Below are 144,179 nucleotides of genomic sequence, written 5' to 3' on the forward strand. Positions count from 1 at the left end.
TAATAATTAGTAATTATTAAAGACAAAATAAATAATACTTTTACTGCATTTCACATGGTTTAAGTAGAGACTTAACTCTATATTTCTAAATGGCAAAATATATGTTTCTCCATCTTTTTTACCAATAGAGAATATTTGAAAATATATTGTTATATTTTTGATAAATTCCCAATAACATTTAACAAAAGTTAAATTCATCTGTACATTTTCCATTTTCACAATATACTTTATCTAACTTTTGTTGATTTTTTGTACATTGAATGCTTTTTTAAAAATCTTACACTTTGAACATGGCATCATCATTTATTGAAACCCACATCATTATTATCTATACTGAAATTGACAGTGAAAGGAGAGGATACATTTATTTTTTAAAAAAGGAATATTACATCTTTTATAGAGTAACGTAAACATGTTGGATTTGTTTTTTTTTAAATAAGAATAGATTGAAAATATATTCTGAACTTCAGTATCAATTTTTACCCCATAACTATTGGGTAAAAAAATTGACAGAAAAGTATATTGAGGGCTTTTGCTGGTGTATCTTTTTTTTTGTTTTTTAAGCATGTGTTTGACATAAAACAGCTCTAAAGAAAGGTCTTTGTTGGGAAATTCAATACCAAACAGTTGAAGAGAAGGAAAAGGAATGTGAGGCTGAAAGAAATGAAGAACCAATTACTAGACATGGTTTTAATTTGACTACATGCAGTTGATTGTTGATATCCTAGCCACCAAGGAGCTGCCTAACCTCCTTTCAGGTCAGTCTATGCTGGGAAGAGGGAGTGGGTAAGAAGCATTTACCAGTTGTTTTCCATTTGTTGGAGTTCCACTGGAGAACTGTACCTCTTAACTGTGCTTTATGGATTGCTAGCTCAGACCTCAAAGAAACAGGGCACAGCCACAAGAGAGGATTCTGCAGAACCCAATGCAGAGGCATGAACAAGGGACAAATGAGTTCAAGCAGCCATGAAATAGCACAAAAAAAGATACCTGGATATCTTTTACAGTTGTCTAAAATACAAATACTGATTTGGGGGTTTGTATCTAACTATACAACAAAAAAAACTATAAATATTTTGGTGATATTTCCATTGGACCACATTCACAATGTATACATTTAAAAATTTACATCTCTTCATAATTACAAAAATCCAGGAGATATTTGATTTGTTCAAAAAATGATCATTAATCTTTTTACTATCATTTTGCTGTTAAAGAGTGATAATTAATATTTATGATGAACTATACAAAAGTACTAGCTGACAGATTTCTGGAATTTATATCTTTTCCACTTAGTTGTCTAGCATCAAACTGTCTTGATATCTGCATAAAGATTTGAGGAAATGTAGTCTGAGAATTTGCTTAATGGAAAGTATAATGGGATTTAATCCTCATTGATGGGCAGGTGGGTGGTTATGTAAATGGTTTCTCATGCAGCAAAGATATTCATACACCCACTAGAAAAAGCTGCTGATATTCAAATTAGTGTCCGAGTTCTCCTCAATCTTCCCCTCCATAAGACATTACATATATTTTGCTGAATATTCAAAACTGAAAATCCTTTACCTTTGGAAATAAAATTTCTACTTAAAACCTTTTAGTTTCAAAATCTTTCAAAGAAGCTTTGTTGTTGTTGTTGTTATAAATACTTAAACTGATCTGCAGATGGCAGAGAGTTAAGATTTTGGTAGAAAATGTGTGGAAATTTCAATAGGAAAATTTTATGATGATGTAACTCACTTTACATATAACATGTATGAGTTTATTCTACACAACTTAGGTGTTAGAAATACCACATTAATTTTATTTAAGATTAAATTAAACCTGACTCTGATAGCCTCTTACTCAAGGTGGCAGAAGATCCGTTATTACTCATTATGGAGCTGCTCAAGCTCACTTGGTGTTGGAATACTGGGAAAATGCACAGTCCTTTGGCTATCATGGTCACCATGGTTACCTCTGCTCCTTCTGTTGTGAGATACCACAGTTGAATACAATTTCTTTGCCTTTTATTGCTCAAAGGCCAAGCACTGAGGTGGGATTACTGGTCCTTGAGAGGTGTTGTAGCCATCATCCACATGTGTTGGCTTGCCCCTCTCCAATTATCCAATTGGTTCTCTATCTAAAAGTAGTGTGAGAGTTCCTGTCAGCACAAGGCCTCTGATACTTGTAAAACTCTACCCTCAAAGAGTGTTGTTCTCCTACCACTTTTGATCAGTTCTCTCTTGTTTCTTTAGCACCTGTCCCTTACCTCCCTTCAGGTTTGGCAATCCTTCTGCTTAATTTCTTTCTCTGAGAACTTTTAAAAAAAAAAAAAAACTAAAATCCAAAGAAGTTGAAAAATTTCCCTAAGCAGTAGGAATGAGTCAGACCTTATAATTTCATTGGAAGTCTTGACACAAATCAACTCTATATCTCCCCCATAAAAATGTTTGTGAACTAAATTTAATGCTCAATACAATAACTCTTTCTAATTTGGGTTTACCATAACTTTACTTTTTATTCACAGTTATTAATCTCAATGAGATTATATAAATTGCCCAAGTTTCCACAGCTAGATAATGATAGATGGACTAAGGGTTTAGCTTAGAATATGTTTCGAGTAAAAAGTATATCCCTCTGGGAGCTGTAGAAGAGGGCTCATTTTCTTAGTGTTGATATCAATGCAACATCCCTAGGAAACTAAAGTCTGAGCAAGTGTTTAGAGGGGAATCTAAACTCTACCGTCCAAATTTCACAGCTAATCTTATTTCCATTAATCATGTGGCTTTTTAAGGAACCCCCATACTGCCTTCCAAAGTGGTTAGACCAATTTGCAGTCCCACCAACAATGGATAAATGGACCTTTTCCTCACCTCCTCACCAGCTATTACTGTTGTAGTTTTGATGATTGTCATTTTAACTGGGGTGAGATGAAATCTCAGTGAAGTTTTTATTTGAATTTCCCTGCACCTGGGTTTACCCATAATTGAAAGAGGAAAATACCTCTTTTGCTTTCTTATCACAGGATGAGTGCCTGGTGTAACAAATATGGTTAAGCACAATAAAGACTAATAACATGAGAAAAAGACGAACACCTGAGGAGAAAGCCATGAAAGTGACCATTAAAAAGGTAGAACTTATTTTAAAAATATACACTTTTTTTCTGATCATTATTAGAATTTGAAAGAACACATTTTATAATCTAAAGGCAATATGAAAAAAATTCTAATAAAAAAACACACATTTCCTTATTTTGGATCTTTAACTTTTTAAAAATTTAATTTAAAATGACTGAACTTGAATTCAATCAACTTAAGCTGTCCAATTTGGTTTTGTTCACTTGCAGTTTCCATCTGGGTATATATGCTGCCAAAGTAGGCCTATGAAGGCAGCTTGGATGAGTTTCCCATCTGGGATTGCTGATACCAGGCCAGCAGTCTCCTGGGAGACCTTGTGTTGAGTCACAGCCAGATTTAGGGTTGTTATTTTGAATATTTAATGTTAGCATGAAACCAACATAAAATTAAGTGAGGTGTAGTTTATCCTTGGAGAAGACAGGGCTTTCTTCAGCAGGTGAGCAATAGTGATTAAGAGCACAACGTTTGGGTCAGGTGTTTGTTGTTTAGATTTAACCTTTAGTTTAGTCTTCAGCAAATTATTTAATTATCTAACACTCAAGTTCATTGTATGCAGTTACTAAAGGATTATAGGAGAAAACATAGGCATTTGCCACAATACTTACTAAATAATAAGAATTAAATAAATAAATAATTTCCAAATTATATCTAACTTTCAATGCCAATGGATTTTAATAATTTTAAATCATTTTTAAGATATATTACCAAATCAATATTGTAGCAATAACATAACTAAAAAGTTAAAAGGTCACCTGACATTTTGCCCACTTCATGAGAAGGCAGACACTAGTTGTTTTCTTCACATCTAATTTTTTTTAATTATTAATACATATTCTAACAAAGTCTACATGGTTAAAATCATGCTCTATTATTACTGTGTGCATATATGTGACTGTATGACCAATATGATTCTGCAACACTAAGAAAAATGAGAAATTGTATCCCATCTGGTTCAAATGTATGATGTATCAAAGTCATTGTACTGTCATGTATAACTAATTAAAACAAAATTTTTTTAAAAATCATGCTATAGATACAGCTTCATGTAAGATTAAAATTTGGGCTCATGAATCATAGCCTCTGGGACAGGAGTCCCCTGTGCTTCTCCTTTGCTAGCAAAGCAATAAATTTTTTTTTCCCTTTTCTCAAAGCCATGTCCTCATTACTGGATTGGCATTGGGAACAAGTACTGAGCTATCGGTAAAAAGTTTAGTATTCCAGGTGAGACCCAAGAGCGTCCTCCACTCCAGCTTCCCTGGGCAAGCCTCACTCTCCAAGGAACCCTGCTTCCATGATGAGGATGCAAGGTGGCTGGAGAACTTGTTGAGAGCCAAATGCAAGAGAGTTATGAGATGGGTGAGTTTGCCTTGGGTCAAACTGGAGAAGCTGTTTTTATAAGTAAAGGGAGGAACTAAGGGACTCTTCCAGCAGCTGCCAAAGCTCCTTTTGCTTCAGGGAACACCCACCTTCCTTCCCTGAATGGTGGTTTGTTCAATTGTGCACTTTGAGAAAAAGGAAACTGAAAAGTAAAGTCAGGACACCCTTGGCCATCTGGTAGGTCCTCCAGTGTGCATACTGAGAAACTTGATTCCACACATCTGTTTCCTCTTTGTGGTAACATCTAGTCCCTTTTTGTGGGTAAATCTGTGCTGCCATTGGTGTAAGAGTAATGGTTAAGTGGGACTCAAGAACCTAGGGATATTTCTGTTCTAGATTCCCATCTGTTGATTGTCCTTGAGTTTGGGAATTCCCTCTGGTAGTCTGTGTTTTTGTTGTATTTGTTTCTGTTAGTGCCCATTTAAGACATGGCCAATACTGCATTGATTCTATAGTTAGTCTCTTGGGATAGATCTTGGCTGGTCAATTTGAAGGTTTCCATCTGTCAGTCATGGTTTGGGGACTCTTCTCTGGTTGTCTCTGTTTTTTTTTTTTTTTTTTTTTTCCTATAATATTGTAACTGGAGTTGGTCTGTCAGAGGTAAAGTAAGTTGAATAAAGGGCCACCTGTAGGTATAAGCCTATATAAGATATGTTTCATTGTAACAATCTGGGTTTTGAATAGCTTTCTGGATTATTGTACAATCTTGCAGTTGGAGTTCGTCTGTCAAAGGTAAAGTAAGTGGAAGAAATTTGTACCTGCAGTTCTGTCTGTTTTAAAGGTTACTATCTGTCAGCATTGTTTCAGTGATCCTTTCTTGTCTGTCTGAAATTTTTGTATTTGCTACCGGCGGTTTTAGACATGGGCCATGCTGCATTGATTCTGGAAGCCTTTTGAGCAGAGAGATCTTGGCTGCATGGGCCACCTACAGGTATAAGCATGTCTAAGAGAAAGACAGTTTACTGTAACATGGTCTGGCTTTTAATGGTTTTTCTGGATTATTATATAGTCTTGAAATTGGTCTGTCAGGGGTAAAGTATATGAAAGAGATCCTGTATGTGCAGGCATTCATGCATGGAAGGAGGAATGGACACTTCTGACCTCTAACTCCAGGAGTTAGAGGCTCCAGCATCTGGGAGATGTCCCCTAGACAAAGAGATGATTCCTCAGTGCTTCTAATCTCTTTTGTTTGTTTGTTTCATGTTGTTCATAGAGGAGCCTCATCCTCAAAAAGTAATGGGAGATCATATCTCATAATTTTATGCATACAAACCTAGCCTGATTTCCAACTGGGGAAAGGAAAAAATAATGATTAAAATGCCCTATGTATGGGTGATAACTCAGAAGAGGTCACTGATAACTTCATTTCACTGAGAAGAGGAGACCTAGCCATGGCATTCTCCAATGAGTTGAAGCCCCCCACACAATATCTGTTGGATATGCTTGGTTATTCCCACATCCCTTTGCTAGGTTCAACTTGGTATTGCTGCTGAATGTCAGTGGCATCTTCTTTGCTTTTCTGTGAGCCTCCCATGCAAGATATCAGGTTTCTTACAAAGAGATAGAAGGGAAAATAGACAATGATAGTGCAGAGACAGGGAAGTAGAGCGAGGGTCAGGAGAGGGAAGCAGGGTATATAGTTAGAAACATAGAGGTCTAGAGTGTGTGATGCATTTAGGGAACTGCGGGAGGCTGGTAGAGTTGGTAACATTTGGTGGAGTCTCCTTGGTCGTTTCCACCCTGGATATTTAGATCTGACCTGTGGTGTGCAAGTCTGATCTCAGATGAGGCAGGCCTTGTGGAGAGCTCTGGGTTGCCACAGACTAGAACTGACAGTCTGGCTCTGGATTCATAAATGAGAAGTGGGGTGTTGCCCTGGTTACTGGCCTCCTATTTCTGGTTGCCTTCAGCAGCCTGGTGTCCCTGAACTTCTCTGACCCAGGTATCTTACCCTGAGATAAGGCCTCAAATACGTGGGAGAAGGAGGTGGCACCCCAAGTGCTGAGGCCTACAGGGGTGATTTCTAAAGTTCTAACCCTTCTTTCCATGTCATCATTACTTGGGCCCTGGCACTTCATTTCCCAAGCCACTGAGGTGAGAAGAAACAGAATCCTGGAGGTTTTCCAGTAGCTTTGGAAGAGAGGACTGGGCAGGCTGGAAAGAGAGGCGAGCAGGCTCTTCCAAACCATGCAGTTCACACTTCCTCCTTCCCATTTCACACACAACTTCAAGCACTGATCACTATTCCAAAAGATGGAGCTCTATAGAGAGCTCTATAGAGAGCTCTTGTGGCTAGAAACCCCCTTCTTTTTGATTTCCAGCCCATCTGAGTGGTCAGCCTGCTCAACAGGGATCAGGATTTCCCTGCCCATCTCCTCCAAACATTTTTTGTTGCCCAGTGATGCTATGGGGCTCCCCCAGGCAGCCACATGAAGGAAGGGCCTCTTGCCATTGCCCAAACCTCTTCCCATGCCAGGTTCTTTCAAGCAGGACTCTGAGGCAGCATATGTGACCTGTATGTATCAAAGGGCCTTTCAAATGCCCTAGTGCCCACCTAGGACCTTCCACTCTCCCTGTTGTACATCTGTGTGAAGGTGAGTACTCCTCCTTATCCACTCACCAACACATCCTGAGCACTTAGCCAGGACCAGGAACCTCACATCATATGTAGGCAAGGGGTGGATATGAGACCATCTCCACAGACTGGTAAAAGTGGCTCTCAGTCACTCTTGGTCACTTCCATCTATTATTACCTCTGTGTCTGCACGTGTCCTGAGAGGCTGGCCTTGCTTGAACAGGTGCTGATATGCAAAGGGCATTCCATATATGCTGAGCTTGGTGAAGTCAGGGGGAAGAAAGGCAGAGCCTGTACCAAACCCTGGCTTGCTAATACTAGATTCCCAGACCCTTGGGCCAACTGCTGCCCTTTCTGGGGTTCGTCACCTGTCTTCCTCTAGGTGTCCAAGTTGGAGGGTTTCCTGGAGAGTCCTCTTATCTCATATGCACAACCTGCATGGGTTTACAAGTGCAGAAGGCTGGCTGGGTCAGGGATTTCTTTGTATCCTTATCCAGTATCAGAGAAGAAAGTGGCCCAGAATATTGTATATCCTGCTCCAAGTGACAGTAGGCAAGTCCAGTCTCTAAAGACCTCACTCGTGACCTGATGAGCCAAGGAGTCCTAACTGTGCTCTAACAATGGTAATGCCAGGGAGCCTGTGTTTAGGGTCAAGAGTAGAGGCCTAGAGGGCCATGTTAAGGGAGGCCTGAGAATTTGGGAGTGATGGAGGCTAGGCCAGTTAGACCCTTGAGGCCTGCCTCCCCTCCCCTAGGAAACCACCACTGTAGGTGGGCAAACAATTGCATGGGGCATCATAACGTCCTACTGTTCCTGTTGCTGCTTCTGTCCCTTTGCCTGTACCTAGGTGCCCTGCTGATGATGTCTGTCATCTTTCTTGTATGCACCAGCGAAATGCCAGTCTCTTTGTGCAAAGCAATGGCATATCCACACAGTCCCAAGGGCCCACACTAAGAATAGCAGGGATTGTGGGAGGAAGAGACAGAGAGCCAAAAGATGGGGTTACGGGCGGGGGACTGATGTGGGCAGGTCTAGAGGAAATAGTCCCTTGGGAGGATCTGTCAAGAACATGTTGAAGGTGAGTGGGGTCAGGGAGATAGGCGGGGTAGGATGCACTGTGGAGTTGAGAATTTAGCAGGGCCAGGCAGACGGGTAATGAAGGTAGAAAATGGACAGGCAGGAGGACAGCACAGTGGAGTGAGTTTTCCCTCAGGTGTACTGGACCAAGAGTCCAGCCCAGGAAAGAAGAGTAGGTGGGCGGGACGTGTGGGGCTGTTAAGGGGGCAGGGCCAGTGAGAAACTGTCCCTCAGCTTGGTTTCTTAGTTTGCGCACAGCTTCATAGTGGCTGTCCCTGCCACCTACACCCTGCTGCCATTCAGCTTGGGGCTGCTAATCCCAGCTGTAGCAGTGAGCACGGCCAGATGCCCTTACAAGGGTCAGGTAAGCCAGGCCCAGTGAATGAGCCGGGATATCTGGCTATGCAGAGGCATCTTGCACCTCTGCCGCCTTCACTTTCTGTGCCTTCTCCTCTGCCCTTGGCCCTGATGGTGCCTCATCAGTCCTTCTAGACCCACCTCTTCAGATGCAGCTCAGATCTCTTCTCTCCCTGGACCTCAGTGGGGTGGTCATTTTCCCTCCTGGGTGCATTGATTCCAGAGTCTACCATGTGCTAAGCTGCTAGTTATTTGAGGGATAGGTATAGAGGTGAGTGAGTACATCCTGCACTTGTGTTGAAAAGCAACCTGCAAACAGAATAACACCGGCAGACATCCAGGAACACTGTGAACAGGAGTTGGGCCTGAGTGGTGCAGCTCACTGGAAGAAACTGAGTTTGCCGAGGCCTGCATTGTACTCATCTTAGGTGTGACTGTGGAGAAGAAGAGGATAGGAAGGCTTAGTCGGCGAGCAGCACGCCCGTGTGAAAAGGTACGGAAACCCAAAAGTAATATGTTAAGAGAATGATGAGGATATGGCTCTAATTCAAGAACAAGGAGGCATGGGCAATGAAGTTGACCATGTGGAGGTCAAGATTAAAAAGGCTCAGAAAGTCAAGTGTGGAATTTAGTTTGGATGAAGTAAAAACCTGGGAGCCATGGTAGAAAAATTTTTTTTAAACGTTGTTTCTTTAGGAATAATTTACTCACAGTAAAAGTCTAACCATTTTAGTCTACAGTTAAGAATTTTGACAAGTGGAATCTGTCCTGCACTCTACATTATGATCGAGGTGAGATCAGTTTCATTACCCCAGAAAATCCTTTCATCACCTTCTGTTGTCAGTTTCTCCCCCTACGTCCTTCTGATTTTTCTCTTTCCAGAATCATGTGTAAATGGAGTCTTTGCTTTTTCAGTCTGGCTTCATTTATTTAGTTCAATACATTTAAGATTCATCCATGTATTGCTCCTGTGAGTAGTTTATTTCCTTTTATTGTTTTGTAGTATTGTATGCATTGTCCTACAGATTATTTACACATTCACCATTTAAAAGATTATTCATTGTATCTAGTTTTTCCATACTTTTTTCTTTTGTTTGTCCCAGGGATTGAACCCAGGGGTGCTTAACTACTGAGCTACACCCTGAGCTCCGCTACTCCCTTTATTTTTTCTTTAATTTTGTATTTCTATTTGAGTCAGGGTCTCACTAAGTTGTTTAGAGCCTTGCTAAGTGACTGAGGCTGGCTTTGAACTTGCAATCCTCCAGCCTTAGCCTCCCAAGCCACTAGGATTCAGGTATGTGCCACTGTGCCCAGCTAGTTTTTCATAGTTACAAATAAAGCAGCTACGAACACTGGTGTACAGTCATGTGAACAGAAGCTTTCATTTTCTGTTGGGTAAATTCTTAGGGGTGGCATTGCTGAGTCAAAAGGTAACCATGTATGGAACCTTATAGGAAATTGCCATATTTGTCTTCTAAAACCACTGTACCATTCCTAATTTCTACCAGCAACATATGAGAATTCCAATTGCTTCACATCCTTACCAAAATTTGACACTGTCATTTGTTATTACCTTTTTATTGTAGTCTGTCTAATAAATGAGTAGTGGCATCTCATTAAGGCTCCAGGATGTGTTTTATTAATGAGAAATGATGTTGAGCATATTTTCATGTCTTCTTGCCTATTGGTAGGTCTTTGGTAAAGTGTTTGCTCCAATGTTTTGCCCATTTAAAAAAAAATGAGTTATTTCCTTAATGAATTTCAAGAGTTCTCTATACTGGACTCAGATTTATGTTTTACAAATCTTTTCAATCTGTGGCTTGTCACTACATTTTCTTCATAGTATGTTTGAAAGAAGCAGAAGTTCTTAGTGCTGTTGTTTTTCCAGTTCCAAGGATTGATGAAGGGTGCTCTACCATTGAGTGTTGTTGTTCATTCTACTTGGAACATCATGTTCTCTGTGAGTAACAGTTTCATTACATTCTTTCCAAGTTTTATTACATTCTTTGCAAACTGTGTGTCTTTGTTTCTTTTTCTTTTTAGTATTGAATAGGAATGATAGGAGTGGGCATCTTTCCCATGGGATTCCATTAGTATAGCAATCACTTGACTATAAAGACTCATTCAGGAAGACTGGGGGGCAGAATCAGTGTGGGAGGGGAAGCTGCAGACCCCAAGGCAGCTGAACTGACAGAGGAGCCTGTCTGCTCTTCACCTCCCATCCTTTTAGTCACCACCCACCACTGCCATATGTGGTTCCCTCCCACCTGTGACTCTTGAGCCTGGCCCTTATTCCTCAGCCCTGTGGTCTGCCTGTCTTCTCTCCAGCTTCTAGTATCATTATTGAGTTTTCCTGGCAGCCTGTTCCCTTCCTCCATCCTGTGGTTCTTCCAGCCCCAGGTCAGGCCATAGGCCATCACCCTTCCTCCTCTGCTCAGAATGAGGCCCTCCATGTCCAGGATCACTATTCTCAAGGGACCTAAATGTGGTCTACCCTCTGGGATTCACCAATCAGGGCTCCTTTCCATTATTGGCAGCACCCATCTCAGGCATTGATCCCATGCTCCAACTTTACTCCCTTTCTACTTTTCTCCCTGACTGCAACTCCTCCTGGAGTCCCTTGCTTGGTGGTTGGTGGCAAGGACTCTGGAGCCAGACCTCATAAGTCCAAATCACAGCTCTACAACTGACCAGCAGGGAGACCTTGGGTAGCTACTTAGCCCCTGGTCAGTCAACTTCCCTATCTGTAAAACAGGGATTGTGGGATAATTCATGTAAACCACATAGAACAGTGGCTGTACTAGAAAGTGCCCTGTGTGTTGAATACAGACCACAATAAATGTTGATGAGGATGTAGGGGAAAAGATACACTCGCACACTGCTTGTGGGACTGCAAATTGGTGCAAACAATTTGGAAAGCAGTATGGAGATTCCTTACAAAACTTGGAATAGAACCACCATTTGACCCAGCTAGCCCTCTCCTAGGTCTATACCCAAATGACTTAAATCAGCATATTACAGAGACACAGCCACATCCATGTTTATAGAAGCTCAATTCACAATAGTTAAACTGTAGAAACAGCCTGGATGCCCATCAATAGATGAATGGATAGAGAAACAGTGGTATATATACCTAATGGAATATAACTTACCATTAAAAGAGAATAAAATTATGTGCAAGTAAATGAATGGAGTTAGAGAATATCATGCTAAGAGAAGTAAGCCAATCCCCCAAAACCAAAGGCTGAATGTTCTCTCTGATAAGGAAAAATGGAGGAACTTTGATGAGGCAAAGGGGAGGCAAATGTGAGGATGGGGCATGGGGGTAGGAAAGATGGTAGAATGAGATGGACATCATTACCCTAGGTACATATATGAATGCACATATGGTGTGATGCTACATCAGGTACAAGCATAGAAATGTAAACTTGTGCTACAGTTGTGTACAATGAATTAAAATGCATTGTGCTTTCATATATACCTAATTAAAAACAAATCAAAACGAAAAAAGAAAACCTAAGGCTAGCATGGTCTGCTCCAAAGCTCAATAGACCCGGTAGTTATGATTCTAGTACCACTTGTGACCTTTTTCCATGACCCAATGCATGTCATCCCTTCTTCTTGTGCTAAAACAGAAATCGACATAAAATTTGAAGGTAGACTGTGACTCCAACATCATTGCATTCTCAGTAGAAACACAATTGACCAAGAGACATCTGAAAAAAATGTTCAACATTACTAATCCTTAGAGAAATGCAAATTAGAATCATAATGAGATACCCTCCCACACCTATTAGAATGGCTATTATCAAAAAGACCAAAGAACCAGCAGCACATGCCTTCATCCCAGTAACTTGGAGGCTGAGGCGGGAGGATTATGCATTCAAGGTAAACCACAGCAACTTAGTGAGAACTGATCTCAGAATGAAACTTAAAAAGGTCTGCAGTTGTGTATCCGGGTAATGTACCCTTGGGTTCAACTCGAGTATAAATAAAAGAAAAAGAAAGACAAAAGATATTAAGTACTGGTCTGGATATGGAGAAACTAGAATTCTTGTAGAATGTTTGGTGGAATTTAAATTAGTCTAGTCATTAGGGAAATCAATATGGGAAGTTTCTTTAAAAATCGAAAATAGAGCTCAGTTCATAAAGTGCTTGCCATGCATGGACAAGGCCCTGGGTTCAATCCCCAGCACCAAAAAAAAAAAAAAAAAAAAATTATCCTACAGTCCAGACATCCAACTACTTGGTATATATCCAAAGGAAATGGCATCAATGTATTAATAGATATCTGCACCCCATGTTCATTGCAATAATATTCTCAGAACCTAGAAATGGGCAAAGCTGTGTCTATCAGTGGGTGAGTTGATATAGAAAATGTGGTTTAGAAATATAAGGAGACACTATTTAGTCTTTAAATAAAATTAGGAAGTCCTGTCATTTGTGGCATTGAATGAGGCCAAAGGACCTCATTCCTCATGGGGGAAATAAGCCAGGCATAGGACAACTATCACATGATCTCACCTACATGTGGAATCTATAAAAGTTGAACTCATAGAAACAGAGAGCAGAATGGTGACTGCCAGGGGCCCAGGAGTGGCTGGGCTGTGGATGGGGGAGATGCTGGTCCCAGGAGGCCAAATAGCACTTCGATGAGGGGAATGAGTTGAAGGGATCTATTGTACAATAAGATGACTACAGTTAATAATAGCATACAACAGAATGAGTACAGTTGATAATGTTATATACACTGGAAAATGACTCAGAGAGTAGATTTTAAGGGTTCTCAACACAAAAAAAGAATATGAAATAATGTATATGTATACATGTTTCAAAATATGTTTTATGCCATAAATATGTACAAATTATTATCATTATGTTACCATCATCATCATCATCAGGGATTGTACCGAGGGTTGCTTAACCATTGAGCAACATCCCCAGCCCATTTTATGTTTTATGTTGAGACAGATGTATGTCATAAAGCCCATCCTGGAAGTGAGGGAAACTGGGAAGATATTTAGTTGGTAGATTCCTACCTCCTCCCCAAACTGGAGCTCTATAACAACAAAAAGGAAGAAGTGGAGCTAGGATAAGTGAGGAGCACTGCCTACTTCCATTAGCACTGGGCCTAAAAGGGGGATAACTAACCATCACCAAACTTCTCCCCATAACCATATGACATGGTCTCTGTATTAGCTGCTTTCTGTTGCTCTAACAAAATACCCAAGAATGGATACTTTATAAAGAGATGAGGTTTATTTAGCACAGAATCCAACATTTGGCAGCCCCTGAGACTGATCTTTGGTGAGAGTGATCACAATATGGTGAATGGCATCATGGTGGGAAGACATGCAAGGGGTCGAGACTGAATGGCCAGCAACTGGGGAGGATGAGTCTTGTTCTTTTTATGACACCCCCTCTCACAGGAACTAACAGGGACCCATGAGAAGTTCATTACTCCCTTCCAAGGGCCTCATCCCCAGTGGCCAAATTACCTCCCACTAGGCCCCACCTCTTGCAGGTTCTACCCCCTCAACACTGCCGCACTGAGGACCTAGCCTCCAGCCTATGAACCTTTGGGGGATAAACTACATCCATCCTCACAAGCTCCAACAAAGCCACATTGTAAGAGCAGGATGTCCCCTTCCAGCAGTGTGTATGTGAGGCCAAGGGAAGGTTGATATCAGTGGGCACAGGAAGCAGCCAGAGCCCCCATTCCGGAACTCTCTGATGTCACACTTGTAGTCATGGTACTCTGGGTGCCAAGCCAGGAGAAGGAGCGGTTGGCTCTCATTTGTTTGAGAGCAGGCATCGCAGCAGCATGACTGTACCAAACGATTTATTGTCCCCACCCCGACCCCCAGCCAGATCCTGGCTATTTTCAAGCCTCTGGGCTTGTTTCACTGTAGCAGCCCTGGTGTCTCTAAGTGCTGTCTTCTTTACGTTTCCGTGAGTCTCTGGGCCAGCTGTGGGGTTCTCACCAAGAGACAGAAGGGAAATAGACAGTGAGAGTGCAGAGGCAGGGAGGTGGAGGGAGGCCAGGAGGGGAAGGAGGACATTTAGTGGGAAGCACAGAGATATGGGGAGGCTGAGGCTTTGGGGGACTGTGGGAGGCTGGTAATGCTGGTGACATTTGGTGGAGGGAATGAGGTCTGTCTCTAGCCTGGATATTCAGATCTGTCCTTAAGGTGTATGGGTCTGACCTCAGGTGAGCCAGGCCTCATGGGGGCTCCGGGTTGCCCCTGACTAGAACTGAGTCTGGCTCTGATTTCAGAGGTCGAGCACTGGCGCAAGATGGAGAGTGGGCCTACCCAGTGGTCTCCGGACTTCTCTGCCTCCTGAGTTTATACAGCCTCATTGGCATGAACTTTTCGGACCCAGGAATTTTGCACAGAGGTAAGGCCTCGGACTCCTGGGAGAGGGAGGTGGCACCCCAAGGCTGGTGCCTACAGGGGTCATTTGTAAAGGGCTGACCCCACCTGTGGCCTCAGGATCCCTTCTTACCCTGTCATTATTACTTGGGCCCTGGCACTTCATTTCCCAAACCACTGAAGTGTGAAAAACAGAATCCTGGAGGTTTTCCAGTTGCTTTAGAAGGGAGGACGGGGCAAGAGAGGCAGCAGGCTCTTCCAACCACGCAGTTCCCCCTTCCTCCTTCCCATTTCACACTCGACTCCAAGCACTGATCACTATTCCACAGGGGGAGCTCCATGTGAAGCTCCTGTGCTGGACAGCCCTTCTCTCTGACTGCAGCCCATCTGAGTGGTCAGCTTGCTCAACAGGGACTGGGGTTCCCCTGCCCTCCTCCTCCCCACCTTCTTGATGCCCAGTGATGCTATGGGGCTGCCCTGAGCATCAGAGTGATACAAGGGCCTCCTCCACTGCCCACACCTCTCCCCCTGCCAGGCGCCTTCGAGCAGTACCCTGAGACTGTATATATGGCACGAGTGAATGGCAGGTTGTACCACATGCCGTGGTGTCCCACGTGCTATTTTCACCGCCCGCCCCGAACCTTCCACTGCAAAAGGTGTAACATCTGTGTGGAGGTGAGTGCTCCTCCTGCCTGTCCACTCACCAACCTATCTCCGTGCACCTGGCCAGGACCAGGAACCTCACATCATGAGTGGGCCAGGTGGGGGTATCAGACCATGTTCCCAGAGTGCTTCAAGTGGCTGTCAGCCACTGTTGGTCACTTGTATATGTCATCACCTCTGTGTCTGTACCTGTCCAGGGAGGCTGGCCTTGCTTGCACAGGTGCTGACATACAACGGGCATCCCATCTGTGCAGAACCTGGTGGAGTCAGGGGGAGGAAAGGCAGTGACTGTGCCCTCCCCTGGCTAGCTGATACTAGATCCCCAGCCCTTCAGGCTGACTGCTGCCCTGTCCTGGGGATCTTTGCCCGTCTTGGTCTGGGTGTCCCAGTTGGAGGGTTTCCTGGGTTCTGAGTGCATTTCTCTGATGTGCCCACCCTGCTGGGGTTCACAAATGCAGACAGCCGGTAGTGGAAGGGCATTTTTTCATCCTTTTCCAGTACTTGAGGAAATGGAGGCTCAGAGTTTTCATGTCCTGGTCCACGTGACACCAGGCAGGTCTTGTCTCTAAAGAGCTCACTCAGGACAGGTGACCTGATGAGCCATGGGGTCCTAACTGTGCTCTCAGCATGGAAATGCCAGGTTCTACCTGAGATGGGAACCCTTATGTAAGGTCAAGAGCAGGCGGCCTAGAGGGCTGCGTTAGGGGAGGCCCCAGGATTAGGGGGTGATGGAGGCCATTCCAGAAGGACCCTCTGACCTGCCTCCTCTCCCCTAGGAGTTCGACCACCATTGCAGGTGGGTGAATAACTGCGTGGGGCACCGAAACATCAGGCTCTACCTGCTACTCCTCGTGTCCCTGTGCCTCTATCTGGGTACCATGCTGGCCACCTGCGTTGTTTTCATCTTACGCAGGAGGAACATGGCGTTTTTGGACAAAATCATGACGTATCCACACAGTCCCAAGGGCCCACTCTGGGAAGAGCTGGTGTGGTGGGGAGGGAGGGGCAAACAGCCCAGTAGGGTCAGGGTGACAGGGGAGGGGCTGATGTGGGCAGGGCTAGAGGGAGAAGTCACTTGGCAGGACCTGTGAGGGACAGGTGGAAGGCCAGTGGAGTCAGGGACATGGGCAGGATAGGATGCCTGTGGAGTTAAGAATCTAGGGGCCCACAGAGTAGGGTAATGAAAGTTGAAAAGGGACAGGTGGGAGGACAGTGTGGTGGAGGGAGGTTTCCCTTGGTTGTACTGGACTAACTGTCCAGTCCAGGGAGGGAGAGCCATGAGCGGTGCTACCTGGGGCAGGAGGGAGCGAAGGAGGGAGCAGTGGGGTCGAAAGTGGGGCCAGGGAGGAGCTCTTCCGTGGCTTCCCTTCTTAGCCTGTGCACAGCATCCTACTGGCTGTACCCGCTGGGGCCCTCCTGGTCCCGCTCATCCTGCAATTGTTCATCAAGGCAGTGGCGGTGGGCACTGCCAGGCGACCCTATGAGGAGAAGGTAAGTGGTGAGTGCGTGTGCCCTTGGCTGTGTGGAGGCATCTTGCACCTCTTCAATTAGACACTTTGTGCGCTTTCTCCACTGCCCTTGGCCTTGAGGATGCCTCATGAGTCCTTCCAGACCCACCTCTGAAGATGCAGCTCAGATATTTCTATACCCTGGAGCTTGGGTCCATTCTGCCTCCTGGGTGCATTGCACTGAAAGCCTACTGTGTGCTGGGTGTGCTAGGTGGTGGTTATTTGAGGGATGGGTGTAGGGGTGAGTAAGTACATCATGCACTAGTGTTGATAAGCAACCTGCCATCAGAATAACACCCGGAGACACCAGGAACACTCTGAGCAAGGGGTCAGTCCTGAGTGGTGTAGCCGACCGGAAGAGACTGGGAGTTTGGCGAAGCCCACGCTGTAGAGGAGAACATGCCACTCTCTGTGTCCTAGGTGTGCTTTTGGAGAGGCAGACAGGAGGGCATTGACTGTGAGAGGTACAATTTTGTAGAAAGGCACAGAAACCTGAAAGTAGGGTGTTAACAGAATGATGAAGAAATGGATCCTAGTTCAAGCACAAGGTGACATGGGCAATGAGGTTTACCCCATGGGGGTCAAGATTAGAAAGGCTCAGAAAGCCAAGCATGGAATTTTGATTGGAAGAACTGGAAACCTGGGAGCCATGAAAAATTTTGTGAAAATGTCATTCATTGAGGGGTAATTAGAAACAGTAAATTCACCCTTTTTCATCTATAGTTAGGGATTTTGACAAATGACATTGTGTACTCTCCATCAAGATCAAGGTTAACCAGTTTCACTACCCCAGAAAATCCTTTCATCTCTTGTTGTCATTTTCTCTCCCTGAGTCCTTGTGGTTTTTCTCTTTCCGGAATCATGCATAAATGGTGTTGTGGGCTTTCTAGTCTGGCTTCATTCACTGAGCAGGATGCATTTGAGATTCATCTATGTAGTTGCTCACATCAGTAGTTTATTGTCTTTTGTTTCTGTGTAGTATTGTCTTTCCCTACAGACTATTTGTACATTCACCAATTGAAGGATTTTTACTTTGCATCTAGGTTTTGGCAGAATTTTTGTTTTGTTTTTGTACCAGGGATTGAACCCAGAAGTGCTTAACCACTGAGCAACAATCCCAGCCTCACCCACCCCCACCCCCAGCACCCTTATATTTTCTTTTTGAAAAATTTTAAAAATTTTGAGAAAGGGTCTTACTAAGTTGCTTATGGCCTTCCTAAGTTACTGAGGCTTTGAACTTGTCACCCACTTGCCTTAGCCTCCCAAGCCATTAAAGTCATGGGGAACTGTGCCCAGCCAGTTTCAGGCAGTTATAAATAAAGCTGCTACAACAATCATTGATGCATAGACATGTGGACATAAGTTTTCATTTCTGTTGGGTAAATTGTTAAGGGTGGCATTGCTGAGTCATAAGATAAACATATGGGACGTTTTAGAAAACAACTCTACTCTTTCTATTTTGTTCCAGTAATGAATGAGAATTCCAGTTGCTCCACATTCTCACTAGCATTTGACACTGTCATTGGTCACTATTCTTTTTTGTTTTCAAATTGTAGCCTGTCTAATAAATGAGTAGTGGTATATCACTAGGGCTCCACTCTGTATTTTCCTAATGACTAATGATGTTGAGCATATTTTCGTGTCTTATAAGCCATTGGTATATTGATGGTGAAGTGTTTGCTCCAAACTTTTGCCCATTTAAAAAAAAACTGTGTTATTTTTTCATTGAGTTTTAGGAGTTCTGTATACTGGATTCAGATCTATGTGTTGCAAATCTTTTCTTGCAATTCATGGCTTGACAATTCATTTTCTTCATCGCATCTTGCAAAGAGCAAGAATCCTTACTGTTGATGTTTTTCCAGACCTGAGGATCGAACCAGGGGTGCTCAACCACTGAGCTTCTTCCCCAGCATTCGTTGTTGTTCACTCTGAATGGGACCTCATGTCCTGTGGAGCAGTTTCATTGCTTTCTTCCCCATCTGTATCTTTCTTGCTTTTTCTTTGAGCATCCACTAGGAATCATAGGAGTGGGCATCTTTGCCCTGGGATTCCTTTAGTATGGCAATCACTTGACTAAAGGCTCTTTCAGGAAGATTGGTGGGCAGCATCAGCGGGGGTGGGAAGCTGCAGACAGAGATAGCAGAACAGAGGAGCCTGTCTGCTCATCACCTCTCATCCTTTTAGTCACCACCCCACCACTGCCATATTTGGTTCCCTCCCAGCTGTGACTCCTGTGCTTGGCCCTTATTCCTCAGCCCTGTGGTCTGCCTGTCTTCTCCTCTCTCCATCTTCTAGTATCATCATTGAGTTTGCCTGGCAGCCTGTTCCCTTCCTCCATCCTGTGGTTTTTCCAGCCCTAGGTCAGGCCATAGTCCATTGCTCTTCCTCCTCTGCTCAGGGTGAGGCCTTCCAAGTCCAAGATCCCCAAGTCTCAAGGGACCTAAATGTCTTCTGCATTCTAAGATTCACCAGACAGGGCTCCTTTCTATTAATGGCAGCACTAATTTCAGGCACTGATTTTATGCTCCAACTTTCACTCCCACCATTCTCCATTCCCTGACTGCAACTCCTTCTAGACTCACTTGCTTGGTGGTATGTGGCAAAGACTCTGGTGAAGACCACATAAGTTCAAATCGCAGCTCTAGAACTGAGCATCAGGGAGACCTGGGGTATGCCACTCAGCCCCTGGTCACTCAATTTCCCTATCTGTAAAACAGGGAATTGTGGGTTAATTCAGGTAAACCTCATAGAACAGTGGCTGGTACCAGAGAGTGCCATGTGTGCTGCTGTTACATCACTACCATTCCTTCCCATGGTCATCTACACATGTTTGTGCTCAGCTTAAATGTCACACAAATCTCAGCCTTAACATCCCAGGCCTCCACTCCACCTGTTGTACCTTCTGGGCCTTATTTCCTGAAAGAGTTGACCTTGTTCACTAGCTCCCCCTTCACTTCCTGGCCCAAGTCAGCCCAGCCCTTGCTGTCAGGATGATGCTCTCATTAATGGCCAAATTCAGCAGACATCTTCAGACTACTCTTTCTGGTCTAGACACAGCCTCTGAAACCAGAAGTCGCTGTCTCAGCACTTAACTCTCTGGGCTTCTCCTCTGCATGTACCTGGGTGGTGTGAGCTGGGTTGCCTACATGGTTCCCATGATACTCTCTCTCTGTTCTTCCCTTTCCACTCCCCTTGGTGCATAGGGCCTCAGGTTGCAACAGCTGCCCTCACCCACTGAAAGTAGGTTGGCCATGCTGTTTGCAGGGTGCTTTCCATCCCCAGTGCAGAGATGGGGCTTTGTTTCTTTGCTACTCGGTATTAAACCCAGGGGCATTTTACCACTGAGCTACATTCCCAGTCCCTGCTACTTTTTATTATGAATCAGGGTCTCACTAAGTAGCTGAGGCTGGTCTCAAACCTGCCTTAGTTTCCCAAGTCACTGGGATTACAGGTGTGTGCCACCATGCCTGGTTGGACAGAAGCATTTTTGATGCCCTGAAATATTTCTGATGGGGGTGCATCTCAGTGGTAGAGTGTATGCTTAGCATGTGCAAGGTTCTGAATTCTTCAATCCCCAGCACACAGAGAAAAGACATCTGAATCAATGAGTGAACCATCAAACAGAAGGTCCAACATTTGGGGATAGAAGGAAAGAGGAAAGGAACAGAGAGAAGAATGGTGCCCTGACCCCCCAAGATAAGGGGAAGAAGGAGAGGAAGCAGGAAGTTGGGCAGAAGATGGGGCAAGTCGATGCCCCTGGATTTTGGTCCTGTGGAGTGTGAGGGTGTTTGAGACACAGAATTGGAGCAGGAGCCCCAAGAGTGGAGCCAGTGAGAGAGGCTGGTCTGGGTGCCTCAGAGCTGTTGGATTCCAGTTGTGTGTGATAGGGTTCCATGTGGGGGGAGGATGGTATTCACACTTACTGCTCAGTTCTTAGAAATTTACTATCATTCCTTAAACATTTTCTATACTTTATGTACGATCAATATTTTCTACACATGATATATATCTAATCAAATATTCTTTCTCAAAGTTTAAAGATTCTGTAATTTTTTAATGGTCTGCTATTAATTAATTGATTTCTTCTGGTACTAGGGATTGAACCCACAGGTGCTTTACCACCAAAGCTGCATCCCTAATCCTTGCTCTGTTTTGTTTTGAGATAGGGTATCACTAAATTGTTGAGGGCCTTGCTAAATTGTTGAGGCTGGCCTTGAACTTGTGATCCTCCAGCCTCAAAATCCCAATTCCCTGGGGTTACAGGTGTGTGCCACTGTACCTGGTGGTATACTCATTTCTTATGTGCTGTGAACACCTTAAAGGAGGCAGAACCTCATAGAGGACATTGATTCGAGTTGCTTTTTGGACATATTCCAGAGCTGTTCTGATGTGGAATCGTCTTTCCTTCGGCGATTTGGAGGAGAGTGTTGAAGATGAAAGTCTTCATGTGTAGGCCATTGGAGACTTGGGGTGGATAGAGGTGCTGCTGGGCCACTTTCCACTATAACAGAGTATTTTCTACCTAAAGCTCATGAAGTTGGGGTGAAACTCAACCTGTTCTGGAAGGAGGAGTGGTCGAGGCTGATGGATGGACTCAGGGGAAAGAGAAAGTAGAATAAGGGAGAGGAGAAGCCAGTCAGAGTCCTGAGAAGGACATGACCTTTGAGCTTGACCTTTCCTGCTTTGCGTACTGAAGGTCTTCACCTCAGATTTTCATGGAAAATCTGATTTTTGACTAGGGAAATATGTCTGGGCATCCCCTGCTGCCACTGGTCTCCCAGATAGTGAAACTCAATGAAGGTAGATTTTTAGAAAAATTGAGTGGTAAGATAGTCAAGTGGGAGTGGGGTGGTGACATGATGTTTGGATCAGTTGAGCAGAACAGCAGAAGACAGACCTTAAAAGGTACCTGGAAGGATGAGGTGAGAGGACAGGTGAGGCCAATAGAGACAGAGCAAGGATCCTGCAAAGGGAAGCACTAGGGGTTGAGAGCCCTGAGAAGGCAGGAGAGGTTGGTGCTCAGTCAGCACTGTCTGGGGACAGCTGCTCACAAGTGGGTCCAGGGAGGTCACGTTTCCTGAGAGCCTGGGAAGGCAGGAGGCCCTGGGTCACTCTTGGGCACCCCTGTACCTAGAGCCTGGCCACAGGCCCAGGTTGAGCCCTGGATTGACTGAACAACTTAGCGAGGGTCCCTGGGAGATGGCCGTGCCCAGTCCTGCTGATTCTGAGCTCCTCTTCCCTTCCTCATCTTCCTCCAGTATGACAAGGCATTCAATGTGGGCTGCCAGAGAAATTGTTACATCGCACTCTGTGCACCCTTGGGACCTAAGTAAGTTGGTAAACCAAGGGCTCAAGTGGTGGACCCTGGGGCAGGTGGGGGCGGGGGGTCGATGCTGGGTCTAGTTCCCTGGTCCCTGTCCCCAGCTCCCAGCCTTAACACTCCTGTTCCTTTCCTTTGGGGTTTTCTCCAGGGCACTCTGGGAGTTTCTGGGAATTTCACTCTTCCTTGGTGTTGTAGGTTCTTGCCCCAAGATATGTGCTCCAGGGGAATGGCAGTCTGGATAAGGCTCCTGGGCTCTGTGCTTTCCCAGCTGAGGGTGAGAGTGGTCAGGGAGACCAGGCCAAGGTGGGTAGTGACTCCTTGCATTTGTCCTTTGCTTCCCAGGTACATGTCTGAGGCGGTCTGCATTCAGGTGGACCATGGGACCAACTGGGGGCCATCTGAATACCTTAAAGACCTCCTTTGGCCCAGGTGCGTCACTCAGGCCCCTCCACGGAGTGGCAAGGCTGCACCTGTACAGAAGGTAAGGAGTATCGGGTGTGCTTTGAACCATGGGGGTCTGTGGTTGCACATGTGTTGGAGGAAGCCCCAGATGTCGGGCTGGCCCTGAAGCTGAAGCACTTGGAGCATGAGGAGTGGGATTATGGACCTGGAGGGTGCAGGGTCCAGGTTATAGGGCTTCAGAGCACACCCAGGTGTCCCTGGATAGAGAAAGAGGAAAGACTGAAACACACTTTCTGGTTGGCTTTGTGCCAGTCCTTACTTTTTTGGTCCCCAGTTTTCTCATCTATTTATGAGGACTGAGACTAATCTAGTAGTTTATGATTTAAAGAAAATTCTGTTTCTTTTATATGTGTGTGTGTATGTGTTGTGTATGTGTGCATGTTTGTATGTATGTACATGTATAAATATCAGTTGTAGATGGACACATATATTTATTTTATTTGTTTATTTTTATGTGGTGCCATGGATTGAACCTAGTTCCTCATGCATCCTAGGCAAGCACTCTACCCCAGAGCCACAACCCCAGCACTCCAGATTCTTTATTTATGGAAATTTTTGACATACAATGTGAAACATTTGTGTGGAGCATTAGGTGTACAGTGGGGTGGGTAACCCACAGTGTCCCCCATGGTCTCTTGCAGTAATGTGGTGCCAGCCCTCTCCTTTGTCCTGACTCTAGGCACCAAGGGACTGACTGTGAGTTGTGGGGTGGAGGGTAGGGAGATCCTTCATGTACTGACTCTGTGTTTACCTTCTCATCAGCCCAGTGGTGCATTGGGAGGCTTCCAAGGGAGGCTTGGCCTCCTATTCTCCCTTCACACCCAGCAATGCCAGGACAAGCACCAGGAGTTCATCTCCTGAGCCCCATGTGGGGGTCTCTTGTTCCTGAGCCCTCACTCCCCTGTTGAGAATGCCAAGACCCCCACACCTGTAATATACACATATTTGGTGCTGCTTTCTATGGCAGGTGTGCCTATGTGTCCTAGGTTCAGGGAAGTGTGGGTGTAGGCTCTGAGGTGCTGGGACAGAGCCCTCCTGGAAGGGAAGATTTTTGCTCTCTGGAGACTCAAGCTCATGAACCAACACTGCCTGACTCTTGGCCGGAAAAGATTTTATATAATAGGAAGGGAACTTGTTTATTATGAGTTTTAATAGGCTATTAGATTAGTCAGAAATTACAAAGTTTCAGTTAAACATGAGTAAGTTTTGGAGATATAATGGTCAATAAGGTTGTTCCAGTTGATTTACTGCACACTTGAAAAGTGATAATACAGTTGGGTACAGGGGTGCCCATCTATAAGCCCAGCTACTCAAGAAACTGAGCCAGGAGGATCACAAGTCAAGGATCAGTAACTTAAAGAGAATTGTGTTCTGTATCAAAAAAAAAAAGTTTTGGGGATGTAGGTCAATGGTAACACACCCCTGAATTCAATCCTCAGATGTGGAAAAGGAAAGAAAAATTGACCATCAGTTTTGTGGGTTTTCTGTTTGTTTGAGGTGGAGTTCCCAATATGTTGGCCAGGCCAGTCTTGAACTTCTGAGGTCAAGCAAACCTCCTATGTCAGTGTGCTGATTCCTGGAAGGCAGGTGTGCACCACTGGACTGGCTAGAAAAGGGATTGTAAACTGGGTTTGGTGGCACATGACTAATTTCAGCAACTCAGGAACTCAGGCAGCTTTAGGCCAGCCTCTGCAATTAGCAAGACTGTATCTCAAAATAAGAAGAGCTAGGGATAAAGCCAAGTGGTAGGATGTCCTTGGGCTCAACCCCCCAGTGCTGGGGGAAAGTGTGTGTATACACACACACACACACACACACACACACATAGATATAAAAATACACACACACACACACACACACACACACACATATATATTTCATTATATAGGAGGATTAGGAGATTTTAGATTTCTGGTTTGGGGCTAGTATGAATAAGCATGAAGACTCATGTCCTTGAGCATGCTAGGCAAGAGCTCTACCATTGAGCCACACCAGAGACCTTACATTTAAATTTGGGTTATTTTCTCACTGTTAGTTATTAGAGTACCCCACTTTTATCTCTTTTTTTCCATTTTTTGGGGTATGAGGTGGGGCTTCCTCTGATGCTCAGACTGGTCTCAAATTTGTGGGCTGCAGTGACTCTCCTGCTCCTGATTTCTGAGCAGGGGGGATTACAGGTGCCTGCCACCACACTTGGCTGTACAATCTCATGTTGATAAGACATTTTACATGGGATAGGAATCCCAGAATAAAAAAGAGCAATTTAAGATGACTGGGCATAGTGACGTCTGCCTATCATCCCAGTAGCTCAGGAGGCTGAGGCAGAAGGATCATAATTTTGAGACCAGCCTGGGCAGTTTTAGCAAGAACCTATCTCAAAGTAAAAAGGGCTGGGAACATAGGTCAGTGGTATAATGCTCCTGGCTTCAATACCTAGTACTTCCAAAAACAAATTAAAGAATAAAAACATTATGGCTGAGGATGTGGCAAACTGTGCTTGCCCGGCAGGCATGAATCCCTGGGTTAGAGCCTTAGCACTACATAAAAATAAATAAAATAAAGGTATTGTGTCCTTCTACAACTAATATTTTTATTAAAAATAAACATGAAAGCTGGGCTTTGTAGCACATGCCTGTATTTCCAGCTACTCTGCAGACTGATACAAAAAGAGCACTTGAGTCCATGAGTTTGAGATAAGCCTGTGGAAAATGGTGAGACTGTGAATCCCGAATAATAATAGTAATAATAATCATCATAATAATAACTTGTGTAGCCAAGCACGTTGGTTGGTTCACCCTTGTAATCCCAGAGACTCCAGGTAGTGGTAGGATGATCACAGGTTTGATGCAGGTGTTGGGGTCTTAACAAGACTCTTGTCCCAAATTTGCAAAAGGGTAGAGGGACTGGGGATAAAGCTCAGTGTTAAAGCACCCCTGGATGCAGTCCCCAGTCCAGCAGATGGGGGAGGAAAAAAGCCAATTTGACTCCATAACATTAAGACCTTGGGACTACAGGTAACTTGTGGTAATGTTTAGCAGGTGCTTACCCACTTGATGCCCTGGGTTTAATCCCAAATACCAAACAGCAAAAAAAAAAAAAAAAAAAGTAAAAAACCTTTATGTGTATATCACAAATGAATATCGTACTTTTTCACATACATACATTTTGACTCAGAAATGGAATGTTTAGCATGTGTGTCCTTGGGGAACCAGAGAACAGCACATATTATGGGTTTTGTCCCATTATTTAGCTAGCAAAATGTATTAAAAATCAACTCAAATATCATTATTAGTAAATTGGTTAAAAATATGGCATGACCATGTAATGTACTACAAGATTATTTGAAATGAATTTAGGGGAAAAAAATTGTAATGTTTTCCTGGGTTCAGTGGAGCATGATTGTAATCCCAGCAGCTTGTGAGACTGATTTAGGAGGTTTGCAAGTTCAAAGCCAGACTCAGCAACTAAGCGAGGAACTAAGCAATTTACTGAGACCCTGTCTCAAAAAATAAAAAGGCTGAGGGTATGGCTGAGTGGTTGAGTGCCCCTGAATTGAATCCCTGGTACTCCTCCTCCTCCCCAGCCAAAAAGATCTGAAACAGTAATCACTGTTTAAAGTGGGTTCTTGGTTTCAAATCCCTACATTTGTATTTCCTGAATTGCTGAGGTTGGAATGGGCATGCTGTCCTGGGTTCTCTGTCTAAGCCTAGAGAAGAACCAGACATAAGAAAGGATCCTTCTTTCTGTCTGCTGTCTCCTGACTTTTGCTCCTTTTCAATTAGGAGCTACTCTGCTGGGTGATGAATAAGGGGAAATACAGGTTTGACAGTTCTGTCCCTTTCCCCAAACAAACCCAGCACTCCATTTTATTCCTCTGTTTGGATCTTTTCCTGTTGATTTACAAAATAAATATGGAAAAGTAGACTATTAGAAAATGAGACCATTTAGATATTAGTCAAATCTAAAATTATGTGTATGGGTTTGTTTTATGTATGTTGATGTTTTTCTCTGAAAATGGATAGTATTAGAGCATCAAAACACAACTCATGTCTGAATTTCTCTTTGTTAGGACATGGCAGAGCAGGGGGCTCAGTTGCCACAAACCTTCAGGGTCCTTAAAGGAAGGCCAACGGAGCATCCTCTAGCTGTGCGGGGTGTCAACAAGTATTATAACGCCAGCACCTTGAAGAAGAAAAATGTCAGATTTCCTCCTACTGGTGAGACCTCAGACAGTGGTAAAAGACTGAATCCCATGGAAACTTGTGAAGCGCTGATAGATAAAAAGATCATTTCTGGAAAAATAAAAGGCTACACTTTTTTGTTCCTATTTCTCCTACATAGATACTCTTTTTGTCAACTGTCTGGATGTCTCTTGAACATCATCTGGAGATTGAGGATTTCATTGATCTCATAATTTTGTTAGAAATGGAATTGGATCTGTTAGATAGTTTTCCATATTTCTTATACATTATAATTCAACATTTTAGTGGGATTCACACTTGTTCCATGTTGTTACATTTACTTGGGTTTTTTTTTCCTCCTCACGGGTTTAAATGATTTTTAGTTGAGAAGGAAAGATTGTGGATTTTTAGACGTGTTTATGCTAGACATATGATTATTGTCAGTGGCCTAGAAGAAATTTTTGCTATATAAATGCATAGACCTTGAAATAAAAAGTATTTTCTATTCAAGAATTATAAAAATAAACATCTTACCTCAAAAAATGTATTCTTCAGAATTAGAATCTAAGTGGGTAAGAATTAAAATATACTGGATTTTTAAAAACAGTTTGTGTAAGACAGCATGAGAAGGAAGTCCACTTGGTGCAGTTGGTTGCCTGATCCCTGGTATGTCTTTGGAGATTTAGTTAGACTCCCCTTCTCCTCGCTGGTTCTCCTGCTTTCTCTTCTTTGCACTGAACTTTAAAAGATGCAACATCATTTCTCTCATTTCTCTCTGTGCAGATTTTGCCAATTACAACCCCAAGATATATAATTTTTATTTAATATGTTTTTCATCTCTAAAGTCATTATATATTTTTTAAAAATAATCTAAGTATGCAAAAATCATATGTGGTTGGATTAATTGTATTTAATATGTTTACATCATCACAGAGATAAAGGCTACGTTCAAAAAAGAAATAGACTTCTTTGCAAGTAATACTGATCTTGACTTTTTCTATAAATAACTTACCTGGTATCCTTAGGAAAAGCTCTTACTTTTACCTAGAACTTCTGAGTCAACTAGTAAGTTGCATTTTACAAAGAAACAAACCATGTCAAAAAGAATTCTTTTCCCAGTTGCCATGTTTGGTGGCTTTATATCCCCTTGCTCCTTGATACTCAAGAATATTTGTCATATCATCTTTACTTTTTAAGACAGTAACTTAAACAAGGAATATTTTATTTTAATACAGCTTGGGTGTGTATGGTTTTCATTACACTTTGGTGGGGGCAGGGTACGGGGATTGAACCCAGGGGACCTCAACCCCTGAACCACATCTCCAGCTCTATTTTGTATGTTATGTAGAGGCAGGGTCACATTGACTCTCTAAACACCTAGCTAAATTGCTGAGGCTGGCTTTGAACTCAAGATCCTCCTGTCTTTGCCACTTAGGCCGATTGGATTACAGGCATGGAAATACCAGGCCTGGGCTCCATTACATTTTAATAAACTGATTGAACTATAATTTACATACTATGAAATCCAATCATTTGAAAGATCAATTCAGGTTTTACAAAATGTATTTTTAAGGTTTCTTTAAGATTATAGAGTTAGTAGCTGAGTCTTTAAATTATTATTTTTATGTTACTATTACTCTCATATATCTAGAGAAGTAATTCTACTTAAAATGAAATCAATTATAACACATTTCACTAGCTCCTCTTTTATATTATTTTTCTTTTTGTCATAGAAAAGTTTTCTCTGGTGAATTGTTAACATTCCTTTCCTTTTGGTTTTCAGAGAAGGATTGCTTCCCTTCTGGAACACCTGCAGTAAGTTGATGATGTGTTTCTTATAGTTCTTGCTCTAATTGAGGTTACCAAAAGAGATCTGTTTTTTTTTTTCTTTTTTTAATTTCTAAAATAAGAGATAGGGCTGGGATTGTGGCTCAGTGGTGGTGCACTCCTCTGACATGCATGAGGCACTAGATTCAATTCTCAGTACCACATACAAATAAATAAAATTAAAGGTTCATCAACAACTTCAAAAGTTGTTTAAAAAATAAAATAAGAGGGAAAGAAATATTTAATGTTTCTAAATAGCACTCCAGAATATTTATCATATATGTTTATTTACTTTAACATATTTTGGAAAATCACCTTTACTTTTTAATTGAATATATTAGAACCAGTGAGGTTTAATCATTTAAAAATTAGCTCTGGAAAAAAGAACTTCTTAAAGTTTGTTTAAAATAAAGAGACCTGTTCACATTTTAATCTTTGACTGTTCCTGGCTTGTCTTCCTTTGCTCCTGAACACAGCTGAACACCAAGGGGCCGGAAACATCAGCAATAGTAATGGAGGAAGGTGATGGTGATGGAGAGGTGCAACCTTTCACTGCCCCAGAAAATGGACATACAAGACCAGTGAGTGACTAATGACCTGATGTGCACATGTGTGCATGTGTGTTCGAGAAACAGCTGTTTGCATTTGACTTTCAGAGATAATTTCAAAAAGCCTTCATGTTTAAAATATTTTACTCTGAGAAGATTAATTTAAGATTAAATTAAAGTTTTACCTAAAGAGTCCACATCAAAAACCACTTTTTTGAAAAATAAAAATCGATGGCTTCTTTAAAAGTTAGAATACTTAACTCACTGGGTTTTTTTCTTTCCATGTTTTGTCCCGTTTTCCAGAGAGATCATCTATTGCTCTGTTTGTTCTTTGTTTCATAATGTGGGTAACTCTTCTACCTAAAGCTTATATCTTTCCTTTTCCCATCTTATGTACTTTATTTCTCAGTTTGACATTTCTCTCACTGCCTTGATGGCATTCTAAAGACTGTTGAGAGTGAAATTCCTCCCCAGCTGAGGAGAATTTCAACAGTAAAGAGTTCAGATGGAGCCAGGGAGAGAAGTGATAAGGGGGCTGGACTGTGATGTGGTGGATCCAAGGACCGCCATTGGATTCCCATCTCATGACAGATGGCTATGTTTTCTATATTCCTCACAACTGGCTCTTTGAAGTAAAAGGGAGGGTAGGCATTATGTTTCAGTAAAATGTTTTGAGACTGGATTAATGATAGATTAGTTTAGTGGAAACTACCACAGTGAAACATAAAGATGGAAATGAAAACACTTTTATATGCAATAGCATCAGTGAGCTGTGAGACAGTTTCAAGGGCTTTCATGATGTGTAATGAAGTTCTGATAGAAAAAAACAACCCATAAATCTATCTCCCAAAAGCTAATAATAGCTTCCTCAAATACAGGAAAGTCAAAACTACCTCTACCTACCTGAATAAATAAATGTCTTGTGTCTTATAAAAGTATCTTTAAAAGATAAAACCATTTCACTAAAAATAATAACAATGAAGACAGGACATATGCATATAAAATGACAGTAAGAGCTTTCAGGCCAAGAACAACAACCCTAAGATTTTTGTCCTGTGTGACATGGGGTGTCACGTGATGGTGCAGTGTAATCATTCAAAGATGCAAACATTCAATAATAAGAGGGAGTCTTACCTAATCAATAAGCACCTTAAGGCCTGGGTTTAATCCCAAACACCAAACACCAAAAAAAAAAAAATTTGTTTAAAAATCCCTTTATATATCTATCCCAAATCACAAATGAATATGTTTCTTTCACCCTACATATGTTTTGACCCAGAAATGTAATTTTTAGCATGTGTGTCCTAGGGAAAACATAGAACAGCATAGAATATGGATTGTGTCCCATTATTTTGATAGCAAAATGTAGCAAAAAGTCAACTCAAATATCATTAGTAGTAAATTAATTAAAAATATGGCATGACCATTTTATGTACTACTAGATTATTTCAAATGAATTTAAGGGAAAAAAAAACTAATGTATTGCTGGGTTCATTGGAGCATGAGTGTAATCGAAGAAGCTAGTGATGCTGACTTAGGAGGTTTGCAAGTTCAAAGCCAGACTCAGCAACTAAGCAAGGAACTAAGCAATTTAGTGAGACCCCTGTCTCAAAAAATAAAAAGGCTGAGGATATGGCTGAGTGGTTGAGTGCCCCCTGAATTGAATCCCTGGTACTCCTCCTCCTCCCTGCCTAAAAAGATCTGAAACAGTAAACACTGTATATAGTTGGTTCTTGGTTTCAAATACCTACATTTGTATTCCTTGAAGTGCTGAAGTTGGAATGGGCCTGCTGCCCTGTATTCTCTATCTGTGTAAAGCCTAGAGCAGAACGAGACATAACCAAGCATCCTTCTTCCTGTTTGCTGTCCCCTGACTGATGCTCTTGGCTTAAGTCTTTTCAATTAGGAGCTACTGTGGTGGCTGAGGAACAAGAGGAAATACAGGTTTGACATTTCTGTCCCTCTCCCCAAACAAACCCAGCACTCCATTTCCATTCCTCTGTTGGATATTTCCTGTTGATTTGCAAAATAAATATGGAAAAGTAGAGTATTAGAAAATGAGACCATTTAGATATTAGTCAAATATAAAATTATGTGTATGGGTTTGTTTTATGTATGTTGATGTTTATCTCTGAAAATTGATAGTATTAGAGCATCAAACCACAACTCATGTCTGAATTTCTCTTTGTTAGGACATGGCAGAGCAGGGGACTCAGTTGCCACAAACCTTCAGGGCCCTCAAAGGAAGGCCAACGGAGCATCCTCTAGCTGTGCGGGGTGTCAAGAAATATTATAATGCCAGCACCTTGAAGAAGAAAAATCTCAGATTTCCTCCTACTGGTGAGACCTCAGACAGTGGTAAAAGACTGAATCCCATGGAAAATTGTGAAGCACTGATAGATAAAAAGATCATTTCTGGAAAAATAAAAGGCTTAACTGTATTGTTCCTACTTTCTCCTACATAGATACTGCTTTTTATCAACTCTTCATATGGCTCTTGAACATCATCTGGAGATTGAGGATTTCATTGATCTCATAATTTTGTTAGAAATGGAATTGGATCTGTTACATTTTCCCCCATATTTCTTATACATTATAATTCAACATGGTAGTGGGATTCACACTTGTTCCATGTTGTTACATTTACTTGGGTTTTTTTTTTTTTTTTCCTCCTCACGGGTTTAAATGATTTTTAGTTGAGAAGGATAAATTGTGGATTTCTAGACATGTTTATGCTAGACATATGATTATTGTCAGTGGCCTAGAAGGAATTTTTGCTTTATAAATGCATAGACCTTGAAATAAAAATATTTTCTATTCAAAAATTACATGCAAATCCATAAAAATAAATACCTTACCTCAAAGGACTTATTCCTCAGTATTAGAATCTAAGTGGGTAAGAGTTGAAGTATACTGGATTTTTAACAACAGTTTCAATAAGGCAGCATCGAAATGAATTCCACATGGTGTAGTTGGTTGTGTGATCCCTGGAATGTCTTTGGAGATTTAGTTAGACTCTCCTTCCCCATGCTGGTTCTCCTGTTTTCTCTTCTTTGCACTGTACATTAAAAGATGCAAAATCATTTCTCCCATTTCTCTCTGGGTAGATTTTGCCCATTACAACCCCAAGATATATAATTTTTATTTAATATGTTTTCCATCTCTAAAGTCATTTATATAGTTTTTAAAAATAATCTTAGTATGCAAAATTCATATGTGGTTGGATTAATTGTATTTAATATGTTTACATCATCACAGAGATAAAGGCTATGTTCAAAAACACAGTAGACTTCTTTGCAAGTAATACTGATCTTGACTTTTTCTATAAATAACTTACCTTGTATCCTTAGGAAAAGCTCTTACTTTTACCTAGAACTTCTGAGTCAACTAGTAAGTTGCATTTTACAAAGAAACAAACCATGTCAAAAAGAATTCTTTTCCCAGTTGCCATGTTTGGTGGCTTTATATCCCCTTGCTCCTTGATACTCAAGAATATTTGTCATATCACCTTTACTGCTTAAGAAAGTATCTTAAACAAGGAATGTTTTATTTTAATATAGCTTGGGTGTGTATGGTTTTCATTACACTTTGGTGGGGGCAGGGTACCGGGGATTGAACCCAGGGGCACTCAACCCCTGAACCACATCTCCAGCTCTATTTTGTATGTTATGTAGAGGCTGGGTTGCATTGAGTTTCTAAGAACTAGCTTAATTGCCAAGGCTGGCTTTGAACACAAGATCCTCCTGTCTCTGCCTCTTGAGCCCCTTGCATTATAGGCTTGGAATTACCAGGCCAGGACTCCATTACATTTTAATAACTTGATTGAAGTGTAATTTACATACCATGAAATCCAGTCATTTGAAGGATCAATTCAGAATTTTCAAAATGTATTTTTAAGGTTGCACTAAAATTGAAGAGTTAGTAGCTGAGTCTTATATAAATTTTATTTTTAAGTTACTATTACTATCATATTTCTAGAGAAGTAATTCTACTTAAAATGAAATCGATTTTAACACATTTCACATGCTCCTCTTTTATATTATTTTTCTTTTTGTCATAGAATAGTTTTCTGTGGTAAATTGTTAACATTCCTTTCCCTTTAATTTTCAGAGACGGATTGCTTACCTTCTGGAACACCAGCAGTAAGTTGATGATGTATTTCTTATAGTTCTTGCTCTGATTAAGGTTACCAAAATATATCTGTATTTCATTTTTTTAATTTCTAAAATAAGAGGTAGGGCTGGGGTTGTGGTTCAGTGGTAGTGTGCTTGCCTGGTGTGCATGAGGCACTGGGTTCGATTCTCAGCACCACATACAAATAAATAAAAGAAGGGTTCATCAACAACTTAAAAAATGTTTAAAAAAATAAAATAAGAGGTAAAGAAATATTTAATGTTTCTAAATAGCACTCCAGAATATTTGTCATAATGTTTATTTACTTTTCCATATTTCAAAAAATCATCTTTAATTTTAATTGAATATATTGTAACCCGTGAGGTTTAATCATTTAAAAATTAGCTATGGAAAAAATAACTTGTTAAAGTTTGTTTAATAAAAGGAGACCTGGTCACGTTTTAATCTTTGTGTTTTCCTGGCTTGTCTTCCTTTGCTCCTGAACACAGCTGAACACCAAGGGGCCGGAAACATTAGCAATAATAATGGAGGAAGATGATGGTGATGGAGAAGTGCAGCCTTTCACTGTCCCATGACATGGCCATACAAGACCAGTGAGTGACTAATGCCCTGGTGTGCACTTCTGTGCATGTGTGTTCGAAAAACAGCTATTTGTATTTGATGTTCAGAGATAATTTCAAAAAGCCTTCATGTTTAAAATGTTTTACTATGAGTAGATTAATTTAAGATTATATTAAAGTTTTTACCTAAAGAGTACTCATCAAAAACCACTTTTTTGAAAAATAAAAATCAATGGCTTCTTTAAAAGTTAGAATACTTAACTCACTGGTTTTTTCTTTCCATGTTTTGTCCCCTTTCCAGAGAGATCATCCATTACTTCGTTTTTTTTCTGTTTCATAATGTGGGTAACTCTTCTACCTAAAACCAATATCTTTCCTCTTCCCCAGATTACATACTCTATTTCTCCTTTTGACATATCTGTCAAAGCCTTGATGGCATTCTAAAGACAATTGAGAGTGAAATTCCTCACCAGCTGAGGAGAATTTCAACAATAATGAGCTCAGATAGAGCCAGGGAGAGAAGTACTAAGGGGACTGGACTGTGATGTGGTGGCTCCAAGGAGCACCATTGGATTCCCATCTCATGACAGATGGCTGTGTTTTTTATATTGCTTTCAACTGGCTCTTTGAAGTGAAAGGGAGGGTAGGCATTTTATTTGTGTAAAATGTTTTGAGACTGGATTAATGATAGATTTTTGTATTGGAACCTATCACAGTGAAACATAAAGATAGAAATGAAAACAACTTTTAAATGCAATAGCATCAGTGAGCTGTGAGACAGTTTCAAGGGTTTTTTATGATGTGTAATGAAGTTCTGAAAGAAAAAAATCAACATAGAAATCTATCGCCCAATGCTAAATAAAAGCTTCCTCAAATACAGTAAAGTCAAAAGTACTTCTAGGTACCTGAATAAATAAATATTTGTCTCTTATAAAAGTATCTTTCAAAGATAAAACCATTTAACTAAAAATAATAACAGTGGAGGCAGGAGATATGCATACATAAAATGACAATAAGAGTATCGGGGCCAAGAACAACCACCCTAGAATCTCTTCCTGTGTGACATGGTGTGTCATGTAATGGTGGAGTGTGATCATTGAAAGATACAAACATTCAATAATAAGATGGAGTCTTACCTAATCACTAAGGAAAGAAAGAATAAAAAAGTGAAAAATGAGAAATGGAGCAACAGGAATGCTCCTGCATTGCTAGTGGGAGGCTCCACTCCAGGAGAGGGTTATTTCAGTTTCCCACAAAATGAAACATGACCTTACCACCTAACCCAGCAATTTGTTTCCAGGTATTTACCCCCATGCATTGAGATGTGTCCACACAAAAACCTGTGCAAAATTTTTATAGCATCTTTGTTCATATTTGCTAAATCTGGAACGAGATGTGTTTCAAAAAGTGAATGTGAGGACTGTGTGGAGCTCAGTGATAGAGCACCTGCCTAGCCTGCTGAGGCCCTGGATTCCATCCCCAGCACCACAATATAAACAAAAGAAATCCAATGTATGTGCTACATCCATACAACAGAATAGGATTCATGGATAAAAACTGAGATATCATAACACCAAAAGGCATGAAAGAATTTTATTTATTTATGACAGGAAAATAACTTGGATTATTGACTACATGCCTATGGCATGGGCATATTATTCTCTGAAAGATCTTTTAAAGCATAGTGCTTAGTGTTGCCCTTCCATCTAAAGAGGCTAGATGCTCTCCAATTACAAGTGTAGAGTGTGGGCTAGAAGTGTTCATCCATGCTAGGGCAGTGTCTAACATGAATGTTTAGGACATCTCAAATATGAGGAGTTTTAAAAAATCATTGATTGCAGGGATTCAGGGGTGTGAAGAGGATGAGTAGTAGGTTTTTAGGGCAGTGAATTTATTCAGTATGATATTATAATGGTAGATACACAGGACAATATTCATTTTTGAAATCCCATAGAATTATATAATCCAATACAAAGAGTGAACTCTAATGTCTAAAGTGTCAGCTTTGGATTAATAGAAGTACATCTGTATTTGTTCATTTGAGGTAGAGTGCTTGCCCGGCATGCACGAGCGCCATGGTTCAAGCCCCAGCACCTCCAAAAAACAACAAAAGTGTATTAATATATACATATGTATCCACAATAGGTATCATTGTAGTAAGTATACTGCACTGTAATGCAAGATATCAATAAGAAAATGAGGGGCCAACATGGGAACATTTCATGTCACAGGCAACTCAGCGAGGGTCTCTATTGTTTGCTCACTTCTTATAACTAAAATTTGTACTAAAAGAATCCATTAATTAGAAATAATTTCACTTCTAGAAACTTAAACAATTAAAAACAACTGTTTTCCAAACAGCTTATAAAAGTTATGGTTGTGACTAAGAGAGGTTTGTGGCAGGTATTAAAATACTTGTTGTTTAAGTCAATTGTATTCATAAGAAGTCTTCAGGCCTTAGTTGAAAGAACATAAAAATTTTTGCTTCTAAATTATGCACTTTTTGTTTCCTCTCTTTGGCAGCACCCACTCCCGAACATGGCTAAAGGGCTCACAAGTTAACTCCTCACATCTTGGCAGCCAAGGAGGTTCTCCAGAAAAAACTATGACTGGCATCCTACTCTTTTAATGTTCTGGAAAGGAAAATGTTAAAAATTTTAATAATTAAAGGGTTCATTGTTTTAAAGGACTGGTACCATTAAATTCGCCATTTTAGCCCTGTTAAGTGGACAACTCAGAGGCATTAATTACACTCACAATATTGTACAAACTTCTGTTTCCAGCACACTTTTGTCCCTCCAAACAGAAGCTCTGCCACCATGTGAGTAAGAACTCCCATTCCTCCTCCTCCACCCCTGGCTGCCACCATTCTTTTTTCTTTTCTTTTATTTGTTCTAATTAGTTATACATGGTAGTACAAGGCACTTTGACACATCATACACAAATGGAGTATAGCTTCTCATGTTTCTGGTTGTACATGATGTAGAATCACATCAGTCATGTGGTCACACATGCACCTAGGGCAATAATGCCTACTCTTCTTCCCACCCCATACCTGGCTCCCCTCCTTTCCCTCCCCTCTGCCTAATCCAAAGTAACTTCATCCTTCCATAGCTACGCTCCTTAATTGTGAATTAGTGTCAAAATATCAGAGAAAACATTTAAACTGTGCTTTTTGGAATTGGCCTATTTTGCTTACTGTGATATTCTCAACTTCCACTCATTTACTGGCATATGCCATCACTTTGTTCTTCTTTAAAACTGAGTAATATTCCATTGTGCCTATTGACCACATTTTCTTTATCTGTTTGTCTGTTGAAGGACAACCTAGGTTGGTTTCATAGTAAAAGTCTTGTGAGTTGAGCTACTTTATAGCATTGATGTGGCTGCATTACTGTAGTATGCTGATTTTAAGTCTATTGGAAATAGACTGAGAAGTGGGATAGCTGGGTCAAATGGTGGTTTCATTCCAAGTTTTCTGAGGAATGTCCATACTGCTTTCCATGATGATTACATCAATTTGCAATCCTACCACCAATCTATGAGTGTGTCTTTTCCCCCACATCCTCACCAACATATATTTTTGTATATGCAGTAAGTCAGGAGAAACCTGAATGACAATACTTTAACTTCTCAATCAAACAGCATCATGCTAACTGAATGATCAAAGTTCAACATTACCTGTACTGAACAACAGATGTTAAGTTTCCCACCCCTTACTCCATGAAATAAGTATCATCTGTCCAATTCTTGTAGAAAATATTTTGCCTAAAACAGATCATGAGGAGGCAATCAGAAACATTCAAATTCTGCAAAACAACTGTTCAGGACACTTCCACAATGTCAGTGCTGTATAAAAAACAAATGCCAGAAAACCATTATAGATTACAAGATTCTAAAGAAAAATGACAACAAAATGTAACATGTGATCCTTGATCATATCCTGTATATTTAAAAAATCCAGCTATAATGGATTTAGGAAAATTCGAATATGGAATATATACCTGATAGTAGTTTCATATCAATATCAAATTTCCTCAAAGTGATATTAGTACGGTACTACAAGAGAATTTTCCTATACATAGCAAAATATTAAAATTGATGAATTTAGTTGAATTCATATGGGTGTCATGCTAATCTTCATTTTTGCTTGACATCATATACATATAGAAATGTATACAGATTATGGTGCACATAATTTTACTGTTCTTGAAACTTTCCTATAGGATTGAACATTTTAAAATAGCATTTTAGTGAAAAAAAAAAGCAGTGTTCAGAGACAAAGTTCTACATAGTCTGAGTTAGTTGCACATACATAAGCACACAGACCCTAAAACTAACTTTGCTTCTACCAGATGGCTCTTCTACTTGGGGTAGTGCTCTGAGGTCAAGGTAAATTGCTTTGCCTCTTACTAGCCCTTGCCTCAAGTCTCAAAAATCTCTGGGAAGTAAAACAGTGAAACATCACAGGTCCACTATGTCTTGTGGAAGCTTTGTACCACAGACAGAATTCTCCATTGCCAAGGAGAAGAGTTACACCTAGGATTATTTACCACATGGAGATTTTCTTAGCCAGGTGTGTGTCCCTCCTGCACCCCACTGCCCTACCTGAGGGACAGGGCTGGCAAATTTGCAGAAGTCAGGGAGCTCAAAAGCAATCCTGATTTCTTCCTTTTGAAAATTCACATGTTGGAAGTTCTCTGGTGGGCTGAGATGACCAAGTGTGGGGTCAGCTGGCAGGGAAGCACTTCAAGTAGCTCCTTCCACCTCCCTACAAGCTCCCCTGGAGAGGCCAGGAGAAGCATCATATGCAGTCAGAAAACAAAAGGACCCCAGTCTTCCCCAAGTGTGGGCTCCCTGCACTGGTTGGTGTGAAAGACTGAGGGGAAGCAGGGAGTCTCCTCAGGCAGGACCCTGTGGGTTTCTTCCTTCCCCTCTTTTGCCAGCACCAAGCTCCTAAAGGCAAAGAGAGCTGGAGAGAATTCTTGGGCAAACCCAGTGGGAAGTCCTGAAGGAAACAACATTTCCTGTGAACTTGCCTGTGGGGTGGCACAGTGATTAGTAAGAACTTTACAAACAGATGCGGGCATATTTGTCTTCCAAGCTGGTAAAGCAAGTTTTAGTGTAGCAGGGTTCAAAGTCATTTTCAAAGTCAAATGTTATCAGTCTATTCTCCATTTGCCAATCTTACACCCATGCACTCAGAGCAAGCACATATGTTCAAATGCTCAGTTGCCTGTCTCCCCCCTCTGCCATCTCTCCATGCTTTGCCTTCCTCCCAGGTGGACAGGCTGTGGAAGTACTGACTGTACCCAGTTAAAGACAGGAAGACGAGTCTCAAAGAACCTGGAGCTTGCTCTAATAACTTGGCTTCTCCTTCAAAGAGCCTTCTAAACTCCCTCCACTCCTTTCCTCCCACTCAATGAAGAACAGAGTTCAGATTTTGCATAAAATTCTTGTTCTATTAAAAAAATCTGTCCTCTCTTATTCGTAAAGCAATCCAAGAGAAGGATTATGCATTTGATTGAATTGGTTGGTTTTGTATCAGGTCTCTGAGACAGGACAAACATTTTAAGTGAAATCACACATTCAAATTTTGTTTGTATAGGCCAGTTTCACCTGGAAATGTCAGTATGTTACTAAGAATATTTTCTTCCATCTTCAAAGTGGTGAAGTATTTGGAGGCCAGTACCCAGGGTTGTGAATTCTTCCCTCAATTTCATTATTTCATTGTTTTCATTTGAGCTTCTTTATAGCAATGTAAATATATGTATTTCAACAGTCCATCCCAGACAACATCAAATTGTATAATTTTACTCTTGTCAACACCTCTATAGCACTGACTAGAAAGGGTTTATTTACCCTGGGAAGAATATCAATTAAAAATCAAATGTTCTCAAAACTCTTTACACTTATGTTGGAGCTAAATAGCACAAGAGCTACTAGAGTTCTTCCTGCTACTAATACCATGGTTTCATTGTAAGACCAGGCACAGTATGAAGAAATAAATTTTAGTAGCAAAGGTAGGTCCCTCTCTAACAATATATATATTTCAACCTAGAAGATAATCCTAGAAGAAGATAATGCCTGCATTCCAGCTATGGTGCTGCCCTGAGCAGCAGAGTGATAGAAGGGGATCTTGTCACTGACCAAAACTTTTCCCATGCCAGGCTCCATCAAACAGAACCCTGAGGGCAGCATATGTGGCCTGGATGTATCGAAGGACCTTTCAAATGCCCTGGTGCCCACATTGCTCCTCCCACTGCCCTCCCAAGACCTTCCACTGTCCCTGTTGTAACATCTTTGTGGACATGAGTGCTCCACCTCCCTGTCCACTCAGCAACCCATCCCTGGACACCTGGTCAGGACAAGAATCTCACAGCATAAGTGGGCCACAGGTGGGTATGAGACCATCTTCCCATTCTGCTAAAAGAGGCTCCCTGCTACTCTTGCTCACTTCCATCTATTATTGCCTCCAGTTCTGCACCTGTCCAGGGAGGCTGGCCTTGCTTGCACAGGTGCTGACATGCAAAGGGAATCCCCTCTGTGCTGAGCCTGGTGGAGTCAGGGGGAGGAAAGGCAGTGACTGTGCCCTCCCCTGGCTTGCTGATACTAGATTCCCAGCCCTTTTTGCTAACTGCTGCCTGGTCCTGGGGATCATTGCATGTCTTGATCTGGGTGTCCAAGTTGTAGGGTTTCCTGGTTCTGAGCGTGTTTGTCTGATGTGCCCACCCTGCTCGGGTTTACAAGTGCAGACAGCTGGTTTGTCAAGCGTGTTTTTTTCATCCTCATCCAGTATATGAGAAAACAGAGGCCCAGAGTTTTTATGTCCTGCTCCAAGTGACACCAGGCAGGTCTTGTCTCTAAAAATCTCGCTCAGAACAGATGACCTGATGTGCTATGGGGCTAAATGTGCCCTAACCATGGAAAGGCCAGGTTGTCCTTGAGATGAGAACCTGTGTGTAGGGCCAAGACTAGGCAGCCTAGAGGGCTGAGTTGGGGAAGACCTGAGCATTTGGGGGTGATGGAAGTCAGGTCAGATAGACCCTTGAGGTCTGCCTCCTCTGTGGGCAGGTGAGCAACAGCTTGGGGTATCTGAACATCTGGTTGTTCCTGCTGCTACTTGTGTCCCTTTGCCTGTACCTGGGTGCCCTGCTGGTCATGTGCATCATCTTCCTTGTGGCCACCACAGTGATGTCATTATCCTTGGACAAAGCCATGGCTAGCCACTCAGTCCCAAGGGCCCACACTGGGAATAGCATTCCTACAGAGTATTTATACATTCACCAATTGAAGGATTGTTCATTGTATCTAGTTTTTCCACAGCTTTTTACTTTTGTTTTGTTTGTACCAGGGATTGAACTCAGGGGTGCTTAACCACTGAGCTGCATCTCTGATCCATCTGCCCCCTTTCTTTTTCTTAAAGGTTTTTTTTTTTTTCTTTTGAGTCAGGGTCTCATTGAATTGCTTAGAACCTTGCTAATTTGCTGAGGCTGGCTTTGAACTTGCACTCCTCCAGTCTTAGCCTCCCAAGTGGCTAGAACTTAGGCACGGGCCACTGTGCCTAGCTAGTTTTTCACAGCTATAAAGAAAGCTGCTACAAACATTGGTGTACAGGCATGCGAACCTAAGTTTTCATTTCTATTGGGTCAATTCTTAGGGGTGGCATTGCTGAGTCATAAGGTAACTATAAGTGGAACTCTGTAGAAAATTGCCATTTTTCTTTCAAAATCACTGTACCATTCCTAATTTCTACCAGCAAAGTATGAAAATTCCAGTTGCTCCACATCCTCACCAACATTTCACACTGTCATTTGTTCTTGTTTTGTTTTCTCTTTTTATTGAAGCCTTTCTAATAAATGAGTAGTGGCATCTCATTTAAGCTCCAGGTTATGTTTTCCTAATGAGCAATGATGTTGAGCTTATTTTTATGTCTTCTTGCCCATTGGTAGGTCTTTGGCAAAGTGTTGGCTCCAATCTACTTCTCTTTTTAAAAAATATTGTTCTCTTTCCTTACTAAGTTATAAGAGTTGTGTACACTGGGTCGAGATCTATGTTTTCCAAATTTTTCTTGCAATCTGTGGCTTTTCATTCAATTTTCTTCATAGCATCTTCTAAAGAACAGAAGTTCTTAGTGGTGTTGTTTTTCCAGTTCTGGAGATTGAATCGAGGTGCTCTGCCACTGAGTGTTGTTATTTATTCTCCTTGGAAAATTATGTCCTCTGTGAGGAACAGTTTTATTTCCTTCTTTCCAACATGTGTGTTTTTATTTCTTTTTCTTCTTAGTGTTGACTAGGAATGATAGGAGTGGGCATCTCTGCCGTGAGATTCCTTTAGTATGGCATTCGCTTGACTAAAGGCTCTTTCAGGAAGACTGGTGGGCAGCATCAGTGTGGGAGGTGAAGCTGCAGACCCTGAGACAACTGAAAAGACAGAAGAGCCTGTCTGCTCATCACCTCCCATCCTTTTATTCAGCACCCCACCACTGCCATATGTGGTTCCCTCCCACCTGTGACTCTTGAGCTTGGCCCTTATTCCTCAGCCCTGTGGTCTGCCTGTCTTCTCCTCTATCCAGCTTCACTCCATCATTGAGTTTGCCTGGCAGCCTTTTGCCTTCCTCCATCCTGTGGTTCTTCCAGCCCCAGGTCAGGCCATAGGCCCTTCCTCCTCTGCTCAAAATGAGGCCCTCCATGTCCAGGATCACTATTCTCAAGGGACCTAAATGTGGTCTGCCCTCTGGGATTCCACAGTCAGGGTTCCTTTCCATTATTGGCAGCACCCATCTCAGGCACTGATCCCATGCTCCAACTTCACTCCCTTTCTACTCTGCCCCCTGACTGCAACTCCTCCTGGAGTCCCTTGCTTGGTGGTTGGTGGCAAGGACTCTGGAGCCAGACCTCATAAGTCCAAATCACAGCTCTAGAACTAATCAGCAGGGAGACCTTGGGTAGCTACTTACCCCTGGTCAGTCAACTTCCCTATCTGTAAAACAGGGATTGTGGGATAATTCATGTAAACCACATAGAACAGTGGCTGTACCAGAAAGTGCCCTGTGTGTTGAATACAGACCACAATAAATGTTGATGAGGATGTGGGGGGAAAGGTACACTCATACAGTGCTGGTGGGACTGCAAATTGGTGTAACCAATCTGGAAAGCAGTATGGAGATTCCTTAGAAAACTTTAAATGGAACCACCATTTGACCCAACTATCCCCCTCCCAGGTCTATACCCAAATGACTTAAAATCAGCATATTACAGAGACACAGCCACATCCATGTTTATAGAAGCTCAATTCACAATAACTAAACTGTGGAAACAGTTTAGATGCCCGTGAATAGACGAATGGATAGAGAAACTGTGGTATATATACCTAATGGAATATTACTACTCAGCATTAAAAGAAAATAAAATTATGTGCAGGTAAATGAATGGAGTTAGAGAATATCATGCTAAGTGAAGTAAGCCAATCGTCAAAAACCAAAGGCTGAATGTTCTCTATGTTAAGAAAAAATGGAGGAACTTTGATGAGGCAAAGGGGAGGCAGAGGTGAGGATGGGGCATGGGGATAGGCAAGATGGTAAAATGAGATGGACATCATTACCCCAAGTACATGTATGAATGCACATATGGTGTGATGCTACATCAGGTACAAGCATAGAAATGTAAAGTTGTGCTACAGTTGTGTACAATGAATTAAAATGCATTGCGCTGTTATATATAACTAATTTAAAAAACCAAAAAACAAAACAAAATAAGAAAACCTAAGGCTAGCATGGTCTGCTCCAAAGCTCAATAGACCCGGTATTTATGATTCTAGAACCACTCCTGACCTTTTTCCATGACCCAATGCATGTCATCCCTTCTTGTGCTAAAACAGAAATCGACATAAAATTTGAAGGTAGACTGTGACTCCAACATCATTGCATTCTCAGTAGAAACACAATTGACCAAGAGAAATCTGAAAAAAATGTTCAACATTACTAATCCTTAGAGAAATGCAAATTAGAATCATAATGAGATACCCTCCCACACCTATTAGAATGGCTATTATCAAAAAGACCAAAGAACCAGCAGCACATGCCTTCATCCCAGTAACTCAAGAGGCTGAGGTGGGAGGATTATAAATTCAAGGTAAACCTCAGCAACTTAGTGAGACCTGATCTCAGAATAAAACTTAAAAAGGTCTGCAGTTGTGTATCCGGGTAATGTACCCCTGGGTTCAAGTCGAGTATAAATAAAAGAAAAAGAAAGACAAAAGATATTAAGTGCTGGTCTGGATGTGGAGAAACTAGAATTCTTGTAGAATGTTTGGTGGAATTTAAATTAGTCTAGTCATTAGGGAAATCAATATGGGAAATTTTTTTCTGAATATCAAAAGCAATTTTATTTACATTAACATATTACATTCTTGCTGTGTAAATAGTGTGAAATGTATTATATTATTAAAGTCAGAATACTTAAATGTACCATTATTTATTGAAGTAGCTGTGGAATTTAATTTACGAAATCCACTAATGAACTAGCACTATAGGAAACCACCCTCTTCCCTAGGTTTCTTTGCAAACCCCTCCCCAAGCCATTATATCTGAACATAGGAAGTGAACCTAGGAGTAGGGGGGATAATAATTTTTGAAATAAATATATTTTAATCCTAATTAGAATATCCAGATACCAATATGATCACTGAAGTCAAATTACTTTTCACACTGCAGGTACCACAAAAAAAAACTGGATCTGCATTACTATGGAAATTCCTATGCCACAACAATCCATACCATTCAGTACAGCAGCAACTCTAAGGGTCCCCTATTTTCATACAAATACAGGCTGACCAGACTTTGCACAGTGATTAGATGCAAGTCTATCATATAGAACCCAAAAAGATTCCTGATATTTTGGAGGAGAGGGGGAAGATTTAAAGACTTTTAAAATATGTCTTATCAAAGAAATTAATGTACTATACAGCATATTTTGGTTCTTGGAAAATTATTTAACAAACAAAAGTATCAGCTACTCTAAAAGTCACGTACCATTCTGTTTTGCTATGGAGCTAATGGAAACGTCTAAAAAAATTACCTTCTGGGAACAATTTTCAACACTTTGTTTGGTGATTACCCTGCTCAGAATTATTTAGGAAAGAAGAGGAATAGACAAAAAATGTATAATTACTATACTTAGCATAGTGTTGGCTTACAAAATTAAAAATAAACAAAACAATAATAGCTTTAGCATATTTAAAGATCAATTGGATAATCAATTGGATAAAAAAAAGATCATTTTGATGACTGAATTTGGATAAGGCCTCAGAATCCATAGCTTTAATTCAGTCATATTAAGATGTATATGGTCACACTTTCTTTCCTGTAATTATTGCTAATACTCAGTGTTAGTAATTCTTAAGAATTCACTACAAAATACTAAGTTCTCCCACCCCACCCCCAAAGTACCTTGCCTGTGGCTTTAATGGTATGAAGCCACTGAGGCTTGACCTCTATGGTTCCTTCAGTTACATAAAGTAAAAAAAATTCCACAGCTAAAAGTCAGATTAAACATACATGGGTTATAATATTATTTCTCCCACACACTTCTCCCTTGGAAAGTGTGTAAATAAGACTAACACTTCATTTTGAACGGGAAAACAAAGAAGGCAGAGCTCTGTGCAAATGGCTTTCATAGCTGGCCAGTAGTAGCAGTATTCAAGAATTTGTCCTCTCTCACAATTGGGATGTGCTCAGTTCAAGTTACCTGACTTCCCACTTTCTTATAGTTGTTCTGAACACTTGCTAACACCAGACACACTCCAAAAGTAGAAGAAGAAAAAGAGTCAAAGAAAAAGCAGCATTAAATTTAGGCAATGCTTTCAAGAGTTGATCATCTGGCAATGTGGCAGACTGGATGGGTTTGTTATAAAATATGAAATGCAGCATCGCAACATGTGGGGACAGGGCCACTTAGGGAAGGGTTCACTAGTGAAGAGCCCATGTTAAGTTGGTTTGAAAAAAGAAAGAAAGAAACCTTCACACGATCTTCTTAATGCTATTACGTTTGAAACTGCCAGTGCTTCTTTGCTTCTGCACTTGGCTTGCGGATCCGTGGCAAGTTCGTCCACTGTTACAGTGGCCAGTGGTGGGGGAGAGTTCAACGTTCTCTCTGTCGATTCCTGGGGAATGCTGGGAAGTTGCAAGTGAGGTCATGGAATTAGAGAGGTTAAGGTTGGCAGTGATACTAAGCTGGCTCTGCAGTGCAGGAGGGTAAGGAGATGTGGGTGTCAGGAGGGACTCCTCACTGGTTTCTTCGTCAGTTCCAGGAAAGTACGTGTCAATCAAGGCATCAAGAAACTTAACAATAAGCTCAGCATAGTCTGGGATTTGTGTTTGCTTTGAAAAAGGTCCTGCAAACCGCCATAAACCATTAAAACCAAAACTTTGCAGGTAAGATGTTTGGTATTGTGGTGGGGATTCTTCATGGTACACCACACTCTGCACAATTCCATGGATTGGATTTAACAAATTTGGATCTTGGCACAATGACAATAAGGTGTTGATCTTAGAGTCCAACAAATTATGCACAACAGGAAAAACTTTGGGGAATACAACACTGGCCTCTGCTAAGTATTCATAAAGAATTCATTGATCAAATTCATCTGTGGTGTATTTTACCAATGTAGCTAGAACAGTAAGAAGAAGCGCTTGGATCTTCGGATCAGTAAGTACTTCTTCATCCAAAAGAACATTTGATTCAGACACTGAAACTTTACGCAAATGTGAGTGCTATTGTGAAGAGGAAATCCTCTGAGTTTCCATTTCATAATCAGTTTCTGCTACTCTCCTCATTTTGGGGGGTGTTGTGATCCCCGATTCCATTTCTTGCCTTTTAGGAGCCTTTGTGTCTGATATCAAGTGATCAAAACTTTTCCTTGTTCCAAGCAACTTTTTAGTGTTGGCCTGTGAAGGCTGCCCCATGTCCAAACTCATGGATTTCCTGGCTCGGGGACTGGTTTGGCCTACGGTTGGATAGCTGGCTGCAAGGTACCCTTCAGAACGTTTGGGAGAGGACCATGGTTGGTTCTCCTTTAGTGTCCTAAATCTGGGATCACCATGATGAATGGGATACGTATCCATGGGAACATTTTCTATTGAAATGTCAGTAAGAAGAAGGGACTTTCTATGTTTGAGGCTACAGCGACTTCGAACCTCTTCAGACACTGTGAGTAAAGCTGCCAAGTAAGCCACACTCTGCGTATTCACCTCAAATTTGTCACAATTTCTATGTTTATTAACCAGAGTTAGTTGTGTATGCAAGATTCTGACTGTTTTTGCAACAATGGCAGGAGAAGGATGCCTGTACCCTTTCAAGAGGTGTCCCACCAGTGCAAAGTTAAAGTTAGAATTGAAATTAAGTCCAACAAAATGATCCATTTGCTTGCAGTGCCATTCCAGAGGATTCCGGATTGCCATAAATACCTCTTCCGGACTCTTGTCATTGAATATCCGGAGACTATCTAAGGTATGTAGATTTTGTTCAAGAAGTGCAGTGCCTGCTGAATATAAGTTGACCTCATCCAGCTGGAGCACTGCCACAGCTACCCAAAAGAGGGCTTTGTGCAAAGGGGAGTCCTTATTAAGACGTGGCTGTAATTTGGTTAGTGCTATTACTGTAGCTTCTATCAGAACTTGACTGTTGTAAGTATCAGGTCCTTTTAAGTAACTCTCAAGTGCCTTGCTAAGAATACGGATAATCTGCTTTATCTGCCCATGAGAGACTCGTTTGCTAATACAGCCAAAGACTACAAGAGCTCTCGGTTGCAAGGATGGATTATACTGGAATGCAAATCTTTGAGCTAGTTCTGTCCACTGATCCAGCCACTTGCATGCTGGGATATCTCTCATACATGCCTCCATGATCTCCAATAAAGCTTCTGTGACTGTTTCCAAGGATGTCAAAGCAAAAGTCTCCCTCTCATAGGAGCCCGGAGAGAACGACCTGTCTCGGTAACTGGAACAGAAGGCAATGACAGCAGCTGACTTAACTTTACTAATGCCAAACAGCAAGTAAAATTTGGGTAATGAGAACTCTGTTAGACTGAGTCTCAAAACTTGCTTGGTCTCTTCACTAAAATGAAGCTGTGAACAAGTACACAGAGAGTGAATGATATTAATAACCAATCCATGTGTGGAGGCTCTAAGGGACAATGGACCTGTGGCTACTAAGAAAGTAACAACATGGAAGAGGTAAGGGAGATGAGCTGCCACATCGAGGGAATTGTTGAAGGACAGCATCAGCATGTAGCGGGCTAAAATAGCAATATCATCCCACATAAGATGTTGTTCTAAAGTAGGAGTTGGAGACAAGCATGTCTTGTCAATTATTTTGCACATCCTTCCAACGACCTTGCTTGAAACCAAATTCACATTTCCAGAAGCTAAAGCTACAGCAGTATCTGCCATCACTTCAGCTTTTATTGATCCCAAGCCACCTGTTGCACTGGTTTTGATGAAACTGTCTAGTACAACATCGAGCAGATCTGTAATCTGTCCAAGGCTCCCCCATATTTTTGCTTGAATAGATGGATACATCTGTTTCTCATTTATGGTCATAGTTATTAGCTTATCAAGAATAGCAGTAACTCTTTGACGTTTGGCATCATCGTTATGCTTGCAGAAACGGACTAGATTTGACAGCCATGGGGTCACATGTTCCAAACAAAGGTGTTTCAATTCAATACTAGATTTGCTAAATCCAGAAATACACTCTTCCAAAAATTCTAACGTGAGGTGTGGCTCATTGGCTGCCAGTGTCTTACTAATAGAGACAATAAAGAGGGTGTTGTTGGCAGGGTTACATAAACCTGATGTCTCTTGTAACTGTCCCTCGATTTTTAAATTAAAGGTACAAGTTACGGCACACAGAAGATTATAGGCAGCTGACCGTAAACTAGGGTCTGAACTGCCTAAATTAAGTAATGCGATATTGAGCAGTGTTCCAGGGACATCTTTTGGTCGAATCTTGGTGTGCTGGGGGATGGAGTCAGGCTGTGACAACTCCCAGCGGGTCAGGATATGAATGATAGATTGAACAATGGCTTCGCACTCCTGGTGCATGAAGGTGAGAGGTGTGCCCTGGTTTGCAATGGTTAAGGTGAACTGGTTTTCATCGACTAGGCAGATTTCTTCAATTTCCGAGGCATAATAGATATCATTTAGAAAGACTGATTGCCCTAGGACTTTTGTTCTCTCTGCTGAAGTTACTTGAACAGCAGTAGAACCAACCTTAATAGAAACTTTGGTATCTTTGTGAGCTAGTTTGAGAGCATTATGGAATACCTTGAGGTCGTCTTCCAATGCCAATGTAGCAACAGGTAGTTTTTGTTGTTCATGCTCTATGTGTTCAGCCAGTTTCCCAGGACAGTCTATGAAGATGAGTCTTTTGCTGCCTTTGAGGCCAGTCAACAGCCGCTCATGATACTTGGTGTATTCTCTGACCCAGGAGTTGCAGTTACAGATATAGACTGCAGAGACTTTATCATAAGCAAAGCCAGGAAAAACAACAAACCACTTCGAGAGAAAGTCTGTTTTAAAGCGATTGCTTGGCCCAGTATGGGTAAGGTCCACTACTATTTCATATGGCTTTGCATAATATGGCTTCAAAGTCAGCAAGACGTGGTATATCAGCAAATCACCATTGATTTGACCAGTTTTGAACCTCCATGCAATATAATAAAAAATAGGATTCCCAGCTTTGGAAGTCCCAGCTTAGTAGAAAATACTCAATGTTTCAAGCTTTGAACTCTTCTTTTTCATGTACCTGATGCCTTGTCATAAATTCCTCAAACTTTGAACTGGTGAGGTTAAGGCTGGACCAATGTGTATCTGCCACAGGCTTGTGCTCTGGAGGACCCAGGTATGCAAGAAGAGTTGCCATCTTATCAAAAGGTCGTCTTCCAACAGCTTTATGATCCCTTTTGCTAGAAAGATACTGGCCAATTTTCTCCTGGTTGTTCCAAAGCAGACGATGTAAAGCTAGCACATTGCTATCACTGATGAAGGAAAGACTATGATTTACTGCATCACTTGTGGGACAATCTGATGCTATATCAAGGAAAAATCTTTGTGCTGCATCAAAGTTGCTTTTCACAAAATCATTAAAAGGCCGCATATGTTCTTCTTTTGTGAAGAGAACATGATTGGCAATACTCTGTAGTATCTTTGACATTAACTTTAAGCCCCTTTCGATTCTAGGTGGTGGCTTTTTATCTAAAATCCCTGCTTCATATGGTGAGACAATGGCAGGATTGATAAATCTGAGGAACATGGCACTTCCTACTGCACCAATGCTGTTCTGAGGGAAACGCTGGCTAACCACCTGGTATAAACAGTGGCACACACTTCGAAGCTGAGGAGGAAATTCTGAGGAAGAACTAATGATGGCGTGAAAGAACTTTTCAGTCATCTGAAGGAGGTTCCGCTGATTTTCCTCGAGGCTTTCTGATGGTTCTAATCTGGTAGGATCCACTTCAAAGCTCACGTGTTGCCAATCAGAGGATGTGATAACAATTCGTAACAAAGGATCCAAGAGTTTTTGTAGATAGGTAGCACCATATACCTTGAAACAGAATGTCATTATCTTACTGGCCAAGCTGTTGCCTCGGAAAAGAGTCTGCATGGAGTCTGCCAATTCTACTTCCTTAGGAAACATGTTCCAGAGTAGTTGGTAGAGTAAATGCCGAGAATCAAAAAGGGTAACCAGAACTCGAGCTAGTTCATCCCACTGAGAACAAGGAACCACGTTGGCCAAAGCCATAGCTATAGGGAGCTCTCCCTGATCCCCCATCATCGTGACCAACTCCACAAGTCTCTAAAACCGATCTGCCAGCACTGTTTCTGCAAGTGTGTCAAATTCTGTTCCTTGCTGAAGGATTTTTGTCAGAACCTCCCTAAATGTAGCTCTTGTCTGAAGATCTTTGTGATAGCCTAAACCTATGGAGTGCATGAGAGCACTGTCCACATTAGCACTGAGTAAGTTTGACATTGCAAGGACTGTACAGTGCCTTAAGGATGCCAGCCTCCGAGACATACCACGTTTTCTGCCACCTGTTTGTGCATTTTCATCTTCAACTTCACTACAGTCGTTCAAAAGGTTCATAAATAAGGTGAAGTACTTAAGAAATAACTGCGATTTGGCTTCCATCAACTCCACACCATCTCCTTCTTCAGGCTGCAGTGGAAGACCAGCAAGGAGTGAAACAACTGCTTCCATGCTTGCCTGGTCCAAATCTCTTGTAAGACATTTTACATCATCATCTGCTGCCTGGTTTGATGTTCCCATAACCCAGTCTGTCAGGTATTCTACCATCTTATTCCTAAATTTCATCTCTTGACAAAATGAGAGGTCATCTCTCCTTGCCATCATTACTTCAACTAACTGACACAGTTTCGTTTTTATTTGAATTGCGTGGACCATATTCCCAAGCACACGAACATACCTGACTAGATTTAACATCATTGTTTCAATGCTAGCTTGTCCCAAATGTTCAGAGCTACCTTCAGTATGATTATCTAGTAAATTCTTCATTATAGCTATAGTTTGCTCTACAAATTGAGTATTGGTATCAGTCAATAAAACCTGTCCTTGGGAGTCAAAAAACTTGTTGATGGTATTCTTCAATTTGTTAAATAGCATTGGATAAAGAGCAGGACTCGATTCCAAACCCACTAGATCTTTAACATTGGTCCGTATCTGAAGTCCCACTTTCTCATGATTACACACCATTAAGGATAGCAGCCGATCCATAAATTTGCTGACAGGTGTATCTGTGTTTCCCTCTGAAGACATCACTGAAATCATAGAACCTTTACGTTCACTGACTGGGCTCATGGGTGGGCTATAGGTTGCCAGGCCAGAATTTCTTCTCTGCTGCAGACACACTCCCCCAAGAGCACAAAGGAAGCCAGTCATGTTGATCCATTCCTGTAGGGAGTCTGTATCAGATAAATCTATGGATCCTCCTCCACTCATGTGGGACATTCGTCTCTTAACAATGGTCTTATGAAGGCTTTCAGCAGCCTGACCATCTTCCATTTTTGCTTTTGGATAGTTAAGGATTAGTTTTGTAGCTTGTTCCCATTTGCATGTGTATCTTCCCAAGCCTCAGTGTTTCCTGCAGTGGGATGCTCAATGCGCCTTAGCAATGCCATCACTCTTTTCTGAAGTGCTGCTCTTCCTGTTGACATCATATTGCTGACAGAAGCAAACTCCATGAATGTACTATAGTTCGGCAAGAAGTTGTGCACTGATACTTCATCCACCCCACAACGGATATCTGCTTCCTCACAGAGGTGGCGGAAACAGGACATGGCAACCAGAACAGCTTCAGTGTCAGGACTCCACAGAAACATGTACAAGGCCACTTCTAGCTTGGTCTGGGCTTGTGGGCATATTGGCGGGGTTCCACTGCACCCTGCTGCACCATCCATAGAAGAGTTTCCTTTTCCCTTCCACAGACATGCTCCAGGAGTATAGGTACAGAGCAATTCTTCATGATCCATGGACATTTGAGTGGTATTTCCACTAACAGGAACATCACATCCTACTCCATAAAGGAAGAGAAAGTGACAGGAACTTCTATCTGCCTGCTTATTTTTAAGAAGAAACTTATTCCTGCAGATCAAAATTTCCCGTAACCACTTGAGAATTTCTGTGCTACTAAGCATTTGATGGCTAGTTAATTTCTTGCAGATGTGAAAAAGCATTTGTGAACTAATCTCCCAAAATGTTTCTACAGGAGCATCAGGATTCCACAAATCAATGCTATCTAACTGATGAAGAACCAGCAAAGCCTCCATTGCTTCCTGAGCAATCTCTGGCATGTGCGACTGAGGGACCAGTTGGACGAGCCCTGATATTAATTCAGCTGTACTGCCTTGGGTTTCAGGCCCCTGTTTTCTTGGATTACAAAGTAAAAGCTTTGGATCTGCATGAATTAGTTTCACCATGGACAAGAGAACATACTTATAACTTCTTGTCTCCACATCCGTAGGTTTTTCTTTAAATTTAAGGCTTGTTACTTTTTCTTTAAATGTAAGACTCGGTGCCATTCGTATTGCTGGGTGTGCTCCACAACCCTGCACTGCTTTATGAAGTGTTTCACCAAACATGTTTCGAAGTTCAACTGAGTGACAATATACAGCATCAATTTTGGGCCACCAATCTAATGCAGAATTGGTGATGATTCGATGGAGTGAATTTACTAGTACATAGTGAAATGTAGAAGGTGAATTCTGAGCCAGGCAGATCTTAAAGTGTTGGTTGTTATGGGGGCTTATATGAAAGCAAGAAACAAGGCAATCAATCATTAGATCCACGTCTGCAGGCTGACTGCCTCTTGAGAATGGTTTACTTGGATTAAAAAGCAGGTTCTTCAGATCAACCACCATGGACTGAACCAGTAGGAAAATGACAGAGTTGTCTTCCCAATTGATGTAAGTACTTGCTTTACACAATTTGACACAAGCAATTGCAGCACTCTCTGTCAGCTGCCTGCTTCCTCCATGGCCAGCAAGTGCTTTTCGTAGACTGTCCAGAAATAATTTCTTATTCATGTTGTTTTCGTCACCCACATCCTTAGATATATCCTGGATTATTTCTGGACATAAAATAAGGAGAATGATCTGTAGTGGCCAAACTGATGCTTTACGTTTGGTGCTTTCAGCAAAACCATCCACCAAGTCAAAGAGTTTTTCTGCACACTCAGCCATATCAGTCTGTGGAATCTGGTAAAGTTTTGTAAACTCATCTGGATAATTTTCTACCCAGTAGGCCTTTTCCAGACTATTTATAACTGCTAACTGTGCAACCTTCTTTAGGGCTTTAAATTTAAATGCTGTTTCCTTCAGGAGTCATTTTAATTTTGAACAATCCACATTAATATACTGTAACAATTCTATATCATGGACATCAACATTATCTTCTGAACAGTCAATTCCTGTAATTCCAGCAAGACATTTTTCCAGTGTATCCAATATAATCAACTGAGAGAGATATAAATATTTTTCTGCACTTTCTCCAAATATTCTCATATTGTTAACGTTCTTTAAGATAGCAGTGAGGCCGCTTATAACCAAAGAAAATTAGTATTTGGAAATATTGATTAGACACTCCTTGTTGTGTTCGGTACTGACTTTGGTATGTGTGTTCTGCTGTCCCGGTTTTTATTGGAAGCTAATAACACCAGCTACTTGGGAGGTTGAGGCAAATAAGAGAAAGCAAGTTCAAGGCCAGCATGGACAACACGGCGAGACCTGCTCCTCGAAGCGGCTGACCACGGCCTGGACCCATTCCACCGGCCTGTGCGCGGCCATGTCCTCCCCGCCGCCAGGGGGCGGCGGAGGGATGGTCAGCCTGCGCACATGGCCGGTAGGAGGGCTGGGAGCTGGGGCTGAGGTGAGGGAAGAGGCTAGGAGATGGTCTGAGGAGTGCAGGCTCCGAACATTCCCACAGGGGTGGGGATGGGGGCTCTGCGCCTAGCCGGAAGGGGGAGAGGGGAAGGGGGCTTTGGTAAGGAGGCAGGGGGGAGGGGGGCAGGGGGAGGGAGACCCGGGGAGGGGAGGGGGCCTCTTGGTCGGTCTCCCCACTAGCGCCTTCTCCCCTCACCCATCACAGTCCAAGACACCGCCATGACAAACCCATGATGGGAAGTTTTTTTAAAAAATCAAAAATAGAGCTCAGTTGGTAGAGTGCTTGTCATGCATGGACAAGGCCCTGGGTTCAATCCCCAGCACCAAAAAAAAAAAAAAAAAAAAAAAAAAATTTCCCTACAGTCCAGACATCTATCTACTTGGTATATATCCAAAGTAAATGGCATTAGTGTATTAATAGATATCTGCACCCCATGTTCATTGCAGTAATATTCTCAGAACCTAGAAAAGGGCAAAGCTGTGTCTATCAGTGGATGAGTTGATACAGAAAATATGGTTTAGTAATATAAGGGGACACTATTTAGTCTTTAAATAAAATTAGCAAGTCCTGTCATTTGTGGCATTGAATGAGGCCAAAGGACCTCATTCCTCATGGGGGAAATAAGCCAGGCATAGGACAACTATCACATGATCTCACCTACATGTGGAATCTATAAAAGTTGAACTCACAGAAACAGAGAGCAGAATGATGACTGCCAGGGGCCCAGGAGTGGCTGGGCTGTGGATGGGGGAGATGCTGGTCCCAGGAGGCCAAATAGCACTTCGATGAGGGGAATGAGTTGAAGGGATCTATTGTACAATAAGATGACTACAGTTAATAATAGCATACAACAGAATGAGTACAGTTGATAATGTTATATACACTGGAAAATGACTCAGAGAGTAGATTTTAAGGGTTCTCAACACAAAAAAGAATATGAAATAATGTATATGTATACATGTTTCAAAATATGTTTTATGCCATAAATATGTACAAATTATTATCATTATGTTATCATCATCATCATCATCATCAGGGATTGTACCGAGGGTTGCTTAACCATTGAGCAACATCCCCAGCCCATTTTATGTTTTATGTTGAGACAGATGTATGTCATAAAGCCCATCCTGGAAGTGAGGGAAACTGGGAAGATATTTAGTTGGTAGATTCCTACCTCCTCCCCAAACTGGAGCTCTGTAACAACAAAAAGGAAGAAGTGGAGCTAGGATAAGTGAGGAGCACTGCCTACTTCCATTAGCACTGGGCCTGAAAGGGGGATAACTAACCATCACCAAACTTCTCCCCATAAACCATATGACATGGTCTCTGTATTAGCTGCTTTCTATTGCTCTAACAAAATACCCAAGAATGGATACTTTATAAAGAGATGAGGTTTATTTAGCACCGAATCTAACATTTGGCAGCCCCTGAGACTGATCTTTGGTGAGAGTGATCACAACATGGTGAATGGCATCATGGTGGGAAGACATGCAAGGGGTCGAGACTGAATGGCCAGCAACTGGGGAGGATGAGTCTTGTTCTTTTTATGACACCCCCTCTCATAGGAACTAACAGGGACCCATGAGAAATTCATTACTCCCTTCCGAGGGCCTCATCCCCAGTGGCCAAATTACCTCCCACTAGGCCCCACCTCTTGCAGATTCTACCCCCTCAACAGTGCCGCACCCAGGACCTAGCCTCCAGCCTATGAACCTTTGGTGGATAATCTACATCCATCCTCACAAGCTCCAACAAAGCCACATTGTAAGAGCAGGATGTCCCTTTCCAGCAGTGTGTATGTGAGGCCAAGGGAAGGTTGATATCAGTGGGCACAGGAAGCAGCCAGAGCCCCCATTCCGGAACTCTCTGATGTCACACTTGTAGTCATGGTACTCTGGGTGCCAAGCCAGGAGAAGGAGCGGTTGGCTCTCATTTGTTTGAGAGCAGGCATCGCAGCAGCATGACTGTACCAAACGATTTATTGTCCCCACCCCGACCCCCAGCCAGATCCTGGCTATTCTCAAGCCTCTGGGCTTGTTTCACTGTAGCAGCCCTGGTGTCTCTAAGTGCTGTCTTCTTTACGTTTCCGTGAGTCTCTGGGCCAGCTGTCGGGTCTCACCAAGAGACAGAAGGGAAATAGACAGTGAGAGTGTAGAGGCAGGGAGATGGAGGGAAGCCAGGAGGGGAAGGAGGATATTTAGTGGGAAGCACAGAGATGTGGGGAGCCTGAGGCTTTTGGGGACTGTGGGAGGCTGGTAATGCTGGTGACATTTGGTGGAGGGAATGGGGTCTGTCTCTAGCCTGGATATTCAGATCTGTCCTTAAGGTGTATGGGTCTGACCTCAGGTGAGTCGGGCCTCATGGGGGCTCTGAGTTGCCCCCGACTAGGACTGAGTCTGGCTCTGATTTCAGAGGCCGAGCACTGGCACAAGATGGAGAGTGGGCCTACCCAGTGGTCTCCGGACTTCTCTGCCTCCTGAGTTTATACAGCCTCATTGGCATGAACTTTTCGGACCCAGGAATTTTGCACAGAGGTAAGGCCTCGGACTCCTGGGAGTGGGAGGTGGCACCCCAAGGCTGGTGCCTACAGGTACAGGGGTCATTTGTAAAGGGCTGACCCCACCTGTGGCCTCAGGATCCCTTCTTACCCTGTTATTATTACTTGGGCCCTGGCACTTCATTTCCCAAACCACTGAAGTGTGAAAAACAGAATCCTGGAGGTTTTCCAGTTGCTTTAGAAGGGAGGACGGGGCAAGAGAGGCAGCAGGCTGTTCCAACCACACAGTTCCCCCTTCCTCCTTCCCATTTCACACTCGACTCCAAGCACTGATCACTATTCCACAGGGGGAGCTCCATGTGAAGCTCCTGTGCTGGACAGCCCTTCTCTATGACTGCTGCCCATCTGAGTGGTCAGCTTGTTCAATAGGGACCGGGGTTCCCCTGCCCTCCTCCTCCCCACCTTCTTGATGCCCAGTGATGCTATGGGGCTGCCCCGAGCATCAGAGTGATACAAGGGCCTCCTCCAATGCCCACACCTCTCCCCCTGCCAGGCGCCTTCGAGCAGTACCCTGAGACTGTATATATGGCACGAGTGAATGGCAGGTTGTACCACATGCCGTGGTGTCCCACGTGCTGTTTTCACCGCCCGCCCCGAACCTTCCACTGCAAAAGGTGTAACATCTGTGTGGAGGTGAGTGCTCCTCCTCCCTGTCCACTCACCAACCTATCTCCGTGCACCTGGCCAGGACCAGGAACCTCACATCATGAGTGGGCCAGGTGGGGGTATCAGACCATGTTCCCAGAGTGCTTCAAGTGGCTGTCAGCCACTGTTGGTCACTTATATATGTCATCACCTCTGTGTCTGTACCTGTCCAGGGAGGCTGGCCTTGCTTGCACAGGTGCTGACATACAACGGGCATCCCATCTGTGTGGAACCTGGTGGAGTCAGGGGGAGGAAAGGCAGTGACTGTGCCCTCCCCTGGCTTGCTGATACTAGATCCCCAGCCCTTCAGGCTGACTGCTGCCCTGTCCTGGGGATCTTTTCCCGTCTTGGTCTGGGTGTCCCAGTTGGAGGGTTTCCTGGGTTCTGAGTGCATTTCTCTGATGTGCCCACCCTGCTGGGTTTCACAAGTGCAGACAGCCAGTAGTGGAAGGGCATTTTTTCATCCTTTTCCAGTACTTGAGGAAATGGAGGCTCAGAGTTTTCATGTCCTGGTCCACGTGACACCAGGCAGGTCTTGTCTCTAAAGAGCTCACTCAGGACAGGTGACCTGATGAGCCATGGGGTCCTAACTGTGCTCTCAGCATGGAAATGCCAGGTTCTACCTGAGATGGGAACCCTTATGTAAGGTCAAGAGCAGGCGGCCTAGAGGGCTGCATTAGGGGAGGCCCCAGGATTAGGGGGGTGATGGAGGCCATTCCAGAAGGACCCTCTGACCTGCCTCCTCTCCCCTAGGAGTTCGACCACCATTGCAGGTGGGTGAATAACTGCGTGGGGCACCGAAACATCCGGCTCTACCTGCTACTCCTCGTGTCCCTGTGCCTCTATCTGGGTACCATGCTGGCCACCTGCGTTGTTTTCATCTTACGCAGGAGGAACATGGCGTTTTTGGACAAAATCATGACGTATCCACACAGTCCCAAGGGCCCACTCTGGGAAGAGCTGGTGTGGTGGGGAGGGAGGGGCAAACAGCCCAGTAGGGTCAGGGTGACAGGGGAGGGGCTGATGTGGGCGGGGCTAGAGGGAGAAGTCACTTGGCAGGACCTGTGAGGGACAGGTGGAAGGCCAGTGGAGTCAGGGACATGGGCAGGATAGGATGCCTGTGGAGTTAAGAATCTAGGGGCCCACAGAGTAGGGTAATGAAAGTTGAAAAGGGACAGGTGGGAGGACAGTGTGGTGGAGGGAGGTTTCCCTTGGTTGTACTGGACTAACTGTCCAGTCCAGGGAGGGAGAGCCATGAGCGGTGCTACCTGGGGCAGGAGGGAGCGAAGGAGGGAGCAGTGGGGTCGAAAGTGGGGCCAGGGAGGAGCTCTTCCGTGGCTTCCCTTCTTAGCCTGTGCACAGCATCCTAGTGGCTGTACCCGCTGGGGCCCTCCTGGTCCCGCTCATCCTGCAATTGTTCATCAAGGCAGTGGCGGTGGGCACTGCCAGGCGACCCTATGAGGAGAAGGTAAGTGGTGAGTGCGTGTGCCCTTGGCTGTGTGGAGGCATCTTGCACCTCTTCAATTAGACACTTTGTGCGCTTTCTCCACTGCCCTTGGCCTTGAGGATGCCTCATGAGTCCTTCCAGACCCACCTCTGAAGATGCAGCTCAGATATTTCTATACCCTGGAGCTTGGGTCCATTCTGCCTCCTGGGTGCATTGCACTGAAAGCCTACTGTGTGCTGGGTGTGCTAGGTGGTGGTTATTTGAGGGATGGGTGTAGGGGTGAGTAAGTACATCATGCACTAGTGTTGATAAGCAACCTGCCATCAGAATAACACCCGGAGACACCAGGAACACTCTGAGCAAGGGGTCAGTCCTGAGTGGTGTAGCCGACCGGAAGAGACTGGGAGTTTGGCGAAGCCCACGCTGTAGAGGAGAACATGCCACTCTCTGTGTCCTAGGTGTGCTTTTGGAGAGGCAGACAGGAGGGCATTGACTGTGAGAGGTACAATTTTGTAGAAAGGCACAGAAACCTGAAAGTAGGGTGTTAACAGAATGATGAAGAAATGGATCCTAGTTCAAGCACAAGGTGACATGGGCAATGAGGTTTACCCCATGGGGGTCAAGATTAGAAAGGCTCAGAAAGCCAAGCATGGAATTTTGATTGGAAGAACTGGAAACCTGGGAGCCATGAAAAACTTTGTGAAAATGTCATTCATTGAGGGGTAATTAGAAACAGTAAATTCACCCTTTTTCATCTATAGTTAGGGATTTTGACAAATGACATTGTGTACTCTCCATCAAGATCAAGGTTAACCAGTTTCACTACCCCAGAAAATCCTTTCATCTCTTGTTGTCATTTTCTCTCCCTGAGTCCTTGTGGTTTTTCTCTTTCTGGAATCATGCATAAATGGTGTTGTGGGCTTTCTAGTCTGGCTTCATTCACTGAGCAGGATGCATTTGAGATTCATCTATGTAGTTGCTCACATCAGTAGTTTATTGTCTTTTGTTTCTGTGTAGTATTGTATTTCCCTAGAGACTATTTGTACATTCACCAATGGAAGGATTTTTACTTTGCATCTAGGTTTTGGCAGAATTTTTGTTTTGTTTTTGTACCAGGGATTGAACCCAGAAGTGCTTAACCACTGAGCAACAATCCCAGCCTCACCCACCCCCACCCCCAGCACCCTTATGTTTTCTTTTTGAAAAATTTTAAAAATTTTGAGAAAGGGTCTTACTAAGTTGCTTAAGGCCTTCCTAAGTTACTGAGGCTTTGAACTTGTCACCCACTTGCCTTAGCCTCCCAAGCCATTAAAGTCATGGGGAACTGTGCCCAGCCAGTTTCAGGCAGTTATAAATAAAGCTGCTACAACAACCATTGGTGCATAGACATGTGGACATAAGTTTTCATTTCTGTTGGGTAAATTGTTAAGGGTGGCATTGCTGAGTCATAAGATAAACATATGGGACGTTTTAGAAAACAACTCTACTGTTTCTATTTTGTTCCAGCAACGAATGAGAATTCCAGTTGCTCCACATCCTCACTAGCATTTGACACTGTCATTGATCACTATTCTTTTTTGTTTTCAAATTGTAGCCTGTCTAATAAATGAGTAGTGGTATATCACTAGGGCTCCACTCTGTATTTTCCTAATGACTAATGATGTTGAGCATATTTTTGTGTCTTATAAGCCATTGGTATATTGATGGTGAAGTGTTTGCTCCAAACTTTTGCCCATTTAAAAAAAAACTGTGTTATTTTTTCATTGAGTTTTAGGAGTACTGTATACTGGATTCAGATCTATGTGTTGCAAATCTTTTCTTGCAATTCATGGCTTGACAATTCATTTTCTTCATCGCATCTTGCAAAGAGCAAGAATCCTTACTGTTGATGTTTTTCCAGACCCGAGGATCGAACCAGGGGTGCTTGACCACTGAGCTTCTTCCCCAGCATTCATTGTTGTTCACTCTGAATGGGACCTCATGTCCTGTGGAGCAGTTTCATTGCTTTCTTCCCCATCTGTATCTTTCTTGCTTTTTCTTTGAGCATCCACTAGGAATCATAGGAGTGGGCATCTTTGCCCTGGGATTCCTTTAGTATGGCAATCACTTGACTAAAGGCTCTTTCAGGAAGATTGGTGAGCAGCATCAGTGGGGGAGGGGAAGCTGCAGACGGAGATAGCAGAACAGAGGAGCCTGTCTGCTCATCACCTCTCATCCTTTTAGTCACCACCCCACCACTGCCATATTTGGTTCCCTCCCAGCGGTGACTCCTGTGCTTGGCCCTTATTCCTCAGCCCTGTGGTCTGCCTGTCTTCTCCTCTCTTTATCTTCTAGTATCATCATTGAGTTTGCCTGGCAGCCTGTTCCCTTCCTCCATCCTGTGGTTTTTCCAGCCCTAGGTCAGGCCATAGTCCATTGCTCTTCCTTCTCTGCTCAGGGTGAGGCCTTCCAAGTCCAAGATCCCCAAGTCTCAAGGGACCTAAATGTCTTCTGCATTCTAAGATTCACCAGACAGGGCTCCTTTCTATTAATGGCAGCACTAATTTCAGGCACTGATCCCATGCTCCAACTTTCACTCCCACCATTCTCCATTCCCTGACTGCAACTCCTTCTAGACTCACTTGCTTGGTGGTTGGTGGCAAAGACTCTGGTGAAGACCACATAAGTTCAAATCGCAGCTCTAGAACTGAGCATCAGGGAGACCTGGGGTATGCTACTCAGCCCCTGGTCACTCAATTTCTCTATCTGTAAAACAGGGAATTGTGGGTTAATTCATGTAAACCTCATAGAACAGTGGCTGGTACCAGAGAGTACCATGTGTGCTGCTGTTACATCACTACCATTCCTTCCCATGGTCATCTACACATGTTTGTGCTCAGCTTAAATGTCACACAAATCTCAGCCTTAACATCCCAGGCCTCCACTCCACCTGTTGTACCTTCTGGGCCTTATTTCCTGAAAGAGTTGACCTTGTTCACTAGCTCCCCCTTCACTTTCTGGCCCAAGTCTGCCCAGCCCTTGCTGTCAGGATGATGCTCTCATTAATGGCCAAATTCAGCAGACATCTTCAGACTACTCTTTCTGGTCTAGTCACAGCCTCTAAAACCAGAAGTCGCTGTCTCAGCACTTAACTCTCTGGGCTTCTCCTCTGCATTTACCTGGGTGGTGTGAGATGGGTTGCCTACATGGTTCCCATGATACTCTCTCTCTGCTCTTCCCTTTCCACTCCCCTTGGTGCATAGGGCCTCAGGTTGCAACAGCTGCCCTCACCCACTGAAAGTAGGTTGGCCATGCTGTTTGCAGGGTGCTTTCCATCCCCAGTGCAGTGATTGGGCTTTGTTTCTTTGCTACTCAGTATTAAACCCAGGGGCACTTTACCACTGAGCTACATTCCCAGTCCCTGCTACTTTTTATTATGAATCAGAGTCTCACTAAGTAGCTGAGGCTGGTCTCAAACCTGCCTTAGTTTCCCAAGTCACTGGGATTACAGGTGTGTGCCACCATGCCTGGTTGGACAGAAGCATTTTTGATGCCCTGAAATATTTCTGATGGGGGTGCATCTCAGTGGTAGAGTGTATGCTTAGCATATGCAAGGTTCTGAATTCTTCAATCCCCAGCACACAGAGAAAAGACATCTGAATCAATGAGTGAACCATCAAACAGAAGGTCCAACATTTGGGGATAGAAGGAAAGAGGAAAGGAACAGAGAGAAGAATGGTGCCCTGACCCCACAAGATAAGGGGAAGAAGGAGAGGCAGCAGGAAGTTGGGCAGAAGATGGGGCAAGAAGTAGATGCCCCTGGATTTTGGTCCTGTGGAGTGTGAGGGTGTTTGAGACACACAATTGGAGCAGGAGCCCCAAGAGTGGAGCCAGTGAGAAAGGCTGGTCTGGGTGCCTCAGAGCTGTTGGATTCCAGTTGTGTGTGATAGGGTTCCATGTGGGGGGAGGATGGTATTCACATTTACTGCTCAGTTCTTAGGAACTTACTATCATTCCTTAAACATTTTCTATACTTTATGTACGATCAATATTTTCTACACATGATATATATCTAATCAAATATTCTTTCTCAAAGTTTAAAGATTCTGTAATTTTTTAATGGTCTGCAATTAATTAATTGATTTCTTCTGGTACTAGGGATTGAACCCACAGGTGCTTTACCACCAAAGCTGCATCCCTAATCCTTGCTCTATTTTGTTTTGAGATAGGGTGTCACTAAATTGTTGAGGGCCTTGCTAAGTTGTTGAGGCTGGCCTTGAACTTGTGATCCTCCAGCCTCAAAATCCCAATTCCCTGGGGTTACAGGTGTGTGCCACTGTACCTGGTGGTATACTCATTTCTTATGTGCTGTGAACACCTTAAAGGAGGCAGAACCTCATAGAGGACATTGATTCGAGTTGCTTTTTGGACATATTCCAGAGCTGTTCTGATGTGGAATCGTCTTTCCTTTGGCGGAGGAGAGTGTTGAAGATGAAAGTCTTCATGTGTAGGCCATTGGAGACTTGGGGTGGATAGAGGTGCTGCTGGGCCACTTTCCACTATAACAGAGTATTTTCTACCTAAAGCTCATGAAGTTGGGGTGAAACTCAACCTGTTCTGGAAGGAGGAGTGGTCAAGGCTGATGGATGGACTCAGGGGAAAGAGAAAGTAGAATAAGGGAGAGGAGAAGCCAGTCAGAGTCCTGGGAAGGACATGACCTTTGAGCTTGACCTTTCCTGCTTTGCGTACTGAAGGTCTTCAGCTCAGATTTTCTTGGAAAATCTGATTTTTGACTAGGGAAATATGTCTGGGCATCCCCTGCTGCCACTGGTCTCCCAGATAGTGAAACTCAATGAAGGTAGATTTTTAGAAAAATCGAGTGGTAAGACAGTCAAGTGGGAGTGGGTTGGTGACAGGATCTTTGGATCAGTTGAGCAGAACAGCAGAAGACAGACCTTAAAAGGTACCTGGAAGGATGAGGTGAGAGGACAGGTGAGGCCAATAGAGACAGAGCAAGGATCCTGCAAAGGGAAGCACTAGGGGTTGAGAGCCCTGAGAAGGCAGGAGAGGTTGGTGCTCGGTCAGCACTGTCTGGGGACAGCTGCTCACAAGTGGGTCCAGGGAGGTCACGCTTCCTGAGAGTCTGGGAAGGCAGGAGGCCCTGGGTCACTCTTGGGCACCCCTGTACCTAGAGCCTGGCCACAGGCCCAGGTTGAGCCCTGGATTGACTGAACAACTTAGCGAGGGTCCCTGGGAGATGGCCGTGCCCAGTCCTGCTGATTCTGAGCTTCTCTTCCCTTCCTCATCTTCCTCCAGTATGACAAGGCATTCAATGTGGGCTGCCGGAGAAATTGTTACATCGCACTCTGTGCACCCTTGGGACCTAAGTAAGTTGGTAAACCAAGGGCTCAAGTGGTGGACCCTGGGGCAGGTGGGGGCGGGGGGTCGATGCTGGGTCTAGTTCCCTGGTCCCTGTCCCCAGCTCCCAGCCTTAACACTCCTGTTCCTTTCCTTTGGGGTTTTCTCCAGGGCACTCTGGGAGTTTCTGGGAATTTCACTCTTCCTTGGTGTTGTAGGTTCTTGCCCCAAGATATGTGCTCCAGGGGAATGGCAGTCTGGATAAGGCGCCTGGGCTCTGTGCTTTCCCAGCTGAGGTTGAGAGTGGTCAGGGAGACCAGGCCAAGGTGGGTAGTGACTCCTTGCATTTGTCCTTTGCTTCCCAGGTACATGTCTGAGGCGGTCTGCATTCAGGTGGACCATGGGACCAACTGGGGGCCATCTGAATACCTTAAAGACCTCCTTTGGCCCAGGTGCGTCACTCAGGCCCCCCCACGGAGTGGCAAGGCTGCACCTGTACAGAAGGTAAGGAGTATCGGGTGTGCTTTGAACCATGGGGGTCTGTGGTTGCACATGTGTTGGAGGAAGCCCCAGATGTCGGGCTGGCCCTGAAGCTGAAGCACTTGGAGCATGAGGAGTGGGATTATGGACCTGGAGGGTGCAGGGTCCAGGTAATAGGGCTTCAGAGCACACCCAGGTGTCCCTGGATAGAGAAAGAGGAAAGACTGAAACACACTTTCTGGTTGGCTTTGTGCCAGTCCTTACTTTTTTGGTCCCAATTTTTCTCATCTATTTATGAGGACTGAGACTAATCTAGTAGTTTATGTTTTAAAGAAAATTCTGTTTCTTTTATATGTGTGTGTGTATGTGTTGTGTATGTGTGCATGTTTGTATGTATGTACATGTATAAATATCAGTTGTAGATGGACACATATATTTATTTTATTTGTTTATTTTTATGTGGTGCCATGGATTGAACCTAGTTCCTCATGCATCCTAGGCAAGCACTCTACCCCAGAGCCACAACCCCAGCACTCCAGATTCTTTATTTATGGAAATTTTTGACATACAATGTGAAACATTTGTGTGGAGCATTAGGTGTACAGTGGGGTGGGTAACCCACAGTGTCCCCCATGGTCTCTTGCAGTAATGTGGTGCCAGCCCTCTCCTTTGTCCTGACTCTAGGCACCAAGGGACTGACTGTGAGTTGTGGGGTGGAGGGTAGGGAGATCCTTCATGTACTGACTCTGTGTTTACCTTCTCATCAGCCCAGTGGTGCATTGGGAGGCTTCCAAGGGAGGCTTGGCCTCCTATTCTCCCTTCACACCCAGCAATGCCAGGACAAGCACCAGGAGTTCATCTCCTGAGCCCCATGTGGGGGTCTCTTGTTCCTGAGCCCTCACTCCCCTGTTGAGAATGCCAAGACCCCCACACCTGTAATATACACATATTTGGTGCTGCTTTCTATGGCAGGTGTGCCTCTGTGTCCTAGGTTCAGGGAAGTGTGGGTGTAGGCTCTGAGGTGCTGGGACAGAGCCCTCCTGGAAGGGAAGATTTTTGCTCTCTGGAGACTCAAGCTCATGAACCAACACTGCCTGACTCTTGGCCGGAAAAGATTTTATATAATAGGAAGGGAACTTGTTTATTATGAGTTTTAATAGGCTATTAGATTAGTCAGAAATTACAAAGTTTCAGTTAAACATGAGTAAGTTTTGGAGATATAATGGTCAATAAGGTTGTTCCAGTTGATTTACTGCACACTTGAAAAGTGATAATACAGTTGGGTACAGGGGTGCCCATCTATAAGCCCAGCTACTCAAGAAACTGAGCCAGGAGGATCACAAGTCAAGGATCAGTAACTTAAAGAGAATTGTGTTCTGTATCAAAAAAAAAAAGTTTTGGGGATGTAGGTCAATGGTAACACACCCCTGAATTCAATCCTCAGATGTGGAAAAGGAAAGAAAAATTGACCATCAGTTTTGTGGGTTTTCTGTTTGTTTGAGGTGGAGTTCCCAATATGTTGGCCAGGCCAGTCTTGAACTTCTGAGGTCAAGCAAACCTCCTATGTCAGTGTGCTGATTCCTGGAAGGCAGGTGTGCACCACTGGACTGGCTAGAAAATGGATTGTAAACTGGGTTTGGTGGCACATGACTAATTCCAGCAACTCAGGAACTCAGGCAGCTTTAGGCCAGCCTCTGCAATTAGCAAGACTGTATCTCAAAATAAGAAGAGCTAGGGATAAAGCCAAGTGGTAGGATGTCCTTGGGCTCAACCCCCCAGTGCTGGGGGAAAGTGTGTGTATACACACACACACACACACACACACACACACATAGATATAAAAATACACACACACACACACACACACACACACATATATATTTCATTATATAGGAGGATTAGGAGATTTTAGATTTCTGGTTTGGGGCTAGTATGAATAAGCATGAAGACTCATGTCCTTGAGCATGCTAGGCAAGAGCTCTACCATTGAGCCACACCAGAGACCTTACATTTAAATTTGGGTTATTTTCTCACTGTTAGTTATTAGAGTACCCCACTTTTATCTCTTTTTTTTCCATTTTTTGGGGTATGAGGTGGGGCTTCCTCTGATGCTCAGACTGGTCTCAAATTTGTGGGCTGCAGTGACTCTCCTGCTCCTGATTTCTGAGCAGGGGGGATTACAGGTGCCTGCCACCACACTTGGCTGTACAATCTCATGTTGATAAGACATTTTACATGGGATAGGAATCCCAGAATAAAAAAGAGCAATTTAAGATGACTGGGCATAGTGACGTCTGCCTATCATCCCAGTAGCTCAGGAGGCTGAGGCAGAAGGATCATAATTTTGAGACCAGCCTGGGCAGTTTTAGCAAGACCCTATCTCAAAGTAAAAAGGGGTGGGAACATAGGTCAGTGGTATAATGCTCCTGGCTTCAATACCTAGTACTTCCAAAAACAAATTAAAGAATAAAAACACTATGGCTGAGGATGTGGCAAACTGTGCTTGCCCAGCAGGCATGAATCCCTGGGTTAGAGCCTTAGCACTAGATAAAAATAAATAAAATAAAGGTATTGTGTCCTTCTACTACTAATATTTTTATTAAAAATAAACATGAAAGCTGGGCTTTGTAGCACATGCCTGTATTTCCAGCTACTCTGCAGACTGATACAAAAAGATCACTTGAGTCCATGAGTTTGAGATATGTCTAGGGAAAATGGTGAGACCGTGAATCCCGAATAATAATAGTAATGATAATCATCATAATAATAACTTGTGAAGCCAAGCACGTTGGTTGGTTCACCCTTGTAATCCCAGAGACTCCAGGTAGTGGTAGGATGATCACAGGTTTGATGCAGGTGTTGGGGTCTTAACAAGACTCTTGTCCCAAATTTGCAAAAGGGTAGAGGGACTGGGGATGAAGCTCAGTGTTAAAGCACCCCTGGATGCAGTCCCCAGTCCAGCAGATGGGGGAGGAAAAAAGCCAATTTGACTCCATAACATTAAGACCTTGGGACTACAGGTAACTTGTGGTAATGTTTAGCAGGTGCTTACCCGCTTGATGCCCTGGGTTTAATCCCAAATACCAAACAGCAAAAAAAAAAAAAAAAAAAAAAAAAAGTAAAAAACCTTTATGTGTATATCCCAAATCACAAATGAATATCATACTTTTTCACATACATACATTTTGACTCAGAAATGGAATGTTTAGCATGTGTGTCCTTGGGGAACCAGAGAACAGCACATATTATGGGTTTTGTCCCATTATTTAGCTAGCAAAATGTATTAAAAATCAACTCAAATATCATTATTAGTAAATTGGTTAAAAATATGGCATGACCATGTAATGTACTAAAGGATTATTTGAAATGAACTTAGGGGAAAAAATTTGTAATGTTTTCCTGGGTTCAGTGGAGCATGATTGTAATCCCAGCAGCTTGTGAGACTGATTCAGGAGGTTTGCAAGTTCAAAGCCAGACTCAGCAACTAAGCGAGGAACTAAGCAATTTACTGAGACCCTGTCTCAAAAAAATAAAAAGGCTGAGGGTATGGCTGAGTGGTTGAGTGCCCCTGAATCGAATCCCTGGTACTCCTCCTGCTCCCCACCAAAAAAGATCTGAAACAGTAATCACTGTTTAAAGTGGGTTCTTGGTTTCAAATCCCTACATTTGTATTTCCTGAATTGCTGAGGTTGGAATGGGCATGCTGTCCTGGGTTCTCTGTCTAAGCCTAGAGAAGAACCAGACATAAGAAAGGATCCTTCTTTCTGTCTGCTGTCTCCTGACTTTTGCTCCTTTTTAATTAGGAGCTACTCTGCTGGGTGATGAACAAGGGGAAATACAGGTTTGACAGTTCTGTCCCTTTCCCCAAACAAACCCAGCACTCCATTTTATTCCTCTGTTTGGATCTTTTCCTGTTGATTTACAAAATAAATATGGAAAAGTAGAGTATTAGAAAATGAGACCATTTAGATATTAGTCATATCTAAAATTATGTGTATGGGTTTGTTTTATGTATGTTGATGTTTATCTCTGAAAATGGATAGTATTAGAGCATCAAACCACAACTCATGTCTGAATTTCTCTTTGTTAGGACATGGCAGAGCAGGGGGCTCAGTTGCCACAAACCTTCAGGGTCCTCAAAGGAAAGCCAACGGAGCATCCTCTAGCTGTGCGGGGTGTCAACAAGTATTATAACGCCAGCACCTTGAAGAAGAAAAATGTCAGATTTCCTCCTACTGGTGAGACCTCAGACAGTGGTAAAAGACTGAATCCCATGGAAACTTGTGAAGCGCTGATAGATAAAAAGATCATTTCTGGAAAAATAAAAGGCTACACTTTTTTGTTCCTATTTCTCCTACATAGATACTCTTTTTGTCAACTGTCTGGATGTCTCTTGAACATCATCTGGAGATTGAGGATTTCATTGATCTCATAATTTTGTTAGAAATGGAATTGGATCTGTTAGATAGTTTTCCATATTTCTTATACATTATAATTCAACATTTTAGTGGGATTCACACTTGTTCCATGTTGTTACATTTACTTGGGTTTTTTTTCCTCCTCACGGGTTTAAATGATTTTTAGTTGAGAAGGAAAGATTGTGGATTTCTAGACGTGTTTATGCTAGACATATGATTATTGTCAGTGGCCTAGAAGAAATTTTTGCTATATAAATGCATAGACCTTGAAATAAAAAGTATTTTCTATTCAAGAATTATAAAAATAAACATCTTACCTCAAAAAATGTATTCTTCAGAATTAGAATCTAAGTGGGTAAGAATTAAAATATACTGGATTTTTAAAAACAGTTTGTGTAAGACAGCATGAGAAGGAAGTCCACTTGGTGCAGTTGGTTGACTGATCCCTGGTATGTCTTTGGAGATTTAGTTAGACTCCCCTTCTCCTCGCTGGTTCTCCTGCTTTCTCTTCTTTGCACTGAACTTTAAAAGATGCAACATCCTTTCTCCCATTTCTCTCTGTGCAGATTTTGCCAATTACAACCCCAAGATATATAATTTTTATTTAATATGTTTTCCATCTCTAAAGTCATTATATATTTTTTAAAAATAATCTAAGTATGCAAAAATCATATGTGGTTGGATTAATTGTATTTAATATGTTTACATCATCACAGAGATAAAGGCTACGTTCAAAAAAGAAATAGACTTCTTTGCAAGTAATACTGATCTTGACTTTTTCTATAAATAACTTACCTGGTATCCTTAGGAAAAGCTCTTACTTTTACCTAGAACTTCTGAGTCAACTAGTAAGTTGCATTTTACAAAGAAACAAACCATGTCAAAAAGAATTCTTTTCCCAGTTGCCATGTTTGGTGGCTTTATATCCCCTTGCTCCTTGATACTCAAGAATATTTGTCATATCACCTTTACTGTTTAAGACAGTAACTTAAACAAGGAATATTTTATTTTAATACAGCTTGGGTGTGTATGGTTTTCATTACACTTTGGTGGGGGCAGGGTACGGGGATTGAACCCAGGGGACCTCAACCCCTGAATCACATCTCCAGCTCTATTTTGTATGTTATGTAGAGGCAGGGTCACATTGACTCTCTAAGCACCTAGCTAAATTGCTGAGGCTGGCTTTGAACTCAAGATCCTCCTGTCTTTGCCACTTAGGCCGATTGGATTACAGGCATGGAAATACCAGGCCAGGGCTCCATTACATTTTAATAAACTGATTGAACTATAATTTACATACTATGAAATCCAATCATTTGAAAGATCAATTCAGGTTTTACAAAATGTATTTTTAAGGTTTCTTTAAGATTATAGAGTTAGTAGCTGAGTCTTTAAATTATTATTTATGTTACTATTACTCTCATATATCTAGAGAAGTAATTCTACTTAAAATGAAATCAATTATAACACATTTCACTTGGTCCTCTTTTATATTATTTTTCTTTTTGTCATAGAAAAGTTTTCTCTGGTGAATTGTTAACATTCCTTTCCTTTTGGTTTTCAGAGAAGGATTGCTTCCCTTCTGGAACACCTGCAGTAAGTTGATGATGTGTTTCTTATAGTTCTTGCTCTAATTGAGGTTACCAAAAGAGATCTGTTTTTTTTTTCTTTTTTTAATTTCTAAAATAAGAGGTAGGGCTGGGATTGTGGCTCAGTGGTGGTGCACTCCTCTGACATGCATGAGGCACTAGATTCAATTCTCAGTACCACATACAAATAAATAAAATTAAAGGTTCATCAACAACTTCAAAAGTTGTTTAAAAAATAAAATAAGAGGGAAAGAAATATTTAATGTTTCTAAATAGCACTCCAGAATATTTATCATATATGTTTATTTACTTTAACATATTTTGGAAAATCACCTTTACTTTTTAATTGAATATATTAGAACCAGTGAGGTTTAATCATTTAAAAATTAGCTCTGGAAAAAAGAACTTCTTAAAGTTTGTTTAAAATAAAGAGACCTGTTCACATTTTAATCTTTGACTGTTCCTGGCTTGTCTTCCTTTGCTCCTGAACACAGCTGAACACCAAGGGGCCGGAAACATCAGCAATAGTAATGGAGGAAGGTGATGGTGATGGAGAGGTGCAACCTTTCACTGCCCCAGAAAATGGGCATACAAGACCAGTGAGTGACTAATGACCTGGTGTGCACATGTGTGCATGTGTGTTCGAGAAACAGCTGTTTGCATTTGACTTTCAGAGATAATTTCAAAAAGCCTTCATGTTTAAAATATTTTACTCTGAGAAGATTAATTTAAGATTAAATTAAAGTTTTACCTAAAGAGTCCACATCAAAAACCACTTTTTTGAAAAATAAAAATCGATGGCTTCTTTAAAAGTTAGAATACTTAACTCACTGGGTTTTTTTCTTTCCATGTTTTGTCCCATTTTCCAGAGAGATCATCTATTGCTCTGTTTGTTCTTTGTTTCATAATGTGGGTAACTCTTCTACCTAAAGCTTATATCTTTCCTTTTCCCATCTTATGTACTTTATTTCTCAGTTTGACATTTCTCTCACTGCCTTGATGGCATTCTAAAGACTGTTGAGAGTGAAATTCCTCCCCAGCTGAGGAGAATTTCAACAGTAAAGAGTTCAGATGGAGCCAGGGAGAGAAGTACTAAGGGGGCTGGACTGTGATGTGGTGGATCCAAGGACCGCCATTGGATTCCCATCTCATGACAGATGGCTATGTTTTCTATATTCCTCACAACTGGCTCTTTGAAGTAAAAGGGAGGGTAGGCATTATGTTTCAGTAAAATGTTTTGAGACTGGATTAATGATAGATTATTTTAGTGGAAACTACCACAGTGAAACATAAAGATGGAAATGAAAACACTTTTATATGCAATAGCATCAGTGAGCTGTGAGACAGTTTCAAGGGTTTTCATGATGTGTAATGAAGTTCTGATAGAAAAAAACAACCCATAAATCTATCTCCCAAAAGCTAATAATAGCTTCCTCAAATACAGGAAAGTCAAAACTACCTCTACCTACCTGAATAAATAAATGTCTTGTGTCTTATAAAAGTATCTTTAAAAGATAAAACCATTTCACTAAAAATAATAACAATGAAGACAGGACATATGCATATAAAATGACAGTAAGAGCTTTCAGGCCAAGAACAACAACCCTAAGATTTTTGTCCTGTGTGACATGGGGTGTCACGTGATGGTGCAGTGTAATCATTCAAAGATGCAAACATTCAATAATAAGAGGGAGTCTTACCTAATCAATAAGCACCTTAAGGCCTGGGTTTAATCCCAAACACCAAACACCAAAAAAAAAAAATTTGTTTAAAAATCCCTTTATATATCTATCCCAAATCACAAATGAATATGTTTCTTTCACCTACATATGTTTTGACCCAGAAATGTAATTTTTAGCATGTGTGTCCTAGGGAAAACATAGAACAGCATAGAATATGGATTGTGTCCCATTATTTTGATAGCAAAATGTAGCAAAAAGTCAACTCAAATATCATTAGTAGTAAATTAATTAAAAATATGGCATGACCATTTTATGTACTACTAGATTATTTCAAATGAATTTAAGGGAAAAAAAAACTAATGTATTGCTGGGTTCATTGGAGCATGAGTGTAATCGAAGAAGCTAGTGATGCTGACTTAGGAGGTTTGCAAGTTCAAAGCCAGACTCAGCAACTAAGCGAGGAATTAAGCAATTTAGTGAGACCCCTGTCTCAAAAAATAAAAAGGCTGAGGGTATGGCTGAGTGGTTGAGTGCCCCCTGAATTGAATCCCTTGTACTCCTCCTCCTCCCTGCCTAAAAAGATCTGAAACAGTAAACACTGTATATAGTTGGTTCTTGGTTTCAAATACCTACATTTGTATTCCTTGAAGTGCTGAAGTTGGAATGGGCCTGCTGCCCTGTATTCTCTATCTGTGTAAAGCCTAGAGCAGAACCAGACATAACCAAGCATCCTTCTTCCCTGTTTGCTGTCCCCTGACTGATGCTCTTGGCTTAAGTCTTTTCAATTAGGAGCTACTGTGGTGGCTGAGGAACAAGAGGAAATACAGGTTTGACATTTCTGTCCCTCTCCCCAAACAAACCCAGCACTCCATTCCCATTCCTCTGTTGGATATTTCCTGTTGATTTGCAAAATAAATATGGAAAAGTAGAGTATTAGAAAATGAGACCATTTAGATATTAGTCAAATATAAAATTATGTGTATGGGTTTGTTTTATGTATGTTGATGTTTATCTCTGAAAATTGATAGTATTAGAGCATCAAACCACAACTCATGTCTGAATTTCTCTTTGTTAGGACATGGCAGAGCAGGGGACTCAGTTGCCACAAACCTTCAGGGCCCTCAAAGGAAGGCCAACGGAGCATCCTCTAGCTGTGCGGGGTGTCAAGAAATATTATAATGCCAGCACCTTGAAGAAGAAAAATCTCAGATTTCCTCCTACTGGTGAGACCTCAGACAGTGGTAAAAGACTGAATCCCATGGAAATTTGTGAAGCACTGATAGATAAAAAGATCATTTCTGGAAAAATAAAAGGCTTAACTGTATTGTTCCTACTTTCTCCTACATAGATACTGCTTTTTATCAACTCTTCATATGGCTCTTGAACATCATCTGGAGATTGAGGATTTCATTGATCTCATAATTTTGTTAGAAATGGAATTGGATCTGTTACATTTTCCCCCATATTTCTTATACATTATAATTCAACATGGTAGTGGGATTCACACTTGTTCCATGTTGTTACATTTACTTGGGTTTTTTTTTTTTTTTCCTCCTCACGGGTTTAAATGATTTTTAGTTGAGAAGGATAAATTGTGGATTTCTAGACATGTTTATGCTAGACATATGATTATTTCAGTGGCCTAGAAGGAATTTTTGCTTTATAAATGCATAGACCTTGAAATAAAAATATTTTCTATTCAAAAATTACATGCAAATCCATAAAAATAAATACCTTACCTCAAAGGACTTATTCCTCAGTATTAGAATCTAAGTGGGTAAGAGTTGAAGTATACTGGATTTTTAACAACAGTTTCAATAAGGCAGCATCGAAATGAATTCCACGTGGTGTAGTTGGTTGTGTGATCCCTGGAATGTCTTTGGAGATTTAGTTAGACTCTCCTTCCCCATGCTGGTTCTCCTGTTTTCTCTTCTTTGCACTGTACATTAAAAGATGCAAAATCATTTGTCCCATTTCTCTCTGGGTAGATTTTGCCCATTACAACCCCAAGATATATAATTTTTATTTAATATGTTTTCCATCTCTAAAGTCATTTATATAGTTTTTAAAAATAATCTTAGTATGCAAAATTCATATGTGGTTGGATTAATTGTATTTAATATGTTTACATCATCACAGAGATAAAGGCTATGTTCAAAAACACAGTAGACTTCTTTGCAAGTAATACTGATCTTGACTTTTTCTATAAATAACTTACCTTGTATCCTTAGGAAAAGCTCTTACTTTTACCTAGAACTTCTGAGTCAACTAGTAAGTTGCATTTTACAAAGAAACAAACCATGTCAAAAAGAATTCTTTTCCCAGTTGCCATGTTTGGTGGCTTTATATCCCCTTGCTCCTTGATACTCAAGAATATTTGTCATATCACCTTTACTGCTTAAGAAAGTATCTTAAACAAGGAATGTTTTATTTTAATATAGCTTGGGTGTGTATGGTTTTCATTACACTTTGGTGGGGGCAGGGTACCGGGGATTGAACCCAGGGGCACTCAACCCCTGAACCACATCTCCAGCTCTATTTTGTATGTTATGTAGAGGCTGGGTTGCATTGAGTTTCTAAGAACTAGCTTAATTGCCAAGGCTGGCTTTGAACACAAGATCCTCCTGTCTCTGCCTCTTGAGCCCCTTGCATTATAGGCTTGGAATTACCAGGCCGGGACTCCATTACATTTTAATAAGTTGATTGAAGTGTAATTTACATACCATGAAATCCAGTCATTTGAAGGATCAATTCAGAATTTTCAAAATGTATTTTTAAGGTTGCACTAAAATTGAAGAGTTAGTAGCTGAGTCTTATATAAATTTTATTTTTAAGTTACTATTACTATCATATTTCTAGAGAAGTAATTCTACTTAAAATGAAATCGATTTTAACACATTTCACATGCTCCTCTTTTATATTATTTTTCTTTTTGTCATAGAATAGTTTTCTGTGGTAAATTGTTAACATTCCTTTCCCTTTAATTTTCAGAGACGGATTGCTTACCTTCTGGAACACCAGCAGTAAGTTGATGATGTATTTCTTATAGTTCTTGCTCTGATTAAGGTTACCAAAATATATCTGTATTTCATTTTTTTAATTTCTAAAATAAGAGGTAGGGCTGGGGTTGTGGTTCAGTGGTAGTGTGCTTGCCTGGCGTGCATGAGGCACTGGGTTCGATTCTCAGCACCACATACAAATAAATAAAAGAAGGGTTCATCAACAACTTAAAAAATGTTTACAAAAATAAAATAAGAGGTAAAGAAATATTTAATGTTTCTAAATAGCACTCCAGAATATTTGTCATAATGTTTATTTACTTTTCCATATTTCAGAAAATCATCTTTAATTTTAATTGAATATATTGTAACCCGTGAGGTTTAATCATTTAAAAATTAGCTATGGAAAAAATAACTTGTTAAAGTTTGTTTAATAAAAGGAGACCTGGTCACGTTTTAATCTTTGTGTTTTCCTGGCTTGTCTTCCTTTGCTCCTGAACACAGCTGAACACCAAGGGGCCGGAAACATTAGCAATAATAATGGAGGAAGATGATGGTGATGGAGAAGTGCAGCCTTTCACTGTCCCATGACATGGCCATACAAGACCAGTGAGTGACTAATGCCCTGGTGTGCACTTCTGTGCATGTGTGTTCGAAAAACAGCTATTTGTATTTGATGTTCAGAGATAATTTCAAAAAGCCTTCATGTTTAAAATGTTTTACTATGAGTAGATTAATTTAAGATTATATTAAAGTTTTTACCTAAAGAGTACTCATCAAAAACCACTTTTTTGAAAAATAAAAATCAATGGCTTCTTTAAAAGTTAGAATACTTAACTCACTGGTTTTTTCTTTCCATGTTTTGTCCCCTTTCCAGAGAGATCATCCATTACTTCGTTTTTTTTCTGTTTCATAATGTGGGTAACTCTTCTACCTAAAACCAATATCTTTCCTCTTCCCCAGATTACATACTCTATTTCTCCTTTTGACATATCTGTCAAAGCCTTGATGGCATTCTAAAGACAATTGAGAGTGAAATTCCTCACCAGCTGAGGAGAATTTCAACAATAATGAGCTCAGATAGAGCCAGGGAGAGAAGTACTAAGGGGGCTGGACTGTGATGTGGTGGCTCCAAGGAGCACCATTGGATTCCCATCTCATGACAGATGGCTGTGTTTTTTATATTGCTTTCAACTGGCTCTTTGAAGTGAAAGGGAGGGTAGGCATTTTATTTGTGTAAAATGTTTTGAGACTGGATTAATGATAGATTATTGTATTGGAAACTACCACAGTGAAACATAAAGATAGAAATGAAAACAACTTTTAAATGCAATAGCATCAGTGAGCTGTGAGACAGTTTCAAGGGTTTTTTATGATGTGTAATGAAGTTCTGAAAGAAAAAAATCAACATAGAAATCTATCGCCCAATGCTAAATAAAAGCTTCCTCAAATACAGTAAAGTCAAAAGTACTTCTAGGTACCTGAATAAATAAATATTTGTCTCTTATAAAAGTATCTTTCAAAGATAAAACCATTTAACTAAAAATAATAACAGTGGAGGCAGGAGATATGCATACATAAAATGACAATAAGAGTATCGGGGCCAAGAACAACCACCCTAGAATCTCTTCCTGTGTGACATGGTGTGTCATGTAATGGTGGAGTGTGATCATTGAAAGATACAAACATTCAATAATAAGATGGAGTCTTACCTAATCACTAAGGAAAGAAAGAATAAAAAAGTGAAAAATGAGAAATGGAGCAACAGGAATGCTCCTGCATTGCTAGTGGGAGGCTCCACTCCAGGAGAGGGTTATTTCAGTTTCCCACAAAATGAAACATGACCTTACCACCTAACCCAGCAATTTGTTTCCAGGTATTTACCCCCATGCATTGAGATGTGTCCACACAAAAACCTGTGCAAAATTTTTATAGCATCTTTGTTCATATTTGCTAAATCTGGAACGAGATGTGTTTCAAAAAGTGAATGTGAGGACTGTGTGGAGCTCAGTGATAGAGCACCTGCCTAGCTTCTGAGGCCCTGGATTCCATCCCCAGCACCACAATATAAACAAAAGAAATCCAATGTATGTGCTACATCCATACAACAGAATAGGATTCATGGATAAAAACTGAGATATCATAACACCAAAAGGCATGAAAGAATTTTATTTATTTATGACAGGAAAATAACTTGGATTATTGACTACATGCCTATGGCATGGGCATATTATTCTCTGAAAGATCTTTTAAAGCATAGTGCTTAGTGTTGCCCTTCCATCTAAAGAGGCTAGATGCTCTCCAATTACAAGTGTAGAGTGTGGGCTAGAAGTGTTCATCCATGCTAGGGCAGTGTCTAACATGAATGTTTAGGACATCTCAAATATGAGGAGTTTTAAAAAATCATTGATTGCAGGGATTCAGGGGTGTGAAGAGGATGAGTAGTAGGTTTTTAGGGCAGTGAATTTATTCAGTATGATATTATAATGGTAGATACACAGGACAATATTCATTTTTGAAATCCCATAGAATTATATAATCCAATACAAAGAGTGAACTCTAATGTCTAAAGTGTCAGCTTTGGATTAATAGAAGTACATCTGTATTTGTTCATTTGAGGTAGAGTGCTTGCCCGGCATGCACGAGCGCCATGGTTCAAGCCCCAGCACCTCCAAAAAACAACAAAAGTGTATTAATATATACATATGTATCCACAATAGGTATCATTGTAGTAAGTATACTGCACTGTAATGCAAGATATCAATAAGAAAATGAGGGGCCAACATGGGAACATTTCATGTCACAGGCAACTCAGCGAGGGTCTCTATTGTTTGCTCACTTCTTATAACTAAAATTTGTACTAAAAGAATCCATTAATTAGAAATAATTTCACTTCTAGAAACTTAAACAATTAAAAACAACTGTTTTCCAAACAGCTTATAAAAGTTATGGTTGTGACTAAGAGAGGTTTGTGGCAGGTATTAAAATACTTGTTGTTTAAGTCAATTGTATTCATAAGTACTCTTCAGGCCTTAGTTGAAAGAACATAAAAATTTTTGCTTCTAAATTATGCACTTTTTGTTTCCTCTCTTTGGCAGCACCCACTCCCGAACATGGCTAAAGGGCTCACAAGTTAACTCCTCACATCTTGGCAGCCAAGGAGGTTCTCCAGAAAAAACTATGACTGGCATCCTACTCTTTTAATGTTCTGGAAAGGAAAATGTTAAAAATTTTAATAATTAAAGGGTTCATTGTTTTAAAGGACTGGTACCATTAAATTCGCCATTTTAGCCCTGTTAAGTGGACAACTCAGAGGCATTAATTACACTCACAATATTGTACAAACTTCTGTTTCCAGCACACTTTTGTCCCTCCAAACAGAAGCTCTGCCACCATGTGAGTAAGAACTCCCATTCCTCCTCCTCCACCCCTGGCTGCCACCATTCTTTTTTCTTTTCTTTTATTTGTTCTAATTAGTTATACATGGTAGTACAAGGCACTTTGACACATCATACACAAATGGAGTATAGCTTCTCATGTTTCTGGTTGTACATGATGTAGAATCACATCAGTCATGTGGTCACACATGCACCTAGGGCAATAATGCCTACTCTTCTTCCCACCCCATACCTGGCTCCCCTCCTTTCCCTCCCCTCTGCCTAATCCAAAGTAACTTCATCCTTCCATAGCTACGCTCCTTAATTGTGAATTAGTGTCAAAATATCAGAGAAAACATTTAAACTGTGCTTTTTGGAATTGGCCTATTTTGCTTACTGTGATATTCTCAACTTCCACTCATTTACTGGCGTATGCCATCACTTTGTTCTTCTTTAAAACTGAGTAATATTCCATTGTGCCTATTGACCACATTTTCTTTATCTGTTTGTCTGTTGAAGGACAACCTAGGTTGGTTCCATAGTAAAAGTCTTGTGAGTTGAGCTACTTTATAGCATTGATGTGGCTGCATTACTGTAGTATGCTGATTTTAAGTCTATTGGAAATAGACTGAGAAGTGGGATAGCTAGGTCAAATGGTGGTTTCATTCCAAGTTTTCTGAGGAATGTCCACACTGTTTTCCATGATGATTACATCAATTTGCAATCCTACCACCAATCTATGAGTGTGTCTTTTCCCCCACATCCTCACCAACATATATTTTTGCATATGCAGTAAGTCAGGAGAAACCTGAATGACAATACTTTAACTTCTCAATCAAACAGCATCATGCTAACTGAATGATCAAAGTTCAACATTACCTGTACTGAACAACAGATGTTAAGTTTCCCACCCCTTACTCCATGAAATAAGTATCATCTGTCCAATTCTTGTAGAAAATATTTTGCCTAAAACAGATCATGAGGAGGCAATCAGAAACATTCAAATTCTGCAAAACAACTGTTCAGGACACTTCCACAATGTCAGTGCTGTATAAAAAACAAATGCCAGAAAACCATTATAGATTACAAGATTCTAAAGAAAAATGACAACAAAATGTAACATGTGATCCTTGATCATATCCTGTATATTTAAAAAATCCAGCTATAATGGATTTAGGAAAATTCGAATATGGAATATATACCTGATAGTAGTTTCATATCAATATCAAATTTCCTCAAAGTGATATTAGTATGGTAGTACAAGAGAATTTTCCTATACATAGCAAAATATTAAAATTGATGAATTTAGCTGAATTCATATGGGTGTCATGCTAATCTTCATTTTTGCTTGACATCATATACATATAGAAAATTATACAGATTATGGTGTACATCATTTTACTGTTCTTAAAACTTTCCTATAGGTTGAACATTTTAAAATAGCATTTTAGTAAAAAAAAAAAAGCAGTGTTCAGAGACAAAGTTCTACATATCTGAGTTTGTTGCACATACATAAGCACACAGACTCTAAAACTAACTTTGCTTCTACCAGATGGCTCTTCTACTTGGGGCAGTGCTCTGAGGTCAAGTTAAATTGCTTTGCCTCTTACTAGCCTTTGCTTCAAGCCTCAAAAATCTCTGGGAAGTAAAACAGTGAAACATCACAGGTCCACTATGTCTTGTGGAAGCTTTGTACCACAGACAGAATTCTCCATAGCCAAGGAGAAGAGTTACACCTAGGATTGTTTACCACATGGAGATTTTCTTAGCCAGGTGTGTGTCCCTCCTGCACCCCACTGCCCTACCTGAGGGACAGGGCTGGCAAATTTGCAGAAGTCAGGGAGCTCAAAAGCAATCCTGATTTCTTCCTTTTGAAAATTCACATGTTGGAAGTTCTCTGGTGGGCTGAGATAACCAAGTGTGGGGTCAGCTGGCAGGGAAGCACTCCAAGTAGCTCCTTCCACCTCCCTACAAGCTCCCCTGGAGAGGCCAGGAGAAGCAGCATATGCAGTCAGAAAACAAAAGGACCCCAGTCTTCCCCAAGTGTGGGCTCCCTGCACTGGTTGGTGTGAAAGACTGAGGGGAAGCAGGGGGTCTCCTCAGGCAGGACCCTGTGGGTTTCTTCCTTCCCCTCTTTTGCCAGCACCAAGCTCCTAAAGGCAAAGAGAGCTGGAGAGAATTCTTGGGCAAACCCAGTGGGAAGTCCTGAAGGAAACAACATTTCCCGTGAACTTGCCTGTGGGGTGGCACAGTGATTAGTTAGAACTTTACAAACAGATGCGGGCATATTTGTCTTCCAAGCTGGTAAAGCAAGTTTTAGTGTAGCAGGGTTCAAAGTCATTTTCAAAGTCAAATGTTATCAGTCTATTCTCCATTTGCCAATCTTACACCCATGCACTCAGAGCAAGCACATATGTTCAAATGCTCAGTTGCCTGTCTCCCCCCTCTGCCATCTCTCCATGCTTTGCCTTCCTCCCAGGTGGACAGGCTGTGGAAGTACTGACTGTACCCAGTTAAAGACAGGAAGACGAGTCTCAAAGAACCTGGAGCTTGCTCTAATAACTTGGCTTCTCCTTCAAAGAGCCTTCTAAACTCCCTCCACTCCTTTTCTCCCACTCAATGAAGAACAGAGTTCAGATTTTGCATAAAATTCTTGTTCTATTAAAAAAATCTGTCCTCTCTTATTCGTAAAGCAATCCAAGAGAAGGATTATGCATTTGATTGAATTGGTTGGTTTTGTATCAGGTCTCTGAGACAGGACAAACATTTTAAGTGAAATCACACATTCAAATTTTGTTTGTATAGGCCAGTTTCACCTGGAAATGTCAGTATGTTACTAAGAATATTTTCTTCCATCTTCAAAGTGGTGAAGTATTTGGAGGCCAGTACCCAGGGTTGTGAATTCTTCCCTCAATTTCATTATTTCATTGTTTTCATTTGAGCTTCTTTATAGCAATGTAAATATATGTATTTCAACAGTCCATCCCAGACAACATCAAATTGTATAATTTCACTCTTGACAACATCTCTATGGCACTGACTAGAAAGGGTTTATTTACCCTGGGAAGAATATCAATTAAAAGTCAAATGTTCTCAACACTCTTTACACTTATGTTGGAGCTAAATAGCACAAGAGCTACCAGAGTTCTTCCTGCTACAAATACCATGGTTACATTGTAAGACCAGGCACAGTATGAAGAAATAAATTTTAGTAGCAAAGGTAGGTCTCTCTCTAACAATATATATATTTCCACCTAGAAGATAATCCTAGAAGAAGATAATGCCTGCATTCCAGCTATGGTGCTGCCCTGAGCAGCAGAGTGATAGAAGGAGATCTTGTCACTGACCAAAACTTTTCCCATGCCAGGTTCCATCAAACAGAACCCTGAGGGCAGCATATGTGGCCTGGATGTATCGAAGGACTTTTCAAATGCCCTGGTGCCCACATTGCTCCTCCCACTGCCCACCCAAGACCTTCCACTGTCCCTGTTGTAACATCTTTGTGGACATGAGTGCTCCACCTCCCTGTCCACTCACCAACCCATCCCTGGACACCTGGTCAGGACAAGAATCTCACAGCATAAGTAGGCCACAGGTGGGTATGAGACCATCTTCCCATTCTGCTAAAAGAGGCTCCATGCTACTCTTGCTCACTTCCATCTGTTATTGCCTCCAGTTCTGCACCTGTCCAGGGAGGCTGGCCTTGCTTGCACAGGTGCTGACATGCAAAGGGCATCCCCTCTGTGCTGAGCCTGGTGGAGTCAGGGGGAGGAAAGGCAGTGACTGTGCCCTCCCCTGGCTTCTGATACTAGATTACCAGCCCTTTTTGCTAACTGCTGCCTGGTCCTGGGGATCATTGCATGTCTTGATCTGGGTGTCCAAGTTGTAGGGTTTCCTAATTCTGAGTGTGTTTGTCTAATGTGCCCACCCTGCTCTGGTTTACAAGTGCAGACAGCTGGTTTGTCAAGCGTGTTTTTTTCATCCTCATCCAGTATCTGAGAAAACAGAGGCCCAGAGTTTTTATGTCCTGCTCCAAGTGACACCAGGCAGGTCTTGTCTCTAAAAATCTCGCTCAGAACAGATGACCTGATGTGCTATGGGACTAAATGTGCCCTAACCATAGAAACACCAGGTTGTCCTTGAGATGAGAACCTGTGTGTAGGGCCAAGAGCAGGCAGCCTAGAGGGCAGAGTTGAGGAAGACCTGAGCATTTGGGGGTGATGGAAGTCAGGTCAGATAGACCCTTGAGGTCTGCCTCCTCTGTGGGCAGGTGAGCAACAGCTTGGGGTATCTGAACATCTGGCTGTTCCTGCTGCTACTTGTGTCCCTTTGCCTGTACCTGGGTGCCCTGCTGGTCATGTGCATCATCTTCCTTGTGGCCACCACAGTGATGTCATTATCCTTGGACAAAGCCATGGCTAGCCACTCAGTCCCAAGGGCCCACACTGGGAATAGCATTCCTACAGAGTATTTATACATTCACCAATTGAAGGATTGTTCATTGTATCTAGTTTTTCCACAGTGTTTTAGTTTTGTTTTGTTGTACCAGGGATTGAACCCAAGGGTGCTTAACCACTGAGCTGCATCTCTGATCCATCTGCCCCCTTTCTTTTTCTTAAAGGTTTTTTCTTCTTTCTTTTGAGTCAGGGTCTCATTGAATTGCTTAGAACCTTGCTAAATTGCTGAGGCTGGCTTTGAGCTTGCAATCCTCCAGTCTTAGCCTCCCAAGTGGCTAGAAATTAGGCATGGGCCACTGTGCCTAGCTAGTTTTTCACAGCTATAAAGAAAGCTGCTACAAACATTGGTGTACAGGCATGCGAACCTAAGTTTTCATTTCTGTTGGGTCAATTCTTAGGGGTGGCATTGCTGAGTTATAAGGTAACTGTAGGTGGAACTCTGTAGAAAATTGCCATTTTTCTTTCAAAATCACTGTACCATTCCTAATTTCTACCAGCAAAGTATGAAAATTCCAGTTGCTCCACATCCTCACCAACATTTCACACTGTCATTTGTTCTTGTTTTGTTTTCTCTTTTTATTGAAGCCTTTCTAATAAATGAGTAGTGGCATCTCATTTAAGCTCCAGGTTATGTTTTCCTAATGAGCAATGATGTTGAGCTTATTTTTATGTCTTCTTGCCCATTGGTAGGTCCTTGGCAAAGTGTTGGCTCCAATCTACTTCTCTTTTTAAAAAATATTGTTCTCTTTCCTTACTAAGTTATAAGAGTTGTGTACACTGGGTTGAGATCTATGTTTTCCAAATTTTTCTTGCAATCTGTGGCTTTTCATTCAATTTTCTTCATAGCATCTTCTGAAAAACAGAAGTTCTTAGTGGTGTTGTTTTTCCAGTTCTGGAGATTGAATCGAGGTGCTCTGCCACTGAGTGTTGTTATTTATTCTACTTGGAAAATTATGTCCTCCGTGAGGAACAGTTTTATTTCCTTCTTTCCAACATGTGTGTTTTTATTTCTTTTTCTTCTTAGTGTTGACTAGGAATGATAGGAGTGGGCATCTCTGCCGTGAGATTCCTTTAGTATGGCAATCACATGATTAAAGGCTCTTTCAGGAAGACTGGTGGGCAGCATCAGTGGGGGAGGTGAAGCTGCAGACCCTGAGACAACTGAAAAGACAGAAGAGCCTGTCTGCTCATCACCTCCCATCCTTTTATTCAGCACCCCACCACTGCCATATGTGGTTCCCTCCCACCTGTGACTCTTGAGCTTGGCCTTTATTCCTCAGCCCTGTGGTCTGCCTGTCTTCTCCTCTATCCAGCTTCACTCCATTATTGAGTTTGCCTGGCAGCCTTTTGCCTTCCTCCATCCTGTGGTTCTTCCAGCCCCAGGTCAGGCCATAGGCCCTTCCTCCTCTGCTCAAAATGATGCCCTCCATGTCCAGGATCATTATTCTCAAGGGACCTAATGTGGTCTGCCCTCTGGGATTCCCCAGTCAGGATTTTTTTCCATTATTGGCAGCACCCATCTCAGGCACTGATCCCATGCTCCACCTTCACTCCCTTTCTACTCTGCCCCCTGACTGCAACTCCTCCTGGAGTCCCTTGCTTGGTGATTGGTGGCAAGGACTCAGGAGCCAGACCTCATAAGTCCAAGTCACAGCTCTAGAACTAACCAGCAGGGAGACCTTGGGTAGCTACTTAGCCCCTGGTCAGTCAACTTCCCTATCTGTAAAACAGGGACTGTGGGATAATTCATGTAAACCACATAGAACAGTGGCTGCACCAGAAAGTGCCCTGTGTGTTGAATACAGACCACAATAAATGTTGATGAGGATGTGGGGGGATATGTACACTCATACAGTGCTGGTGGGACTGCAAATTGGTGTAACCAATCTGGAAAGCAGTATGGAGATTCCTTAGAAAACTTTAAATGGAACCACCATTTGACCCAACTATCCCCCTCCCAGGTCTATACCCAAATGACTTAAAATCAGCATATTACAGAGACACAGCCACATCCATGTTTATAGAAGCTCAATTCACAATAACTAAACTATGGAAACAGTTTAGATGCCCGTGAATAGACGAATGGATAGAGAAACTGTGGTATATATACCTAATGGAATATTACTACTCAGCATTAAAAGAAAATAAAATTATGTGCAGGTAAATGAATGGAGTTAGAGAATATCATGCTAAGTGAAGTAAGCCAATCGTCAAAAACCAAAGGCTGAATGTTCTCTCTGTTAAGAAAAAATGGAGGAACTTTGATGAGGCAAAGGGGAGGCAGAGGTGAGGATGGGGCATGGGGATAGGCAAGATGGTGGAATGAGCTGGACATCATTACCCCAAGTACATGTATGAATGCACATATGGTGTGATGCTACATCAGGTACAAGCATAGAAATGTAAAGTTGTGCTACATTGTGTACAATGAATTAAAATGCATTGTGCTGTTATATATAACTAATTTAAAAAACCAAAAAACAAAACAAAATAAGAAAACCTAAGGCTAGCATGGTCTGCTCCAAAGCTCAATAGACCCGATATTTATGATTCTAGAACCACTCCTGACCTTTTTCCATGACCCAATGCATGTCATCCCTTCTTGTGCTAAAACAGAAATCGACATAAAATTTGAAGGTAGACTGTGACTCCAACATCATTGCATTCTCAGTAGAAACACAATTGACCAAGAGAAATCTGAAAAAAATGTTCAACATTACTAATCCTTAGAGAAATGCAAATTAGAATCATAATGAGATACCCTCCCACACCTATTAGAATGGCTATTATCAAAAAGACCAAAGAACCAGCGGCACATGCCTTCATCCCAGTAACTCAAGAGGCTGAGGTGGGAGGATTATGCATTCAAGGTAAACCTCAGCAACTTAGTGAGACCTGATCTCAGAATAAAACTTAAAAAGGTCTGCAGTTGTGTATCGGGGTAATGTACCCCTGGGTTCAAGTCGAGTATAAATAAAAGAAAAAGAAAGACAAAAGATATTAAGTGCTGGTCTGGATGTGGAGAAACTAGAATTCTTGTAGAATGTTTGGTGGAATTTAAATTAGTCTAGTCATTAGGGAAATCAATATGGGAATTTTTTTTTCTGAATATCAAAAGCAATTTTATTTACATTAACATATTACATTCTTGCTGTGTAAATAGTGTGAAATGTATTATATTATTAAAGTCAGAATACTTAAATGTACCATTATTTATTGAAGTAGCTGTGGAATTTAATTTACGAAATCCACTAATGAACTAGCACTATAGGAAACCACCCTCTTCCCTAGGTTTCTTTGCAAACCCCTCCCCAAGCCATTATATCTGAACATAGGAAGTGAACCTAGGAGTAGGGGGGATAATAATTTTTGTAATAAATATATTTTAATCCTAATTAGAATATCCAGATACCAATATGATCATTGAAGTCAAATTACTTTTCACACTGCAGGTACCACAAAAAAAACTGGATCTGCATTACTATGGAAATTCCTATGCCACAACAATCCATACCATTCAGTACAGCAGCAACTCTAAGGGTCCCCTATTTTCATACAAATGCAGGCTGACCAGACTTTTCACAGTGATTAGATGCAAGTCTATCATATAGAACCGAAAAAGATTCCTGATATTTTGGAGGAGAGGGGGAAGATTTAAAGACTTTTAAAATATGTCTTATCAAAGAAATTAATGTACTATACAGCATATTCTGGTTCTTGGAAAATTATTTAACAAAACAAAAGTATCAGCTACTCTAAAAGTCACGTACCATTCTGTTTTGCTATGGAGCTAATGCAAACGTCTAAAAAAATTACCTTCTGGGAACAATTTTCAACACTTTGTTTGGTGATTACCCTGCTCAGAATTATTTAGGAAAGAAGAGGAAGAGACAAAATATGTATAATTACTATACTTAGCATAGTGTTGGCTTACAAAAATTAAAAATAAACAAAACAATAATAGCTTTAGCATATTTAAAGATCAATTGGATAATCAATTGGATTAAAAAAAAGATCATTTTGATGACTGAATTTGGATAAGGCCTCAGAATCCATAGCTTTAATTCAGTCATATTAAGATGTATATGGTCACACTTTCTTTCCTGTAATTATTGCTAATACTCAGTGTTAGTAATTCTTAAGAATTCACTACAAAATACTAAGTTCTCCCACCCCACCCCCAAAGTACCTTGCCTGTGGCTTTAATGGTACGAAGCCACTGAGGCTTGACCTCTATGGTTCCTTCAGTTACATAAAGTAAAAAAAAGTCCACAGCTAAAAGTCAGATTAAACATACATGGGTTATAATATTATTTCTCCCACACACTTCTCTCTTGGAAAGTGTGTAAATAAGACTAACACTTCATTTTGAACGGGAAAACAAAGAAGGCAGAGCTCTGTGCAAATGGCTTCCATAGCTGGCCAGTAGTAGCAGTATTCAAGAATTTGTCCTCTCTCACAATTGGGATGTGCTCAGTTCAAGTTACCTGACTTCCCACTTTCTTATAGTTGTTCTGAACACTTGCTAACACCAGACACACTCCAAAAGTAGAAGAAGAAAAAGAGTCAAAGAAAAAGCAGCATTAAATTTAGGCAATGCTTTCAAGAGTTGATCATCTGGCAATGTGGCAGACTGGATGGGTTTGTTATAAAATATGAAATGCAGCATCGCAACATGTGGGGACAGGGCCACTTAGGGAAGGGTTCACTAGTGAAGAGCCCATGTTAAGTTGGTTTGAAAAAAGAAAGAAAGAAAGCTTCACACGATCTTCTTAATGCTATTACGTTTGAAACTGCCAGTGCTTCTTTGCTTCTGCACTTGGCTTGTGGATCCGTGGCGAGTTCGTCCACTGTTACAGTGGCCAGTGGTGGGGGAGAGTTCAACGTTCTCTCTGTCGATTCCTGGGGAATGCTGGGAAGTTGCAAGTGAGGTCATGGAATTAGAGAGGTTAAGGTTGGCAGTGATACTAAGCTGGCTCTGCAGTGCAGGAGGGTAAGGAGATGTGGGTGTCAGGAGGGACTCCTCACTGGTTTCTTCGTCAGTTCCAGGCAAGTACGTGTCAATCAAGGCATCAAGAAACTTAACAATAAGCTCAGCATAGTCTGGGATTTGTGTTTGCTTTGAAAAAGGTCCTGCAAACCGCCATAAACCATTAAAATCAAACCTTTGCAGGTAAGATGTTTGGTATTGTGGTGGGGATTCTTCATGGTACACCACACTCTGCACAATTCCATGGATTGGATTTAACAAATTTGGATCTTGGCACAATGACAATAAGGTGTTGATCTTAGAGTCCAACAAATTATGCACAACAGGAAAAACTTTGGGGAATACAACACTGGCCACTGCTAAGTATTCATAAAGAATTCGTTCATCAAATTCATCTGTGTTGTATTTTACCAATGCAGCTAGAACAGTAAGAAGAAGCGCTTGGATCTTCGGATCAGTAAGTACTTCTTCATCCAAAAGAACATTTGATTCAGACACTGAAACTTTACGCAAATGTGAGTGCTGTTGTGATGAGGAAATCCTCTGAGTTTCCATTTCATAATCAGTTTCTGCTACTCTCCTCATTTTGGGGGGTGTTGTGATCCCCGATTCCATTTCTTGCCTTTTAGGAGCCTTTGTGTCTGATATCAAGTGATCAAAACTTTTCCTTGTTCCAAGCAACTTTTTAGTGTTGGCCTGTGAAGGCTGCCCCATGTCCAAACTCATGGATTTCCTGGCTCGGGGACTGGTTTGGCCTATGGTTGGATAGCTGGCTGCAAGGTACCCTTCAGAACCTTTGGGAGAGGACCATGGTTGGTTCTCCTTTAGTGTCCTATGGCTGGGATCACCATGATGAATGGGATACGTATCCATGGGAACATTTTCCATTGAAATGTCAGTAAGAAGAAGGGACTTTCTATGTTTGAGGCTACAGCAACTTCGAACCTCTTCAGACACTGTGAGTAAAGCTGCCAAGTAAGCCACACTCTGCATATTCACCTCAAATTTGTCACAATTTCTATGTTTATTAACCAGAGTTAGTAGTGTATGCAAGATTCTGACTGTTTTTGCAACAATGGCAGGTGAAGGATGCCTGTACCCTTTCAAGAGGTGTCCCACCAGTGCAAAGTTAAAGTTAGAATTGAAATTAAGTCCAACAAAATGATCCATTTGTTTGCAGTGCCATTCCAGAGGATTCCGGATTGCCATAAATACCTCTATCGGACTCTTGTCATTGAATATCCGGAGACTATCTAAGGTATGTAGATTTTGTTCAAGAAGTGCAGTGCCTGCTGAATGTAAGTTGACCTCATCCAGCTGGAGCACTGCCACAGCTACCCAAAAGAGGGCTTTGTGCAAAGGGGAGTCCTTACTAAGAAGTGGCTGTAATTTGGTTAGTGCTATTACTGTAGCTTCTATCAGAACTTGACTGTTGTAAGTATCAGGTCCTTTTAAGCAACTCTCAAGTGCCTTGCTAAGAATACGGATAATCTGCTTTATCTGCCCATGAGAGACTCGTTTGCTAATACAGCCAAAGACTACAAGAGCTCTCGGTTGCAAGGATGGATTATACTGGAATGCAAATCTTTGAGCTAGTTCTGTCCACTGATCCAGCCACTTGCATGCTGGGATATCTCTCATACATGCCTCCATGATCTCCAATAAAGCTTCTGTGACTGTTTCCAAGGATGTCAAAGCAAAAGTCTCCCTCTCATAGGAGCCCGGAGAGAACGACCTGTCTCGGTAACTGGAACGGAAGGCAATGACAGCAGCAGACTTAACTTTACTAATGCCAAACAGCAAGTAAAATTTGGGTAATGAGAACTCTGTTAGACTGAGTCTCAAAACTTGCTTGGTCTCTTCACTAAAATGAAGCTGTGAACAAGTACACAGAGAGTGAATGATATTAATAACCAATCCATGTGTGGAGGCTCTAAGGGACAATGGACCTGTGGCTACTAAGAAAGTAACAACATGGAAGAGGTAAGGGAGATGAGCTGGCACATCGAGGGAATTGTTGAAGGACAGCATCAGCATGTAGCGGGCTAAAATAGCAATATCATCCCACATAAGATGTTGTTCTAAAGTAGGAGTTGGAGACAAGCATGTCTTGTCAATTATTTTGCACATCCTTCCAACGACCTTGCTTGAAACCAATTTCACATTTCCAGAAGCTAAAGCTACAGCAGTATCTGCCATCACTTCAGCTTTTATTGATCCCAAGCCACCTGTTGCACTGGTTTTGATGAAACTGTCTAGTACAACATCGAGCAGATCTGTAATCTGTCCAAGGCTCCCCCATATTTTTGCTCGAATAGATGGATACATCTGTTTCTCATTTATGGTCATAGTTATTAGCTTATCAAGAATAGCAGTAACTCTTTGACGTTTGGCATCATCGTTATGCTTGCAGAAACGGACTAGATTTGACAGCCATGGGGTCACATGTTCCAAACAAAGGTGTTTCAATTCAATACTAGATTTGCTAAATCCAGAAATACACTCTTCCAAAAATTCTAACGTGAGGTGTGGCTCATTGGCTGCCAGTGTCTTACTAATAGAGACAATAAAGAGGGTGTTGTTGGCAGGGTTACATAAACCTGATGTCTCTTGTAACTGTCCCTCGATTTTTAAATTAAAGGTACAAGTTAAGGCACACAGAAGATTATAGGCAGCTGACCGTAAACTAGGGTCTTAACTGCCTAAATTAAGTAATGCGATATTGAGCAGTGTTCCAGGGACATCGTTTGGTCGAATCTTGGTGTGCTGGGGGATGGAGTCAGGCTGTGACAACTCCCAGCGGGTCTGGATATGAATGATTGATTGAACAATGGCTTCGCACTCCTGGTGCATGAAGGTGAGAGGTGTGCCCTGGTTTGCAATGGTTAAGGTGAACTGGTTTTCATCCACTAGGCAGATTTCTTCAATTTCCGAGGCATAATAGATATCATTTAGAAAGACTGATTGCCCTAGGACTTTTGTTCTCTCTGCTGAGGTTACTTGAACAGCAGTAGAACCAACCTTAATAGAAACTTTGGTATTTTTGTGAGCTAGTTTGAGAGCATTATGGAATACCTTGAGGTCTTCTTCCACTGCCAATGTAGCAGCAGATAGTTTTTGTTGTTCATGCTCTATGTGTTCAGCCAGTTTCCCAGGACAGTCTATGAAAATGAGTCTTTTGCTGCCTTTGAGGCCAGTCAGCAGCCGCTCATGATATTTGGTGTATTCTCTGACCCAGGAGTTGCAGTTATAGATATAGAATGCAGAGGCTTTATCATAAGCAAAGCCAGGAAAAACAACAAACCACTTCGAGAGAAAGTCTGTTTTAAAGCGTTTGATTGGCCCAGTATGGGTAAGGTCCACTACAATTTCATATGGCTTTGCATAATATGGCTTCAAAGTCAGCAAGACGTGGTATATCAGCAAATCACCATTGATTTGACCAGTTTTGAACCTCCGTGCAATATAATAAAAAATAGGATTCCCAGCTTTGGAAGTCCCAGCTTGGTAGAAAATACTCAATGTTTCAAGCTTTGAACTCTTCTTTTTCATGTACCTGATGCCTTGTCATAAATTCCTCAAACTTTGATCTGGTAAGGTTAAGGCTGGACCAATGTGTATCTGCCACAGGCTTGTGCTCTGGAGGACCCAGGTATGCAAGAAGAGTTGCCATCTTATCAAAAGGTCGTCTTCCAACAGCTTTATGATCCCTGTTGCTAGAAAGATACTGGCCAATTTTCTCCTGGTTGTTCCAAAGCAGACGATGTAAAGCTAGCACATTGCTATCACTGATGAAGGAAAGACTGATTTACTGCATCACTTGTGGGACAATCTGATGCTATATCAAGGAAAAATCTTCGTGCTGCATCAAAGTTGCTTTTCACAAAATCATTAAAAGTCCGCATATGTTCTTCTTTTGTGAAGAGAACATGATTGGCAATACTCTGTAGTATCTTTGACATTAACTTTAAGCCCCTTTCGATTCTAGGCGGTGGCTTTTTATCTAAAATCCCTGCTTCATATGGTGAGACAATGGCAGGATTGATAAATCTGAGGAACATGGCACTTCCTACTGCACCAATGCTGTTCTGAGGGAAACGCTGGCTAACCACCTGGTATAAACAGTGGCACACACTTCGAAGCTGAGGAGGAAATTCTGAGGAAGAACTAATGATGGCATGAAAGAACTTTTCAGTCATCTGAAGGAGGTTCCGCTGATTTTCCTCGAGGCTTTCTGATGGTTCTAATCTGGTAGGATCCACTTCAAATCTCACGTGTTGCCAATCAGAGGATAACAATTCGTAACAAAGGATCCAAGAGTTTTTGTAGATAGGTAGCACCATATACCTTGAAACAGAATGTCATTATCTTACTGGCCAAGCTGTTGCCTCGGAAAAGAGTCTGCATGGAGTCTGCCAATTCTACTTCCTTAGGAAACATGTTCCAGAGTAGTTGGTAGAGTAAATGCCGAGAATCAAAAAGGGTAACCAGAACTCGAGCTAGTTCATCCCACTGAGAACAAGGAACCATGTTGGCCAAAGCCATAGCTATAGGGAGCTCTCCCTGATCCCCCATCATCGTGACCAACTCCACAAGTCTCTCAAACCGATCTGCCAGCACTGTTTCTGCAAGTGTGTCAAATTCTGTTCCTTGCTGAAGGATTTTTGTCAGAACCTCCCTAAATGTAGCTCTTGTCTGAAGATCTTTGTGATAGCCTAAACCTATGGAGTGCATGAGAGCACTGTCCACATTAGCATTGAGTAAGTTTGACATTGCAAGGACTGTACAGTGCCTTAAGGATGCCAGCCTCCGAGACATACCACGTTTTCTGCCACCTGTTTGTGCATTTTCATCTTCAACTTCACTACAGTCGTTCAAAAGGTTCATAAATAAGGTGAAGTACTTAAGAAATAACTGCGATTTGGCTTCCATCAACTCCACACCATCTCCTTCTTCAGGCTGCAGTGGAAGACCAGCAAGGAGTGAAACAACTGCTTCCATGCTTGCCTGGTCCAAATCTCTTGTAAGACATTTTACATCATCATCTGCTGCTTGGTTTAATGTTCCCATAACCCAGTCTGTCAGGTATTCTACCATCTTATTCCTAAATTTCATCTCTTGACAAAATGAGAGGTCATCTCTCCTTGCCATCATTACTTCAACTAACTGACACAGTTTCGTTTTTATTTGAATTGCGTGGACCATATTCCCAAGCACACGAACATACCTGACTAGATTTAACATCATTGTTTCAATGTTAGCTTGTCCCCAATGTTCAGAGCTACCTTCAGTATGATTATCTAGTAAATTCTTCATTATAGCTATAGTTTGCTCTACAAATTGAGTATTGGTATCAGTCAATAAAACCTGTCCTTGGGAGTCAAAAAACTTGTTGATGGTATTCTTCAATTTGTTAAATAGCATTGGATAAAGAGCAGGACTCGATTCCAAACCCACTAGATCTTTAACATTGGTCCGTATCTGAAGTCCCACTTTCTCATGATTACACACCATTAAGGATAGCAGCCGATCCATAAATTTGCTGACAGGTGTATCTGTGTTTCCCTCTGAAGACATCACTGAAATCATGGAACCTTTACGTTCACTGACTGGGCCCATGGGTGGGCTATAGGTTGCCAGGCCAGAATTGCTTCTCTGCTGCAGACACACTCCCCCAAGAGCACAAAGGAAGCCAGTCATGTTGATCCATTCCTGTAGGGAGTCTGTATCAGATAAATCTATGGATCCTCCTCCACTCACGTGGGACATTCGCCTCTTAACAATGGTCTTATGAAGGCTTTCAGCAGCCTAACCATCTTCCATTTTTGCTTTTGGATAGTTAAGGATTAGTTTTGTAGCTTGTTCCCATTTTGCATGTGTATCTTCCCAAGCCTCAGTGTTTCCTGCAGTGGGATGCTCAATGCGCCTTAGCAATGCCATCACTCTTTTCTGAAGTGCTGCTCTTCCTGTTGACATCATATTGCTGACAGAAGCAAACTCCATGAATGTACTATAGTTCGGCAAGAAGTTGTGCACTGATACTTCATCCACCCCACAACGGATATCTGCTTCCTCACAGAGGTGGCTGAAACAGGACATGGCAACCAGAACAGCTTCAGTGTCAGGACTCCACAGAAACATGTACAAGGCCACTTCTAGCTTGGTCTGGGCTTGTGGGCATATTGGCGGGGTTCCACTGCACCCTGCTGCACCATCCATAGAAGAGTTTCCTTTTCCCTTCCACAGACATGCTCCAGGAGTATAGGTATGGAGCAATTCTTCATGATCCATGGACATTTGAGTGGTATTTCCACTAACAGGAACATCACATCCTACTCCATAGAGGAAGAGAAAGTGACAGGAACTTCTATCTGCCTGCTTATTTTTAAGAAGAAACTTATTCCTGCAGATCAAAATTTCCTGTAACCACTTGAGAATTTCTGTGCTACTAAGCATTTGATGGCTAGTTAATTTCTTGCAGATGTGAAAAAGCATTTGTGAACTAATCTCCCAAAATGTTTCTACAGGAGCATCAGGATTCCACAAATCAATGCTATCTAACTGATGAAGAACCAGCAAAGCCTCCATTGCTTCCTGAGCAATCTCTGGCATGTGCGACTGAGGGACCAGTTGGACGAGCCCTGATATTAATTCAGCTGTACTGCCTTGGGTTTCAGGCCCCTGTTTTCTTGGATTACTAAGTAAAAGCTTTGGATCTGCATGAATTAGTTTCACCATGGACAAGAGAAGATACTTATAACTTCTTGTCTCCACATCCGTAGGTTTTTCTTTAAATTTAAGGCTTGTTACTTTTTCTTTAAATGTAAGACTCGGTGCCATTCGTATTGCTGGGTGTGCTCCACAACCCTGCACTGCTTTATGAAGTGTTTCACCAAACATGTTTCGAAGTTCAACTGAGTGACAATATACAGCATCAATTTTGGGCCACCAATCTAATGCAGAATTGGTGATGATTCGATGGAGTGAATTTACTAGTACATAGTGAAATGTAGAAGGTGAATTCTGAGCCAGGCAGATCTTAAAGTGTTGGTTGTTATGGGGGCTTATACGAAAGCAAGAAACAAGGCAATCAATCATTAGATCCACGTCTGCAGGCTGACTGCCTCTTGAGAATGGTTTACTTGGATTAAAAAGCAGGTTCTTCAGATCAACCACCATGGACTGAACCAGTAGGAAAATGACAGAGTTGTCTTCCCAATTGATGTAAGTACTTGCTTTACACAATTTGACACAAGCAATTGCAGCACTCTCTGTCAGCTGCCTGCTTCCTCCATGGCCAGCAAGTGCTTTTCGTAGACTGTCCAGAAATAATTTCTTATTCATGTTGTTTTCGTCACCCACATCCTTAGATATATCCTGGATTATTTCTGGACATAAAATAAGGAGAATGATCTGTAGTGGCCAAACTGATGCTTTACGTTTGGTGCTTTCAGCAAAACCATCCACCAAGTCAAAGAGTTTTTCTGCACACTCAGCCATATCAGTCTGTGGAATCTGGTAAAGTTTTGTAAACTCATCTGGATAATTTTCTACCCAGTAGGCCTTTTCCAGACTATTTATAACTGCTAACTGTGCAACCTTCTTTAGGGCTTTAAATTTAAATGCTGTTTCCTTCAGGAGTCATTTTAATTTTGAACAATCCACATTAATATACTGTAACAATTCTATATCATGGACATCAACATTATCTTCTGAACAAACAGTCAATTCCTGTAATTCCAGCAAGACATTTTTCCAGTGTATCCAATATAATCAACTGAGAGAGATATAAATATTTTTCTGCACTTTCTCCAAATATTCTCATATTGTTAACGTTCTTTAAGATAGCAGTGAGGCCGCTTATAACCAAAGAAAATTAGTATTTGGAAATATTGATTAGACACTCCTTGTTGTGTTCGGTACTGACTTTGGTATGTGTGTTCTGCTGTCCCGGTTTTTATTGGAAGCTAATAACACCAGCTACTTGGGAGGTTGAGGCAAATAAGAGAAAGCAAGTTCAAGGCCAGCATGGACAACACGGCGAGACCTGCTCCTCGAAGCGGCTGACCACGGCCTGGACCCATTCCACCGGCCTGTGCGCGGCCATGTCCTCCCCGCCGCCAGGGGGCGGCGGAGGGATGGTCAGCCTGCGCACATGGCCGGTAGGAGGGCTGGGAGCTGGGGCTGAGGTGAGGGAAGAGGCTAGGAGATGGTCTGAGGAGTGCAGGCTCCGAACATTCCCACAGGGGTGGGGATGGGGGCTCTGCGCCTAGCCGGAAGGGGGAGAGGGGAAGGGGGCTTTGGTAAGGAGGCAGGGGGGAGGGGGGCAGGGGGAGGGAGACCCGGGGAGGGGAGGGGGCCTCTTGGTCGGTCTCCCCACTAGCGCCTTCTCCCCTCACCCATCACAGTCCAAGACACCGCCATGACAAACCCATGATGGGAAGTTTTTTTAAAAAATCAAAAATAGAGCTCAGTTGGTAGAGTGCTTGTCATGCATGGACAAGGCCCTGGGTTCAATCCCCAGCACCAAAAAAAAAAAAAAAAAAAAAAAAATTTCCCTACAGTCCAGACATCTATCTACTTGGTATATATCCAAAGTAAATGGCATTAGTGTATTAATAGATATCTGCACCCCATGTTCATTGCAGTAATATTCTCAGAACCTAGAAAAGGGCAAAGCTGTGTCTATCAGTGGATGAGTTGATACAGAAAATATGGTTTAGTAATATAAGGGGACACTATTTAGTCTTTAAATAAAATTAGCAAGTCCTGTCATTTGTGGCATTGAATGAGGCCAAAGGACCTCATTCCTCATGGGGGAAATAAGCCAGGCATAGGACAACTATCACATGATCTCACCTACATGTGGAATCTATAAAAGTTGAACTCACAGAAACAGAGAGCAGAATGATGACTGCCAGGGGCCCAGGAGTGGCTGGGCTGTGGATGGGGGAGATGCTGGTCCCAGGAGGCCAAATAGCACTTCGATGAGGGGAATGAGTTGAAGGGATCTATTGTACAATAAGATGACTACAGTTAATAATAGCATACAACAGAATGAGTACAGTTGATAATGTTATATACACTGGAAAATGACTCAGAGAGTAGATTTTAAGGGTTCTCAACACAAAAAAGAATATGAAATAATGTATATGTATACATGTTTCAAAATATGTTTTATGCCATAAATATGTACAAATTATTATCATTATGTTATCATCATCATCATCATCATCAGGGATTGTACCGAGGGTTGCTTAACCATTGAGCAACATCCCCAGCCCATTTTATGTTTTATGTTGAGACAGATGTATGTCATAAAGCCCATCCTGGAAGTGAGGGAAACTGGGAAGATATTTAGTTGGTAGATTGCTACCTCCTCCCCAAACTGGAGCTCTGTAACAACAAAAAGGAAGAAGTGGAGCTAGGATAAGTGAGGAGCACTGCCTACTTCCATTAGCACTGGGCCTGAAAGGGGGATAACTAACCATCACCAAACTTCTCCCCATAAACCATATGACATGGTCTCTGTATTAGCTGCTTTCTATTGCTCTAACAAAATACCCAAGAATGGATACTTTATAAAGAGATGAGGTTTATTTAGCACCGAATCTAACATTTGGCAGCCCCTGAGACTGATCTTTGGTGAGAGTGATCACAACATGGTGAATGGCATCATGGTGGGAAGACATGCAAGGGGTCGAGACTGAATGGCCAGCAACTGGGGAGGATGAGTCTTGTTCTTTTTATGACACCCCCTCTCATAGGAACTAACAGGGACCCATGAGAAATTCATTACTCCCTTCCGAGGGCCTCATCCCCAGTGGCCAAATTACCTCCCACTAGGCCCCACCTCTTGCAGGTTCTACCCCCTCAACAGTGCCGCACCCAGGACCTAGCCTCCAGCCTATGAACCTTTGGTGGATAATCTACATCCATCCTCACAAGCTCTAACAAAGCCACATTGTAAGAGCAGGATGTCCCTTTCCAGCAGTGTGTATGTGAGGCCAAGGGAAGGTTGATATCAGTGGGCACAGGAAGCAGCCAGAGCCCCCATTCCGGAACTCTCTGATGTCACACTTGTAGTCATGGTACTGTGGGTGCCAAGCCAGGAGAAGGAGCGGTTGGCTCTCATTTGTTTGAGAGCAGGCATCGCAGCAGCATGACTGTACCAAACGATTTATTGTCCCCACCCCGACCCCCAGCCAGATCCTGGCTATTCTCAAGCCTCTGGGCTTGTTTCACTGTAGCAGCCCTGGTGTCTCTAAGTGCTGTCTTCTTTACGTTTCCGTGAGTCTCCGGGCCAGCTGTCGGGTCTCACCAAGAGACAGAAGGGAAATAGACAGTGAGAGTGTAGAGGCAGGGAGATGGAGGGAGGCCAGGAGGGGAAGGAGGATATTTAGTGGGAAGCACAGAGATGTGGGGAGCCTGAGGCTTTTGGGGACTGTGGGAGGCTGGTAATGCTGGTGACATTTGGTGGAGGGAATGGGGTCTGTCTCTAGCCTGGATATTCAGATCTGTCCTTAAGGTGTATGGGTCTGACCTCAGGTGAGTCGGGCCTCATGGGGGCTCTGAGTTGCCCCTGACTAGGACTGAGTCTGGCTCTGATTTCAGAGGCCGAGCACTGGCACAAGATGGAGAGTGGGCCTACCCAGTGGTCTCCGGACTTCTCTGCCTCCTGAGTTTATACAGCCTCATTGGCATGAACTTTTCGGACCCAGGAATTTTGCACAGAGGTAAGGCCTCGGACTCCTGGGAGTGGGAGGTGGCACCCCAAGGCTGGTGCCTACAGGTACAGGGGTCATTTGTAAAGGGCTGACCCCACCTGTGGCCTCAGGATTCCTTCTTACCCTGTTATTATTACTTGGGCCCTGGCACTTCATTTCCCAAACCACTGAAGTGTGAAAAACAGAATCCTGGAGGTTTTCCAGTTGCTTTAGAAGGGAGGACGGGGCAAGAGAGGCAGCAGGCTATTCCAACCACACAGTTCCCCCTTCCTCCTTCCCATTTCACACTCGACTCCAAGCACTGATCACTATTCCACAGGGGGAGCTCCATGTGAAGCTCCTGTGCTGGACAGCCCTTCTCTATGACTGCTGCCCATCTGAGTGGTCAGCTTGTTCAATAGGGACTGGGGTTCCCCTGCCCTCCTCCTCCCCACCTTCTTGATGCCCAGTGATGCTATGGGGCTGCCCCGAGCATCAGAGTGATACAAGGGCCTCCTCCAATGCCCACACCTCTCCCCCTGCCAGGCACCTTCGAGCAGTACCCTGAGACTGTATATATGGCACGAGTGAATGGCAGGTTGTACCACATGCCGTGGTGTCCCACATGCTGTTTTCACCGCCCGCCCCGAACCTTCCACTGCAAAAGGTGTAACATCTGTGTGGAGGTGAGTGCTCCTCCTCCCTGTCCACTCACCAACCTATCTCCGTGCACCTGGCCAGGACCAGGAACCTCACATCATGAGTGGGCCAGGTGGGGGTATCAGACCATGTTCCCAGAGTGCTTCAAGTGGCTGTCAGCCACTGTTGGTCACTTATATATGTCATCACCTCTGTGTCTGTACCTTTCCAGGGAGGCTGGCCTTGCTTGCACAGGTGCTGACATACAACGGGCATCCCATCTGTGCGGAACCTGGTGGAGTCAGGGGGAGGAAAGGCAGTGACTGTGCCCTCCCCTGGCTTGCTGATACTAGATCCCCAGCCCTTCAGGCTGACTGCTGCCCTGTCCTGGGGATCTTTGCCCATCTTGGTCTGGGTGTCCCAGTTGGAGGGTTTCCTGGGTTCTGAGTGCATTTCTCTGATGTGCCCACCCTGCTGGGGTTCACAAGTGCAGACAGCCAGTAGTGGAAGGGCATTTTTTCATCCTTTTCCAGTACTTGAGGAAATGGAGGCTCAGAGTTTTCATGTCCTGGTCCACGTGACACCAGGCAGGTCTTGTCTCTAAAGAGCTCACTCAGGACAGGTGACCTGATGAGCCATGGGGTCCTAACTGTGCTCTCAGCATGGAAATGCCAGGTTCTACCTGAGATGGGAACCCTTATGTAAGGTCAAGAGCAGGCGGCCTAGAGGGCTGCATTAGGGGAGGCCCCAGGATTAGGGGGGTGATGGAGGCCATTCCAGAAGGACCCTCTGACCTGCCTCCTCTCCCCTAGGAGTTCGACCACCATTGCAGGTGGGTGAATAACTGCGTGGGGCACCGAAACATCCGGCTCTACCTGCTACTCCTCGTGTCCCTGTGCCTCTATCTGGGTACCATGCTGGCCACCTGCATTGTTTTCATCTTACGCAGGAGGAACATGGCGTTTTTGGACAAAATCATGACGTATCCACACAGTCCCAAGGGCCCACTCTGGGAAGAGCTGGTGTGGTGGGGAGGGAGGGGCAAACAGCCCAGTAGGGTCAGGGTGACAGGGGAGGGGCTGATGTGGGCGGGGCTAGAGGGAGAAGTCACTTGGCAGGACCTGTGAGGGACAGGTGGAAGGCCAGTGGAGTCAGGGACATGGGCAGGATAGGATGCCTGTGGAGTTAAGAATCTAGGGGCCCACAGAGTAGGGTAATGAAAGTTGAAAAGGGACAGGTGGGAGGACAGTGTGGTGGAGGGAGGTTTCCCTTGGTTGTACTGGACTAACTGTCCAGTCCAGGGAGGGAGAGCCATGAGCGGTGCTACCTGGGGCAGGAGGGAGCGAAGGAGGGAGCAGTGGGGTCGAAAGTGGGGCCAGGGAGGAGCTCTTCCGTGGCTTCCCTTCTTAGCCTGTGCACAGCATCCTAGTGGCTGTACCCGCTGGGGCCCTCCTGGTCCCGCTCATCCTGCAATTGTTCATCAAGGCAGTGGCGGTGGGCACTGCCAGGCGACCCTATGAGGAGAAGGTAAGTGGTGAGTGCGTGTGCCCTTGGCTGTGTGGAGGCATCTTGCACCTCTTCAATTAGACACTTTGTGCGCTTTCTCCACTGCCCTTGGCCTTGAGGATGCCTCATGAGTCCTTCCAGACCCACCTCTGAAGATGCAGCTCAGATATTTCTATACCCTGGAGCTTGGGTCCATTCTGCCTCCTGGGTGCATTGCACTGAAAGCCTACTGTGTGCTGGGTGTGCTAGGTGGTGGTTATTTGAGGGATGGGTGTAGGGGTGAGTAAGTACATCATGCACTAGTGTTGATAAGCAACCTGCCATCAGAATAACACCCGGAGACACCAGGAACACTCTGAGCAAGGGGTCAGTCCTGAGTGGTGTAGCCGACCGGAAGAGACTGGGAGTTTGGCGAAGCCCACGCTGTAGAGGAGAACATGCCACTCTCTGTGTCCTAGGTGTGCTTTTGGAGAGGCAGACAGGAGGGCATTGACTGTGAGAGGTACAATTTTGTAGAAAGGCACAGAAACCTGAAAGTAGGGTGTTAACAGAATGATGAAGAAATGGATCCTAGTTCAAGCACAAGGTGACATGGGCAATGAGGTTTACCCCATGGGGGTCAAGATTAGAAAGGCTCAGAAAGCCAAGCATGGAATTTTGATTGGAAGAACTGGAAACCTGGGAGCCATGAAAAACTTTGTGAAAATGTCATTCATTGAGGGGTAATTAGAAACAGTAAATTCACCCTTTTTCATCTATAGTTAGGGATTTTGACAAATGACATTGTGTACTCTCCATCAAGATCAAGGTTAACCAGTTTCACTACCCCAGAAAATCCTTTCATCTCTTGTTGTCATTTTCTCTCCCTGAGTCCTTGTGGTTTTTCTCTTTCTGGAATCATGCATAAATGGTGTTGTGGGCTTTCTAGTCTGGCTTCATTCACTGAGCAGGATGCATTTGAGATTCATCTATGTAGTTGCTCACATCAGTAGTTTATTGTCTTTTGTTTCTGTGTAGTATTGTCTTTCCCTAGAGACTATTTGTACATTCACCAATTGAAGGATTTTTACTTTGCATCTAGGTTTTGGCAGAATTTTTGTTTTGTTTTTGTACCAGGGATTGAACCCAGAAGTGCTTAACCACTGAGCAACAATCCCAGCCTCACCCACCCCCACCCCCAGCACCCTTATGTTTTCTTTTTGAAAAATTTTTAAAATTTTGAGAAAGGGTCTTACTAAGTTGCTTAAGGCCTTCCTAAGTTACTGGGGCTTTGAACTTGTCACCCACTTGCCTTAGCCTCCCAAGCCATTAAAGTCATGGGGAACTCTGCCCAGCCAGTTTCAGGCAGTTATAAATAAAGCTGCTACAACAACCATTGATGCATAGACATGTGGACATAAGTTTTCATTTCTGTTGGGTAAATTGTTAAGGGTGGCATTGCTGAGTCATAAGATAAACATATGGGACGTTTTAGAAAACAACTCTACTCTTTCTATTTTGTTCCAGCAATGAATGAGAATTCCAGTTGCTCCACATCCTCACTAGCATTTCACACTGTCATTGGTCACTATTCTTTTTTGTTTTCAAATTATAGCCTGTCTAATAAATGAGTAGTGGTATATCACTAGGGCTCCACTCTGTATTTTCCTAATGACTAATGATGTTGAGCATATTTTCGTGTCTTATAAGCCATTGGTATATTGATGGTGAAGTGTTTGCTCCAAACTTTTGCCCATTTAAAAAAAAAAACTGTGTTATTTTTTCATTGAGTTTTAGGAGTTCTGTATACTGGATTCAGATCTATGTGTTGCAAATCTTTTCTTGCAATTCATGGCTTGACAATTCATTTTCTTCATCGCATCTTGCAAAGAGCAAGAATCCTTACTGTTGATGTTTTTCCAGACCTGAGGATCGAACCAGGGGTGCTCGACCACTGAGCTTCTTCCCCAGCATTCGTTGTTGTTCACTCTGAATGGAACCTCATGTCCTGTGGAGCAGTTTCATTGCTTTCTTCCCCATCTGTATCTTTCTTGCTTTTTCTTTGAGCATCCACTAGGAATCATAGGAGTGGGCATCTTTGCCCTGGGATTCCTTTAGTATGGCAATCACTTGACTAAAGGCTCTTTCAGGAAGATTGGTGGGCAGCATCAGCGGGGGAGGGGAAGCTGCAGACAGAGATAGCAGAACAGACAGAAGAGCCTGTCTGCTCATCACCTCTCATTTTTTTAGTCACCACCCCACCACTGCCATATTTGGTTCCCTCCCAGCTGTGACTCCTGTGCTTGGCCCTTATTCCTCAGCCCTGTGTTCTGCCTGTCTTCTCCTCTCTCCATCTTCTAGTATCATCATTGAGTTTGCCTGGCAGACTCCATCCTGTGGTTTTTCCAGCCCTAGGTCAGGCCATAGTCCATTGCTCTTCCTCCTCTGCTCAGGGTGAGGCCTTCCAAGTCCAAAATCCCCAAGTCTCAAGGGACCTAAATGTCTTCTGCATTCTAAGATTCACCAGACAGGGCTCCTTTCTATTAATGGCAGCACTAATTTCAGGCCCTGATCCCATGCTCCAACTTTGACTCCCACCATACTTCATTCCCTGACTGCAACTCCTTCTAGACTCACTTGCTTGGTGGTTGGTGGCAAAGACTCTGGTGAAGACCACATAAGTTCAAATCGCAGCTCTAGAACTGAGCATCAGGGAGACCTGGGGTATGCTACTCAGCCCCTGGTCACTCAATTTCCCTATCTGTAAAACAGGGAATTGTGGGTTAATTCAGGCAAACCTCATAGAACAGTGGCTGGTACCAGAGAGTGCCATGTGTGCTGCTGTTACATCACTACCATTCCTTCCCATGGTCATCTACACATGTTTGTGCTCAGCTTACATGTCACACAAATCTCAGCCTTAATATCCCAGGCCTCCACTCCACCTGTTGTACCTTCTGGGCCTTATTTCCTGAAAGAGTTGACCTTGTTCACTAGCTCCCCCTTCACTTCCTGGCCCAAGTCAGCTCAGCCCTTGCTGTCAGGATGATGCTCTCATTAATGGCCAAATTAAGCAGACATCTTCAGACTACTCTTTCTGGTCTAGACACAGCATCTGAAACCAGAAGTCGCTGTCTCAGCACTTAACTCTCTGGGCTTCTCCTCTGCATGTACCTGAGTGGTGTGAGCTGGGTTGCCTACATGGTTCCCATGATACTCTCTCTCTGCTCTTCCCTTTCCACTCCCCTTGGTGCATAGGGCCTCAGGTTGCAACAGCTGCCCTCACCCACTGAAAGTAGGTTGGCCATGCTGTTTCCAGGGTGCTTTCCATCCCCAGTGCAGTGATGGGGCTTTGTTTCTTTGCTACTTGGTATTAAACCCAGGGGCACTTTACCACTGAGCTACATTCCCAGTCCCTGCTACTTTTTATTATGAATCAGGGTCTCACTAAGTAGCTGAGGCTGGTCTCAAACCTGCCTTAGTTTCCCAAGTCGCTGGGATTACAGGTGTGTGCCACCATGCCTGGTTGGACAGAAGCATTTTTGATGCCCTGAAATATTTCTGATGGGTGTGCATCTCAGTGGTAGAGTGTATGCTTAGCATGGGCAAGGCCCTGAATTCTTCAATCCCCAACACACAGAGAAAAGACATCTGAATCAATGAGTGAACCATCCAACAGAAGAACCAACATTTGGGGATAGAAGGAAAGAGGAAAGGAACAGAGAGAAGAATGATGCCCTGACCCCCCAAGATAAGGGGAAGAAGGAGATGCAGCAGGAATTTAGGCAGAAGATGGGGCAAGAAGAAGATGCCGCTGGATTTTGGTCCTGTGGAGTGTGAGGGTGTTTGAGACACAGAATTGGAGCAGGAGCCCCAAGAGTGGAGCCAGTGAGAGAGGCTGGTCTGGGTGCCTCAGAGCTGTTGGATTCCAGTTGTGTGTGATAGGGTTCCATGTGGGGGGAGGATGGTATTCACATTTACTGCTCAGTTCTTAGGAATTTACTATCATTCCTTAAACATTTTCTATACTTTATGTACGATCAATATTTTCTACACATGATATATATCTAATCAAATATTCTTTCTCAAAGTTTAAAGATTCTGTAATTTTTTAATGGTCTGCTATTAATTAATTGATTTCTTCTGGTACTAGGGATTGAACCCACAGGTGCATTACCACCAAAGCTGCATCCCTAATCCTTGCTCTATTTTGTTTTGAGATAGGGTGTCACTAAATTGTTGAGGGCCTTGCTAAGTTGTTGAGGCTGGCCTTGAACTTGTGATCCTCCAGCCTCAAAATCCCAATTCCCTGGGGTTACAGGTGTGTGCCACTGTACCTGGTGGTATACTCATTTCTTATGTGCTGTGAACACCTTAAAGGAGGCAGAACCTCATAGAGGACATTGATTCGAGTTGCTTTTTGGACATATTCCAGAGCTGTTCTGATGTGGAATCGTCTTTCCTTCGGCGGAGGAGAGTGTTGAAGATGAAAGTCTTCATGTGTAGGCCATTGGAGACTTGGGGTGGATAGAGGTGCTGCTGGGCCACTTTCCACTATAACAGAGTATTTTCTACCTAAAGCTCATGAAGTTGGGGTGAAACTCAACCTGTTCTGGAAGGAGGAGTGGTCGAGGCTGATGGATGGACTCAGGGGAAAGAGAAAGTAGAATAAGGGAGAGGAGAAGCCAGTCAGAGTCCTGGGAAGGACATGACCTTTGAGCTTGACCTTTCCTGCTTTGCGTACTGAAGGTCTTCAGCTCAGATTTTCTTGGAAAATCTGATTTTTGACTAGGGAAATATGTCTGGGCATCCCCTGCTGCCACTGGTCTCCCAGATAGTGAAACTCAATGAAGGTAGATTTTTAGAAAAATCGAGTGGTAAGACAGTCAAGTGGGGTGGGGTGGTGACACGATGTTTGGATCAGTTGAGCAGAACAGCAGAAGACAGACCTTAAAAGGTACCTGGAAGGATGAGGTGAGAGGACAGGTGAGGCCAATAGAGACAGAGCAAGGATCCTGCAAAGGGAAGCACTAGGGGTTGAGAGCCCTGAGAAGGTTGGAGAGGTGGGTGCTCGGTCAGCACTGTCTGGGGACAGCTGCTCACAAGTGGGTCCAGGGAGGTCACGCTTCCTGAGAGCCTGGGAAGGCAGGAGGCCCTGGGTCACTCTTGGGCACCCCTGTACCTAGAGCCTGGCCACAGGCCCAGGTTGAGCCCTGGATTGACTGAACAACTTAGCGAGGGTCCCTGGGAGATGGCCGTGCCCAGTCCTGCTGATTCTGAGCTCCTCTTCCCTTCCTCATCTCCCTCCAGTATGACAAGGCATTCAATGTGGGCTGCCGGAGAAATTGTTACATCGCACTCTGTGCACCCTTGGGACCTAAGTAAGTTGGTAAACCAAGGGCTCAAGTGGTGGAACCTGGGGCAGGTTGGGACGGGGGGGCTTTCCCAGCTGACGGTGAGAGTCGTCAGGGAGACCAGGCCAAGGTGGGTAGTGACTCTTTGCATTTGTCCTTTGCTTCCCAGGTACATGTCTGAGGCGGTCTGCATTCAGGTGGACCATGGGACCAACTGGGGGCCATCTGAATACCTTAAAGACCTCCTTTGGCCCAGGTGCGTCACTCAGGCCCCCCCACGGAGTGGCAATGCTGCACCTGTACAGAAGGTAAGGAGTATCGGGTGTGCTTTGAACCATGGGGGTCTGTGGTTGCACATGTGTTGGAGGAAGCCCCAGATGTCAGGCTGGCCCTGAAGCTGAAGCACTTGGAGCTTGAGGAGTGGGATTATGGACATGGAGGGTGCAGGGTCCAGGTTATAAGGCTTCAGAGCACACCCAGGTGTCCCTAGATAGAGAAAGAGAAAAGACTGATACACACTTTCTGGTTGGCTTTGTGCCCGTCCTTACTTTTTTGGTCCCCAGTTTTCTCATCTATTTATGAGGACTGAGACTAATCTAGTAGTTTATGTTTTAAAGAAAATTCTGTTTCTTTTATATGTGTGTGTGTATGTGTGTTGTTTGTGTGTATGTGTGTATGTATGTACATGTATAAATATCAGTTGTAGATGGACACATATATTTATTTTATTTGTTTATTTTTATGTGGTGCCATGGATTGAACCTAGTTCCTCATGCATGCTAGGCAAGCACTCTACCCCAGAGCCACAACCCCAGCACTCCAGATTCTTTATTTATGGAAATTTTTGACATAGAATGTGAAACATTTGTGTGGAGCATTAGGTGTACAGTGGGGTGGGTAACCCACAGTGTCCCCCATGGTCTCTTGCAGTAATGTGATGCCAGCCCTCTCCCTTGTCCTGACTCTAGGCACCAAGGGACTTGACTGTGAGTTGTGGGGTGGAGGGTAGGGAGATATCCCCCATGTACTGACTCTGTGTTTACCTTCTCATCAGCCCAGTGGTGCATTGGGAGGCTTACAAGGGAGGCTTGGCCTTTTATTCTCCCTTCACACCCAGCAATGCCAGGACAAGCACCAGAAGTTCATCTCCTGAGCCCCATGTGGGGGTCTCTTGTTCCTGAGCCCTCACTCCCCTGTTGAGAATGCCAAGACCCCCACACCTGTAATATACACATATTTGGTGCTGCTTCCTATGGCAGGTGTGCCTATGTGTCCTAGGTTCAGGGAAGTGTGGGTGTAGGCTCTGAGGGGCTGGGACAGAGCCCTCCTGGAAGGGAAGATCCTTGCTCTCTGGAGACTCAAGCTCATGAACCAACACTGCCTGACTCTTGGCCGGAAAGGATTTTATATAATAGGAAGGGAACTTGTTATATTATGAGTTTTAATAGGCTATTAGATTAGTCAGAAATTACAAAGTTACAGTTAAACATGAGTAAGTTTTGGAGATATAATGGTCAATAAGGTTGTTCCAGTTGATTTACTGCACACTTGAAAAGTGATAATACAGTTGGGTACAGGGGTGCCCATCTATACGCTCAGCTACTCAAGAAACTGAGGCAGGAGGATCACAAGTCAAGGATCAGTAACTTAAAGAGAATTGTGTTCTGTATAAAAAAAAAAGTTTTGGGGATGTAGGTCAATGGTAACACACCCCTGAATTCAATCCTCAGATGTGGAAAAGGAAAGAAAAATTGACCATCAGTTTTGTGGGATTTCTGTTTGTTTGAGGTGGAGTTCCCAATATGTTGGCCAGGCCAGTCTTGAACTTCTGAGGTCAAGCAAACCTCCTATGTCAGTGTGCTGAGTCCTGGAAGGCAGGTGTGCACCACTGGACTAGCTAGAAAAGGGATTGTAAACTGGGTTTGGTGGCACATGACTAATTCCAGCAACTCAGGAACTCAGGCAGCTTTAGGCCAGCCTCTGCAATTAGCAGGACTGTATCTCAAAATTAGAAGAGGTAGGGATAAAGCCAAATGGTAGGATGTCCTTGGGCTCAACCCCCCAGTGCTGGGGGAAAGTGTGTGTATACACACACACACACACACACACACACACACACACACACACACACACATAGATATAAAGATATATACACACACATATATATTTTTCATTATATAGGAGGATTAGGAGATTTTAGATTTCTGCTTTGGGGCTAGTTTGAATAAGCATGAATACTCATGTCCTTGAGCATGCTAGGCAAGAGCTCTACCATTGAGCCACACCAGAGACCTTACATTTAAATTTGGGTTATTTTCTCACTGTTAGTTATTAGAGTACCCCACTTTTATCTCTTTTTTTTCCATTTTTGGGGGTATGAGGTAGGGCTTCCTCTGATGCTCAGACTGGTCTCAAATTTGTGGGCTGCAGTGACTCTCCTGCTCCTGATTTCTGAGCAGGGGGGATTACAGGTGCATGCCACCACACTTGGCTGTACAATCTCATATTGATAAGACATTTTACATGGGATAGGAATCCCAGAATAAAAAAGAGCAACTTAAGATGACTGGGCATAGTGACGTCTGCCTATCATCCCAGTAGCTCAGGAGGCTGAGGCAAAAGGATCATAAGTTTGAGACCAGCCTGGGCAGTTTTAGCAAGACCCTATCTCAAAGTAAAAAGGGCTGGGAACGTAGGTCAGTGGTATAATGCTCTGGGCTTCAATACCTAGTACTTCTAAAAACAAAGAATAAAAACATTATGGCTGGGGATGTGGCTCACTGTTACAGTGCTTGCCCAGCAGGCATGAATCCCTGGGTTAGAGCCTTAGCACTACATAAAAATAAATAAAATATAGTATTGTGTCCTTCTACAACTAATATTTTTATTAAAAATAAACATGAAAGCTGGGCTTTGTAGCACATGCCTGTATTTCCAGCTACAATGCAGACTGATACAAAAGGATCACTTGAGTCCATGAGTTTGAGATAAGCCTGGGGAAAATGGTGAGACCGTGAATCCTGAATAATAATAGAATAATAATCATCATAATAATAACTTGTGTAGCCAAGCACGTTGGTTGGTTCACCCTTGTAATCCCAGAGACTCCAGGTAGTGGTAGGATGATCACAGGTTTGATGCAGATGTTGGGGTCTTAACAAGACTCTTGTCCCAAATTTGCAAAAGGGTAGAGGGACTGGGGATGAAGCTCAGTGTTAAAGCACCCCTGGATGCAGTCCCCAGTCCAGCAGATGGGGGAGGAAAAAAGCCAATTTGACTCCATAACATTAAGACCTTGGGACTACAGGTAATTTGTGGTAATGTTTAGCAGGTGCTTACCCGCTTGATGCCCTGGGTTTAACCCCAAATATCAAACAGAAAAAAAAAAGTAAAAAACCTTTATGTGTATATCCCAAATCACAAATGAATATCGTACTTTTTCACATACATACATTTTGACTCAGAAATGGAATGTTTAGCATGTGTGTCCTTGGGGAACCAGAGAACAGCACATATTATGGGTTTTGTCCCATTATTTAGCTAGCAAAATGTATTAAAATCAACTCAAATATCATTATTAGTAAATTGGTTAAAAATATGGCATGACCATGTAATGTACTACAAGATTATTTGAAATGAATTTAGGGGAAAAAAATTGTAATGTTTTCCTGGGTTCAGTGGAGCATGATTGTAATCCCAGCAGCTTGTGAGACTGATTTAGGAGGTTTGCAAGTTCAAAGCCAGAATCAGCAACTAAGCGAGGAAATAAGCAATTTACTGAGACCCTGTGTCAAAAAATAAAAAGGCTGAGAGTATGGCTGAGTGGTTGAGTGCCCTTGAATTGAATCCCTGGTACTCCTCCTCCTCCCCACCTAAAAAGATCTGAAACAGTAATCACTGTATAAAGTGGGTTCTTGGTTTCAAACCCCTACATTTGTATTTCCTGAATTGCTGAGGTTGGAATGGGCATGCCATCCTGGGTTCTCTGTCTAATCCTAGAGAAGAACCAGACATAAGAAAGGATCCTTCTTTCTGTCTGCTGTCTCCTGACTTTTGCTCTTGGCTTAAGCCTTTTCAATTAGGAGCTACTCTGCTGGGTGATGAACAAGGGGAAATACAGGTTTGACAGTTCTGTCCCTCTTCCCAAACAAACCCAGCACTCCATTCCCATTCCTCTGTTTGAATCTTTTCCTGTTGATTTACAAAATAAATATGGAAAAGTAGAGTATTAGAAAACGAGACCATTTAGATTTTAGTCAAATCTAAAATTATGTGTATGGGTTTGTTTTATGTATGTTGATGTTTATCTCTGAAAATTGATAGTATTAGAGCATCAAACCACAACTCATGTCTGAATTTCTCTTTGTTAGGGCATGCCAGAGCAGGGGGCTCAGTTGCCACAAACCTTCAGGGTCCTCAAAGGAAGGCCAACGGAGCATCCTCTAGCTGTGCGGGGTGTCAACAAGTATTATAACGCCAGCACCTTGAAGAAGAAAAATCTCAGCTTTCCTCCTACTGGTGAGACCTCAGACAGTGGTAAAAGACTGAATCCCATGGAAACTTGTAAAGCACTGATAGATAAAAAGATCATTTTGGAAAAATAAAAGGCTACACTTTTTTGTTCCTATTTCTCCTACATAGATACTCTTTTTGTCAACTGTCTGGATGGCTCTTGAATATCATCTGGAGATTGAGGATTTCGTTGATCTCATAATTTTGTTAGAAATGGAATTGGATCTGTTACATAGTTTTCCATATTTCTTATACATTATAATTCAACATGTTAGTGGGATTCACACTTGTTCCATGTTGTTACATTTACTTGCGTTTTTTTTCCTCCTCACGGGTTTAAATGATTTTTAGTTGAGAAGAAAAATTGTGGATTTCTAGACATGTTTATGCTAGACATATGATTATTGTCAGTGGCCTAGAAGGAATTTTTGCTATATAAATGCATAGACCTTGAAATAAGAAGTATTTTCTATTCAAAAATTATAAAAATAAACATCTTACCTCAAAAAATGTATTCTTCAGAATTAGAATCTAAGTGGGTAAGAATTAAAATATCCTGGAGTTTTAAAAACAGTTTGTGTAAGACAGCATGAGAAGGAAGTCCACTTGGTGCAGTTGGTTGACTGATCCCTGGTATGTCTTTGGAGATTTAGTTAGACTCCCCTTCTCCTTGCTGGTTTTCCTGCTTTCTCTTCTTTGCACTGAACTTTAAAAGATGTAACATCATTTCTCTCATTTGTCTCTGTGAAGGTTTGCCCATTACAACCCCAATATATATAATTTTTATTTAATATGTTTTCTATCTCTAAAGTCATTATATATTTTTTAAAAATAATCTAAGTATGCAAAAATCATATGTGGTTAGATTAATTGTATTTTATATGTTTACATCATCACAGAGACAAGGGCTACGTTCAAAAAAGAAGTAGACTTCTTTGCAAGTAATACTGATCTTGACTTTTTCTATAAATAACTTACCTGGTATCCTTACGAAAAGCTCTTACTTTTACCTAGAACTTCTGAGTCAACTAGTAAGTTGCATTTTACAAAGAAACAAACCATGTCAAAAAGAATTCTTTTTCCAGTTGCCATGTTTAGTGGCTTTATATCCCCTTGCTCTTTGATACTCAAGAATATTTGTCATATCACCTTTACTGTTTAAGACAGTAACTTAAACAAGGAATGTTTTATTTTAATACAGCTTGGGTGTGTATGGTTTTCATTACACTTTGGTGGGGGCAGGGTACCGGAGATTGAACCCAGGGGCACTCAACCCCTGAACCACATCTCCAGCTTTATTTTGTATGTTATGTAGAGGCAGGGTCACATTGACTCTCTAAGCACCTAGCTAAATTGCTGAGGCTGGCTTTGAACTCAAGATCCTCCTGTCTTTGCCACTTAGGCCTATTGGATTACAGGCATGGAAATACCAGGCCAGGGCTCCATTACATTTTAATAACTTGATTGAAGTATAATTTACATACCATGAAATCCAATCATTTGAAAGATCAATTCAGGTTTTACAAAATGTATTTTTAAGGTTTCCTTAAGATTATAGAGTTAGTAGCTTAGTCTTATTAAATTAGTATTTTTATGTTACTATTACTCTCATATATCTAGAGAAGTAATTAAACTTAAAATGAAACCAATTATAACACATTTCACTAGCTCCTCTTTTATATTATTTTTCTTTTTTTCATAGAAAAGTTTTCTCTGGTGAATTGTTAATATTCCCTTCCTATTCATTTTCAGAGAAGGATTGCTTCCCTTCTGGAACACCAGCAGTAAGTTGATGATGTATTTCTTATACTACTTGCTCTAATTGAGGTTACCAGAAAAGATCCGTTTTTTTTTTTTTTCAAATTTCAAAAAAAAGATGTAGGGCTGGGGTTGTGGCTCAGTGGTTCTGCGCTTGTCTGACATGCATGAGGCACTAGGTTGGATTCTCAGCACCACATACAAATAAATAAAATAAAGGATCATTAACAACTTAAAAAATTGTTTAAAAAAATAAAATAACAGGTAAAGAAATATTTAATATTTCTAAATATAGTACTCAAGAATATTTATCATATGTTTATTTACTTTTCCATATTTCAGAAAAACATCTTTATTTTTAATTGAATACTTTGTAACCAGTGTGGTTTAACCATTTAAAAATTAGCTATGGAAAAAATAACTTCTTAAAGTTTGTTCAATAAAAAGAGACCTGGTCACATTTTAATCTTTGACTGTTCCTGGCTTGTCTTCCTTTGCTCCTGAACACAGCTGAACACCAAGGGGCCTGAAACATCAGCAATAGTAATGAAGGAAGATGATGGTGATGGAGAGGTGCAGCCTTTCACTGCCCCAGGACATGGCCGTACAAGACCAGTGAGTGACTAATGCCCTGGTGTGCACATCTGTGCATGTGTGTTCAAAAAACAGCTGTTTGCATTTGAATTTCAGAGATAATTTCAACAAGCCTTGAAGTTTAAATATTTTACTCTGAGAAGATTAAATTAAAATTAAATTAAAGTTTTTACCTAAAGGGTCCTCATCAAAACGACTTTTTTGAAAAATAAAAATCGATGGCTTCTTTTAAAGTTAGAATACTTAACTCACTGGGTTTTTTCTTTCCATGTTTTGTCCTGTTTTCCAGAGAGATCATCTATTGCTCTGTTTTTTTCTGTTTCATAATTTGGGTAACTCTTTTACCTAAAGCTTAGATCTTTCCTCTTCCCCATCTTATGTACTTTATTTCTCATTTTGACATTTCTCTCAAAGCTTTGATGGCATTCAAAAGACAGGTGAGAGTGAAATTCCTCACCAGCTGAGGAGAATTTCAACAGTAAAGAGTTCAGATGTAGCCATAGAGAGAAGTACTAAGGGGGCTGGACTGTGATGTGGTGGCTCCAAGGACCACCATTGGATTCCCAACTCTTGACAGATGGCTATGTTTTCTATATTCCTTATAACTGGCACTTTGAGGTGAATGGGAGGGTAGGCATTATATTTGTGTAAAATGCTTTGAGACTGGATAGATTATTGTAGTGGAAACTAACACAGTGAAACATAAAGATAGAAATGAAAACAACTTTTAAATGCAATAGCATCAGTGAGCTGTGAGACAGTTTTAAGGGTTTTCATGATGTGTAATGAAGTTCTGATAGAAAAAAATAACCCATAAATCTATCTCCCAAAAGCTCTTAACAGCTTCCTCAAAGTAAAGTCAAAAGTACCTCTATCTACCTGAATAAATAAATGTCTTGTCTCTTATAAGAATATCTTTAAAAGATAAAACCAGTTAACTAAAAATGAACAGTGAAGGCAGGAGATAGAGATATGCATATAAAATGACAGTAAGAGCTTCCAGGCCAAGAACAACAACACTAAGATATTTGTCCTGTGTTACAAGGGGTGTCACGTGATGGTAAAGTGTGATCATTCAAAGATGCAAAGGATCAATAATAAGAGGGAGTCTTACCTAATCACTAAGCAGGTTAAGGTCCTGGGTTTAATCCCAAACACCAAACATCAAAAAAAAAAAAAAAAAAAAGATAAAAAATTTGTTTTAAAATCCCTTTATATATCTATCCCAAATCACAAATGAATATGTTTCTTTCACCTACATATCTTTTGACCAAGAAATGTAATTTTTAGCATGTGTGTCCTAGGGAAAACATAGAACAGCATAGATTATGGATTGTGTCCCATTATTTGGATAGCAAAATGTAGCAAAAAGTCAACTCAAATATCATTAGTAGTAAATTAATTAAAAATATGGCATGACCATTTAATGTACTACTAGATTATTTCAAATGAATTTAAGGGAAAAAAAACTAATGTATTGCTGGGTTCAGTGGAGCATGACTGTAATCTCAGAAGCTAGTGAGGCTGACTTAGGAGGTTTGCAAGTTCAAAGCCAGACTAAGCAACTAAGCAAGGAACTAAGCAATTTAGTGAGGCCCCTGTCTCAAAAAATAAAAAGGCTGAGGGTATGGCTGAGTGGTTGAGTGCCCCCTGAATTGAATCCCTGGTACTCCTCCTCCTCCCTGCCTAAAAAGATCTGAAACAGTAAACACTGTATATAGTGGGTTCTTGGTTTCAAATACCTACATTTGTATTCCTTGAAGTGCTTAAGTTGGAATGGGCCTGCTGCCCTGTATTCTCTATCTGTGTAAAGCCTAGAGCAGAACCAGACATAACCAAGCATCCTTCTTCCTGTTTGCTGTCCCCTGACTTAGGCTCTTGGCTTAAGTCTTTTCAATTAGGAGCTACTGTGGTGGCTGAGGAACAAGAGGAAATACAGGTTTGACATTTCTGTCCCTCTCCCCAAACAAACCCAGCACTCCATTCCCATTCCTCTGTTGGATTTTTCCTGTTGATTTGCAAAATAAATATGGAAAAGTAGAGTATTAGAAAATGAGACCATTTAGATTTTAGTCAAATATAAAATTATGTGTATGGGTTTGTTTTATGTATGTTGATGTTTATCTCTGAAAATTGATAGTATTAGAGCATCAAACCACAACTCATGTCTGAATTTCTCTTTGTTAGGGCATGGCAGAGCAGGGGACTCAGTTACCACAAACCTTCAGGGCCCTCAAAGGAAGGCCAATGGAGCATCCTCTAGCTGTGCGGGGTGTCAAGAAATATTATAATGCCAGCACCTTGAAGAAGAAAAATCTCAGCTTTCCTCCTACTGGTGAGACCTCAGACAGTGGTAAAAGACTGAATCCCATGGAAATTTGTGAAGCACTGATAGATAAAAAGATCATTTCTGGAAAAATAAAAGGCTTAACTGTATTGTTCCTACTTTCTCCTACATAGATACTGCTTTTTATCAACTCTCCATATGGCTCTTGAACATCATCTGGAGATAGAGGATTTCATTGATCTCATAATTTTGTTAGAAATGGAATTGGATCTGTTACATTTTCCCCCATATTTTATACATTATAATTCAACATGGTAGTGGAATTCACACTTGTTCCATGTTGTTACATTTACTTGGGTTTTTTTCTTTTTCCTCCTCACGGGTTTAAATGATTTTTAGTTGAGAAGGATAAATTGTGGATTTCTAGACATATTTATGCTAGACATGTGATTATTGTCAGTGGCCTAGAAGGAATTTTTGCTTTATAAATGCATAGACCTTGAAATAAAAAGTATTTTCTATTCAAAAATTACATGCAAATACATAAAAATAAATACCTTACCTCAAAGGATTTATTCCTCAGAATTAGAATCTAAGTGGGTAAGAGTTGAAGTATACTGGATTTTTAACAACAGTTTGTGTAAGGCAGCATCCCAATGAAGTCCACGTGGTGCAGTTGGTTGAGTGATCCCTGGTATGTCTTTGGAGATTTAGTTAGACCCCCCTTCTCCTTGATAGTTCTCCTACTTTCTCTTCTTTGCACTGTACATTAAAAGATACAAAATCATTTCTCCCATTTCTCTCTGGTTAGATTGTGCCCATTACAACCCCAAGATATGTAATTCTTATTTAATATGTTTTTCGTCTCTAAAGGCATATATATAGTTTTTAAAAATAATCTAAATATGCAAAAAATCATATGTGGTTGGATTAATTGTATTTAATATGTTTAGATCATCACAGAGATACAGGCTATGTTCAAAAAAGAAGTAGACTACTTTGCAAGTAATACTGACCTTGACTTTTTCTATAAATAACTTATCTGGTATCCTTAGGAAAAGATCTTACTTTTACCTAGAACTTCTGAGTCAACTAGTAAGTTGCATTTTATAAAGAAATAAACCATGTCAAAAAGAATTCTTTTCCCAGTTGCCATGTTTGGTGGCTTTATATCCCCTTGCTCCTTGGTACTCAAGAATATTTTTCATATCACCTTTACTGCTTAAGAAAGTATCTTAAACAATGAATGTTTTATTTTAATACAGCTTAGTGGGTATGGTTTTCATTACACTTTGGTGGGGGCAGGGTACCGGGGATTGAACCCAGGGGCACTCAATCCCTGAACCACATCCCCAGCTCTATTTTGTATCTTATGTAGAGGCAGGGTTGCATTAAGTTTCTAAGCACCTAGCTAAATTGCTGAGGCTGGCTTTGAATACAAGATCCTACTGTCTCTGCCTCTTGAGCCCCTTGGATTATAGGCATGGAATTACCAGGCCGGGACTCCATTACATTTTAATAACTTGATTGAAGTATAATTTACATACCATGAAATACAGTCATTTGAATGATCAACTCAGGTTTTTCAAAATGTATTTTTAAGCTTTCATTAAGATTAAAGAGTTAGTAGCTAGGTCATATAAATTTTATTTTTAAGTTACTATTACTATCATATTTCTAGAGAAGTAATTCTACCTAAAATGAAATTGGTTTTAACACATTTCACATGCTCCTCTTTTATATTATTTTTCTTTTTGTCATAGAAATGGTCTGTGGTAAATTGTTAACATTCCTTTCCCTTTAATTTTCAGAGAAGGATTGCTTACCTTCTGGAACACCTGCAGTAAGTTGATGATATATTTCTTATAGGTCTTGCTCTAATTATTGTTATCAAAAGAAATCTGTTTTTCATTTTTTTAATTTCTAAAATAAGAGGTAGGGCTGGGGTTGTGGCTCAGTGGTAGTGTGCTTGCCTGGCATGCATGAGGCACTGAGTTTGATTCTCAGCACCACATACAAATAAATAAAATAAGGGTTCATCAACAACTTTAAAAAAATGTTTAAAAAAATAAAATAAGATGTAAAGAAGTATTTAATTTTTCTAAATAGCACTCCAAAATATAAATAATAATGTTTATTTACTTTTCCATATGTCAAAAATCATCTTTAATTTTAATTGAATATATTGGAATCAGTGAGGTTTTATCATTTCAAAATTAGCTATGGAAAAAATAACTTCTTAAAGTTTGTTTAATAAAAGGAAACCTGGTCACATTTTAATCTTTGACTGTTCCTGGCTTGTCTTCCTTTGCTCCTGAACACAGCTGAACACCAAGGGGCCGGAAACACTAGCAATAATAATGGAGGAAGATGAGGATGATGGAGAGGTGGGTCTTTTACTGCCCCAGGACATGACCACACAAGACCAGTGAGTGACTAATGACCTGGTGTGCACATCTGTGCATTCGTGGTCGAAAAAGAGCTGTTTGCATTTGAATTTCAGAGTAAATTTCAAATAGCTTCAAATAGCTGTATAAAGTGGATTCTTGGTTTGAAATCCCTACATTTGTATTCCCTGAAGTGCTGAAGTTGGAATGGGCCTGCCACCCTGTGTTCTCTATCTGTGTAAAGCCTAGAGCAGAACCAGACACAACCAAGCATCCTTCTTCTTGTTTGCTGTCCCCTGACTTATGCTCTTGGCTTAAGCCTTTTCAATTAGGAGCTACTCTGCTGGGTGAGGAACAAGAGGAAATACAGGTTTGACACTTCTGTTCCTCTCCCCAAACAAACCCAGCACTCCATTCACATTCCTCTGTTTGGATCTTTCCTGATGATTTGCAAAATAAATATGGAAAAGTAGAGTTTTAGAAAACAAGACCATTTAGTATTTAGTCAAATCTAAAATTATGTGTATGGGTTTGTTTTATGTATGTTGATGTTTATGTCTGAATTGATAGTATTAGAGCAATTCAAACAACAACTCATGTCCGAATTCCTCTTTGTTAGGGCATGGCAGAGCAGGGGGCTCAGTTGCCACAAACCTTCAGGGTCCTCAAAGGAAAGCCAACGGAGCATCCTCTAGCTGTGCGGGGTGTCAACAAGGATTATAATGCCAGCACCTTGAAGAAGAAAAATCTCAGATTTCCTCCTACTGGTGAGACCTCAGACAGTGATAAAAGACTGAATCCGATGGAAACTTGTGAAGTACTGATAGATAAAAAGATCATTTCTGGAAAAATAAAAGGCTAAACTGTATTGTTCCTACTTTCTCCTACGTAGATACTGCTTTTGGTCAACTGTCTGGATGGCTCTTGAACATCATCTTGAGACTAAGGATTTCATTGATCTCATAATTGTGTTAGAAATGGAATTGGATATGTTACATTGTTTTCATAATTCTTATACATTATAATCCAACATGGTAGTGTGATTCACACTTATTCCAAGTTTTTACATTAACATGTTTTTTTTTTTCTCCTCATGGGTTTAAATGATTTTTAGTTGAGAAGGAAAGATTGTGGATTTCTAGACATGTTTATGCTAGAGATATGTTTATTGTCAGTGGCCTAGAAGGAATTTTTGCTTTATAAATGCATAGACCTTGAAATAAAAAGTATTTTCTATTCAAAAATTACATGCAAATACATAAAAATAAATACCTTACCTCAAAGGATTTATTCCTCAGAATTAGAACCTAAGTGGGTAAGAGTTGAAGTATACTGGATTTTTAACAACAGTTTGTGTAAGGCAGCATCGAAATGAATTCCACCTGGTGTAGTTGGTTGTGTGATCCCTGGAATGCCTTTGGAGATTTAGTTAGACTCTCCTTCCCCAAGCTAGTTCTCCTGTTTTCTCTTCTTTGCACTGTACATTAAAAGATGCAAAATCATTTCTCCCATTTCTCTCTGGGTAGATTTTGCCCATTACAACCCCAAGATATATAATTTTTATTTAATATGTTTTCCATCTCTAAAGTCATTTATATAGTTTTTAAAAATAATCTTAGTATGCAAAATTCATATGTGGTTGGATTAATTGTATTTAATATGTTTACATCATCACAGAGATAAAGGCTATGTTCAAAAATGCAGTAGACTTCTTTGCAAGTAATACTGATCTTGACTTTTTCTATAAATAACTTACCTGGTATCCTTAGGAGAAGCTCTTACTTTTACCTAGAACTTCTGAGTCAACTAGTAAGTTGCATTTTACAAAGAAACAAACCATGTCAAAAAGAATTTTTTTCCCAGTTGCCATGTTTGGTGGCTTTATATCCCCTTGCTCCTTGGTACTCAAGAATATTTGTAAATATCAACTTTCTTTACTGCTTAAGAAAGTATCTTAAACAAGGAATGTTTTATTTTAATATAGCTTGGGTGTGTATGGTTTTCATTACACTTTGGTGGGGGCAGGGTACCGGGGATTGAACCCAGGGGCACTCAACCTTTGAACCACATCTCCAGTTCTATTTTGTATGTTATGTAGACGCAGGGTCACATTGAGTTTCTAAGCACTAGCTAAATTGCTGAGGCTAGCTTTGAACACAAGATCCTCCTGTCTCTGCCTCTTGAGCCCCTTTGCATTATAGGCTTGGAATTACCAGGCCGGGACTCCATTACATTTTAATAACTTGATTGAAGTATAATTTACATACCATGAAATCCAGTCATTTGAATGATCAATTCAGGATTTTCAAAATGTGTTTTTAAGGTTTCATTAAAATTAAAGAGTTAGTAGCTGAGTCTTATATAAATTTTATTTTTAAGTTACTATTACTATCATATTTCTAGAGAAGTAATTCTACTTAAAATGAAATTGGTTTTAACACATTTCACATGCTCCTCTTTTATATTATTTTTCTTTTTGTCATAGAATAGTTTTCTGTTTTAAATTGTTAACATTCCTTTCCCTTTAATTTTCAGAGAAGGATTGCTTACCTTCTGGAACACCTGCAGTAAGTTGATGATGTATTTCTTATAGTTCTTGGTCTGACTAAGCTTACCAAAAGAAATCTGTTTTTCATTTTTTTAATTTCTAAAATAAAAGGTAGGGCTGGGGTTGTGGCTCAGTGGTAGTGTGCTTGCCTGGCGTGCATGAGGCACTGGGTTCGATTCTCAGCACCACATACATAAAATAAAATAAGGGTTCATCAACAACTTAAAAAAATGTTTAAAAAATAAAATGAGGTAAAGAAATATTTAATGTTTGTAAATAGCACTCCAGAATATTTATCATAATGTTTATTTACTTTTCCATATTTCAGAAAATCATCTTTAATTTTAATTGAATACATTGTAACAAGTGAGGTTTAATCATTTAAAAATTAGCTATGGAAAAAATAACTTCTTAAAGTTTGTTTAATAAAAGGAGACCTGGTCACATTTTAATCTTTGACTTTTCCTTGCTTGTCTTCCTTTGCTCCTGAACACAGCTGAACACCAAGGAGCAGGAAACATCAGCAATAGTAATGGAGGAAGGTGATGGTGATGGAGAGGTGCAACCTTTCACTGTCCCATGACATGGCCATACAAGACCAGTGAGTGACTAATGACCTGGTGTTCACATCTGTGCATGTGTGTTGGAAAAACTACTGTTCACATTTGACTTTCAGAGATAATTTCAAAAAGCTTCAAGTTTAAAACATTTTACTATGAGAAGATTAATTTAAGATTAAAGTTTTTACCTAAAGAGTTCTCATCAAAAACCACTTTTTGAAAAATAAAAATTGATTGCTTCTTTAAAAGTTAGAATACTTAACTCACTGTTTTTTTCTTTCCATGTTTTGTCCTCTTTTCCAGAGAGGTCATCTATTGCTCTGTTTTTTCTCTGTTTCATAATGTGGGTAACTCTTCTACCTATAACTTAGAAATTTCCTCTTCCCCATCTTATGTACTTTATTTCTCATTTTGACATTTCTCTCAAAGCCTTGATAGCATTCTAAAGACAGTTGAGAGTGAAATTCCTCCCCAGCTGAGGAGAATTTCAACAGTAAGGAGCTCAGGTGGAGCCAGGGAGAGAAGTACTAAGGGGGCTGGACTGTGATGTGGTGGCTCTGAGGACCGCCATTGGATTCCCATCTCATGACAGAAGGCTGTGTTTTCTATATATTACTTACACCTGGCTCTTTGAAGTGAAAAGGAGGGAGTAGCCATTATATTTTTGTTAAATATTTTGAGACTTGATTAATGATAGATTATTTTAGTGGAAACTACCACAGTAAAACATAAAGATAGAAATGAAAACTTTAAATATTATAGCATCAGTGAGCTGTGAGACAGTTTCAAGGGTTTTCATGATGTGTAATGAATTTCTGATAGAAAAAATAACCTAGAAATGTATCTCCCAAAAGCTAAATAATAGCTTCCTGAAATAAAGTCAAAAGTACTTCTACCTATCTGAATAAATAAATGTCTGTCTGTTATAAAAGTATCTTTAAAAGATAAAACCATTTAAATAAAAATAGTAACAGTGGAGGCAGGAGGTATGCATACATAAAATGACAATAAGAGCATCCGGGCCAAGAACAACCACCCTAAGATTCTTGTCCTGTGTGACATGGTGTGTCATGTGATGGTCGAGTGTGATCATTGAAAGATACAAACATTCAATAATAAGATGGAGTCTTACCTAATCACTAAGGAAAGAAAGAATAAAAAAGTGAAGAATGAGAAATGGAGCAACAGGAATGCTCCTGCATTGCTAATGGGAGGCTCCTCTCCAGAAGAGGGTTTTTTCAGTTTCCCACAAAATGAAACACGACCTTACCACATAACCCAACAATGTGTTTCTAGGTATTTGCCCCCATGCATTGAGATGTGCCCACATATAAACCTGTGCAAAATTTTTATAGCATCTTTATTCATATTTGCTAAATCTATAACAAGATGTGTTTCAAAAAGTGAATGTGAGGACTATGTGCAGTTCAGTGATAGAGCACATGCCTAGCCTGCTGAGGCCCTGGATTCCATCCCCAGCACCACAATATAAACAAAAGAAATCCAATGTATGTGCTACATCCATACAGTAGAATAGTATTCATGGATAAAAACTGAGATACCATAACACCAAAAGGCATGAAAGAATTTTATCTTATCTATTTATTTATGACAGGAAAATAACTTGTATAATTGACTACATGCCTATGGTGTGGGCATATTATTCTCTGAAAGATCTTTAAGAGCATAGTGCTTAGTGGTGGCCTTCCATCTAAAGGGGCTAGATGCTCTCCAATTCCAAGTGTAGTGTGTGGGCTAGAAGTGTTCATCCATGCTAGGGTACTTGCCTAGCATGTAAGTTTAGGACATCTCAAATATGAGGAGTTTTAAAAAATCATTGATTGCAGGGATTCAGGGGTGTGAAGAGAATGAGTAGTAGGTTTTTAGGGCAGTGAATTTATTCAGTATGATGTTATAATGGTAGATACACAGGACAATATTCATTTTTGAAATCCCATAGAATTATATAATCCAATACAAAGAGTGAACTCTAATGTCAAGTGTTAGCTTTGGATTAATAGAAGTACATCCGTATTTGTTCATTTGTGGTAGAGTGCTTGCCCGACATATATGAGTCCCCATGGTTCAAGCCCCAGCACCTCCAAAAAACAACAAAAGTGTATTAATATATAGATATGTATCCACAATAGATATCATTGTAGTAAGTACACTGCACTGTAATGCAAGATATCAATAAGAAAATTAGGGGCCAACCTGGGAACATTTCAGGATCCACATTTTAAGACCTAGTATGCATTTGGAAAAAGCATTTGCAAGGCTATCTAGTTGTCTTTTCAGTTTTGGAGATGGTCATCGGGATCCCTTAAGTGTTATTCCTGTGTCAGAGGCAACTTAGGGAGGGTCCCTATTGTCTGCTCACTTTTTAAACCTAAAATTTATACTAAAAAATCCATTAATTAGAAATAATTTCACTTCTAGAAACTTAAAGGTAATAATCAAAAATTAAAGAATACAAAGATTTTATAAAGGGGATTGGTTAAATTATGAAAACACCCATATTAAGGCACTATTCAATTTAGCCATTAGAATCATTTTATGGTCAGTTCTTAGGAATGATGTAACTGGCATATAGCTTTTGAAAGAAGAGAGTGTCAGTATATCCAAATCATTTTGAAATATGACTTTTAAAAATCTTGTGAAGTTTTAACAGGATAGTCCATATTGATAGAAGGATTGTCATCATTTTTCTTAATACTTTTATGCATCCCAGGTTGATTTTCTTTTCTTTAAGCAAATGTATTGTATTTATACTTAACCCAGAAAAGAGGAAGCTGCCAGGCCTGGGGGCACACACCTGTAATCTCATCTTCCGGAGAGGCTCAGGCAGGAGGATCTCAAATTGGAGCCTGCCTGGGCAACTTAGAGATACCCTGTCTCCAAATAAAATGAAAAGAGGGCTGGTGTATAGCTCAGTGGTAGAGCACTTATTTGCCTAGCATATTTCTGGGTTCAGTTCCTGCACCACCTCCTACAAAGAAAGGGCAGTGGTGGGGGGAGTTGGTGAAAAAAGAATTGAGGGAGGAAAGGAGGGAAATTGAAGAAGGAGGAGGAGGAGGAAGAAGAGGAGGAGGAGGAGAAGGAAGAGGAGGAGGAGGAGGAGGAGAAACAATAAAGGAAGGGGAAGGCGGGAGGATACAAAATTCAAGCAGGAAGAGATAATGATAACCTTATTTTATTCACTGTAGTATTTATAGTGATTTTCTTTGTAGAATGCAGAGGGGCTAGAGATGTTGTTCAGTGGTAGAGTGCTTTCCCAGCATGCACAAGGCCCTGAGTTTGGTTCTAACACCACACACACAGACACACACACACACACACACACACACACACACATACACATACTCAAAATAGTTCCGTTAACTTGATAAATTATATCATAACTTGTTGAGCTACCTTAAAAATGTCATAAATGCTATACTCAATGGTTGCACACCTGTGATCCCAGTGACTGGGGAGGCTAAAGAGGGAGGATCACAAGTTTAAGGCCAGCCTTAAGAAGTTGGGGAGACCCTATCTGAAAAATTAAAAAGAAGGGTTAGGGATGTAGTTCACTGGTAAAGCCACCCTGGGTTCAATCAAATATCGTGTCCTTTTGATGCTGGTATGAGTGTATTAATGGGCTGTTTAACTGTTGACTTTTAGAATTTAGAACAATTAAAAACAACTGTTTTCCAAACAGCTTATAAAAGTTATGGTTGTGACTAAGAGAGGTTTGGGGCAGGTATTAAAATATGGGTTGTTTAAGTCAATTGTATTCATAAGTAGTCTTCAGGCCTTAGTTGAAAAAACATAAAACGTTTTGCTTCTAAATTATGCACTTTTTATTTTCTCTTTGCAGTACCCACTCCCGGACATGGTGAAATGGCTCACAAGTTAATGCCTCACATCTTGGCAGCCAAGGAGGTTCTCCAGAAAAACTATGACTGGCATCCTACTCTTTTAATTTTCTGGAAATGAAAATGTTAAAAATTTTAATCATTAAAGTGTTCATTGTTTTAAAGGACTGGTACCATTAAATTCGCCATTTTAGCCCTGTTAAGTGGACAACTCAGAGGCATTAATTACACTCACAATATTGTACAACCTTCTGTTTCCCAGAACAGTTTTGTCCCTCCAAACAGAAGCTCTGCTACCATGTAAGTAAGAACTCACATTCCTCCTCCTCCACCCCTGGCTGCCACCATTCTTTTTTTAAAATTTGTTCTAATTAGTTATACATGGCAGTTGAAGGCACTTTGGCACATCATACACAAATAGAGTATAGCTTCTCATGTTTCTGGTTGTACGTGATGTAGAATCACATCAGTCATGTGGTCACACATGCACCTGGGGTAATAATGTCTACTCTTCTTCCTACTCCATACCTGGCTCCCCTCCTTTACCTCTCCTCTGCCTAATACAGAGTAACTTTATTCTTCCATAGCCACGCTCCTTATTGTGAATCAGTGTCAAAATATCAGAGAAAACATTTAAACTGTGGTTTTTGGAATTGGCCTATTTTGCTTACTATGATATTCTCTACTTCCTCTCATTTCCTGGCAGATGCCATGACTTTGTTTTTCTTTAAAACTGAGTAATATTCCATTGTGCATATTGACCACATTTTATTTATCTGTTTCTGTGTTGAAGGACACCTAGGTTGGTTCCATAGTAAAACTCTTGTGAGTTGAGCTACTTTATAGCATTGATGTGGCTGCATCACTGTCGTATGCTGATTTTAAGTCCATTGGAAATAGACTGAGAAGTGTGATAACTGGGTCAAATGGTGGTTTCATTCCAAGTTTTCTTATGAATATCCATACTGCTTTCCATGATGGTTACATCAATTTGCAGTTCTACCAGCAATCTATGAGTGTGTCTTTTCCCCCACATCCTCACCAACATTTATTTTTGCTTGTCTTCTTGATAATTGCCATTCTGACTGCAGATGAAATCTGAGAGTAGTTTTGATTTGTATTTCTTTTTCTTTTTTTTTTTAAAGAGAGAGTGAGAGAGGAGAGAGAGAGAGAGAGAATTTTTAATATTTATTTTTTAGTTCTCGGCGGGCACAACATCTTTGTTGGTATGTGGTGCCGAGGATCGAACCCGGGCCACACGCATGCAAGGCAAGCGCGCTACCGCTTGAGCCACATCCCCAGCCCTGATTTGTATTTCTTGAATTGCTAGAGATGTTGAACATTTTTTCATGTATTTGTTGTATCTTCTGAGAATTGTCTGCTCAGTTCCTTTGACCATTTATTGATTGGGTTATTTGGTTTTGGGATGTTAAGATTTTTGAAATCTTTATATATCCTGGAAGTTAGTGCTCTATCTGATGTGCGTGTAGTAAAGATGTTCTGCCACTCTGTGGGCTCTCTCTTCACATTATTGATCATCCCCTTTGCTGAGAAGAAGCTTCTGAGTTTGAATCTAACCCATTCATTGGTAAGGAATATCGTTTTATGGCCCAGAATATGATCTGTTTCAATTAATTTATGAAGTACCCTTAAAGGGAATGGGAGTTCTATAGTTGTTGGGTTTTATATTATATAACGTCAGTTAGGCTGAGGTAGTTGATACTGTTCCTCCAACCTTCTATTTGCACATTTAATGTATTTACTGAGAGACAGGTATCAAAATCTCCCACAATGGTTGGTAACTGTTTCTCCCTTTCATTCTGTTGATTTTTGTTTTATGTATTTTGAAGCTCTGTTACTTAGTGCAAGAGCATTAATTATTGTCATATCTTTCTTCAGGATTTCTATTTATGGTAATACTTTTGCAGTTTATTTTAGCTGATATTAATACAGCAGTTCCAACTTTTCGTTCTTTATTTTTGCATTATTATTTTCCTGACTTTTTAACTTTCAATCTATCTGTATCTTTAGATTTTAAGCACATCTCTTGTAGACATGATTAAGTCTTGATTTTTTAACCCATTCTGATAATCTCTGCCTTTTAACTAGGTGTTTAATTCATTCTGTCCAATGTACTACTGATATATTTGGACTTAGGCCTCATATTTTGCTCTTTGTTTCCTGTTTTGTACCATCTGACCTTTGCTCTTCTGTTCTTCCTTTTCTGTAATCTTAAATTTTAACCATCAACTTAGAATTAATGTTTTTATATAAAATGTAAAAAACTTCTAAGTCCATACACTATTACTTTATATTATTTTTTTGGTACCAGGGGTCACCTAGGGGCACTTAATCACTGAGCCACATCTCCAGCCCCCTTTTTTTTTTTAATTTTTAGAGAACTGGTCTCAGTATAGTTTTTATGGCCTTGCTAAGTTGCTGAAGCTGGCTTTGATACTCCTGCCTCAGCCTGAGTCGCTGGGATTGCAGACACATTTGCCACCACAATTGCTAATTTTATGCTAATTTTAACCTCCTATTATTATATGCCACAGTTCTGAGAAGAATTCCAATTCCATACCTGATAAATCCCACCATACAATGCTGTCATTTTTCTTTAAACTGTAGGATATTTTTTAAATGAATTAAGAGAAAATGTGATAGTTTGAAACTATGCTCCTGCATAATTTACATAGTTACCATTTCTGGCACTCATATCTTTCTGAGGATCTGATCATCTACTAGTACCACTTTACTTTCGTCCAGAGACCTTCATTTAGTGTTTCTTGGAGTACTGGTCTGCTGGTAATGGGTTCTCCCAGCTTTTCTTTATCAGAATTGTCTCCTTTTTCTCTTAATACTTTATATATTGATTTCAATATACAAAGTGTATACATATATAAAGTATATACATATATACACATTATGTGTATTCATGTTTATGAAGTTAGTTGGTTTTTTTGGCTTGATATAGAATTCTGGTTTGACAATTTTTCCTTTCAGCTCTTGTTTAAAAAATTAAACTATTCTTAGAATAGTTTTTTTTTATTTAAAGAAAAATTGCGTGGATATAAAGACATAGTTCTCCTATGCTCTACACCCAGCTGTCCTTATTATTATACCTTTTGTTAGTATGGCACACTTATTAGAATTGATGAACCAATATATTCTGGAGAGATGATGGAGAAATAGTACACCACTGAGGTCATTTATTTTTTCAAATTTTTCATAGAATTCACCAGCAAAGCCAAAGAAACCTGATGTTTTCTCTTTTAGAAGGTTGTTGGCTTTTTATTTATTTTCCTTAATAGAAACAGACCTATTCAGATTGTCTATTTCTCTCTGTGTGAGTGTGAGTAGTTTAGTTTGTCAAGGAACCCATCTATTTTAGCTGAGTTATCAAATTTGTGGACATAAAGTGGTTTGTAGTAACTTTTCTATTGTTTTTAATTTTATTTATTTTTCTTTTCTTTTTGCTTGCTTTAGGATTAAATTGCTCTTTTGGCTTTGGCTTTTAAAAGCTAGATTACTGAGTTTAGCTCACTCTTCTTCTCTCTTCTGTGTCTTCAGTGCTATAAATTCCACTAAGTGCACTAAATGCTTACACAGTTCATTGGATAAATTGTGTAATTTTGATAAATTGTAATTTCTTTTGTTGAATTCAAAATATTTAAAAATTTCCCTTGGGACTATTTTTACTCATTTGTTATTTACAAATGTATTATTGAATTCCCAAATATTGGGGGATTTTTCAGTTCTCTTTCTATTGGTGATTTTCAGCTTAATTTCATTGTGATATAAGAATATATTTTATTTGATTTTCAATCTCTTAAATTTATTGATGACTATTTTATGATATAGGACACAGTGTGCCTTTCTGAATTTTATGTAAACTTGAAAAGAATGTGTACTCTATTCTTTTGGAGGAGAGTATTTCAGAATTCCAATAAGATCAGGTTGATTGACATAGTGCCAATATAGTGCCATTCTGGTCAACTATATCCTTATTGATTTTCTGCCTGCTTCATCTATCAAGCCCTGACAGAAGTGTTTGGAAGTTTCCAACTATATAGTAGTGAATTTTGTCAATTTCTCCTTGAGTTATATCAGTTTTGGTGTCACATATTTAGATTTCTGTTGCTAAATTCTTACATATTTAGAATTGCTATGTCTTCTTGGAGTTTGTCCCTCTTTATTGCTGATAATTTTCCATATTCTGAAATGTACTTTATGTAAAATTAATATAGCTATTGCAGATGCCCACTGATTAGTTGGTATAGTGCATCTCTGTCCATCATTTGGCTCTAATTGTAACTGGGTCTTCCTAATCAAAGTGGCTTTTTTTACAGACAATATATGGTGGAGTCTTGTTTCTTATTCAGTTTGACACTTTTTCTTTTAATTGGCATATTTAGAGTAGTCACATTTAAAGTGATTATTGGTAGAATTGGAGTAGTATTTATTGTATTTATAACTTCTTTCTCTATTTTGCCTTTGTTCTTTATGCATTTTCCCATTTCTCTGGTTATATGAGCATTTTATATGATTTCATTTATTCCCTCTCTTAGAATATCAACTATCCTCCTTTATCAGATGTTTAGTGGTTGCCCCAGAGTTTGCAATGTACATCATAAGAATATAAGAACATCCTCAAATAATACTCCACCCTTTCATGTGTAGGACAGGTACCCTATGATATTGCTCTCATTAATTTCACTTTTTCCTATGCTATAATCACCCAATATATGGTTACTGTTACCGCTCTAAACACATGGTTATCTTTTATATCAGGAATAAGACAAAGAAAGGTGGCATTTCACATTTATTTCTTCACCAGTTCTCTCATTTTATTTATGTAGATCCAGGTTACATCATTTTTCTTCTCCTTGAAGGACTTGTTTGAACGTTGGCTCAGAGCAGGTTGCTGGTGATAAATACCCTTTGTTTTTGTTTATGTGAGAAACTCTATTTCTGCTTCACTTTTGAAGAATAATTTCACTGTTTTAGTCAGCTTTTGCATCACTGTGACCAAAATACCCAACAAGAAACAATTTAGAGGAGGAAAAATTTATTTTAGCTCACATTTGTAGAGGTTCAGTCCATGGTCAGCTGATTCCATAGTGCTGGGCTCAAGCTGAGTCAGAACATGAGGGCAGAAGGTACCAGAGGAAAGCAGCTCAGAACATGACTGCCAGGAAAGAGAGAGAGAGAGAGAGAGAGAGAGAGAGAGAGAGAGAGAGAGAGAGAGAGAGAGAAGCACTTCAGTTCACCAGGAACAAAAATACAAGCCCCACGGCATGCCCCTAGTTGACCCATCTCTCTACAGATATCACTGGGTTAATCCATATCAGTGGATTCATCTACTTGAGTAGGCTACAACTCTCACAATCCAACTTTCCACATGGAGGCCTCTGGGGCCTGAGTCCTCACCTACTCCCTCATGATGTTTTCACCCTCATAAATGATATATATTATTTAACCCTGGCCTGCCTGTCTATTCTACATTCAGAGAAACCTGTTTCCTGAGGGTGTGGGGAGGCTCTGAGGGGCTGGGACAGAGCCCTCCTGGAAGGGAAGATCCTAGCTCTCTGGAGACCCAAGCTCAGGAACCAACACTGTCTTACTCTTTGACCTTGGGCAAGACACTTAACATTTCTCTCATCCTTAAAATATGGCGACAGTAATAATCACAGTGACAGACATGGCTGGCTTCCTGGCAAGGGCTGGAGATGAGAGGAGAGAAAACCAATCATCCAGGATAATACCAAGTGCACCTCAAACATAGAAATGGAACTTATTATTAGTTTTAATTGTGTGTATTTATGAGTGTGTGTGTGTGCGTGTGTGTGTGTGTGTGTGTGTGAGAGAGAGAGAGAGAGAGAGAGAGAGAGAGAGAGAGAGAGAGAGAGAGAGAGAGAGAGTGTTAAGAGTTATTATGTGTGGTACTGGAGATCAAATCCAACCCAGGGTCTTTTGCATGGTAGGCATGCACTGTACCACTGAGCTACAACAGTCCTAGCTCTTTTTTATTTTCAGACATGGTCTCACTAAATTGACCAGGGTGGCCTCCAACTTGTGGTCCTCTTTTCTTAGCCTCCCACACAGCCTCCCAAGACTTTACAGGAATTCAGTGTCATAACTGGCTTAGGATTTGCTATATGTAAGATCTTGCAATCTGCCAATAGATAATTTTTCTCCTTTTTTTCCCCAACCAGATATTTAATTTTTTTCTTGCCTAATTTCTTTGGCTGTAACTTTTAATAAATATAAATGTTAGGTTTTTCATAAATGCCCTTCATCATGTTGAAGAAGCTTCCTTTTGTCTTTGTTGTGTATGTGTGTGTGGGGGGGGGGTGTGTATTTGAATTATGGAAAGGTATTAGATTTTTTTCAAATGTTTTTCTGCATCAAATGATTATGTTGAGTTTTTCCTTCACTATTAATGTGTAGTGTACTAGATAATTGGCATTATTCCAAGTTAGTGTTTAATAATAATTAAGACCAGGGTCAAGACTTTAAGATACTATATTCAAGAAACTGGGGGAAAAATCACTCCATAAACTCACTACATGGTATGTCATAAGAATGCACCTTATAATATAAAATCTTTCCACACATAGTAGTTAGCTGCAAGAAACCATTCTTAGTTTAGGAAAATAGTGTTCCAAATTTCAGGGTAAACTACTAGCAACCTTCAACTCTTCTGTGTGGCAATATCCAATTTTTGTTTCCAAACTCTTCCACCCTAGCCTAAATTATGGAGTCTGGAGTGCTTTTCTCCAACCTTGTGATTACCAATATTGTCGATTCTTGCAATGATCTGATGAGATGTAGTCTGACATGTATCTTGCATTCATTTCCTGAGCATGTGCTCAATAAGGTGAGATCCTGCATGATGTTGGGGTCAGTCTTGGTCATCTCCCCAAATAATGAGTCAGACTATCACCTATATGACATTTTTTGGGGGGGAGGTTGTGTGCTAGGGGTTTAACCTAGGGATGCTTTACCGCTGAGTTTCATCCCCAGTTCTTTTTACGTTTTATTAGAGTCAGGGTCTCATTAAGTTGCAGAGGACCTAAGTTACTGAGGTTGGCTTTGAACTTGTGATTCTCCTTTCTCAGCCTCCAGAGTCACTGGATTTATAGGCATGCCCCACCATGGCCATTTACACTCCAATCTTTTTTGTACCAGGGTATTTTTAGTACGGGAGACTGAACCCAGGGGTGCTTATCACTGAGGTACTTCTAAAGCCCTTTTTATTTTTTATTATGAGAGTTGCTGAGGCTGACTTTGAAATTTCCATTCTTCTGTCTCAGTCTCTCAGTCACTGGGATTACAGTTTGTGCCAGCATGTCCCAGGTGATAAGATTATGTTTTAAATGCTAAATTTTAAAGCTTTTGATATTTTCATTTTTCATAATTATTATTGTCCTTTCATAATTTCATAGGCCCATCTTTGTCTCTTTTAATAGATTTTTACTTTTAAAAGTCTGTTTATCTAATATAAGTATAGCTATTTCTACCCCCTAAATTTCTGTTTGCATGAAATAGCTTCCTTCATCCCTCAATTCACAAGTTTTTACTGCACAGTTAAAAACATATGAACTGTAGCAGCATAACAGTAGATTTTGTTTTATTATTCATTCTTCCAGTCTTAATCTTTTAATTGGGTAGTTTAACTTACATTCAACTTTTGTATAGTTAAGAACATATTGCTAAAATCATTAATTTTTTCCTGGTTGCTTTCATTTTATTTCATTTGTTCCTTACTTTCTTATTTATCCTTGATTTGGTGATTTCTGTATGGATAAGGTGATTCTTTTTCTCTTTTGTATATCTGCTGTCCTAGTGAGTTTTGTAGTTCTACATGTTTTAATGACAAAGCCTTTACATCTGGAAATAGGACTCTGATAAGAATTTATTTATTTATTTTAATTAGGTATATATGAAAGCGGAATGCATTTTGATTCATTGTGCACAATTTCAGCACAACTTTTCATTTATCTTGTTGTACACAATGTAGCATTGTACCATATGTGTAATCATACATGTACCTAGGGTAATGATGTCCATCTCATCTCACTGTCTTTCTTGCTCCCATGTCCCCTCCCCACCACTTCCTCCCTTTTGCCCAAAGTTCTTCAATTTTCCCCATGCCCACCCCCTCTCCCATTATGGATCAGCATTCACTTATCAGAAATAATAGTTGGCCTTTGGTATTTTGGGATTGGCTGACTTCGCTTAGCAAGATATTCTTTAACTCCATCCATTTACCTGCAAATGCCATAATTTTATTCTCTTTTAATGCTGAGTAATCAATATTCCATTGTGTATATATGCCACAGTTTCTTTATCTATTCATCTATTAAAGGGCATCTAGACTGCTTCCACAATTTAGCTATTGTGAATTGAGCTGCTATAAATAAACATAGATGTGGCTCTGTTACTAAAGTATACTGATTTTAAGTCCTTTGGGTATAGACGAAGGAGTGGAATAGCTGGGTCAAATGGTGGTTTCATTCCAAGTTTTCAAAGGAATCTCCACATTGTGGTAAGCATTTCTTTTAAGGCTGGTCTGGTGGCAAGTTTTCTCAATTTTTGCTTATCTTGGAAAAGATTTATCTTTTAATTCTAAATGTTAGTATGCCTGCCTGCCTGCCTTCTTCCCTTCCTTATGTTTTGACTTTAAATACCTTACCCCAATCTTTCCTTATCTTTACAGTTTCTTCTGAGAAATCACCTTTTCATTTATGTATGTCCTGATGCTTTTCTCTTTCTGCTTTTAAAATTCTCTCTTAGACTTTTAACACTTTGACTATATTATGCCTCAAAGAAGATTTTTGTTTTGGAAAATCTGTTTGGGTTTTTTGGACTCCTTGGGCTTAGATTTTCACATTTTTCTTAAAATTTTAATGATTTCAGCTATTATTATGTTAAGTAGGCTTTCTATAACTATTTCTTCTCCTCTTCATCTGGAACATAATAATGCAAGTATTTGCTTAGTATTATCCCATAAGTATCATAGTCTTTCCTTATTCCTTTTTACTTATTTTTTTAACTTGTTCATCTGAGTAAAAAAAAAGATATTTCAAAAGATATTTGAAGACATTTCAAAGAAGTGTCTTGAAGCTGAGAATTTTTTGTTGTTGTTGTTATTCTGCTTGATCTAGTCTATTGTTGAGGCATTCGACTACATTTTTGAATGCAATTTGTTGACTGCTTTAGTTCTAAGATTTCTGTTTGGTTCTGATCTCTGCTGAATTTTCTTACTGAAAGCATGAGCTGATTTTCTAGTTTTGTTAAGATGTCTAGTTTGTGTCGATTCTCATTGAGTTTCCTTTAAATCACCATTTCAAATTATTTTTCAGGTAATTTATTAATTTCCCTTTCCCTGAGATCTGTCATTAGAATTATTTTGTCCTTTAGAAGCATAACATTGTGTTGGTTTTTCATATTTTTTTGTCACTTTAATTCTAGGTGGGCACAGCAGTTTGGTCTCTATGTAGTGTTTCCAGCTAGAATTAGGCTAGTGATGCTTGTGGATGTCTGGGTGGTTTACAGAATTGCTTTGTGATCTGGGATTCAGCTTTCTTATGAAGGGCAGGTTTGCTGGTGGCTCTGGACACAGTATCTGCAGCCGTAGGTGAAAGGTACTTGTAGTTTCTGTAGGTCATGTAGGAATGGGGATGCCTGGTAGGCCTAGGTATGTGCCATGTGGCTGGTATGACAACAGAAGCAAGAAATTGTCAATTACTAATAAACCCATGGGTGAGGGGCTGTTCTGGAAGGTCCAGGTGGGTTTGGCACTGTGTGTATGGTAGTAGGGATGGGGTACCCACTGATGTCTGAGGACTGCATGGAGCCAGATCACTCTCGTGGCCCTGGGTAGCATGAAACAGTGCCCCCAACAGTGGGGATGGTGTATTTGTCTTTGTCAGAGGACAGTGTAGGGACCCAACCTCACCAGTGTGCTCAGAAAGAGCCTGTCAGTGTCAGAGGACTGTGTTGATTGCCTTTGTTTGTGCTGATTGCCTTTGGTTATGCCTCTCACAGGTCTCTTGGTTATTCCTTCAGTTCTGAGTAGGTAATTCAGGCTGTTTTCTAGTTTTTCAAGACCTCTGTGGGCTGTGCTACTCAAAGAAAGCCCCCTCACTACATTTTAGGTCCATGTATAGGGGGGCAGGTTGGCCTGCTTCTTGGGACCATGGGTTGGTAGAATTCCAAAATGGTTCATGTAGCAGGAGCTTAGTGGGAGAGGATACAGCATAGGTTGACCCCTTTCTCTTGGGTAATGTAGCAGCTTCAATTCCTTGGAAGTACCCCAACTTGAACACAGGAGCTGTGAGGACTTTAGGTCTCTCCAGCGGCAAATATGTCAGTTGCTCATTATGTTAGTGGAGGCTGCTGGGGGCCTCCTGATTACGGATTCTCATATTAAATCTCTTGTATTTGGGGGTTTATCTCAACTAGGCAGTTAAGATGGTAGATGTTCTGGGTTTATTCCCTTCTTTACAAGGCTATCCTGGGTCTCTGTTCTCCATAGCATTTCTTTCACATTCCTAGTGTACTCTGGCACTCTCCTTCAAATGCTTCAGTGGAATATGTGTTATTTTTATTTGTTTTTTTTTTCTTCTGCTTTGGAGGGAAGTGCACCAGACATCTCTAATCAGCAATCTTGCTCATGTCACCCCTCCATGTGGTTGCTCTTTTTAGTTTTGAGGAAAAGCACACCAAACCAGTTTCTAGGGCTACCTTCTTTTTGTACAGTCCCCAAGGTTTCCTTCTGGATAATTTGTCCTTACATTCTCAAAGGTCTTAGGCTTCCAAAGAACTTGTGCATCTTGAGAATATCTTTAGAGCAGTTTCAACCTTCAGCTTGCAGATAGGAAACACAAAATGGCTATTAATCATTCTCATGGGGAAAACGGCTTATAACTAGAGAATTCCAAGGCCTATTTAGTCTCTATTCATGGGAACCAAAGACTGAAAAAAATATGATTGTCATTTTTCCTTGTTCAGACATAAGACAGACAGACAGACAGACAGACAGACAGACAGACAGATAGATAGATAGATAGATAAATGGAGTTCTTACATCATGTAACATTATGTTGCTAACATGAATTAAAGCCTTACAAAATTTTACACATAGAACTAAAAAATTAAGTTTTTGTCATTGTAGATAAAATAGCATGGTCAGAGGTTTTTCTGAGTATGAAATAATACATAGACTTGAAATTTTTATAGAAACAATTGACACAAATGTTAAGCATGACTTAGGAGGGACAAAATGAAGACAGTTATTTTTCAAAAAGGGTTTGTGAATGAAAATGCAGAGAGCAGAATTAGGGATAATTGGAACTATTTTTCTGAGTGACTGAAAGAATATTTGTGCTATTAACTGCACTAAGAAAAATGTTGTACACACTGGGCATATTCAGAAAGTGGAGTCTGGCCTTTGGGCTGTCAATCCTGTATGTTTCTACCACTCTAAATTTGGCATGCAGATGGTACCCATCATTACAATTGTTGTTTAACATTTATTGAATATTGACAGTGTGCTAAGCCTGGTGTGGAACATTGGAAAGGCATTCATTTCTGCACATTCTCCCTCCCACCTCCATCTGGTTCCTTCATTTTATTATTGTCATGTTTCTTGGCACTTTGAAGTTGGTCATTGGCTTGTTATTCACTTAATAATTACCAACGACATGACACATGATGAAAAGATTTGAAGCATTTTAAAAGCGCATTCATTTATCAAGCCACCATTTATGGAAGATGGGTGTATGACATTAGTTTAAACTTTGATCGAATAAGGGTTGTAATGTTTTTAGTATGCATGCAATTTTATGAAGAGTTTTACCTTTATTAGGTTACCTTGATCTTAACAAAAATGGAAAATATTGTTTTAGTTCAAAATCTTTAAAATCACATGGAAATGCACAGGATTATATAAAACTATAATTTATAATGCAAATATAAATTTATAATATAAATATAATAAAAATTATAATCTATAATTGTACAATTTATAAAATTATCATCAGTGCTCCCCACATATGCATAATATAGATTTTTAAAGTAAAATTAAAGATTATGGAAAAATCAGAATCCTTTCTGTTTTCACCACAGCACAATTTACCTCTTCCCTACTCTTCCAGAAGTAAACATTATCATAACTTGGCAAATTTTTCATCCTTTTAGCCAGATATTCATGTTTGTTTTTAGAATATATAATATAGCTTACTGTGTTTTAAATTTCAATTATTTTGCTCTATGCATTTCCTTTAAAAAAAGGAAATTTCTACATTCAACATTATATTCATGGTATCTAAAATTAAGCTTAACTATTGTTTAGCATTCTATCTCTAATTTTAGAAATAAATTATATTTTTTCATACATTCTTTTAAATAGACATTTTGTTTCCAATCTTTGCTATTACTTTTTAAAAATTTTATTCTTTGCTTTTATTAGTGCATTGTAGTTGTGCATAATAGTTGGGTTCATTTTGATATGATCATACATGCATGAAATTGACTTTACTCCATTTCTGTCCCCTATGTTTGCTTCTCCTTTCTCTCCCCTCCTCCCTCGCCTTATTCGCCTTCCTCTATTCTACTGATCTACCTTCCACTCACTTATTTATTTTTAATTGAGGCTTCATAGATATACATACAGCTGGAATTCATTGTGGTGTATTTATGCATGCACATAGAATAATTTTGTAAAGTACATAGAAGAAAGGATATTCTAAATATAAAAGTATAAATTGATACAATCAAATTATATGCTATCTTTTAGACAGAATATTTCAGAGAAGCAAAATAGAGGAAAATATTTAGCTTACTTTATAAGTCTAGAAATAACTTGATATTAAAAAGAAATAAGGACAATGTAAGAAAATTATAGAATAACTTTGCTTTATCTACATAAATGTAACTATATTGAATAAGTTAAACAAACCTAATCAGTGTATGTGAATGAGTGTGTAATGTATTATCAACAAATGAGCTATCATTATACATTTATTAAAATAGCTAAAAGTAAAATGACTGATAATATCAAGTACCTGTGAGAGTGTAGAGCAACTAGAACATGTATATGTTATTAATGGAATACAAATTGATAGACATTTAAGAAATCAGTTTGGTTATTTGCAATTTTGTTGATAATTTGATATAAGTGGAGAAATGAAGTATGTATTTATTTTAAAAAAAACTTGGGTGGCAAAGTTTATTGCAACTTTATTTATAATGGCTAAAATCTCGAAACAACTCAAATGCCAATCAACTGTTGACTAGATAAACTATGGAATACATGCACTGGAATGCTATTTAGCAGTAACACAAGTAATTACTAATACATGAAGTTTCATGGATGAACTGCAGATTTATCATGCTAAGTAAAATAAGACAGATTCAAAAGGCTACAAATTGTATTATTCCATTCATGTGATGTCCTGGAAAAGTTACAACTATAAGAAAACAGTTTAGTCAAAGGACTAAATGTGAAGGAAGTAGATTGACTACAAAAGAGCATGTGGTAATTTGTGGGGTGCTATAAATATTCATTCTCTGTTTTCTCTCATATGTGGAAGCTAATCCACATTAAAAGTGGAGGGATAAAAAAGAATAGAGAACAGTGGAGTAGACAAAGGGGAATGAGAGAAAGGAGGGGAGATGGGAAAAGGAAAGAGTGGAATGAATCTGACATAACATTACCATGTACATAAGTGAAAATACCACAGTGAATCTCACTATTGTGTACATCCACAAGAAATTAATTTTAAAAAATCACTATGGGTAAGTGGCAGAAAGATCAGAAGAGGGAAGGAAACAGGGGTGGGAGGAGGGATGGGGAGGGAGAGACACTGGGGACTGAAATAGAACAAGATATATTTCATGCTTTTATAATTATGTCAAAATGGATTCATGTACAACTAAAAAAATAAATTTTAAAATTTTATTCTCTTAACTTTGATAGTTCTTGTATGGCTGTATGCATGTCTTAAAATTTACAGAACTGAAGTCAGAAAAAAAGATAATTCTATCATATTTGAATTATAACCAATAAACCCGACTTTGTCGGCAGGTCTTATACACACTAATGGGAGTTTTATTCCTACATGCTTGATATCAATAATGTTATTTTAGATGAAATGCTTTCCAAAATCCAGTCTTGAACTGTTGCTAAAGCATAAAATTTTGTTTAATTTTATTGTCTTGGATAAATCCCAATAACTTGCAGAACTTTTACATAAATTCTAATTTGTATAAATATGTTTGGATTTTTATTTGTGCACAATTATCTCAACAGTAGCTCATAAAATTTTTGCTCGTTCTTAAAAAATAATAAAAAACCCACAGAAAATAAAGTTCACAAATATTGTCATTCTGAAGTCTATAGGGCTTAAATGTGGCAGAACTATAACTCCTATACTGATTTTTAAAATATAACCCCAGTGTTTTCTAATTAATTTTAAAATAATTTAGTTGTTTTAATTATTTCATTTAACATATTTGTATAGAAAGTGTTGTGTTTGCAAGGTTGCAGTGGATCTTTCTTTTCTGTGCCAGCCTTACACTTTTTTATTTTTAAATAATGCATTCTCCATTTCCCTTGCCCGAATTTAGGTGGGGTTAATACAGGGTGCCACATACTCTGTTTACAGTAAATGGATTAGGGATCATTAAATGGCACCATTATTAACATTCATTCCTAAAAATTTTACTGGATTAATTTGATAAGAGGAGCAATCTGTCAGGCCTGCAGAGCTGTAGAATATAAACTCAATGTTGCCAGAGGCTGATGTGTGGTGAAACTTTTCTATGGTAGAGAACCAGCATAGAGGACAACAGAGCTGAGATGAACTTCTGCTGGCATCATTGATTCAATTTTCCCTGAAGCCATAGAGAATCCCTGGAATTAACAATTATGTGAAATAATGAACTTCTTTTTCTTTTTGGAATGGGCTTGAATATGAAATCATCTCCAGATTTACTGAGTCACAAAATGAGACATTAGCTCATATGTAATTTATGCCCTCAACTCAGGGACTTGGAAAAATAATGCACATAAATTTATTATAGTGATAACTTTGCTATGTTACTTTAATTGATTACCTCACTTAACTGATTATCTCACATTCCAGAACATTAATAAAAATAAATTGAGTTAAGTAAATAGGAACAATTTTCTCATGCAAGCCAAAAAGTTAGTAGTATTTTAAATTTAAATAGAGGGAAATTTTAAAGATGATAATTGTCCAGTAAAGAGAGATAATCCAAATAAACTAAATTCAGATTTTATTTTTTTACTATTGGCAGCTTTTTGGACATATTTGATTTCAAAGACCTAGATTCCTTAATATAAGTTTTGAAGTTCAGATGAAGACTAGGTCATTCCAAACATTTAAAGATAAATGCTTTTTCCATTTGTTGGAAAAAAGCAGATCTACTATCAGGAGAGAAGAATGAGACAAGGACCCTTCCCAACTTACCTAGCCAAAGACCTCTCATTGATCACTGCTTTCTGCCATTTCTGTTTGTCATATATTGTTAAATAAAAGCTGAAGAAATAAATATCAGAATCTACAACATGGAGAGTATTTTTAAATAACATTTTTAGAAATTCAATAAGTTGGAAATCAAAAATGAAAAGACCACTTTAACTCAAATGATGATTTATATTAAAACCTTGAATTTAAGAAAAAGTTAATTTTTTAGACATACCTGTGTGAGATGTATAAAGAAGTTCACTAAATGGCAATAAGGCTAAACCATGAAAACTTAGTACTTATCACTCTCTGTAATGCAAGTACAGCATATAAGCTGGTCTGTTTTATTCAGCTTTTCATCTGTGACCAAAACACCTGATAAGAACAACTTAGAGGAGAAAAAGTTTATTTGGGACTCAGGGTTTCAGAGATCTCAGTCCATTGGTAGCCGACCATTGCTCTGGACCCAAGATGAGGCAGTACATCATGGGGGAAGACGCCCAGCAGAGGAATGCTGCTCAACACAAGGCAAGGTCAGGAAAGAGAGGTAGAGGGGTGGGGGAGGGAGAGGGGGAGAGAAAACTGGAGAGAGGGGAAGCTTGCACGTGGGAAAGATGCATCATTCTAGGGCACACCCCCAGTGACTCACCTCCTCCAGCCACACCCCACTTGCCTTCAGTTATCATCCAGTCAGTCCATTCAAACTAGGATAAACTGATTAGGTTACAGCTCCCCCAATCCAATCATTTCACCTCCAAGCACTCCTGTATTAACACAGGAGCTTTGGGGGGAACACTTTATATCTAAACCTTAACACTGCCTAAATGTCAAGTATATCTTCAATGCACATTTTGTTTTAAAGAGATGCATTAAACCTAGAGAACAATTCAGAGAAAATTGACATCTTTATTATATTGAGTTCTATACCCCATAAACATTCTATGCCTCTTCCTTTATATAGGTCCTCTATTTCTTCCAATCTCATTTTGTAATTTGTAGGATGCAAATCCTCTGTTATATTAGACTTTTGCTTAATAATGTTTCCTTTTATGTTTTTTAAGCTATTGTCAATTGCGTCTCAAATTTTATTTCTAGTACATAAAAGTGTAGTTGATTTTTGTAATTTATTTGTAAACCCTGAAATTTTGTTGAACTCACTTAACAGTTTTATGATTTTTAAAAATACAATAGTAATCATGAGAGGTTGGGAAGGTTGGAGGGGTAGCATAGATAAATAAAAGTAGATTTGATCAGTGTTTCTGGTATACAGGTGTTAAAATATGACACTGAACCCCATTAAAGCATACAATTAATGCATAAACATTTTTTAAATGTGATATATGTGTATGTACAATGAAAACTACATAGCCTTTAAAAAGAAGGAAATTCTGTCTTTGTGAAAATAGATTCCTTAAGATTTTTCATATAGACAATTATATCATATATGCAAATGGGGATAATTTTATTTTTACTTTCCAATTGATAATGCCTTGCATTTCTTTCCCTACTTTTACTGCAAGGACTAGAACTTCTAGGTGAACAGAGCAGTGAAAACAATACTTGAAGGGAAAGTATACAATCTCTCACCCCTTTCCCATTCCCCTTGTCCCTCCCTGTTCTCCTTCCTCTACTGTACTAGACTTCCTCTCACTCACCTATTTTTTATATTTGATTGGTTCTTCTTATTTATACATAAAGATAAGTTTCCTGTGGTATAGTTATATATTCACATAACATGATTTTCTAAGAATTAATTCTGCATTGCCTCCCCTTTACTATCCCTCCACTCTGTCTCTAGATCTCCTTGTATACTACTGATCTTCCCTTTATCTATATAGTATTTATCCTCCCCTCCTTTCCTTTATTATACTCTAGTTTCCACATATAAGAAAACATGTGACTCTGGAGTTGCTTAGTTTGGCTAATTCCACTTAGCATGTGTTCTCCATTTCCATCCATTTACTGATAAATACCATAATTTTATTCCTTTTTATGGCTGAATAGAACTCCATTTTGTATATATGACACAATTTCTTAATCTGTTCGACTATTGACAGGACTCTGGGTTGATTCCATAATTTGGCTATTGTGAATTGTGCTGCTGTAAACACTGAGGTGGCTGTGTTGCTGTAGTATGTGATTTTAGAATTGCTGGGGTTTCCATTTCTAGTTTTGTGAGGAATCTCTATACTGCTTTTCAGAGTGGTTGTATTAGTCTGCAGTGCCGTCAACCGTGTACCTGTGTATCTTTTTCCCCCCAGCATTTATTATTGATTGTATTCTTGATCATTGCCATTCTGACAGAGTAAGGTGAAATCTTGGCAAAATACTGGTAACTGACTTGATATAAAAGGAAGATTTTATATCTTGTGCCTCAGGTACTTTGTTTTTCTTTCTGAGGAAGCTTTCTCCCAAGGCTACTAAAAGTCAATGAATATAAGATGGTAACACACAACTGGGTTTTTGGGGAATTTAGGATTCCAGGTTTTTGAAAACTTCACAACACTACATTGATTTCCATTTCAAACAAAAGAGAAGAGCATTCTATAAACTATACAAATGACAATGTGCCAAAATAGGTAAAAACTGAAAAGAAAGAATTTAAGTTAGTGAACAAAACATTTCCTCCTTATAAACAGGAAAGACAAAACACCAGCATCAAAGAAGTTAAATATGTATTAAGAAATTATAGAACATACCCACTATCTATTTCCCCTACCAGGGCAAACAAACTGAACTATGAGGAAGCATTCAAATCATTTATGGTAAGTAGAACAATTGAAAGAGGTGAGATGATGTGTATTAAATAAAAGTAAAAAGTATTATTTTCATGCATTTTTCAATTCCCTTATTCAGATTTTGCAGATGAAAAACAGAGGGTCCAAGATGTATAAGAAACTTTACAGCATCACATATAGGTGAAATTTAAGAATTTTAATCCAGTCTTTGCTTATCATGAAAATCTTCATAAAGTAATAGGAAAGCATATTGAAGTTCCCAAAGTGTGTGCTGTTTCATAAATATCCTGGCTTTCCTCTTGCCACATAGGTTACTCCCTCTTTCTCTGTTGCCTATGCTGATGACCCCCTTTTATTCAGATTTGTTAATGTGGAAGGAACTCAGTGTTCAGTCCTTGATGTTAATTTTCCTTTCTTCACTTGCTGCTTTGTTTCATCTAGTCTCTTGAATTTGAATACTGAATTTATGGTGATGGCTACCAAATTTGTTTTCCAAGCCAAATTTTGTACATCCCACTGTGTCTTCAACATCTCCACTTAGATAATTAATATCTAAAGCTCAACCTCTTCAAGCTTCCTCTGGCCTCAGCACTCTCCATCTCCATTATATAACATGTTTTTTTTTAATCCATTCATGGATTGGGGAGCATTTGGGTTGTTTACACCTTCTGACTGTTGGAAGTACTGTTACCACTGTTTATTGATGAAGAGTTCTTGCTTCCTCAGTGCTTAAGT

The 144,179-nt window shown here is 40.8% G+C and overlaps 3 protein-coding genes and 2 pseudogenes across 3 annotated transcripts; 3 read left to right on the forward strand and 2 right to left on the reverse strand.

Moving 5' to 3' along the window:
• The first annotated feature begins 14,733 nt into the window (after positions 1-14,733).
• LOC144375732 (palmitoyltransferase ZDHHC19-like) lies at positions 14,734-36,977 on the forward strand. The gene is made up of 13 exons (XM_078041167.1): positions 14,734-14,904; positions 15,415-15,554; positions 16,319-16,528; positions 16,917-17,033; positions 22,309-22,379; positions 22,716-22,854; positions 26,905-27,052; positions 28,800-28,831; positions 29,320-29,424; positions 31,584-31,731; positions 33,502-33,533; positions 34,014-34,118; positions 36,609-36,977. Exons 1-12 carry the CDS (start codon positions 14,871-14,873, stop codon positions 34,098-34,100), a joined length of 1,263 nt encoding a protein of 420 aa, XP_077897293.1. The 5' UTR covers positions 14,734-14,870; the 3' UTR covers positions 34,101-34,118; positions 36,609-36,977.
• A 7,567-nt stretch (positions 36,978-44,544) lies between these two features.
• LOC144375733 (neurofibromin pseudogene) lies at positions 44,545-54,162 on the reverse strand (annotated as a pseudogene).
• Positions 54,163-56,933: 2,771 nt separating this feature from the next.
• LOC144376360 (palmitoyltransferase ZDHHC19-like) lies at positions 56,934-78,947 on the forward strand. Its single transcript, XM_078043872.1, has 13 exons — positions 56,934-57,075; positions 57,592-57,731; positions 58,497-58,666; positions 59,106-59,211; positions 64,486-64,556; positions 64,893-65,031; positions 69,098-69,245; positions 70,990-71,021; positions 71,509-71,613; positions 73,772-73,919; positions 75,688-75,719; positions 76,200-76,304; positions 78,794-78,947. Exons 1-12 carry the CDS (start codon positions 57,042-57,044, stop codon positions 76,284-76,286), a joined length of 1,212 nt encoding a protein of 403 aa, XP_077899998.1. The 5' UTR covers positions 56,934-57,041; the 3' UTR covers positions 76,287-76,304; positions 78,794-78,947.
• A 7,779-nt stretch (positions 78,948-86,726) lies between these two features.
• Positions 86,727-96,626, reverse strand: LOC144375734 (neurofibromin-like; annotated as a pseudogene).
• On the forward strand, positions 96,625-125,337 carry LOC144375735 (uncharacterized). The gene is made up of 18 exons (XM_078041168.1): positions 96,625-96,681; positions 98,669-98,864; positions 99,073-99,255; positions 99,772-99,911; positions 100,677-100,846; positions 101,286-101,391; positions 106,660-106,730; positions 106,873-107,011; positions 111,074-111,221; positions 112,968-112,999; positions 113,484-113,588; positions 115,755-115,902; positions 117,666-117,697; positions 118,179-118,241; positions 118,861-119,008; positions 120,777-120,808; positions 121,286-121,390; positions 125,209-125,337. The coding sequence occupies exons 1-17, from the start codon at positions 96,625-96,627 to the stop codon at positions 121,370-121,372; spliced, it is 1,857 nt and encodes a 618-aa protein (XP_077897294.1). The 3' UTR covers positions 121,373-121,390; positions 125,209-125,337.
• The last annotated feature ends 18,842 nt before the right edge of the window (positions 125,338-144,179 follow it).

The sequence above is a fragment of the Ictidomys tridecemlineatus genome, chromosome 3, assembly GCF_052094955.1.
Source record: "Ictidomys tridecemlineatus isolate mIctTri1 chromosome 3, mIctTri1.hap1, whole genome shotgun sequence".
NCBI lineage: Eukaryota > Metazoa > Chordata > Mammalia > Rodentia > Sciuridae > Ictidomys > Ictidomys tridecemlineatus.

Coding starts and splice junctions, on each gene's coding strand:
- LOC144375732 (XM_078041167.1), top strand. CDS start 14,871: ATGAACTTTTCGGACCCAGGAATTTTGCACAGAG. Junction 28,832..29,319: donor TCCCTTCTGGAACACCTGCA/GTAAGTTGATGA, acceptor TCCTGAACACAG/CTGAACACCAAGGGGCCGGA. Junction 29,425..31,583: donor AAAATGGACATACAAGACCA/GTGAGTGACTAA, acceptor TCTCTTTGTTAG/GACATGGCAGAGCAGGGGAC.
- LOC144375735 (XM_078041168.1), top strand. CDS start 96,625: ATGTCCTCCCCGCCGCCAGGGGGCGGCGGAGGGATGGTCAGCCTGCGC. Junction 107,012..111,073: donor ATGCTGCACCTGTACAGAAG/GTAAGGAGTATC, acceptor TCTCTTTGTTAG/GGCATGCCAGAGCAGGGGGC. Junction 118,242..118,860: donor AAGATGAGGATGATGGAGAG/GTGGGTCTTTTA, acceptor CCTCTTTGTTAG/GGCATGGCAGAGCAGGGGGC.
- LOC144376360 (XM_078043872.1), top strand. CDS start 57,042: ATGAACTTTTCGGACCCAGGAATTTTGCACAGAG. Junction 58,667..59,105: donor TTTTTGGACAAAATCATGAC/GTATCCACACAG, acceptor GCCTGTGCACAG/CATCCTAGTGGCTGTACCCG. Junction 65,032..69,097: donor AGGCTGCACCTGTACAGAAG/GTAAGGAGTATC, acceptor TCTCTTTGTTAG/GACATGGCAGAGCAGGGGGC.